This window comes from Molothrus aeneus, chromosome 5 (assembly GCF_037042795.1).
Source record: "Molothrus aeneus isolate 106 chromosome 5, BPBGC_Maene_1.0, whole genome shotgun sequence".
Taxonomy (NCBI): Eukaryota; Metazoa; Chordata; class Aves; order Passeriformes; family Icteridae; genus Molothrus; species Molothrus aeneus.
Window position 1 is genome coordinate 50709183 of NC_089650.1, and position 144179 is coordinate 50853361.

The 144179-nt window shown below is 38.0% G+C and overlaps 3 protein-coding genes across 5 annotated transcripts; 2 read left to right on the forward strand and 1 right to left on the reverse strand.

The window, feature by feature from the left end:
• Nucleotides 1-4860: 4860 nt before the first annotated feature.
• MOV10L1 (Mov10 like RNA helicase 1) lies at nucleotides 4861-32695 on the reverse strand. Its single transcript, XM_066550229.1, has 27 exons — nucleotides 32617-32695; nucleotides 31355-31539; nucleotides 30093-30249; nucleotides 29576-29688; nucleotides 28589-28779; nucleotides 26430-26570; nucleotides 25311-25537; nucleotides 24984-25179; nucleotides 22285-22479; nucleotides 20942-21056; nucleotides 19443-19620; nucleotides 18741-18811; nucleotides 18273-18364; nucleotides 17472-17530; nucleotides 16815-16930; nucleotides 15691-15721; nucleotides 14415-14593; nucleotides 13757-13903; nucleotides 12915-13036; nucleotides 12025-12124; nucleotides 11462-11626; nucleotides 9857-10030; nucleotides 8942-9091; nucleotides 7233-7340; nucleotides 6409-6546; nucleotides 5560-5651; nucleotides 4861-5065 (listed from the first exon to the last, which is right to left on the reverse strand). The coding sequence occupies exons 1-27, from the start codon at nucleotides 32693-32695 to the stop codon at nucleotides 5056-5058; spliced, it is 3531 nt and encodes a 1176-aa protein (XP_066406326.1). The 3' UTR covers nucleotides 4861-5055.
• A 4027-nt stretch (nucleotides 32696-36722) lies between these two features.
• On the forward strand, nucleotides 36723-50527 carry MLC1 (modulator of VRAC current 1). 2 transcript variants are annotated; one of them, XM_066550694.1, is made up of 12 exons: nucleotides 36723-36846; nucleotides 37524-37707; nucleotides 39819-39908; nucleotides 41929-41982; nucleotides 42131-42232; nucleotides 43869-43970; nucleotides 44851-44922; nucleotides 45391-45507; nucleotides 46230-46286; nucleotides 47412-47534; nucleotides 48624-48791; nucleotides 49956-50527. In XM_066550694.1, exons 2-12 carry the CDS (start codon nucleotides 37528-37530, stop codon nucleotides 50028-50030), a joined length of 1140 nt encoding a protein of 379 aa, XP_066406791.1. In that variant the 5' UTR covers nucleotides 36723-36846; nucleotides 37524-37527; the 3' UTR covers nucleotides 50031-50527. The 2 variants fall into 2 exon arrangements, with proteins under 2 accessions (XP_066406791.1, XP_066406793.1); XM_066550696.1 differs by lacking the exon at nucleotides 41929-41982 and having other exon boundaries at nucleotides 42146-42232.
• A 3161-nt stretch (nucleotides 50528-53688) lies between these two features.
• Nucleotides 53689-102316, forward strand: IL17REL (interleukin 17 receptor E like). 2 transcript variants are annotated; one of them, XM_066550171.1, is made up of 17 exons: nucleotides 53689-53758; nucleotides 57370-57472; nucleotides 75393-75420; nucleotides 81221-81370; nucleotides 82118-82227; nucleotides 84044-84158; nucleotides 85743-85787; nucleotides 86601-86740; nucleotides 87009-87080; nucleotides 89764-89818; nucleotides 90497-90660; nucleotides 92929-92976; nucleotides 93636-93693; nucleotides 94031-94176; nucleotides 96667-96726; nucleotides 97772-97829; nucleotides 101370-102316. In XM_066550171.1, exons 2-17 carry the CDS (start codon nucleotides 57371-57373, stop codon nucleotides 101372-101374), a joined length of 1356 nt encoding a protein of 451 aa, XP_066406268.1. In that variant the 5' UTR covers nucleotides 53689-53758; nucleotide 57370; the 3' UTR covers nucleotides 101375-102316. The 2 variants fall into 2 exon arrangements, with proteins under 2 accessions (XP_066406268.1, XP_066406267.1); XM_066550170.1 differs by lacking the exons at nucleotides 53689-53758; nucleotides 57370-57472 and having other exon boundaries at nucleotides 75322-75420; nucleotides 92932-92976.
• The last annotated feature ends 41863 nt before the right edge of the window (nucleotides 102317-144179 follow it).

A 144179-nucleotide genomic window follows, 5' to 3' on the forward strand; every position in this document is an offset into this window, starting at 1 on the left:
GACTGAAAGTCATCATTTAAAGGTTTTCAGCCCCATGTATGCAAATACACACTGATGTAGAGACAGTGCACTTTGTGAACATTTAAAAAAAAAATCGTATTACCTCCTGGGCTTTTAATGGGATTTTTAGCTTTGCAGTCAGTGGAGAGTGGAGAATGTCCTTACACAGAGCCTGTATCTGTACTGCATAAAGCAGCTGCATTTCAAAGTAACAAAAATACTCAATAAGAAAGAAGTTAATTTTCTAGGGGCAAACAGTACACAGATATTTTTTTGAAGCTAATGTTTGGGATAACCTTTAAAGAGAAACTGGGATGGTTTCATTCCTCATGTTCTTAAACATTTTTGTATTTCCCAGTCTTTAACATGAGGTAAGTAAATCCACAGACCTGGCTGCATGGAAATGGTGGATTTATTCACACTTTTAACATACATTAGTTGTCTATATTTACATACAGGCACTCAGGGTACTGCATTAACCTCCTCCTCACATGTTGTGGGACTTTCTGCATACATACCTACCTATTGCACAAAAAGGAGACAGGGAAAAAAAAAAAGAGTTGAAACTCTTAAACAGATCTACAGCCTCAAAAACTCTGTAAAGTCCACAAGGTGGACAAAAATTTAAATTACATTCCTCTTTGGGCATGGAGTACTCAGCCCTAGGAGTAGTTTTCACTGAGTGTTTCAGTGTCTAGGAAAACATCTGAATTTCAATGGCATTGCTGAGAAGAGTGAATTTACTTCTTTGTATCTAGGCCCTATCTTCAGACTGCATGAGGTAAGTTCCTGAAGAGTGGATTTATCACTCAGCAGAAGGCTTGCTGATACAAATTTTATCTGTATTTCTTCAATACAGATTTCTGCAACCTCAGGCTTGTGAATTGCAAGGTCTGATGTGCTATGGGTTTCCAGCCACAAGCACAGTGCAAAAACTCCCAGTATAAAAAAAAATAAAAAGAAATGGCAAATTCATTTTACAGTAAGAGCACAAAGAATTACTAAAATAGACATTTTTGGAACACAGGTTGCTCCTGGATTGCAAACGTAATTTTCTTTTGTAAGAAATAATGAGGAGTTTGATGCACTGGGGACAAACAGAAGTAAAGAGAGAGAATGCAATTTTAAAGCGCTTTACCATATTCAAGAGATTTTTAAAAAATGTACTTACAGTGTTATGAGGTAAGAGTTGAATTTTCTACATGTTTCACTGGAAAATTTACTCTTAAAACTCTATGAGACATCATTTATAGAAGGAACATGTTTGGAACATTAACACGCAGTTCAAACCACCGTCACCAGGCTTGCACTACTGTTTCTTCAGGTATGGGACATGCAAAGGCTGATTCTTATCAAGTGTTACTCCATAGCAGCCTATGACTAAAGGCAGAATGCTGCCCTTGCCTGGATGTACAAAGAGTGACACAAACACTAGGGCATGAGAAACAGAGGGAAAACTATGTTGAACTGTTCACATTTCTCATGGTGAGGAAACAGTAGTGACTTATTTGACGGTAGCAGGCAGCAAGACAATACAGATTGGCTTTTAGGTCCAGACCAAATCTTGTTAACTTCAATCCCAGACAGAAGTGCTGTTTAATCTGGATAAAGATTACAGAGCAATATAAAACACAGCATTAATCTGCTCGTAATGAATTTATTTTTATTTCTACTATTAAAAAATTCAGGAAAAATTTATTGTGTCTTTTTTGGTTGTTGTTACATGTTTCTTTCCATGTGTATCTGCTGTGAGGCACTTTAAAAAAAATAAAAAAAAAATCTGTTTTTGAAGTTTTCTCTTGCTAGACTCTTCTGTGGTGGTTGCAATGTCTCCATGTACAAATGAGGTTCATGTACAGGGCACTACCATAGAGGCCACGCATCGTTGCAACACACAATCATTTTTAAGACTTAAATTCTGGATACAATAAAGTAAAAAGGGACAATATTTCTGTTACCATTTTCAGTGCAAACAGGACAGAATGTATATGGAATGACTTATTGCCTGGCAAGCAGTACCTAGTATAACACACTTAAAAAACCCCTTAATTGTATTATTGAAATGAAGAAATCTGACAGAAGACTGGCAAACAAATTGTTTTTAAAAATGGGTGATGGCTTAAGTAAAATAAATGACCATCCTGAGAAAGTTAACTGCAGCTATTTTCTACTCTATTACCAGCAATTCCTTGGCTCTAAAGTTAAAAATCACCACATCTTATAAATGTCAAGTCTTCCAGAGGCAACTCCAGCACAACCTCAAGACCACAGAAATTTGGACAGAAGAAATTGCATCACCTGCCAGAAAAATGACAGTACAGCACATAATGAACTTGACTGGCTCTGACCATGCCAGCACCTGCCCTTTCTGCACAGGCCGTTGGACTGGTGGCAGAGATAGGGAGCCTAAGAAAACCAGCGTGCTATTTCAAGGATGGAAATACACATCTGGAGTGCTGCAGGCACAGTTCTTTTCCACAGCAAGGCCTGAACACTCTGCAGAGAGAGCTCTTCCCAAAACAGAATGACGCAAGGTGAAAATGCCTTTTGGTCACTATTCTGTTCCACACAAAGGATCTCTTCGGTTTAGGCAGTCTAAATTAATTGTTTATGTTGGATTTCTTCTTCTGCCTCACTTAGGCCATCTGGGCAGTTTGCTCATTAATTTAAAGGAACCCAAAGGGAAGATTTTCGCTACCCTTCTGCTCTCACTACCTCATCCTCTTCACTGCCCCAGGGCACAGCTCTTAAAAACAGAACAGAAACCACCAAAGGCCCTTGACTTCCCAAAAGCTGTTTGCAGCAAATTGCCAAGAGCTGACAATATGCATATTTTCATGCTTCTGCCCTCCCTGCTCCCTGCTGCCAGGGCTGTGTATGGGTTTGGCTCAGCTCTCTGTCCCAGCTGGCCTGGCCACCTGCTCTGTGCCAAGGGCAGGCATTCCAGTGCAGCAGGACCTGCACCTTGCTCCAGCTGGGCTGCTCTGCCAGGTCATGCTGCAGGCCCTGCCACCCTCCCTTGCCCCAGGGCCACTCTGCTGTCAAGGACCAAATGAAATAACAAATTTGCACCATTACCACTTGTCCTTTGGAGCACAGTTTTGTCTTTGTGTCAACATGGTATGCTGTTGCTTAAAAAGTCTCACTCTGAGGCACTACACTGTGTCCCCTTTCCCCTTACAGTAGCTTCACTGCTCTTTTGGCTGCTAAACACACACATATATTGTGACAGCCATCACTTTCCAAGCTGTCAGTGACTGGCATCATCTCTCTGGTACTCATATATCAGATTAAACCCTTTTCTGATCCAGAGATAGGGCAAATGAGAGGTGTTTTAAAAACTTTTATCTATTTTTAGTCTCCTGTGAAGGGTGAGACAATACAGATTTCATTTCCCACACTTATACAGGGACATGTTTTGTTGTTTGACAGACAAGAGTATCACAGAATTATTGGATAGCCTGAGTTGGAAGGGACCTTAAAGATCATCTAGTTCTATGCCCCCTTCTGTGGACAGGAACACCTTCCACTAGACCAGCTTGCTCAGAGCTCCATCCAGCCTGGCCTTGGACACTTCCAGGGATGGGGGAGTGCTATATTGTTAGGAATACATGGATCTCTTATGAAAACACACACTTCCACTAAGCATCATTGCACTAAAAGGCACATTAACAGAGAGCTCTCTCTGTTCACAAAATAGCACCAAATACCCAACTTTTATTGAAGCAAAATAATTTTGGGGGCTCTAGCTTTACTGTGCTAATAAAGACATGCCCAAGCATGTTAGGACCTGACACACAGGATATGTTTTATGGACCTCCCTTCTGCATTATCACCTGTGTGGTTTTATGAAAGAACTGAGAAGCCACAAAGCACCACCCAGCTCCCTCAGCCACCAGCTAGAGCAGCACCTTTAGGCACCCATGTGCAGATTCAATACTACCACCTTTCCTTAAGAAGAGTGCACGTAAGCATCTGCACATTGTGCATTGCAAGGGAAAGAAGCACAGTGCATACCAGGAATGGAAGTGACATGAAAGGACGGTAAACAAGGCAAACAGAAGCTTCCTATCTTTTTCCCCTGCTTCATTTGTTTCTCTGTAGCCTATACTCCTATCTAACACACTTCTGTTTGATACAGAAAGCCATCTTGCTGTACTGGCAATTTTTAAACACAGTGTCTAATTGTCGAGCTACTCCTGAAGTGCTGTCTGGCAAGACTTAATCACCAAGGAAAGGACAAGGAAGAGAGAAGAATACAGTTTAATGGGAAAGCACAGTGCCAAATTAAGCCAAGAGCAGAAATACTGCTAACCTATCGTTTTGTTTTAATTTTGCCAAAATAAAACACAATACTTTATTTTATAGCACATTTACAGGAAGGCAAAACAGTTTTAATTTTCTTTTTTTCTTTAACCCACCATTTAAGGCATTGCTCTGACATGCACCACAGCAGATGGCTAAACTGCAGTGGAAACCAAGAACACCCTGTGTGAGCTCAGCTGTATATACAAAGGCCTTAAAAACTGGAAGTAGGGTTTTGGCTTAAGGTACTCACTATCTGTTGAGCGGAGATATTTAATGTATCATTCCAGTGCACATCATACATATATTACTGTAACACTCTCACAACAATGACACACATTTATGTTCTTGGGACAGTCCAGTTTTAGGTGGCATTTCACAAGTCTGAGAAAACTAGAAGCTGAAACAATTATAGAATATGGAAAAGCTGATGTAGGAGTCCTTCAATACTTTTCTCCTGAAGCCTGGAGGATTCAGGCATACTGTTCTTTGCAGAGGCACAGTAATACACATTTTAAACAGAAAAGCTAATAAGGTGCCACTATTACTTTACACTATTAATTTCAACTATTTCACTTCTTAAAAGAAAAAAAATCTTGTTTGCAGAAACTTCTATCTATTTCAGAACATGTGCCTCTCCCTGAGGACAAAAAGTGCTTATCTCCTCAGGATTGAATTTCTTACAAAAGTGTTTTTAGTTTCAAAACAGATGAATACCAAACTCTTGAATGCATCTTGAATACCAAAAAACTAGTCACACCTGTCAATTAAAGAGAATAACATAAAAATCTTGCCTACCTTTCCCATAAACAACAGTTTTGATTAAAAAAATAGTATAATCTAGAATATAATACCCATTGAACACTGTATTTATTACATATTATCAGAAGGAACATATTTAAAATCTCAAGCACTTTGTTTTTAATTACAGTGAAATCACCTTAAATACTTCTGCTGTACCCTTTATCTTAATGATCATCAAGTATGCCATTATCATTTGGGGATACATAAGATACCAAAGTCAACAACAGCTCTTATTTAATAATTAATGGTCAGACTCTTTTATGGGGCGGGAGAAAACAGGGTTACATTACACCATTATGTTTACATAATGTTTACTTAGGAATGCAAAATCCAATCCTACTATGGTAACCCAGATTGTTGTACTGATCAATCTTCCAAATGACACCAGCTCTAAAAATACTGTAAAATGATCAATATCTGGCAAGGGTAAAGTGAAGACCAGACACTTACTTCTGCAGGTGTTCCAGCTCTGTGGGCAGGTCACAACCTATATAAACTCTGTTCATTAAACTGTATTCTAACAGTGCACAAAAACAGGGATCCTACAAGAGAAAATTAATATATTACTGTAATCATGGTGCTCTGTGAAGTGAATTTTCAAACAAATTAACATGGTACATTAATATAAGAGATTTAATAGGACCTCTTCCAGAAACAGAGCTCTACAAATGGTCCAAGTATGGTGCAACATGTGAGGAAGGTACCTATAGCTGCTCTCAATTACATACCCGCTAGGTGTGGGGGAACTAAATTTTCATTCAGACCATTTCTGGAACACTGTTTTCCTTGTTCGTGAAGTCAGACATAAAACGAGATATTAAGACAAGCTGAACTTATTCCTGTGGAAGGACCATGCATGAGTCCAAAAGGAGTCCTCCTCCTTGGCATTTGTTGCATTAATTGGAACAATCACTTCTGCCACCCTCCACTTAAAGTCATACAACTACATTTTGTGAAGAACCTAACTGTGTGAGCTTATTCAGAACATGCTTACTGGACTTGCATGCTGCTGGAGAACTTGAGAGGAGGCCAGAGCCCCCATGCTGGGGACAAAAAGGATCGAGGAGTCTGTATGCACAGAGCATGATTTCCCTTGTGCTTGGAAATCTACTGTGTGTGTGCCTGAATTGGCTGTTTGTACGGAACACACGGAGATCAGATATTCCCAAATGCAGACTGAGGACAATGTACAAGTTCCTAACATGTTCTGATGCTTCCTCACATCAGATTAACCACAAAATCATTCAATTGCTGTGGCAAATAACATATGCAATTCAAAGATATAAACCCAAAACTTACTTTCACAAGAATGTGAGGATTTCCCACGACAATCAGCAAAGCCTTTGCTCGAGTAATTGCTACATTAAATCTCTTTGGGTTACAGAGAAAGCCCAAAGAGTGTTTTTCATCATCAATTACCACTTTCTGAGATCGCACCTAAAATTAATTAAGGATAGTTTTAGAAATAAAATGCCAAGAACAAAACATACCACAGTATAACTTTAACATAGAATTTCCTTACTGCAAAAATCCACTCAGCTGAATGACAATTCACAATGTGTCTTTCAATATGCCTCCTTCAGTGTGCTTTCTCTTAGCATAGGAAAAACAGCCAAAGCAAGTAGTGTGCTAAAACTATGACTCATTATTTTTTTACCCATATTTTATCCATACTTGAACCTATCTTTGAAAAAAGAAAGTTTTCATTACCTAAATAATGAGTTCTTATAAATAAGAGTGTAGTACATACAAGGAACTACTTTAAGGGAGATCTAATAGTGGATTGAAAAGCTATGGTATGATGTGGAGCAGTAAAAGTAAGCACAGTACCACTGCCCTCAGAAAAAAAAAAAAAAGTGAGAAAATCCTGGCCTCTTCCTCCAAGCTGCAAATGTGAAGTACTACTATCAAAATTTAAAGAGAAAGCAACAGATTTTTAATAATCCATATTTTAAAGAGAAGAGTAACTCTACAAGCATGCACTTAATAAGCTCTGCTTTCAAATACTGTGACAGACTGACAAAAATATAGCTTCTAAATTTTTTAAAGGCCTATATGAAAAATGAAACACAGAGAATTAGACACATAAAAATTCTCAATAGCACCACAGTAAATTTACGCACTGTTGATAAGATGATAACCATGTACTCCTGCCCTTGAAACTCTTCTACTGTGCCAACCTTTATGTCTTCCAAATCAATACTTCTGAGAAGAAATCTAATTTTTTCCACCTATCAAGAGGAAAAAAAAAGGTGGTTGAGAGAATTTGGTGTTACATTTGAGAGTGGACTGCTTTAAAACCAAAACCATACCACATATACCAAGCTTAGTAATCATTCACTAATAAGATTTTCAAATAGAAGAGTAACTTTTCCTACAAGAAAATATCACAGTTAATACACAACTTAGGTAAAGGAGTACTCTCTACCATAAACTGAACAGAAGGCGAGAGATTTTTAGTAGTCCAGATTTTAAAGATAACTCAGATCCTTAAACCTTTTTTTTCCAATGAGCATCATATACAAACCACGCATACGACAGATCCAAGGACAAGCAGCTTCCATCAGCCCTTGAAGAAGAAGACTATGAAGATTCCACCTTTGTTTGCCAGGTGCATCATGCAAAATGAAAGGTAGAAGTGAGGTATGATCTTAAGTACCCACCAAAAGAGAAAGAGAACAAGGAGTCTCAGCTACTGGGATCCTGGTACATATGGGATTACTGTACTGCCATCTGCTAAAAGTTGTTCAGAGATTATAACTGGAGTGCTCCAAAAGATTTAAGAAGAAATCCTGCCTGACTAAGCTGAAGATTACAGTCAAAGACTTCTTTCTAATCAGTGTTCCTGCAATACAAAGTGACTTTTTTAATGTGGACATTACTATCATATGCCTTGTATTATAGGCAGATGAAGGACAAAATCACATTAACTCATATGACATCATTGTTTATGGAGTGTAAGAAATTCAGTCACATCAACAGTATGAATACTTATGGTATTTGAAAAAACAAATAACTGTAAACACAGGTAGGTGCCTGCACCTGACCAGCTGGATCAATAAAAGCAAAGCTTTAATTTGCAAGTGAGATTTCTTCACAAGGGCTTGGTCTTTTTCATACACCGCAGTGTTTTCCCCAAGCCACATGTGCAAGGTTATGAATACTGAGATGTGAAAACCAAGAAGAATTATGTGCACCGGCCAAAATCTCCCCTGGAAGTGAAAGGGAATTAAGTTTATTTTTAAAATGAAAGTAAACATCACATACTTAACACACCTGGATATAAATACATTTAAAAATAAAAAACAGCATTTGAAGTTCATGCTTAACATTCTCTAGAGGTTTAAATAACATTACAAACTTCAAGTCTGACTATAGGACAGCTAAGAAGTCACAGTAATTGTTTCCTCTATTCTCAAGACCACAACAAGGTGTCATGCCATTTACTTCATAATAATTCCCTTTTGATCCAGTCTTCAGTGCAGAGAGTGACAGAAGCAGACTGCTGTTCCAGCTGTTGGATAATGAACTCTTAACTTGCACTCATTACTTCCAACAACTGAAAAATCTGCTTTTGTTTCCAAATTGGTCTCCTTAATTGGTAGATTTTTAAAACTGAAAAACCAGTAGAATGCCATTATTGCTGTCATTATTTTAGATTTCAATGGCAGTATTGCAATGATTGATAATACATTGTGTATCAGGATACATCTCGGTGGAATTTTAAGATATGCCCCCCCTGCTTTAACAAACACAGCCACCATATAAATATATGAGATGAAATACAGCAACTTTGAGGCTCTGAAGACATCAGACCTGTTAAACATGATACCTGTTTGCGGTACGGTGCAATCACTCCAATATCTGTCACTGGGACTGCAGAGTATTCGCTTCGAGCCAGCTGGCAACAGTACATCATTACTTGAACTGCCTCAGCTGGATTAAACCATGAAGGACTGCGACCTTCACGTGCTTCACTGCCCTGTATTGGGGGAAAGAAAATGAGATGATGGAGATCACGTGCAGAAATTACTATGTACTTATTAACACATTATTCTTATACCTCCTGAATGCAAAAAAAGGGCTGGAATATTATATATAATTTCTCTTCCTCTCTATACACCTTTTCTAGAGAACAAGTATCACCTCACATTTTATATCTATTTTTTATACACTTATAAATATAAGTGATATAACAAAAGTATTTTAAGTATGCAACAAAGGAGTTATATCTCAACTCATAATAACATGTTAATAAGCTGCCATCTTGCTTTTTTCAAGGTGGAAGAGTTCCAAACCAAGCCTCTCCAAGCAGCAGATATTACCACTTCTTACTAACTTCTTGGAAGATTAAAGAATTTTTTTTTCCCCAAGGTACTACTTTTTCCCCTGCCAAGTTAAGCTCTAATGATCCTTTAGTTTTAGAGGCTTGTATCCATCTGAGTGTAGGAAACTCTCATCAAAAGCAATCTAGAGCAGCTGATAGTAACTCCAGTCTGGTCATCTGCTATGAATTTAAACTTCCATGAAATTGTCTCGACAATGCACTTCAAGAGGCAGCTGTTCAAGTTCCTAGCAAATAGGTGACTTAAGTATTTGTTTTTAAAACCAGATGGTCAGGAAGTCGCATTACCTGTGACAGGCATATTAAGCTTTTTTCATATCCTTTCTAGAATTTATTCTAAAAAAATCAGCAAGCTGCTAGCAAGCCTATACATTTAGTTCACTGTATGAACATTTTACATACCCTTATTCCATGAAAAATTAATGGAAATCCCTTCCTGGGCAATTTCTCCCAATTCAAGAAAGAAGTGACTACTGAGGTATCTGCACAAACTTCTAGCTCCTTATGATAAAACAATTTAGATGGCAAGGCAAGCAACGCAGAATGAGACCTGTAGTTCTTTGTGAGTTTAGTGATCTGGAAAGACAAAATCCAAAATCTGTAGCTGAAACAGGTAATTATTCATCAGACTTCTCAGAACACAGCTACTACCTTACCATCCACTAGTGTTTAGCATTTCTAAGGCTGCCAAAGAAGTGTATTCAAGGCCAAAACAGCAGTTGTGGTCTTCTGTAAGTAAGAAGTACACCAAAGCAGTTTTTTGAATGACCATCTTCCCTTCCAAAGGGGAGACAAAGAGTATTGAATGTATATGATAGACAAATGGGTCATTCTCCAGTTTCTTGAAACATTTGATGTATAGACACTCTCCTTTTTATAAGAGTCAGATTATTTCCATGGAATTTCAATGGATTCAATGTCTTTTTTTGAAAAAGTCTTGACAGGCAAACAGGGAGCATCAGAACAGCTGACAGAAGCTGACCTTAAAACATCTAAAAGGTATTTGTCTTTAAATGAAAGAATAATCATAAAGAAGCATTCCAGAAAGTAATAACCAGCTCAAAAAACCCCAGTCCTGTAAAAGGGATAACACAGGATATTCCAGTCAAAACCTATCCTTAAAGCCCTCCCATTTCCTGATCTCTCACTGTGCCAATTCTCCTCAAGCACTGTATAAGGAACACAACAACCAGAGTTTGCACTAACAGCTTTTAGGAGGAATTGTGACAGGTTTTTCAGCAGGCTGAACCTGACCTAAAGCCTACATCCAAACACCCTCACTTTCACCCTTAAATCTGCCATCAGATTTCCTCCCTTCTCTACTTCCATGGTCATTTAGTCATCTTTTGCTCTCAGTTTAGTCCTTTGAAGTATGTTACCATGAGAATAGGAAGGCATCTTAGGAAGCTTAACATCAGCCCTACGTTTGGGATTCAGACAGTAATTAAAGCAGCTCAACCATCTGTACTTGTTTAAATATATGCTACCTCTGCCACTTAACATAGATTTTAGGTACTTGCCCATAGAGAAATCTGGGGAAGCTATCCTTCAAAGGAAGACACAATACTAAATAAGAACAATTTCTCTTCTTCCCTTTGTGAAACATGGTGTTTGCAAAATTCATCTTCAAAGAAGAGACTGTGTTTGTCTTTTTATGTTAAAAGCAGAAATTGTACTTTTTCATCTGTGGAAAATGAAGTTATGGTAAACCTGGACTATGAATGTGAAAGAGAATTTTAAGCTATTATTTACAACTGTGCTTTGTGCACCATATTTGACTTATGATACTTAAGAATAGAGGATCCCTTCAAAGAAAAGTTTTACCATGCTGGAAGACTCAGCATCTTTACTATTCAGACTACATATGCAAACTAATCAAGCTTTTCTAGAGAATTCATGCTCAAACTAGACTTATCATTAAGCATCAGGGAGCAAAATGGTGGTAAGAAACCACCAGTTCTCCTTTTTTGATTGAGCTGAAAAAAGTTGATGGAAGGCTGAACTCACCAACAAAGGATTGTATGCTCCACAGGCACCAAAAGCATCCTCATCTCTCAGATACAGCTCTCTTGATGACAGTCTTTCTAGCAAGGACATACTTAATCCAAAAGACTGTGCAAGTTTAGATTTTATTACTGGCCCTAACTGCTTCGGATCTCCAACAAGAATTATCTGTATATGAAATTTAAAAACATCCATTTTAGATCAAAACAATTGTTACTGAAACTTTATTTTATAATGGCATACATGTTTCTGAATTCAAAGATCAATTCATATCAAGTATTCTGCTTTCCTTCAAACATTTGTTTGCAAAGGACAAAAGTATGTTGTCTTAAACAGAACACATCTTTTATTTTGATAGCTTCCACATAGAACCAGTCCTCCCAACACAGACTTGTTCCAGACGTAAAGAAACTTGTTTAAGTGTTGAGAATTGATATTATGCATGAATAATCTCTATTAAAAAACTCATTACCAGAAAATGGCTGCTTGCACTCTACATAATCCACAAAATATGAAAATAATAAACAAACTTTTTCCCTTTCAGTAAATGATGTTAAGAGAATTACCTGTCCATCAGCTTCTGAAATCAATCCAATAGGAATGAGACTCTCTGGTTCACTTGCTTGACCTGCCTCATCCAGAATCACGTGAGTGAAATGTCCAAGCCTATAATTAAGTAACATTAACCTGAAACAGGGCTGTTTTCAGATTAGTTCATTCTGCCACCCTGTGGTTGACCTCAGCAATTGTGTTAACATACTTGTCAAGTGTGCCAGGCAACCCCAAAGACACAGAGCAAAGAAGGAAATGCAGAAAAAACAATCCCCTAACTTTGATTTTTCATCTTTGATTTCACTTACTTACTCTGATATACACAACCTTTAACTGAAGTATTGTACCAACGTTAAGATAGTTAGAAAAGCTTCCCTTATTCTCAGTTTCCTTAAGATATTGAATTAAAACAATGAACTTGGTACAGCAAAGACAATCCCCAAGCTTTGTTTCTGCCAAAAAACTTGAGATAGTAAGGCTTTAGACTGTCCTTTTCTGAAATTAAAATCCAAGTCAGAGACAACCTTGGGTAAAAGAATTTGATATGACAGTTGTTTACAGTTATTAAAGGTGACTTGATAAAAACCAAATACATTGTAATTTTTAGTGTGGCAATCATTTTGAGCCAAAGTGATTGTCAAGAGCAATGTAATTCCCACAGGGGGCAGAGGAGACATTATTGTTTCAAATATCTTAAACATTTCTAAAGATAATTTTTAAATTTACCATGAGGAAAGTTTCTGCTTAAACATTACTAAAACCAAGTACTTTGCTTTCTTACACAATACAGGTTCATGCAATAAACTATTAAAACAGCCCAAGTCACAGGTCAGACAGTCTGTAAAAGCTCTGGGGTTTGTGTCATTCAGCCACCTCAGTGATACTGCTATCCATGGTACTTTACCGTGTATCTGTTTGATAAAACAATCCTGCACTGCTGCATGTTGTAATTACAATCCTGGACCACAATGCCTTCTGAATATCATCACCATCTTTGCAGTAAGGTTTCACCATGTCATCAATTTGCTGCATGAAAAAAAGTAAAAAAACTTGTAAAAAAAATAAAAAGATAAAACAACTTGCCAGCCTAAAACAGAAATTTTAAATTTGAATAGAAAAGCTCTCTAAAAACTGTTTTAAAAGCTGAGCAAAACACATAGACTAACACCCATTTATACAGCAAAATGAGTGAATTAATTTTCCTAAGAAAATAGTACATATGCAGGACATCTGTGCTTTACTGTACGGATCAAAATGGAACATTTGGCTATTTTATGTACTCATCTATATATACACACATATGTATATACATACAAATGTATATATCTACATATACACATTTACAAGTAAATACATATACATATGTATAAATATATACGTATATATATGAAATGAACCCACAAGGTGTGTGTCCTGCATAAAAATGACAATCCTACTTGCTTACTTTCTGTGCAAGCAGTCTTAACCTGGACTGATAACAAAAAAAAAAAACCTAAATTCCCACCAATACCTATTTGCTGTTTATAGTTATGCACAGCAAGAAAAAGGTGAAGATCTTATGCTAATACAATCAAATTAAGGATTATGATCAACTTTCCAGTTAACCTTCTGGAAAAGCTGAGGCAATGTAATACTTTGGATGCTAAGCAAACCTAAGCAGCCTCATAGCCACTGAGAGTTAAAATACTAAATCAGTATTTTAAGGTAAAAATATTAAAATGGAAACCTTAAGTGGTAGGTATTTACCTCTGTTGACCTGAAGGCAGCATTAACTCGAACCATAGTTCCTGGTTTTAAGAGATTGCTTTGATGCAGCCGCAAGCAAATCAGATCTGTTGCAGCGTTTGATGGTGCACATACCAAAATCCGACTGTCTGGCAGAGTAAAGTGTATCTACATTAAAGAAGACAGACATTAAAAAAAAAAAAAGGTTATTTAAGAAGCAGCAATAGTGCAAACATTCCCATTTTATTTCACTGAATACAGAACCAGAAAAGTTCTGCACATGTGTGATTTTCATTCATTCTTTTGCAGTTCAGTAATGCTCCTGCCAGCAGTCATGTCTAAGTAGTCTCAAACTGAGTGTACCCATAACAGAACTAATTAATGATTATCACATTAATGTATACTGTGCTTCATGAATACATTATGCACTACTAGAATCACAAGGTAGACACTGTTCACTGAAGTTTTAAAGACAAAAAGGCTTGAAAATAAGCCATTAAGAATTCTGTTAAATCCATATGAAGATGGATTTTCCTCCTTTTATGGAGCTGTAGAAAATTATTTTAAAAGAGTATTTTGAAAACGCCTTTGGAAAAAAATATGCTAGCACTTACAGAAATACTATAAATGTTCCAACATTGAAAAGACCAGAGATGACTGATTTGTTATTTACTACTACCTGTAAAATAGCTTCAATTACTGTTACTGTTTTTCCAGTTCCTGGTGGTCCAAAGAGAAGATAAGGTGTTGGGCGACATTCACCACTCAGTATCCTTTTCACTGCCAGTTTCTGTTGCACATTCAGCACAGGATTAAAAAATTCACCATCTCTCTGTTTAAGTGCCACAGTTTCACCAGCTATAATAGAGACAAGCATATCTCAGAACCTCACATATATTTTTAATGTATGTAGATTAAAGCAATTCTAATTCACAATATACTTCTGCACATTTTTTGTTTTCCTTTTGTGGTAACAACCAATGAATTTCTCTAAAATTCCATTTTCATTGAATACCAAGTAGAAAATAAGCCATTCATATTTCTAAAGTGTACTGGCTCTTTACTGAAAAGCAGAAAAGAACCCTCATTACATAACCAATAGAAACTCTATTCAGTAATTTTAGAATCAAGTTCACTTTCTTGTCCTAGAACAGCAAAACTTGAGAAACTTCCAGTAACTGGCACTTTGGGAATGGTACCAGTACTACATATCAGCCCTCTGCTACAACTGCTGGAATTTTTTTTCTTAATCCTGTCTGAATTAGTTTAGCTTTAAGCTTTCCACAGTAGAATCTTATTAACCTTTGGACAGAAGCGCATTCTAGGTAATTTCTCAGAAATTTTTAAACGTACTTTTGATAAAAAATGACATGATCACTCTCCTCTCAGGCATTTCACTACAATGATATTTAAAACTTTCCAAAAAAAAGCATAGGAATAATCTGGGATACTTGAAAAAGTTTTAGCATCTTTAGCAAAGCTTTCCCAAAGATGAGAAACAGCATCCCAATAACAAATTGAAAACTCTGAATATGATCAAAAAGTCATGAGTAAATGACTGGGAAATAACTATTTATTTATTACAAAATATATCATCAGATGCATGCTCCCCCTTCCCCCAAAGTAAAGTGTTCAAAGCCAGCCTGGATGAACTCTGGGCAACCCAGTCTAGTGGAAGGTGTTCTTGGACGTGGTAGCGAGGTTGGAACCAGATGATCTTTAAGGTCCTTTCCAACCCAAATCATTCTAGACTCTGCGAATTAGAGATGTTTAAGTCATGCACCAAAAGCCTCCATAGAAACTTCCTGCTAGTATTTCTAGAATTTGTCTTTAAAGGCAGAGCCTGATTTACTGATGTGATACTTATTATTTAAGCACAGAAAATATACCAAGTTGGCATTTTTGCAGAGTTACTCTCATCACCTCTGTTATGTTCACCTCCCTTGATGTCATACCTTTTGTCTGTTTGTTCTGCTTTTTTTTGACCTGCAAAAAGAAAGTGAAGATAAATGCGTTCATAACCTTAAGAAGACAGGCAACTATCTTCCCTGATACTTTTGAAGTTGCTAAGCTTTAGTTTTTTTCCCATTAAATAGAATACCTACCATTAAGACAGAAAGGTAAGAGTAGTAGGAGAAGGTGCCAGGAATTTCCATGTTAAGTTTAAGATTTCTAATACTTTGGCTCTGTTAACATTAGACATTTATTTCACAAATGCTCTGCAGGCTCAGATGAGGATTCTGAAGCCATGATTACATAACTTGTTTGCTTCCACAAAAGCAGTCAAATTCCAGACCACTTTGAAAGATACATGCATCTTCCTTGGTGGACATGTCCCTTTAGATGGCAGCACAGGAGAAAACTGCTTGTAGGGAATGTGGTGTTGGCAAGGTTCTGGACATCATCTTAAAAATACTGATTCCAAACCAGATTGATTGATTACTTCTTCTTGTAAAGCACAAACTCCAGGTGAAATAATTAGGGAATTAGGAAAAAATCTTGAGAGTAAAGGTGGTGAAGTACAGGTTATGCAGACACTGTGAAAATTCTAGACAAAAAAAAAAAAAAAAGAAATGCTGCCACATGCCCCAAGCTGACTTGATTTAGTGCTGGTGACAGTCTTGCTTCAAAAAGGAAAGAGAATTAGGCAGCCTCCAAAAGTCCTTTCTACATTTCATTAATATATTATAAGTGGCAGTTAAGCCTGGGTAAATCTACTCAGAAAAGGATGATTATCTTCTATTACAAAATTATTTCCTGCCACATTGACTGGACTTACATATCTGCTCAACAGTAGCTATGAAAACTAGTCTAAGGCAAATCTGACAATTTCCACCACAATCACACACTTTTTTAATATGCACTTTCCTTTTTGTAAGCTTTATAGTATCAGCTGTCATAAAATCTCCCATCTCCAGGCAGCAAACAAAAACTTCTGTCATTAGAATGCAGCAGAATATACAACTTTGATTCTTTGATACTCCATTATGCAATTCCCTTCCAGCAATAGCTGTACAGTAAGTATCTGGTACCCATCTGAATGAATGACCATTTTAAGGAACATTTACAGAATAGTTACCTTACTTTCCTGCTGTGAAGGTTGTTTAAGGCCATCATCAACAGCACAATACTCTGTAGTATTCTGGGTCTTGATAGCTTGTGGTGATTGTAACACAAGCCTTTCTGGAAATAACACTAAATTAAGCAGAGAAAGAGAAAGTAGAGAAATTTCAAACAAACACTTTGCATGTTTCACTGATTAATTTTACTGTTGATACATCAGCTTAGTCTGAGCTGCCAAAATTGGTTTATCAGAACTAAGGTGGTAATATGTGAGGTTCACATGCATTGTTCAACTCAATCACGGAACAGGAAATCAGCGTTTTTTAATAAATTCTGAGGCAACACAAAGCATGGCCATTTCACTGTCTATTATCATAGCAGTATGCATGATTCCTACATTTCTTGTTGGCTCTAACAGTTCACAAAGTTTGCCTCATATTCTCCTGCCTGTGAAGGCCGACAGATGAAATCATTTTGACAAAAACTTCTATACATTCAGTATTGTTTTTTCTTCTTAAAAACCAAACCAAAAAGCCCCTAAGGCATCGAAAACTCCTGTAAGAACAGATTACAATGCATTCTTCCCAGTAGGCCCTGATGTGCAAGCAATAAAACCCACAAGACTCTGCACAAAGAAACTCCTCTAGACAGCTTAATACCAAATGAAACGTACCTTTTTCACCCAGGTACACAGCTTGCTGAATGGCCAACTGGCATCGCCTGCTAGGAATACTGGAACCAGAATACAGATTTGTAATTAAAGTAAAAGCTTACATTTCCATATACTGTGAGAGCACACTCCTATGAGTTACCTGGTACTTTTACTGTGCATAAAAAAAGTTTTATATAAAAATGTCTATTAAAAAAAAAAAGGAATCTACTGAGAAATATGCTGCAGAAGTATAAACAGCTTAGCTATGAATAATATTGACACACATAGTCTCTAGCTTTTCAGTGATACAAAGATGATCTGGTGTTCAACACTTTCAAGGAACTTCTTTGCGGGGCTGAATTTACAGAGAAGATTATGTAACTCTAAACAGGTAACAACATCCCATGAACAAAACAAAAGTATAAAAGAATGGGAGATTATCACTACCAGCTACTTTTACTTCCTGCATAGTCTTGCAGCCATATTAGTACATTAAAAAAAAACAAAACAAAACCACTGAAAAACCTAAGAAAAACACCCCCAAACACCCCACCTCATTCCTCCCCATTTTTCTGTCTGGCATTGGTGTGGCTATCTAGAAATAATTAAGATAACAACTCTTTGGACACTGGTACAATTACAGTCTTTTAACCATGAATATGGTGGCAAAGGTGTGTTCAGGGAAAGAAAAAAGAAAAAATTGGCAAGATCTTAATTATGTCTTTCTGTGTCCACCAAAATAAACGGGTGATGGTCATATTTTAAAAGTCATTCTACTAGACGAATCATTAAACACAGCTTTCTGGAAGCTTATAAAAACACCTGCAATGAACAAATTCCACATCCATGGGCTCCAAGTTGTAAGTACGTTCAAAGTCAGCATTAACCTTAAGAGTAACATCTTCCTCACATATCTGTTACAAAAATAAAAAAAGTCAGGATACTGATGAAGATTTAGTACTTTAAACATAAATAAACATCTCTGAAAGCACTTAACCCCCCACCAACTCTGAAATGTAAATCTAGATTTACCTTCTAACAACATATTACATATCTAAATTATGTTAAAAGTGCTTTCAGAGCAGGCAAAGATTATAATCTCAGAAGAATAGGGAAGCTAGAGTTGTCAAAAATAGATTAAAAATACAAAATCACCATTCAAAATATACATAAAATAAACCTATCTTCTCAGAAGTCAGGTTAAAATAGTCTGTAACTGCAGGAATTGCAAGCTTTCCTTATAAAACCTGTGTACCACAGTATTTTCAAGAGGAGAAACACTTTGCTTACCTCAGCGACATAGGCTATGTACTCTATTATATGATCTGAGTAGACCTGACTTTTCAGTATCACCTTATCACCTAATTGAAAACAAAGTTAAAAGGCAAAATATTGTTACAAGGAATAGTAACATTTTCACTGCAGCATGTAATTGCTCCTTCCCTTCTGCATGTTTAAAATAGGAATTTGGAAGAGCCTAACTTCAGCAAAGTTGCTGTATACACCAGTACTGTTTTGAAATGCCATATGTAGTTGTATATTATAAAAGGCATCTAGTATTGATGCCATCAGACAACACCTCTTGAAAACACTATCTTATATATTATATTACTTGAAATTCTGAATTTAATTTTAGCTGCTTTCCCAGTCTTTTTGCTACACTTATTGCTTTTTAAGCTATTACTACATCACACAGTTTATTTTTGCTGAAAGCCCCACTGATTATTGTAAAAGAAAAATCCTAAAGTACTGAAACATCTGTAAGAACAGACACATGCAATGCTGCTTCAGATAGCAGCCACTAGAACACTGAGACACTAACATAGTGTCCTTGAGTCCCCTCTCCCTAGTCCCCGGTCAAGTAGCCTAAATGAATAAATTTGTGCTCAAATATCTGAAAGACTTCCTTAAACAAGTGAATAAACAATATAGTTTGCATTGTGAAAACACAGATCAACATGCCATTTGACTTTATCTCACGTTTATTTCTACCTGGAATCAGGCGAGGTCTGCCCTCTTCTACTCCTGGCACTTCCAGCACTAACAAGTTCCCATTCCTTTTTAAAGTAACCCCAGTCATGTAGTAATCTTTTAAATCCATTTCTGCTTTGATCTCTTCAAGCCATAAAAGAGTAGAAAAGTTTGCTTTATAATTATGTAGATTAAGACGCTGAAAAAAAACCCAGTATACATTATTGTTGTACACTAAGATACAGAACCCACTATTGCTAACATTAAACAAAACACTTCTTGAGACAGACTGCACAGCAACTGGATTGCCAAATAAGATACTTAAATACATGCATCCATACACTAGATAATATTTTAAACCTGCTTAATAGCCAAAATGAGATTAGTTTAGTCCTTGAGCTCAAATACAATAGCCCCTCAGCTAAAGAGTTAACTAAGTCTCTCCCTACTACAGCAGCAGTTTCACCATCTGAATTCAGGGGCAGTCTACAGACTGAGTTCTGTGCTCAGTTTATGCCCAGAAAGCAAAATTCTAAATAGATGGACAGAGACAGCTGAAAAGTGAGTCATGTCAGTCTCGGCCCTGGCTGATGATCATGCGACTTACGCCGAGCTGAAAGAACCTGAATTTTCTCCCTCAGAGCTTAACGACTCTTACTGCAGAGGTATTCTCCAACAGCACCAACTTCTATCTAAGGTTAGGGTGTGGTTAAAAAAAGTAACCATTAATGGCAGGCCTTCAGTGTAAAATTATTATAAACACTACAGAGCTTTATCTACCTTTTTAAGAGAGGATAGCTAACCTACTAACTTAATGTGTGATCCCAAGCTTAATGTGAGGTGTTTAGTCAGCAGACAATATAGCCTCTTACATTTTAAAAAAGTGTCAGCTCCAGTTTATAAGTACTTAAAATTTACAAAAACAAGTGAGTTGCAGCCATATTCTACCAGAAATGAGAGCAAAGTTTTGGAGAAGGAATCATTGTAGTATTCTTCTTAAGACTTTATAGCTTTTTGGGGGGTGTTTTATATGTATTCTGAAACTGCAATACTTGTGGGAAGAATTTGAACAAGATTTAGTGAATTACATCTGAAGATGTTTACAAAAACAATTTTTAACAATCAGAAAAGAATCCTCTGTTATTGCAGTAATTTAAGAGATTGTGATTTTCTATGAAATAACAACTTTCCTGACATCTCAAAAAACCCCTTCCAGTGATGCCTAAAAAGTGAGAATACAGAGAAATCTTTGTTTAGCTTCTGTGATGTCCACCCCCAATATACTTCAAGTCCCTTTTCAGATTTTCCCATTTATGCCTTTATGGTTTTGTAAGCTTGGATTCTGTAACATACTGAAACCCATGGAAGTTATGGGATCCAAACTGAAGTTTAAGTCTAACTGACAAGTGTTATGTCATCTTCTCTTACACTAAGGACTATACATTCTTCCTAAGTTAAAGGCGCTTGAACAAAAACACTGTATCAAAAAATATTTTTATGTAAAACCTACACTTACATACCTCTGCTAGGAGGGGCTGAAAGGTCAGTACGTCTAATTGCTGTTCCACACATTTTCTTAACTCATCTGGTATGGTAAAATGTGGGAGGAAGTTTGAACACCACCTTCTCTTATTTCTAAAATGAAAACGTACAACATAACACTTAGCTTGCTTAAGTAATGTACGTAAAAAACAGCTGGTTAACATGCCACATCATCGTGACTATAAACCTAAAACACATACACACGCACAACAGACTAATGACTCCTTCAAAGGGACAACTGAGAAGTTTGTTATACTGGGAAGAAAGGTAAGAGATCTTATGAAGATGCTCCTTGACACTGTAGGGAAAAAAATGCATGTGGCCAAAGCTCAATTGAAGGTGAAGCTGTCCAGTACTGTGGGGGAAAACAAAAATGTTTTAAAAATATGCCAATAGCAAAAAAGGACTATTGGCCCATTACAGGATGAGGATGGTCACCTCACACACAGGGACACAGACAAGGCAGAGATGTTTAATGCTTTCTTTGTCTCTGTCCTCAACATCAATGAGGGGCTAAGGGAGTGCCACTGCCCTTAGCTGGAGAGTCATGACTGAGAACAATAAACACCAAGTTGAACCTGAACTTCTGCAGGATTTGCTGCTCCTGCTGGATTGCTATTAGTCTATGGGACCTGATGGTAGACATCTGAATACTCAAAGACCTGGTTGGGCACAAAGGGTTACAGTGAAGGGGGTGACATCTGACTGGTGACCTGTCCCTAGTGGGGTTTCACAGGGCTCCATCTTAGGGCTAGTTTTCTTCAACATCCTCTCAGATGACTTGGAAGCTGCATTTGAAGGTATACTAAGTCTGCCAGTGATACTAAATAGGGAGGAGCTGAGGACTCCCTCAGATGCAGAGCAATGCCAAAGAGAGACCTACACCAATAAGAAAGATGGACAACCTTGTTTTGAATGAAAGATGGGAGACATTAGTCAGATGCAGACATTAAAGTTGTGTAAAGAATTAAGAAGCTTATTTTCTCAGAAAACTATTCTCAGTTTCCCATTTTTTCCCACAATAACACATTTGTTACTAAGTAGATAACTAAAGAAACAGTGTTTTATCTTATTACCATACTACACATTAGAGATTCTGTTTAAAAAACCTACAAAGAAATCAAGCAGTTAATTACTAAAACAACCTCTCCTATCAGAAATGTCCACAACCATCTTGTTTACAACATATACGAGCATATGTAAAAACATGTAGAGATTCTCCCAGTTTCACACTTTCTTTCTCAGCATTACAGATCAGATATAACAATACCAAACAGAGCAGTCTTAGGTAAGTATTATTTTATGCTCGAAGTGACAGTACCTTTTTTGTTTAGGGGCAGCCACTGTTGTCTTCCTTAGCTGAGAATCTGGAATATTTTTAGGCTTTTCTGGAGAATAAGGTTGTACAGGTGCTATAAGTAATTCTTCTTCATTTGTTACAGTAGCTTCAATATAGCGCCCAACAGTAAAATCCGAAAAGCCAAGCAACAGGAGCTCTTTACTGTGTCCATGAATCCTTCAAGTAAACAGAAGTTATCTTCTTAAAACCAACATGGTCACACCTCATTTTCCCCAGCCATGAGAACTGTAATTCTCATTACAGTTACATATGAGAATTGCTAATTTAGGGTAATTCCTCAACGCTCCCCACCTCAATTATTTGGGAAACCTTCAATCCAGATATCCCAAATAATTAAAAAAAACCCACCCAACCCACTCAACCAAAAAATGCCAACTCAAAATCCCAGCAAAAATCTCAAGCTCACAATTTCACCAAAATCTTGGGTAAAATGCAAAATCCCTCCACTCAACGTACTAGGGCATAGAATTAATACTTCTGTTACAAGGAACATCTTGGAATTACTGCTACTGCAAAACAAGAGCCAAACAGGTCCAACAGAGGAACCTGAAGCAAATCCCTTCACTGTCTGCAGTAACTGCTCTGCAGCACCTTGTGAAAGGCTACTCAGAACTGAACCTTAACTGTAAACACATGAATGGAGAAAGTAGGAAAAATCCTCTAATTCTGGAAAACATACTTTATAAGTGCAAGTGTTCCTTGGGCAGTGACACAGGGGAAAAAAACAGGAGGTTTGTTCAGATTGGTTTCTATGAAACTTAAGCACTGCTACAGTGCAATTCCCTAACTACATGGTACAATACCGCTACCAAGTGCCGGAAACAAATGCATCCCAGAAGAATTCCAGCTTACCTTCTCTTTGGCAGGAAAACCACTCTTGCCAACTAAGACTATCTGCTCAGGTTAAAACTATATCCTGTTTTTTTCTGATATAAAAAGTCAAAACAGACACCAAACTGTCGAAATTTATGGTCTACATTTGCAGTCTCTATGGCCTCTTAAGTGGCCAGCAAACCCTCATTAACTTCATGCTGCAGCCTCCCATGAAGCTTTGTGTGGCTTATTCTGTATTCTTAGAAGACTCTAAGACTTTGTGTCTTTTATGGATTTACAGCGAAATATAAATCATTCTTTCTACATGTGTATCTCCATGAAGGCAAGCCATGCCTGCAGCTCTATCTTCCAAACTAGAGCGAAATCATCCTCCTAAGAAATTTTTTACCCCTTACTTCACTATTTAAAATGAGAAGTAGTGTGAATATTATTGCAGCATTACTTCAGTGAATGAAAACTTGTTTTCCCCTGTCCAACTATCCCTTTACCATCCTAGGAATCAATGGCTGTGGAACACAAAGTCTGTACAGCTACGGCTGGAAGCAAGTGAAAGTTACACAAATGTAATACTCCTACTTGAATGCAGGAGCTCCCACAAAGCCACTTTCCATTCTTAACTAAATGAAGAAAGTATTTTGCATAGCAAAAAAAAAAAACCAACCCTGAAAAACAAAAAATATTCAGCTATTTTTTGTTTTTCAGGGGTTTTCTAAGATTTGCAAACCACTTCCTCTGTGAATTACACCTTCAGTGAAGAAAGCTTTTTCTTTTCTATTTCAGCATACATAACTTGAATTTCCCATCACAGAACAAGAAAACTTCAGATCAGGGCATGTAGCAATACAAGATACTAAAGACTAGAAGAAACGCATCAGACATAACAGAGGAAATTTGCATTAGCTCTAGTGCTCATGGAGCAATGGATTTACTACTAAGAATATATCCATCTGCAGGCATTATCTTCACCTCACTGTGGCATTTTAGAGATGTAACCTACTCCCACTCATATTTTTTCATTAGCTGCTACAATTTTATTTCAATAAAAATTCAGAATCAAGCAGTGAAATGGTAACTACTTTCAAAGTCACAGATTTCCAGATGATTTGCTAATATGTATTGGCTTACTTTACACTACACCATGTTTTGACTGTGGTAGAGTTAATTTTCTTCATAGTAGCTAGTATGGGGCTCTGGTTTGGATCTGTGCTGGAAAGTGTTGATAGCATAGGAATGTTTCTACAGTGTTGAAAAAGGCTTGCACAGAGTCAAGGCCTTTTCCCCTTCTCATATTGTCCCACCAGTGAGGAGTCCAGGGGTGCACAAGGAGTTGGAAGGGGACACACACAGGAGAAGGCAGGACAGCTGACACCAACTGCTCCAAGGGATATTCCACATAATAGGGCATCATGCTCAGTACATAAAGCTGCGGGAAGGAAGAAGGGAGGACATTCTGAGTGACAGCATTTGTCTTCCCAAGTCACCATCATGTGTGAGGGAGCCCTGCTGTGCTGGGGATGGCTGAACACCTGTCTGCCCATGGGAAGTGAATGTATTCCTTGTTTTACTTTGCTTCTGATAGTGGCTTTTGCTTTACCTTTTCAATTCTCTTCATATCAACCTATGAGTTTTCTCACTTCTACTCGTCCCATCGTCCCCACCGTCCCACTGGAAGGAGTGAGTGAGTGGCTGAATGGGGATCAGCTGCCAGCTGGGGTTAAAGCACAACATGCCAAGAAGAGAACTGTGCTCAGAAACAGAACTGTTAAGTCTATTTTCATTACTTCTTGGCTTTGTGTTGGTTAAAAATAATGGAAAGAAATACTTACACAGCTGTGCATATAATCACTATGGATATTTTTTCACCTGGTGGTATCACAATTTCTGGAGTAATATTGCTGTGCTTAATTGGTTGCTCCACTTGGTTTTTTTGCTCACTTTCTCCATTTTGCATATTTTCATCTTTCACCAAGGAATTGTTTTCCTTTATCCTTGATAAATTTGTATCTTGAAAATTAATTCCTTCTGTAGTAAATGTATAAGAATAAACTTTGTTATCAAAATTTCTATTGCTAACATAGGCAAATCTTCTCAAACAAACCTATTGGTCTCCTGAGGAGCTAACATTCAGCACTCAAACACTCATCTCACTGTACCTGGAATAACTCCATTCCTCATAATGGATGTATGGTTCAATGACTCACATGTTGTTCCTTCACTGTTGTTAAATGAATTAATTGCAGCTTTTGAGAGGTTTTCTTGATTTATTGGAAAAGATGGACTGTTCTCACAGTTTTGAGGAATCTCAACACTGAATTGCTTGTCTTTCACCCATCCAGCTAATCTGCAGCTGATTAAGGACTGTGGTACGCTCCCTTTATTCCTAGAAGTAGTTATGTGATTAGTTACATAACTAAGTGCAGGGTGAATGCTCTTGAGAAGTTTATTTCTACCTGAAGTCAAATACAATTGTCTGCAGCAGGTTAGTTCCCCTTATTTCATAATTGCTGTCAGAAAGAAATTGCACTGCTGCTTCTAACTAATGAGAACAAGAACTTCTGCTTTATGTTAATATTTCTAGGTTGCATCAACTACCATATAAAGCATATACAAATACCATATATAATATAAACAATGGGAACTTAAAGTTCATCATTGGGTAACCAACTTTTAGGAAAGAACACAGAATAACAAAGAATGGATATGCAGGTTTGTCTTCATTTAAGCCTTGATGCCCAGATGTGAAAAAAAACCCCACACACAAACAACCCCAACCAACCAACCCCCAAAAAAGCCCCACCACCAAAACAAAACCCTCCTAAGGATACACTGACATAGTTCTTCAGCATCCAAGTTCACAAAAAAGAAAAAAAAAAACCAAAACAGAAAAAAAAATCTGCTCTGCTTTTAATACACAAATATGCAACAGTCCTCTTGTTCTAAGATTTTGAAGATGGCAGAGTATCTGCAGCTTAAGTTAAACACACAAGTAAAAGCTTTTGCTTCAATCCTTGTTCTAGGAAAGACTGTTCTAGGATTGAAAAGAGATACAGAACTGGAGAGTCTCAAAACACTGTCTGCAAAATAAATGCTCAATATCAAAAAGCTTATCTTACAGACATTAAATTCAGTGTGAATTTAATTCCATAGTATCTGGAGGTTACTTAAATATCACAAACCACAAGGCTCAACTAGAAGAGACTTCTGAATGTAAAACAGGTTAAGAGATAGAGTGATAGAAATAAAGAAATCTTCAAACAATCAGAAAGGCTTACTCTATCCAGACCATCATTCTTTTAGATTCCCCCTGCTTCAGAGTTCCAAAGTCAGTCATTCTTGATACTTTCAACTCTCCTTTGTCTCTCATTATGTCTTCATAAGGTTCATCCACATTACCTTCATTAGAGTCAGATGGTCTGCAAAAATAATTTTAAGTAGCAGTTTTTAAACACTAATAGCCTCAGGAAATATCTTTGACTCAGCACAAGTTTAAGAAACTATACCAAGGCACAGTCACAATATTTAGAAACAAGAAGGTGAGATAGTTCATTTTTTTCTCAGCCATTTATACTTCCAAGAAAATTAGATTAACTAATTTAAGCAGCAACAAGTCTTTTGTCAGCAGCACAATAAACCAGCATAAAACTTTGGATGCAAGACTAAAATGATTGGAGGAGTTAACAAATCCCTGCTAAAGAACTAAATCAAATGGTGAGTGAAGTCATTTCATTTTCATGGCTCTCTTTGGGAGCTGAACAAACACACAACAAAGAGCAGCTCCTTAGCATAAGTCATGATTAGCACTGCAGCTAAGATATAAAATGACTAGACTGGAAGTGTTTCACCCTAGGTACTTGTGTCTTCTGCTTATGTTCCTAATCAGCAAACTGAGGACAAAACTAAGAAACAGCTGAAAACCAAAAATTACCCTTGAAAACTTTTATTAAAGGCATATGAAACCAGGGATGTGCTCTTTCCTGTCTAAAACACTGAGCACAGGTCTAAACTCCTGTCTTTTACCTGTAAAACAAATTTTCACATAGTTCCTATTCTGTAATTAAGAAACTATTAATTTAGATAAAGTGGCATGGAAATAATTTAGAAATATTTTAATAATCTCACTAGTATGTATACACCCTCATTAATCCTGAGTTATCTGACATACTGAAGCAGAAAATGAGTGCAGCTGCTTTTCATTAGCTGTATCAATTTACTAGCCAAGCCCACTAGATGTCTCCCACTGCAGCCTAAGCTGCAGTTTTTGATATGGTAGATGTACACTAAACCTGAGAAATCAACCCTAAGGTCTACTTTTGTAATTTGGCCTCTGTAATAATTTTCTATATAAAATCCATCATTAAAAATAGGTGTAACTGAGAAAAACAAATTGTGAACAATTTGTACTGTTTTGCAAAATTATGTAAACACTTCAAGTTTCATTTAGGTGCAACTTATTATATCTGTTATCTCTAGAGAAAACAAAACAGCTTATATCATTCTTTGTAGATCCTTTGAAGACATATATATGGCCATATGGCCTTGGCTAAATTCCCAAGAGATCTCCCAAAGATGATGTCTGAAAGACATCAGAATGTCTTTTTGCTCTGCCCTTGGACTTTCCAATTGACAATTTCTTTTTGGCCTGCAGAGTTAGACTACGTAATCCTGCCAAGACCTCAGCATGTGAAGTGATTTTACAGTTAAAATATCTATTTATTCAGGTGGTAATGGTGTGTTTCATAGTACAGACACTTAAACTCCAAAGTCAAATTCCAGATCTTTGCTGAGGTCTGCTATTGACTAGTTACCCATTTTACTTTTGTGTAGTTGATTATTTCCCTAAGTTTTGCTTCTTCTCCATAATGAAGATCATCCACTTTTTTCAACCTCTTCTGCAGTGTATCCAGATCCTCCTCATGCCACATTTAACATCTAAAGTCCCTGCAGAACCTCTCAGATCAATACTTGCAGGCTGAATGAATCTATTATTAAGACCATGAAACTTTTCCTTTTAGGACAGATATCTGAACAATCACTGTAACTTAAGACAAATAGATTAAAGAAATATGTATTTTATAAGAATTTTGCAGTGACTTGTTTTCAAACAGTGAAGTCCCTACTAGAGGAGCACAATGAACTTGGCATTTTACTAACATGTATGCAAAACTCCTTCCCTGCCTAGCAATATCCCTGAGAGCAGCTGCTACTAGTTTTCCTTCTCTAGTAGCACTCATGTTCCTGCCTTCTGGAAGGAGAAAAAAAACCAAACAAGGGCCAAATCATATCATGCTCTGATTTTTCCAATGGTCTATTATGCCTTCTAGTCAACTAGGGAAATATTCACAGTATTTCTTGCTTGACAGATGCAATAAAATGTCAGCTGCATAACTACACCAGGTCTCTAACTGCTATAAAGAGAACAAAGTAATGTTACCCATCCTGGCTGACTGGCACCAAGCAGAGAGCTCTCCAAATGTAACAGGACTGACTGCTCTCCACCACAATTGTGTTCACTAGATCATGTCTACGAGGTAGGTAGCCATCAGGAAGTCTCAGTGAATCCAAAGTGAAAAATATACTGTCATCTATTGTCCCAGTTCTTCCACAGATGCTGGAAATGCGAACCTGTAATAGTTTGTATTCACTGTTACTTGATACTATCTTTTTAAACTAACAGACATACTATTTTTCACCTGAAGCAGCCCTTCTAGCATTAACAAAAATGCTTTCTGAAATTTCACTTATTCATAGGAGATAAACACAGAGCCCTAACCCAGAACCACTGTGCCTGTTTTCAGATTTAGAAGAGTAAAGAAACACAAGTACTTCACAGAAGCATTAAGTTCCACTGTAGTGCATACTACAACATGACACTTAACCATGATACCTTTCTTGTGACATGTCAACTTAACTAATTTACACTTCCATACTAGCAGTAATGAGACAAAATTTTTTCGTATGCTTGATGTGCAAATATTCAATATATAGAGTTAAGACAAAGACAATAAACCATAAACATAGCATAGCATATGCATTACTAGAGCAAACAAATGTTTTCATTAAAATAAAAAGAAGGCACTCTGGTTGTTTTTAAGCTGAAACACTTGAATAAATTAAACTTAATAAATTCCCAATCATGACACATCCTCATTATAACTAATAGCAAGAATTCAAACCAGCAATTCATAATAGATAAGTTAGTTACACTTTCTGATCAATGAAGGTTATGTATGCATTTTCAAAATTATTATTTTTTACAAAATTATTTTACACACATGCTCTAAATGGATGAATTAATACATTTTATCTTTTAATTAAAGATGTGTTATAGAAGATCTACCAATATTTGTAACCGAAACCAATTTGAAACCCCACTTCACCCAGGATTCCTATTGCCAAAAACAACGTGCAGAACATTTACCTTGTTTACTTGTTTATACCTCAAAGGCCTTACAGCAACTGCTTCAGTCTTCCATGTTGTCGAGTTAATATAGTATTTTGCTTGCACCCAGTCACCTTCACAAGGTTTGAAATCTATACAAAACAGAACATTTCTCTAGGTTAATTACTATTGATACCATTTACATTACTCCCCTACAGAATTAGTGTAAGTTAAATAAAAGCCAGAACAATGCATTATTCGGATCCACTGAGGCCGAAGTTTATTTGCTGTCCTTTGCTTTGCAGGTTATGGCAAACTACATAGGAGATGCTAGTTGAAAAATACACCTGCTAACATGTAACTTCTGCTTAAATGCAGGCTGTGCTCAGTGAGAATGAACAGGCAGCTTTCTCAATCCATGTCTGGCTGTTTCACTATGTTTCATTGCATATTCCATTAGAATTTATTTGGGATGACAACTGCAAGTTTGTCAGAAGATATTTCTATTTTATACACAAAATTATTAAGAAAGAGGAAACAAGAAGTCCCTACACACCTTCCCAGACATCTTGCATGGCAAAGTATGTATTCTGATTAATATAGCCACCATCCACAGAGAGAGAGGTAATATTGCCAATTAATGTTTTCTTATTTAGTTCAGAGGCATCACAAGTGGGACTGGACTCTTCTTGGGTATTCTGGATGGTGTCTACCTATTAATACAAAAATAACCCAAACATTTAAACAGTTGACACTTAGAATGAAATACATATTCCTACAATAAATACACAAAATTTCAATTGCTTATGGAGACAAACCTTCTTTTAAGACTATTACTTACTATAGCTGTTACTTTTTGGACACAAAAAGAGTAAGTAATAAACAGTAACTTCTCTTTTAAAGAGAAACTTTAAAACTTCTCTTTTAAAGAGTGATGTATGCTGCAGTGCTGACAACTGCTATAATTACATGCTGATTTTTCAAAACTTTCTCATACCTCCCTTGCTCTAGGTCTACTTAAGATTTTTCAATTGACAGGAACACCATATCCAGCAATCTGTCTGTACAAAACTGGAAGTAGAAAATGACTATTTCAGAAAGCAAAAAATATGTTTTCAAGATGGTATTTATAAACACTACATGTATTTATATACAGACTAACACTGTCACTTTTTAGTAATTTGATTAAGAAAACCCCTAGAGCAGCTTCTAAAAGACTCTTCATATCACCACCTCAGATATAAGTTTACTGGAGCCTGATCCAATCTGAAGCATACTATCATACTAAATTTTATATGATTTATATTGTTGAACATAATGGTTACCATTTGCAATAGCAAGATCTCCATTTTTGTAATTGTCAATAACATTGAGTTACCAATTTATACAACAAGAAGTTTTAAAATTTCTGTTCTTATTCACAAGAACATAAATTACTCCTGTGCAAAAAGAGCAAACTTTGCGCAAGATCAAACTGCTTTGATCTTCTTATCCATTCGTATAACAATAACATCAAATTGACTGAAACTCAGAAAAGTTATACAGATCTGGAGAAGCTATGACTAAATTTCTGATGCAATAATCTCAACTATTAGCTTCTTATTCACTACATCTACACCTGTATTAAACATAATTTGAAAGGCAATGGAATGAAACAATAAAATTACCCCCAAACTCCAGCTTATCCCCTCTAGGTGAACAGCTTGCAATTTCTCCTATTTTGTAGAATTTGTGAGGCTAAAACTACAGTAACTTCCAAAACAAAGCCTCAAGGTACTTATGGAGAAAGTGAGACTACTAGTTATCTTCACCTCTTACCCTGACAGCCTTCAGGCCACCTGATGTTTTATCCTCTTCCACAGTGGCAATAACTTCTTGTCCAACAGCCAGCAACATGTTTTTTGTAACAACATCCTTTGTGAAGACTATCGTGTCATCTATCATCCCATAATCATGGCAAAGTCTTGTCACTACTCCTTGTACCCTTTTCAGTGGTTTTTCATCTGCATCAAAAGGAAAAGTGTTGACATAAACCCAAATCACTTGTTTATAGAGCTATGCAAAAAGGGACATCCGTTCTATCAAAAGGCCAAATGGAAATAGCAACAGTTGCCAACTAATAATTTTCACAATTAAGTCTTGAATCTTACCTCAATTTATGGTTTCAAACAATTAAGAAAGCTAGTTAAATACAAACATTTTAAAACCAACACACTTTAAGCTCCTTATAAAAAAATAAATTAATAGAATATCTTGCACTGAAAGAGACCCATAGGGATCACATGGGTCTAACTCTCTGCTCCTCAGAGGACTACCTAAAACTAAACAATATGACTCAGCACATCATCCAGATGCCCCTGGAACTCTGACAGACTTGGTGCCTTCCCTGGGAAGCCTGTTCCAGTGACTAGCACCCTCCCAGCGAGGAGTCTTTTCCCACTGTCCAATTTGAAACTTCCCCTGATAAAGCTTCCTTCCATGTCCTTGTGCCCTGTCACTGGTACTCCGAGAGGAGACCAGCACCCCTCCCGAAGGTGTGGGCTGCGATGAGGTCACACCTCAGCTTTCTTTCCTCCAAGCTGAACAAGCCGAGGGACCTCAGCTGCTCCTCCTCAGTCACACCCCCGAGACCTTTCACCGTCTTGCCCAGCCTCCACTACACTCACTGTAATGGTTTGATGTAGGTCTTGTATTGAGGCATCTGAAAGTGCACACAGGATAGCGAGGCTGTCCCAGTGCAGGACAATCCCCCCCTCCAGCCACCCACCAAGGATGCAGTGTCTGATGCACCCCAGCAGGACATGACCGGCCCTCATGGCTGCCAGGGCACTGCTCCTACTCCTTACTCCATATTCTCAGCAGCAATAGTAACCTGTCCTGCCCAGGAAAAGGCTAAAAAAGCACTTCCGGGAAAACTGCACATGCTCTGGAGTCAAAATAATGCCCTATCATCTCAATCTCCTCCTTACATCCTTTCCTAAGGAAACAGGGCTGCACTCAGCTCCAGGCACGTGGGGGACGAGCAAGCCTCACGGTTCAGAAACTGCACCACAAACCCACAACAGGCCGGAAATTCCTACCAAAGGTCGCCCATCTCTCATCTTCACCATCTGCGCGTCTCCAGAAGTAGGAGACCGCCTTAGAAAGGAGAGAGAGCATCCCGGAGCGCCTTAGCGAGGAGCCAGAGCCCCAGGCCCGCCTCCGAACCCGCACCGCGGGCCCAGCCGGGGCGCGACGCCTCCCTGCAGCCGCCTCCAGCTCGCGCGGCTGCCGCTGCCAATGGCGCTGCTCGCTCCGGGTCACGCGGCAGCGCCACGCGCCTCGGGGGCGCCCGCGGGCCCGCGCAGGGGCGGCCGCGGCGCCGGGACGGGCCTTCAGGGCGCGGGGCTGCCCTCTGCAGGGGATCAGCCGGCGGCGCTTGAGGGCACGGGAAAGGTGGAGTCGCACGAGGCTACCACGGAAGAGCTTAAAGGAAGGGAGTGTGTGCAGCTTGTTGCTTGCTGGTGGTGCTTCTGAAATTGTGTTCGTAGTGTATGACAGCGTTCGTGCGATGGGACGCCCGAACCAGGGAGAACCCACGGCCCGGCTGTGACCTCCCCTGGGGTGAGAGCTCTCCGTGGCTCTGGGAATACACCGGGCACGGAGTCCCTCCAGTGTGCTGAAACACTGGGCTTGGAAGAGTATGCACGTGGCACATTGGTGGTTTGTGAGGCTCCCAGTAGCAGCCAGTTTCAAAATGATAGGATGAACTCTAGAACATGGTAAACTTGCCTAACAGGAAAAGAAGGTGCTTTCGACTTAATATCATTGATAAAGGAGCTGCTGTAGTGCTTGAGGAAATAGGATTTCACTGACTTGTTTACTATCTCTGTAGTTCTAGAGAGTTACTGTCTCTGTAGTTCTGTGCTTGCTATCCTTGTAGTTACTATCTCTGTATTTTTTACCAGTTCTCTTCACACAGTGCAGTTCAGATATCTTGTGTAAGACCTCTTTGCATTTTGTTCAACAAATGCTGTTTCACAAAGCAAAGTTTTTTGAGTTGATACTTGGCATCCCAGTATTTTAAATAGGAACTGCCATATAAAGCTGTTCCAGGAGATGCTTTCAGGAGGTTGAGGAGAGCAGTGTGTAATTTTTTGTAGAAATCACAAAATACACTGCCTAAGTTGTGTGACTAAAGCAGCAGTTGTTTTTGGCAACTTTTTAGTTTCTGGCTGTATGGTTCACTCAGCGTTATTTAGGAAAAGAAGGGCTAGGAATGCATTTCAGATGGTTTAACACTGTTACAGAGTTCTGTGCAGTTCCTAGAGCAGAATAAGTTCTGGTTGCCAGTAACTGCACACAGGTTCCAGTGTCTCATTCTGAAGTAACTGAGATGATGCCATTGGAAGGAGAAACGTGCGTGTCTGTAGCCAGTGCTGTTTTTAGAAAAGTGCTGAGAGAGCGTTGGCCTCTTTTGGATACATTGATTTAAAGAATTTTAACTACTGTTTTCTTTCACTGAGTTTCCAGTGGGAGTGCTGACAGGGGACTGTTAGCTGGCATAAGTGTGGTGGCTGAAGAGATTGTGTTTCTGGAAAAGATGATGGTTTACATGAAGGACTAAATCCAAAGTATTATGCTGGGAGAGCAAATGTTATTCTAGGGGAGCGAGGCATCAATTTGAAGCTATTTCGTCTACATTTTGATCTTGGTTCAGTACGTGCCCCAAGATGTGACTGGACTGAAGAGTCAGCTTCAGAGAAACAAAATAGGCCAAAGAGCTGGTTTTAAAAGAGGTCAAAATACTCAACAAGGAATACAGGTAATGAGCTAAAATATCATAATTAAATATTGTGTGAAAAAACACAAGTGTAGTGCAGCTATTAACTCCTCAGAAAATGGAAGAGTTGGTCAGATGCTAAATGTAAACTTCACCAGAGCTTCAGGTGTGGTTTTCATTTAGATTTTGGAATGTGTGTGTGAATCTTCCTTCAGGGCTAAGGAACATGGCCTGGGACAGAATGCTTTTTCCTTAGTCCTTGATAGCAAAAGTAGGACTCTGACAAGTTTATGTACCTTTTTGTCACACTATCCCTTGGCACTTGAGTTATAACTGGTAATCTGTTTTTTTATCTTTTGTCATTACTGTGGGTGATGCTTGCATTGCACACAGCCTGTGGCAAATGACCAAGTATCTGCTATAGCTGCTTCAGGCACACTGACTTATTCAGTGGTCAGTCCTGTGGTGGAAGTATGTAGTTATTCATAGCTGCTCATGATTTGATTTAATTGTCATCCCTTGGCATCTTTTGGCCTAACTTAAAATCAAAACACTTAACTTGTAAATCCTTTTCAGAAGCTTCTCTTGTTGTGTTTGAAATTTTATACTTGCTGCAGCCTTTATGGAACATTCCCTATACATTCTTTAGAATAAGGAGGAATCTCTTTGTACATCACATTTGTACCTTATCTAGCATTAGAAGGTCTTAGTCAACGACTTGGGTTCTGATCTTGCACAAAAAAGAGACTTTTTCTGGAATCAGGAACATGAGATGAAGGGAACCTAAAATAAAGGCCCCAGAAAATTTTTAGAGTAGAAACTGAACTTTGAAATTTAAGTGTTCTTTGCTCATGCTGATGCCAAGTGCAGAGGATGCATTAATTATGCAATGAACTTCTGTGCAAAAGGGAAATGGGAAGTACTGAGAAGTACACAGGAAAGGGGGTAGGAGGAATTTCACAATAACCTGAGAAAACACTGTATAACCATGCTTGAGAGAGGGAACTTTCAGGAACAATACTGCCTGAAACACTTGGAACTGTGAACAAGTTGTTCTAGGGTTTGAACCCTGCTCTGGTCAGTGGTGCAGGACTTTAAAAATTCTTTTTATTCAAAGAGATTAGATCAAGTAAATACCTGACTATCTCACTGATTTTGTGTAAAAAATAAACAAAACAACAACAAAAAAACAACCCACAAACCTTCTCCCTAAACTGGTCAAAAGGGTTAAAATATGATTGTGGTTTGTGTCTATGGTAATTTGTGTCAATCAGTTCCTAGTGTTCACTGAAAAAGCTGTCAGATAAGCAATGCACATTTTCCATTAAACCATGGTCTTTGGAAAGTTACAGATAATGGAAATAGTTGTGCAGTGTTTCTTCCATGAGCAGAGGAACAGTAGGGCTTAATTACTTCAGAAAGTTCTGCTTGACTGTGCAATCTTTTTCCCCCCTCTTTTCTAGCACAGTTTACAGATGTGTCTATTGCTGTGTATGGTGTACTAATTCCCTTGTTTAAATCTATTAAAACAACTGTAACATTTTAATATTCTTTCAGTATTGGCTGACATTATGAAAAAAGGAAATCTACAGTCTGTACAAACTGAGAAGTTGTGCTGTTCAGAAGTTTTTCTAGCATACTTTGAAGGTGATGCCCTTCAGAATACTGAAGATTTAATTGTGTCTTGGTTACAAGAGTGTTTAAAGTTTAGACAAAAGACCCTGTCATTGCTGTAGCTGTCAAGGTGCCAACATCTTCAAGATAAAAACGTCCTTTTTTTCCCCCTTTTCATTGCTTAATAAGCAGGAGGACTGGGTCCAATGTACGCTGGCCATTGCATGTCAGTGCTGCCTGCTGGGCTGAAAATATGGTGTTTAGTCATCTGGGTGCTCTGTAAGTGCGAATGATGGCACGATTGAAATGTGCCAGCTTTGTCTGAGCACTCCAGAAAACTGGGCTTAGTGGAAAAAGACAGACAAGTGTCCTGCAGTGAAAATAATAATCTTGATAGATTTATAACCTCTAAATTTTGAGCTTCCAATGTTGTTGAGATACTGTAATACTTGAACTTTTATCTGTAGTTTTTTTTTCTAGGAGAATATTGCATTGTAAGTGCATTTTGCTCTTTTGAAACAAGAGCTCAATTGTTAGATATTGTGATGACTGGGTATTATGATAGCCAAAAGTGGAAAAGTGAGGAAACTTTTATTTAAGATGCTAAGTAAGGGGTAGTACTCAAATAAAAGAGGGACATGAAACTTTTAATTTGTTGGTCTGATTTGGAGGCAGCCCTACGAGATGTAGTACAGTCATTTTCTAGTGTGTTCTCTTAATTAAAATTCAGGAGGCATTTTCCTGTTCCCTGGCTTAACTGAAGTTCTTGCTGTGCTTTTGTTCCATATCTGAATAGATGTTGTTGAAAGCCAAAGTGTAAGGGAGAACTTTTCAAAGCCGGCATGACTCACTGAACGGTGAGAATATCACAAAGTGTACAGGCAGCTGTGTTCACAGGGCTGTTTGAAACTGACAGTTCACTTTTCAGTGGAAGGTAAGCACCAAGGTTTTTAACTGTTGAAAAATCTACAGTAACTTAATTCTAATATAAGATGCTCCTCATGGTATTTTAAGAGGTTGGGAAGCAGTGAGGTGAACAAAAAAGGATGAAGTGAACAAGAGAAATGGTTGATACTGGGTAAATTAGAAACAGTTTGCTGTAGCTGAGTTATTGTGGGTATGTGTGTTCATGGGTCTCATAGGGAAGTCTGCCATTTTAGATAGCCGATAAAAAGTGTTGAAAACAAATGGAATTTATATTGAAACCTGTTTGATTTTCTTTGCTGTCCTAGAGTTGAAAAAGAAAAAAAAGCTTTGTTTATAGAGGTATGCACTAACTAAACACCTCTAAAACTGGTTCTTAGATCTTGAAATAATAATTTACTGGCATATCATAGATACACAAACTTTAAATATGTTGGTACTTTTACTATGTCATTATGAACTGTGGCTGTAGGATGAAATTTAGTTAAGGTGTGGAAGTAAGTTGTTAGAAAGTTCACATATTTTGAGATGTAAATACATCCAGTAGCTAAACATTGTGTTTATATATTTTGTCCTGAATACAAAAAAAACTAGTTGAGCACTGATTTTGGTATGTGAAGGATCTAAATTACATTTTTTCTCTTTCTTTGTAACTTGCATTATTATTATTTAATTGCCTTTGTGAAGTGTTATGACCAGGGAAGAAGGTTACAGAGAAGAATTTAGCTATGACAGGATGCCAACTTTGGAGCGGGGAAAACAAGAGAATGGAAATTATATACCAGATATCAAATCCAGTGACCTTCAGCTGTCAAAGAGGCTGCATCCTTGCTTTAGTTACAAAACATGGATATTTTCTTTGCTGATGGGAGTAAGTACTTTAAATTATAGCAAATTTAAAAATACAGGCCTTAGTGCCCAGTTCTTAGTGCCTAGTGCTCTGTTCTGTTTGACATCATTTGAAGACTAAGAATTTCATCACTGATAGTATTGAAAAGAAATCTTTGTAATAATAGAAACATATTTAGCAAATTTGGAATGTAGACTGCTGGTATTCTTTGACTATTTTTTTACTAATCAGAGGTGGTGTATGAAGGCTTATTTTTATCATTGATATTAACCATATAAGTAGAGAACAAGTTTGGTAGTGGTAAATATCAGCCCATGTGTATCTATAAGCAGTGCCTTTTGGTAGAATATATAAAGTATGAAGACCATATGTATTCTTTTAAAAATACTTTTATCTATTGAATGTACTCTGGCTGCCATGATACCATTTTGGCATTAAAAAGATATGTGGTATTGATTGCCACATTAATCTATCAGGGTTCAATAGCCACATAATTATTTGGTATAATCATTAATGTAGTGAGGTATATACTTGTGCTCCTTACAGAAACAACACAGTGATTTGAATTTTTGTGTTCACTGCTAGAATGACAGGATACTCATCTTGCATGTACATCATATGTTTCTCCATGTTCTGAGCCAAGTTAATTAAACTTCATTATAGCAATTAGAATTTGATCTTTTCTTTTTCTGTCAGCTTGTGTGTTTTGAAGCGTACTTTTTATTAAGAACTAAGATTGTCCCACTGTTAATATGGTAATTGCTTGTTTATGCACAGTGAATAAAAATATTGCCTTATTTTTGTGGAAACAGCTGAGCATTTTTTCTTTTCTGACAAACTGCAAGGCTTGGATTTCCTTTCAGATGTACTGTCACATGAAAAGAGAGCAAAAGAAGTGCTGGCTTTATTTGCATTAAATTTTCTCACACTTAATTGTCCAAAAGAACAACTGTCTGTAATTTACTGAATAGTTGTAAATTTTTGGAGATAATAAGATTTAATGATCATTTGCTGAAGTCATATTATCAAGAAGAATGAATTTCATGGAAAAATGAAAATGCAATTTTATTAATAAACTCTTAGATTAAGTTCCAATTAGATTTTTCTTCCAAGTGTTTAGTCTCTATCAACCCTTCTGAAAGACAGTGTCCAGAAGAGAAAGTCTGCATGCTGAGCAATGTAAGTCACAGTGAACAGAACCATCTACTTCAGGGAGCAGTTGCCAACTGTACAGTGACATCAAAGTGGCTGATGGGCTGGTTTGGTGCAGAAACAATTTGATGAGCATCAAGCACAATTTCAACTCGTGGTTCCATAGATTGTTCTTACAGTTTGCCAAAATTCTCTGTGTGTGTTTATACATGCACATACGCTTTCCTTATTTTCTGTCTTTTTTTGACAAGGACTCTTTAAATACCCCCAATAATTTTCTAACATGAAAAAAATAACCAAATAAAACAAAAGAGCAGTTCTGTCTCTTACCTTTCCCAGCTCCTTCAAAGAAATGCCTACTCAGAGGAATGACAAGGAAAACCAAAATAATGTTAGTAGAAGACACTACTGGCTTATTGCAGAGTGTGTAACTGTGGTAGTTATGAAATAAACTTTTTAAGGTAAGAGGAGCAGTTGAACATTTTTGGATGTGCCACTGAATGAAGGCAGGAGGAGAATTTGCAGGGATGTAGGAATATAGTGGAAGAAACTTCATTAATGTATCCCAATACTATTTTTACTGCTGTCTTCTAGTTGGCAGTTGCTCAGCTGCCCATATGCATAATGAATGTTGGTGGACTCAAGCAGGGAATGCAAAGTAGAGACATAGCTGAGGTTTCTGAAACATTTTTACCACTAAACATTGCAGTTACCTTTTGACTTATACTGAGGTATTTGCCAGGTCAGGACAAAATTCTTGATTTAAACATGAACATTGTTCATTATTAGGTCTTGGTAACCAGCAAAATATCTTCAGAAGTCAGCATATTTTGATATTTTTCTTCAAATTTATTCACACAAAAACTGCATTCTTAAAAGTAGCTCAGTTTGAAAGGGGTTGATTACTGATTTATGTCTGACTAGTTTTCTTTCTTAAACAGTTTTATTTATATAAATTTATTTTATTTGTTGCATTGCAGACTTGCCTCCTTATTACTTCTGGATTTTCACTATATCTGGGAAATATTTTTCCATCTGAAATGGATTATTTACGTTGTGCAGCAGGTTCAGTAAGCATTCTTAATTATTTGCTGTGGCTGTTTGACAGCAAATGCAATAGTAAATAATTTTTGTGGTTTTATGTCTTATTCTTTCTTTTTCTACTGCTTTTCTTCATGGAAGATTTAATTATATTTAACAGTTCATTAAATGGATTTTTGTTGCATGGTTAAAGGAATAACTGTTGTCATAAAGACAACTGAGTTTGTGCTACCATTTTTGTTGATCAGCTCACCACTGGCATGCAAGATTAATCTGCTGAGCAGTTTTTCTGTGCTTGATTTTAAGAAAAATTTTGTTGCTATGTATTTGGAAAGTTTTCTGGCTATAGGCTATTGAAATGTATTTCATATTATATCGTGAAGTGTTAATTTTTCAGTTTATTTTGCCATAATATCCATGTAGCGACGCAGACTAAAATTCTCTTGAATATTATTTTATTAGTAAAATAATACATTAAAGTAAAATAATATGCATTAAAGATGGCTGACATTTTCCAGAGTGCAATATTTTTTTCTGTACTTTGAGGGGTGCATATACATGTTTACTGTATTATATGTACTTAGTTTGAGCTTTAGATATTAATAAGTCTCATGTACTTGCTTTGTTTATGGCAACATTCTGTCATTGTTATTTTCTCAACTTGACTTTTATATTTGTTTTTAAGTTAGGTCCAAGATTACTTGAGACAAACAAGTCCCAGGAGTTGCTCAGTGAATGAGTTATCACTTGGGCTTCCACTAAAGGTGTTAAAGTTGGAGGAGTTTAAGTCAGTATCCTCACAGATACCTTATTCTCTGCAACATTGGTTTAGTTACTGAGATGTCTCTTTCTCTGCCCAAACCTTGACTCTTTGAACTTCATGTTTGAAAATTTCCAAAGACCTGGTAGATCTTTGGCTGCAGCAGGTTTTCACATTGGGCTTGAAGGTGTGCATGTTTGGTGTCTGTATGTGAGGAAGGTGTTGGAGCTCCTGCTGCAGATGGTGATGTTGGTGCAGTTGGAAGAGCCTAGAGAGATGTGGAGCCAGCTGGCCACCAAGTGTCCCGTTTAGCCCGAAGCTGAGTTGCTCTCTGGACTGTCACCATCTGGACTAGTACTTGAATTAAGTTGCCTAAACATAGTCCTGTAGTGTTCTAGGAACTCCTGTGTATCCAGGACATAGAAGAATGTTTTAATTATGTTCAGTAAAGGTCATTTAGGTGTTGAGGAAGTGCTGCCAAGAATTTTACATATCAGTATTATTCTCTTTATAGTGTTCCATTGTTAAGCCATTAGAGTTCAGGTGTGTGGGAAGAGAATTAGAAATGTGGCATTTATTGCATGATTCATTATTTAACATGAGAACACTTTTATTATAATTTTAATAGGTATTTGTGTAAAATTGAGTTGGATCTGTAATGGAGCTATGTCTGTTGTGGTGGGGAACAGCGAAGGGATAGAGAAATTACTTTGTGAGACTTTTTATTTGTGCGTGACTTTTCCATTTATCTGTGTCCTCAAGTAGGGAAACATAGTTCCCAGTGAGGCCAAAAGGACATCCCAGGCACAATTCTCCAAGTTTGTCTTGACTCAGCAGATTTTCACAAGGTTCTTCAGAACTGTTTTGAGATTGGGCAAATTTTAGCTTACTCATTGAGGATGATGTCTGCCTAAAGAATGTGCAGGCCCAGTCTGGGAGTAGCACTGTTTTCTCCTGCTCAAGGGTCTCAGGCCTTCTAGAGTTAATTTAAACTAATGAAGGCATGAAATACCTCATGAAAGACTTTCTTTCTTTTACTCATCACTTTATGCTGGGTAGTTAGTCAAAACTAAGGGATATGGAAGGTATATTTAAACTTCTTGTAATTCTCAGACACTGACTGTGATTAATGACTTCAGTCAAATGAAACTTTTTCTTCAGAGTTTCTGATCTTCTGTTTGTCTAAGTGTACTGAATATGAATTCAGACACATAAAATACATCTATAGAAGTATATATAAAATTCATTGTGCAGAAGATCCCACTAGTCTTTTTTTTTAATTTTCCCAGTGTATTCCTTCAGCAGTTGTGAGCTTTGCTATAGCAAGGAATAAAATTAATGTGGTAAGTATGAAACTTTATTGTCAATTTTGTGTATCTCTCTATATATCTATATCTATCTGTATAATCTATCTCTATATATCTGTATGTGTGTTCATATTCCCCCGTGTTTAAAATAAGAGAAAAACCCCATTCTGAAACTGTTTTTCAGATACCAAATTTTCAGATTCTCTTTGTCTCTACATTTGCTGTTACAACGACGTGTTTAGTTTGGTTTGGATGCAAACTTGTCCTCAATCCATCAGCTATAAATGTAAGTTACTAAAACAATTACTAATTGTGATACATTTATCATTGTTAAAAAACAAGGTGGGGAGGACATTACATGCCTGGAGATCACATGTCATTACTTTGCTGCCAATATCCCACTATTCCTGCTTGGTCTGTGAGGAGAGATCATACAGCAGTAACCTTGCATTTCTCTTTTCCCAGTGTTAGTTACCTGCAATAATATTCACAAGAATCTAATTTATTTACCCTTACTTTTTCAATTTTTGTTATTTACTTCATGTACCTAGGACTAATTGAGAGAGATAGTCCATCAGTTTAGTTACAGTGCGTCTGGAGTCAAACTTGTGCATCTACTTGGCACTGCACTGCCAAGTGTGACATGTGGCCTTGCCAGCTCATATCAGTATTAGTGCTGTGTCAAGACATGTCTAAATCATGGGAATTTTAAATCTGGATTAAGTTGTTCTGCAGGCCACACATTTGCACTTCTTTTGCCTAACAAGTCCTGTATTCTTCATTGTAGCACATTTTCTAGAAGTTTCTCAATGACATTTATCACTGTTTGCAGAGTTAGTACAACTGTACAGTCTGTTGGGTACAGCAAAACACATAGTTTCAATTATCATTTCCTAAGCAAAAGTGAATTTCAGCATCCAAAAAAGCCTCCTAAATCTACCACTTACTACATTTTTCAAAAAACATGTGCTGCAAGATGTCAGAGAAAGATGGAGATTTCATCATCAACAAAGCAGGTCTGACATGAGGAAACAACATAATTCTGTTCTAAGTTGTTGAACAATGGTTTGCTGTAATTTTATAGGTTTGGAATAGTGTCAGTTCTTCCTAGACTTTTGGTACTTTGCCCCAAAGGTCTGACTGACTACCAGATGTTTTTTTGGGCTGCTGATGGAAAAAACATGGTGCTTTTGTCGACAAGATAGGGTGATCAATTCTTCCTAACTTGTGTGCCTCTAGGAAATGATTCAGTCCATGCAGTGTAGGTGTCTACCTCTTTTCATGAGAATAATAAGGAACAAAAAAGCAACATTAAGTATTGCATTCACTTATTTGTCTCTTGAATATGAGCAATGGCAGCATCCATGTTTTTGCAATGTAGTCTGCAAGCATTGTGAACCCATGAAGAGTGTTTGTGAATGCTTTGCCAGCACTGAGCAGGGCACAGAACTGGGATCCTTGGTGCAGTTCTTTGGTTTGTGTTTTCATTCAGTGTCCAATATGGTAGCACACAGTTTGGGATTGCCACCTAGGAGTTGTGACCTGTGGCCCTCCTTCCCCTGAGAATGTTCCATTAGTTGCTGCAGTGTTCTGGGTTCACATAGAAGGACCTGCAAAAAGCAGACGTACCCAGCAAACACTCCCTTATCATAAACTCCTCTTCTGGAGGACAGCAATAAAATCTTCAGGCAGAATATTTGCATAAATGAACTAAATGTTTCTTTCTTAGGTTAGGCATTCTGAGTATTATGTTCTTGAAGTTTGTCAAGAGACAAGAAAATAGATAACAAAGTATGTAATCAGTAGATGTGTCTAAATCTGACAGAAACTAGACAACCTGCCTAATCATGCTAGACTCAGCCCCTTCCTTTATTTTTAATTTGGAAGACATAACTCATTTATGTCTGGGATTTTACTGACAGATAAATTTCAACTTGATTCTACTTATTCTGCTGGAAATCTTCATGGCAACTACTGTGATCATTTCAGCTAGGTCTACTGAAGACTGCTGTGCAAGAAAGAAAGTAGGTACTCTTAAGGATTGTGCATGGTAAAAAATTCTCCATTTTCCCGTATTACATATGCTGAAAATTTATTGGCAACACCAGTATATAACTTTGCATGCTAAATAAATATAAATAAAAGTAGTGTACTAAACAGTTATTTCTTCTTTTATCTTTTAAAAGTGCAATGGCCCCTCTGCTAAATTACCTGTTGAAAATTATACAGCACAGTTCTTTGAATATCTCATGAATGGGCATGGCAAATTTTTTATTTCTGTTTTGTAGAATGAAACTTGAAATTTGAAAGATTAGGGTACTATAACTTGCACATATGCAAACAAAACCTTTTTGAAGCCTGATGTAGAGAAAGTATTTGTCTTGTATGCCAGTTTGGTGGTATCTGCACAACTCTTGGCTTCAGGATTTGGGGCTACTGATAAAAGTTTCTTTATTCACTAGTGATTTCCCAAACCCCACCCTCATTTTTCTACAACAGTATTTCTTTTAGAATGAAGCAACCATGATATGCCATTGGAAATACTGGTTAATAAAGTTGTGTAGTGCCCTGTCCTCCTTTGTCTCCTGCTGATCCACATCTGTAAAACCTGAAGGCTCAGGAGAAAAGTATATTCTTTGAAGGTGGAAAAGGAAGACAAGATGAAAATATTTCATTATTGAATGGTGGCTGTTGAACAGCTAATCTGGTACTAAGTAATTGGGTTTTCATGTAATTGCTGTTGTCTGACCCTGGAGAACACCGTGATGTGTCACTGTCACCTCTTCTGGGCCAACCAGACATTACATACCACTGTTAGGACCTGTAAGAGGTTGTATAAGATTCTAGAAAGAAATGTATTGCTTTGTATACTTTTTTATAATGATTTTTTTTATTCCCCTCTAGAATGCTGCACACGACAGTGCCATTGTTTTGAGCAATGTCAGCTTTCCTGCTCGAATTCTGAAGTCATACTCAGTAAGAAAAGCACTGTTTCATTGAATCAATTTATTATTTCACCTTTGTAAGTGCTAAAGTTTTTTAAAGACAGGAAGAGATCACTGTAGCCAAGAATCGAAAGAATAAAGACAAAATAAGAGATATATAGTAAAATACTTCCTTTTAGAAGATTGCAAGATAAATCACAACTGCTCTTTATTATGGGAAGGAGACTATCTAATGACTTAAGGATAAATAGTGTAAACTGAACTATTGTTTGGGAGAGCTAATAAATGAAAGCATAAATATGTATAATGAAGCTGATCTTGTTTTCACTTAAGCTAGCTAGTGTTTTGCCATAGTTTAGATATGGAGAACATAGACTTTATGCCTAGCTAGTAGCATAAATGCATTTTATTCTTTCTCCTGAGGTCCTTTCTATACACAAGTAGGAAATTTCGTGTTCAAATATGTTATTAATAATTTGTGTGCTCTTATTTGTTTTAGGTAATTGAGGTGATTATTGGAATTTCATCAGTATTTGGTGGAATAATTGCTTTGAATATGGATGTTCTAGTCTCAGGTCCATACCTCTCAGTAACATTCTTTTGGATCTTAGTTGCTGTAAGTAGTGCAAATAGAAACTACTCTTTTAAAACAGTGTATTTTATTAAATTTTTTTTTTCACTTTTCTCCTCCCGCTGGAGTATTTATTTGGCTCTTATACTGTTTGGGAATTGCTGCTTAGCAAATTAATTAAAACTTCAATATACTTAATATATTTATGCAATATTTTTGATCTGTTTTGGTTTGCAATACTTCAGTTCTGATACATTCTCAGTTCTCAATTCAGTAAAATGGAAATGAGTATTAAAACAAGGGTATTAGAAGTGAGGTGATCTGTCAAAAAAAGTCATAGGTTGTAGAATATTTTAGGTTGCAAAAGAAAATGTTGAGTTTAGGTTTAGCATGGTAGAATCCTTAGAACATCTTATTTAACCTCTCAGTTTAACAGTTTAACCTGTTTTAAAAGTCTGAGACTGTGATTGGTAACCCTTATCTCTAATAACAGCCTGTACCCAGGAGCAGTGGATTCATAAAGGATATTGTGCGACCCTGCTCGCCATGAAGGATTTGAGAAAGAAGACAATGGCCACTAGGTTTATATATGTGTCTGTAAAATCCCTTTGCATGAAGTAGAAAAAGTTCATAAACAAGCTTTTCAGCATTCAAAATTCACAAAAGAAAAAAGCTGTGAATACTGGGAATTATTTACTGTAACTCAATTATAATTTTTGTAATTTTCAAGTCAATAAATACTTACTTTGTTACACTCTTTTGTTTAGTGCTTTCCAAGTGCTATTGCAAGTCATGTAGCTGCTGAATATCCAAGTAAATGTCTGGTAAGTGAGTAAAATTCTTTAATTAGAGTGGAATAATGCTAAGAAACTCTGCCTGATAGTGAGCACTAAGTTTGCTGGCTTGTTTTTAGCTGCTTCTATAAAATGTGACAAATATGTAGCAGGAGTGTTAGCTGGTATTCCTTAAAAGAACTCCGGTAGCTCCTTTGGAGGCCTCATTTCATCAGTTCTAGAAAAGAATTTGAAGAGTTTGGTTGGTTGTTTAGGGTTTTTTTGTTGTTTGTTTTGTTCTGGTTTTTTTTTTTTTTTTGATATTTTGTAGTGATTCCTTGGGAAAAGATACTACCATAGAAAAATGACATACCTCATATGGTATGCCAAGAACTGCTTTCAAGCTCCTGAGAGGAGGTTCCCTTTTTCTTTCATTATCAGTTGTGGTTTCTGAAAGAAGAAAATTAGGTGTGCAGGCTGTGCTGGACCTAGAACCTATTTTAAACAAATTCTTCATCTTTGTGATTAGCAAAATTAGCAGCAAGAAGTAATAATGTTCAGTAGAGTGCATTTATTCCTTGAATGTTCTAGATGTGTAGTTAAGGCTCCTTAAAATATCTGTTGTAATTAATAGTCATGTGACCATATTTAAGTGAGTAATGAGGCATAACCACAACTGAAGTCAGAATATAATCCTGTAGGGGTGATATTTGAGTGAAACTCAGCTGCTGTTGTATGGCAGTAAATTTGCCTCAGGACACTCAAATTTATTTGCATAAGATATTTTATGTTGCAAGTCTGCAATATTTGTTTTTAATTCTCATTACTTCATATAAATTGAAGAATAAATGGTGGCTTTTATACTGGCTCTCCAGATGGGGTGTTACTTCCTCTATGTGCATATGGACGGCACTTGTAAAATAAAACAAAAATGTCATCATCTGTATTGAATGAAATACGAATTACAAGCCAGCAGTGTTTTGGCTAGGAAACTTAGGTTATACAAAGCTTGCTTCTGTGTCTTCATGAAATGTGGATAGCTCTTAGTATTTGTGTTTTATGTATAATCTTACACAGTTTTACACGCTTCTGTTATGTTGCTTCAAGGAGACATAGCTCGCAAACCAGAGTTAATTTTTTAGATTATTATTTAACATTTATTATCTTATCTTTTAGGTTGAGGTCCTGATTGCCATTAGCAGTGTTACCTCTCCTTTGTTGTTCACTGCTTCTGCATATTTATCCTTCAGTATCATGCAAGTTGTTGACATCTTTAAAAGTTATCCACCTGCTGTTAAAGTATGTGTTTTTATGCAATTGAAAAATAAACTTCTATATGTTACAATAGCAAGGCAGTAGCAAATTAGGGAATATATGAAGACAAGGTACTGCATTATAAAGATTGAATAAAATGTTATAGAAATTATTTAAAAACTCTTGTTTGATTTATTATATAATTGAAAGTATGTTGCATCTATTGGCACCCTGAAATTGTAGTTTTAAAAATATAGGATTTTATTCTAAAGACACCGTAAAATAATATATAGCATGCTAGAGTCCTTGAGACTTTTATAGTTTGTAGTATTTAAATTAAAGATTCGAGGTGTCCTTGAAGAGTACATTTTTCTGTTTCTTAGGATGCTTACCAGTCGTTGGGATTGTAAGCTTATACCTGGATTTATTAAAAGTATGGATTTGGACAGAGAAGAAAAAGTTTGCAAAGTTTAAAGCCTTTCAGTATGAAATGTTACCTGTGCATTGCTGAAGAGCTTTCTTGTGCTCTACTGGCAAAGTGTGTTGCCAGTCCCGGATGTTGTTCAAAGAACCACTTCGGGGCATTAGACCAATGTCATTAAGAGTCTCCACTAGTCATTAAGTAGTCTTGTAACTTTAGAAGAAAAGAGGGAAAATGTTTGTTAAACTCATATCTCAGGGACTGGAAAATAAACTGCTGAGTATGTGATCCTGTTCTTATTCTGGAGGAGTGTTGTTGAACCTCTGGAATGGTGACAGCTTACATCCCCTCTTTAAGTAGCTTCTCCTGTCACACATGTTGGAGACAGATGACTACACTGTCTAGACAGTTGGTGTGACCCTGCAGAGCATGTCTTACATTCTCACTCTGCTATTTTAGAGGATAGTTTTCTCAATTCTGTTCTGTTTCCAAAGGAAAAGATAATTTGACAGATTAACATTTTCTTAGAAGCTATAGATCTCTTCTACTTTCAACAAACTCAGGCACTAAAATTTTGGTTGAAACTTTATGCTGAAATAAACCATAAATTATAATTTGATTTAAAAAGTCTAGATAGGAATTTTTAAAGTATAGCGATGGGAACATTATCAAATGTTTTATTCAGGTAGTTAACAACATATGTCTCTTTTCAGCAATCCTATGATGTACTCCTGTTGCTTCTGATGTTGATGCTGCTAATTCAGGCATGCCTTACTATTGGAACTGTAATACAGTGTGTGAATTACAAGACAAAAATGAAACTACAAGATTCAGCATGGACACCATCACAGGTTAAAAAACAGGAATACAGAACAACAGAGGTTTGTATTTACACCCACTAGAAAATTTGAAAATACCTACTTTAAAATACTTTTTTGGGGTAATGTTTTGTGGTCTTAAATTCTGATCTTAATTCAGACCACAATTAAAAGCTGTTCTATGAAACTTAATTTTGTAATCAAGAGATAATAGTTTCCTGGTTAGATGATAACTGGGCATGACATGGGGCACAGAACTGTACCCCTTAGGCTTTCCTTTGCTGTACAGAGCTAGACCCTATATCCTTAAAAACTCTCAGAGTGTAACTCATGCTTACTGCAGTAGGAGAGTGCTGGATTCAGTCTAGCACTGGATAGAAAGTGCTGGGAGCAGAGACTGAAATCTGTCAAGTCAGTAAACAGCTGCTAATGGAAAGTGGAAGCTTTGGAATTATGTCCCTTCTGGCTGCTGAGGCTATTTGGTGTAGGTTGTTTATTTGCTGGATCTGTGTCCTGGGACTTAGGTTCTGTATAAAAGATGAAGCACAGCAGCACTTCCACTGCTGCAAGTCATGTCTTGGAGCATGGGTCATGCATGGCTAAACAGATCTCTGCTGGAGATTATTGACAAAAGTATTCCTGGTTTGTGAGTCACTGAGAAATTAGGTGTGAGTTAAATGCTAAAAGGAGCACTTTCTCTGCAAAAGCAACACTTTTTTGCTTACTTTTTAGTATTTAAACACATGAATAATGTTATAGGTGAAGTTGCAAGTCCCTTTGGCTTTTCAGAAGTCTGTGTTTTTAGACAAGACCTTACTTTGATTGCATGTATGTAGGTAAATCTTGCTTCATTTGCACCATGAGAGGCTGCTTCTGGCTTTGGGATTAAAGGTGAAGGTGCAAAGGCTTTCAGTCATATTTTAGAAAAAATCTTGAAAAAATGTCTTAAGTTACATGTTTAAAATGGGAATTTGGCCAAGTTTCTTAGACCCAAATATTTCAATTATTATACAATTTACACTATTTCATTTTATATCCTAAATATAAACTCTATAATATACAAAACTATACAATTTACAAATGTATAGAATATTTTAATAGCTCTGGCTGTACCTATTCACATTTGCATTCTGCTAGATTTTCTCAGGTATTTATTTGCTTGAACTTCAGTTTTTAATCAAAACATTTTTTCATGATTGCATTTGTCTTAAATTTGTTTACTTTTAGGTTTCCAATAATACCTTAAAGGATTTTGACAAAGATAAAGCTTGGAAGGCAGTTGTGGTGCAGATGGCTCAGTAATTTGGATTCTACAAATGCAGCCAACACAGCACAATCCAATAAAATAAATCAACTGTTTGAATGAAGGTTTAAAAACTTACATTTTTAAACAGCACTATAGTTGCAGCAGTAGGAGCCATGGAATAACACAGTAAATGATGTATCTTTCTAATAATTTTAAAATTTGTTGATAATATTTTTAATACATCTGTCTTTTCTGTTGGTATCTGTAGCCTAGTATTTAGAAGATACCTTTAGAAAAAGGTAATGAGTCACATGGATTTATGCTGATGGCAAAGTAAAATATTGCAATATGTAGTAGGCTTCATATATTTGCAAGAGATTGTTGTAACTGCAGTTATGCAGTCAGTGTGACTGATAAATGCTTTTGTAAAGTTATGAGTACAAGTCATAATTGATGTTTTTGCTTATACTTCACTTTTGTAGGAGTTGTAAAGTGTTCTGCATCTTATTGCTTTTATATAAATAAAAGTCTTTATTATGTGGAAACTCGAGAATGTGGATTGACATTCTAATCTGAGAGGTGACAACAGAATATTCTTTCCCATTAAACTTCAATTTCTGGACTATTAAACGGGGGAGAGGCTTTTTCTGAGTGCTGGGACACAAGAGCTGCTAGCCAAACTAAAACATCCAACAAACAGAAGCAACTGGCCAAATAACAGAAGATAATACTGATATTGAAAGAGATTTTTTTAATTATTTTTTATTTTTAGGTATATTACCTCTCATTTATTTCTTTTCCTAACTATTTTTAAAAGCTATGCAACTTAGCTGCCCTGAAACAAGGGACATCCCCCATACAGATGGCCTTTTCTTGTAGCTGAACTATGGGTACAATTGGGTAGATTTCGAACTCTATTAGAATTTCCAAGTTAATAGGAATTCTGGGGTAACCAGGGTGATAGCTGCTGACAAGGTGGTGAGGTTATTTTTTTCCTGGTTTTGTTGTTTTATTGTTGGGTTTTGAGAGGTTATAGACTTTGAAGTTCATTCTTTTTTTAATGTGAAATAACTCAGTTTGTTTGTTCAGAGCATGCTGCAAAGATTTGCTCTTTGCATTTGAGAAGGGGAAAGAAAGAGAGAAGGGTGTGTAGTGTGTGGAGCCTTTCAGGCACAGGAACATGTTTCTTTTCATTTTGGGAAAGCTGACAGTTATTCTGGATTTAAATACATAGAGGCTACTCTTTCAAGTTTAGAGCAGTGCTTTTTAAGAGCGTGTATACAGCAACCTCCCTGTCCCCCTAAAAATAATAGGGTGTGCTTTTGGTCCAGACTACTACAACAACCACAGGCTGCAGCTGCTGTTTCTTAATTATTGCAAAATTTCATGCCTGTACTGGTGGTACTTGTGTGACCATTCTCTCAATGTAACAGATAATTAATTGTATATCTGCTACAATCCTACCAATTTTAAAAGTAGGAAAAGTTAGGTTGATGGTACCCTATATTTTTGAAAGTTGCAAAGAAATAGTTACAGTTCTACCTAAAAATAAGCATCTAACTTCCTAAATCTCATGCATGAAACTGGAAAAAGACTGTAGAGTGTAGAAGTTCTTCATGAATCATTTAAAGTAAAAAGAGAATAAGATGTAGAATAGTGTGAATGTAACTTAACCATTTCCTTGATGGTTGGCTTTATGTTATAAGGTAAAACACTTAGTTTAACTGAATCTGTATCTTTAATAAATTATCTCTATGTTTTCTGTCAAGTGAAGATGGGCATTGGTTATCCAGGTTAGATATAAGTAGATATTACTTTTGTAAATTATTTAGGTGGGAAAAGAAATTAAAGGAAGTTGCACAGCTGATGGAATTTCCTTTCCACAAAATGCTTAGACAAACAAAGCAGACCAAGGCACTTTGACTTCCTTTTGACTCAAATGGCTTGAGGTGCTGTCTTCTAAGGAGTGAGAGCATTTTAAACAGCTCCTGATTTTTTTAAAATTTTTTTATTTTTTTCTGTCAGGAGTGACTATGAAGAAACAAAGCACATATAATAGGAGATGTTTGCATTTCTCTTGAGGAGCTACAGTGTTTTAATAAGAAAGAAGAAAATAGTGAAAACGTGAAGAAAATAGCATTAATCAAAAAATGAGAGAAAAGCTAAATAGCCTTAACAGGATGATTGAGTTAAAATTTGAATTGACCCTGAGATAAGAAATATTTAAGATATATGAGTGTATCTGAGGTTTTTTAGTCATCTTAGATTAACAAGGGATGAGAATAAAAAAAGAGGTTGTAATAGAGCTGCCAGCCATAGATTCTGCTTTGCAGTGAAGATGAACATCCCAGGGCTCCCTGCCTGGCCATGGCTCCCTTCCTGCTCTGTTCAGCACAGCAGAGACTGGACAATCTCCCTGCATGCCTGGTAAACTAGGAGCCCCAACCATGGATACCTCTCTGGAGGCTGAATTTTCTCATACCCTGCAAGAAGAAAAATCATGGAGGTAAGAGGCAGGCTTTTAAAATTATAATTAATGTAGGGCTGGCTGCTGACATGAAAAGCATTTCTCAGGCAGAGAAAGTTTCACTGTAAATCTCACTCTGTGTGTCAATGTTTTTGTAACTCAAACCAACACCCCCATCCTTCTTTACTAAAGGACTTTTTGTATTGATGTTTGACACAGTAAATCTTGATAGCTTGAAGCTTTAATTAGGGTCTGCTGGTTGACGATCTATTTCCACAGCAAAGCTAGAAAACCTGTTAAAGGACAAAAATCATATCCCTCTCTGAGCTCAGCCTGGTGAAGAAAATGTCTATGTGCCATGTTAGAAGGGTTTCTCCTTGGAAATGTGCCATTTCCTGCCTTGCTGGGTATCACTGGAATTAATGCCACGGCTGTCTGCTTAGCTTATACCAGGAGTTAGGTTCCTAGCTTAAAAAAGATAGCTAAAATTAAGAAAAGATTTAACTGGGTAAGATGAAAAAAAGCAGACTGAAGCATCTCCTGAAAAAAAATAAGTTGTGTGCACATGGTGCATGAATGATTTACTTTTAGTTGCAACCCCTCCACATGTGCTAATAATTCCAGTTTCTCTGAGCTTGAAGTTCATAAAAGTATAGATTGTCCACAAAAAATTTTGGAGAGTTATGAAAATAATTTTTTATTATTCTTTTACTTTTTTCTAAGCAGATTTTTTTTAACACTCAAGATTTTAATTTTCTTCTTTAATAATTTTATTAACAATTTCAGAGGTGTCTAAAATGATTTTTTAAATAATAAAAAAAACATTCTTTATTTCTTTAATAATGCACGGGACTTTCAGCAACCTAATTTGGAACTAGATTATCTTTAAAATTCCCTTCTAGCCCAAACCACTTTATGATTGTATGATTCTAATCTTAGGAAAAGAAAGTCTTCAGCATCTGTGGGTTGTGCCTGGTGTGTAAGCAGTGCACCTAAGGTGCTACCTATGTTTGCTGTCATTGCTGAATGCTCGTGACTCTTGAAGGAAAGGGATGGTGGGTGAGGAGAGTGAGGGTCCCTTTGAATCACACAGATGAAAAGAGTACTGGTTGTCTTGGACTGTGAATCAGTAACTTGTTGAGTACAGAAGCACTGGGCAGCTTGTGTTTCACCAGCCTGTCTTGTGTCTCTCTGGGGTACAGGTGCCCTGCTGGTACCCCTGCTGCTCACCTGCCCTGGCTGCACAGGCTCACTCTGGACAGGAGATACAGGCACAATTCCAGAAAAGTGCAGTTCCCAAGCAGCTCTGAATCCCTTGTGAGTATTTTGTTGTGATGATAGTAGCACCTCACACCACTCCACTCCAGAGTATGACAAGAAGCTGTTCAAGTTATAATGTCCTATGGTTGATGTATGTGGTCTGGAGGCACAATGTCTGTTGCTTGGAGCAGGCAATACAACTGCACACAGGGTTAAAATAATAGCCAGGGGACTGTTATAGTATTGTATGTGTGCCTGTGTTAGTGAAACTGGGAAGAACATAGTGATATGTCACAGGATCCTCTTGCAAAATGTAGTGTGAATGTGGCTATTGTGCTGCACAGAAGCCTGGGACTTCTCCAACATGGATGTGACAGGAACATGCCTTCCAGCATAGACATTGATGTTAATTTAACAAAGTCAAAAAGTAATATAGCCAAAGCAGAAATCTCTTGGGAGTTTTGTGCTTAAACTCCAACACATCAGGTCACAAAATCCATTTCTGGCTGCCTAGGTATGTCTGGTGATACATCTGTCCTAACTTTGATTTTCAAACGTTTCCCATACAAACTTGACCAGTGGTGGAATGATTTTCTCTTTTGAAGGGGGCCAAGTATGTATCCAAGCATACTTGACTAATTAAGAAAAAGGTACATGACCTGATGGTCCAGAGATCAAACTTGACCCAAGAGAAAATGGGGAATCTAAAATACTGGATTTCACTCTGTACTCTAAGGTTGACATGTGCATTTCATTAAAAACACCCTGAACCACCGAGGCACCATCCTGAAATGTGCAAGATTTGGACCCAAACCTTCTTGGACTGAAATGTTTAGATTCTGGCTTTTCTGTGTTCTTGACCAGTGCTTTAATAAATATCTAGGGTGCAAAATATCTCTATTACCAAAGTGCAAAAGAAGGCCCTTCCTATTAAGGGTTTTTAAAGGATCTTTTTTCTGAAGATGGAGGGAGCATTGGTAGAAACAGAACAATACCTTTTGCTATCATCCCTTCTTCAGGGATAAAGTAAAGAAAGCGTCAAACTAAAGACAAATGTGGATTAAAATATAGGTAAGGTACAGTAACTAACAAGGATAAAATGACATCTGTTAGAAAAAAATTTTCAAAATTATGATCAAGAATTAGAGTCCCATTTGAGCATAGAGCCTAAGAGATATTGTCCCTGTAAATTTCAAATGCATCAATGCTTCTACATAACTGATAGTTTTCAAAAAAAATGTGGCATGGGTCAATTATACTGCCCAGCTTTTAGTGAGAATCTTAACGGGGGTTCTGAAACCTGATGTAATATAAACAGTGGATGAACACAGTAATTCCAGGATACAAATCATGCAGGAACAGTGAAGTAGCTAGTTTAGACATGATTTAAAAAATAAGGTTCAAATGAAACAAATAACAATAAAGTTGTTGCCTGATAAACTTAATAACAGCTTCAGTCCACACAGAAACTCTCTTGACTGAAACACAGTTCCTGCATAGAAAGAGTACATTGTTAGATCTATGCTTTGATCAGCTTTATTCAGAATGTGACAGAGGTGCCCTAAGAAATACCAGAAACAGTGAGAGAATAAAATCTCTTAAGGCAAATCACACTGTTAATTTCTGTGGAAACTGGAGGTATAAGGAGAGTCAAAATGGCATTTGCTAGAGAGGAAAACATTCTTGAACTGCTCACTCCTTAATATTGTCTGCAGGACCCTCATCTTACAAAAGGGTATCGTAAAAAGCTGTGACTATTTTGCAAAGGTGAGATGAAAATGGATATTCTGTATTTTTTAAAGCAACAAGGGGGAACCCAATGGAACTATTTGGAAGCAGTTTTAAAATAAACATAGGTTAATTGTACAATTCATGGCTCCAAGAAGATTTGAAAACTGAAAGGATAAATAGATGCAAAGAGTTGTTTTACAAATACATTTAAGAAAGTTCCAGAAGCAGCTATTAAAATCATTGATGTGCACGTGGCTTTTGGTTCAGTAAATCTGTAAGATGCAGGTCATTGGCACTTGTCAGCATACATGTTAAAATAATCCATGGAAGTAGGATATTTAACTTTCTTATTTCTTCTAAGCATCCTCTGATCCTCTTAGGCACAGGAGAGTGGACTGGGCAGATTTTTGATCTCGAGTATTTTTGTGCATAGATGTCACATCCCACTCCTGTGAGTAGTCAGGATTCATTGATGCCCATGGTCAAAGTTTTTCTGGACCTATTTGGTAATGGGCCAGGGGGCTTTGAGGGTATTTAGGTGGTCTCAATCCACCTCTTCTGGGTTGACTCTTTCTCAATAGCTCCTGACTCCTTGTCATCCCCTCTGTGCTTTATGTGGTCACCATGGACCAGAACAGGGAAGTGGGCCCCAGAAAGATTCTGCCCTACTTCCACAGGGCCCCCCTTTCCAGCCACCACCTGTTCTAACTTGCCTGCTTGAGTGGCCATCAGTGTTTGAGGCATAGGAATGCATTAACTCCTTAAGGTCCAAGCTTCTATAAGATGACAAAATTTAGTTGTTGTTTTTTAACCAAAACACTTAAATTACATTTTATTCAGTATGGTGATTTATGCTGCTTATTTAAAAAATAAAGTCTTCTTGGAAAATTGGCAAACTGGACTCACATGGGGTATCTAAAATACAAGTACAATAGATACATTGGCTGAGTAGACATTGTATTTTATATGTAAAGCCAGATCCTAGCAGAAGCTGTTAGCTGTATATTCCCCACTGTAACTGATGTAAACAGTTTTGTAAGAGCACTGAGTACTTGGGCCCTGGCACTGTCCTACTGAAAGATGTCTCTCAGTGGTGAGCAAGCCCTCTCTGTGGAGGAAAACTCCCTGTTCCCCTTAGGCATGTCACATGTAGTCTCCATACCAACCAGAGGGTGTGTTTTTGACATACTTGTTCCTTACAAAGGGTAATGGGACTTTGTGAAACATAGCACCCAGAGAGGCATTCCTGGGCATTCTGTTATGCTAACAGGTATTGAGGTACTGTGACTCACTCCCACCCTGCTCTCAGAGTTGCTGGTGTTGAGCTTTGAAAAACCATGCATGTTTCCAAAGCTGGAGATAGGCTATAGGACAAGATGCTCCTATTAATACAATTAGATAATAGTGGAAAAAATTTAAAGGCTCAGATTTCTAGGATGAAAGAATCTGGCATTCCTGCTGATGAAAAAGAGGAAACTAGTCTTCCAAGACCACCCGTCTTGGCAAAGCTGGTTTTCTTCTCATTGAAGGCACTAGAAAACCAGAAAAATAAGATGCATTTGAATACCCATGAATTTGTCTGGTACATCTCTCTAGAAACAAAATTCCCATTTATATATGGAATTTACAGAAAAGAAATCTGTTGAAACTAATCTAATATTGATGTGATAAAATCCAGAAGGAAGAGGCTTTTACTGTGATTGTCAGAAATCACTGTTTCCTATTTTTCAGTTTGGAACATATGAAATGAGTTGAGCATGCTTTATATTTCCCAGAACTAGCAACTTTCTGTCTTTGGAAAGTGTTAGAGGGAGGAGCTCAGAGGTGCTGTGGGAGGGACTAAAATTCATATTAAAGTTTTGGCACGAGAGGGAGAATTGTCAGAGTTGAAGGTTTCTTCTGAGGTTTTGCTTTTTGTATTTTTTTTTTCAATTTAGGATGATAAGTACTTATGTTCAGATTCTTCTAATAATTCTGTTTTGGAATGCTGATTGTCAGATTATTCCCAGGATTGAAGAATGTGGACTTTCATGTTCTCAGGTAATCTCTTACTTGTTCCAATTTGCTGTCTATTAATATAGTAGTTATATGCTACCAAAGTAATTGTAGGAAAAGCAAGAAAGCAAAAAGGGAAAAATGTTTCAGCTGTCCTGAACATTCACTTTATATTCCTGTCATTCTGAATTAAGTGTCCAAAGTGGCAAAAATTACTCTGAAAAGGGTAGGAAAATGCATCTTTATGCTGTTTGCAACTGCTGCTGTTAGTTTCAAATCTGTCTTTTGTATTTGAAAAAATAGATTTTGTTAATATTCATTACTTTTCCAGAGTCAGCTTTTACAACAGCAGTGGTGCCAAAGAGATGTGAGAGGGAGGAATGAGAGGTTTCAGAAATTGCTAATTATGTTAGGAACATATGAAACATTGAATTTGCTGTGAATAAATGAATTAAGCATGAGAAAGAGTAAAACATGTTCTTCATTTTGTGGTTTGAATGTAACCAGTATTAAATTTAATGACTTCTGTATGTGCATGAAAGGGATGTGAACCATACCGCCTTTAGTAGCTTTGGGTTTGTACGATTCCAAATATCCCCGCAAAGGGGCAGTATGGAGATAGTCTGCTCTTGGCATTCTGAAATTGTGAACATAGATAGAGTACATTGAAAGATAAATTTAAAAAAAGGGGGGGATTAAATAATAAGCAATCTCACTTTCAGTCTTAGTGGAGGATGATAACTGTGTACTACCTACAGAGAAGTGAAGTTGATATTATGAAAGAATTTGGCTGTCTGTATAAACTGCTTGAAGATTTCAGTACTTAGGACAACCAGTGAGCCATTCTACCGATTGCTTAAATGTGGTGGGACTCCCAGATATTCAGTTAGTTCATGTTAAAGTAATTTATTTTGTATTTAATATATGTATCCTAGAAAAACAGTAGGAATAAAGATCCTTATAAAATACTAGATTGAGCAAAAAAAGCCCTCTCTATATTTAAATATTCATGTACTATAGTTTATGTTCCTGTGTTCAAGTTCTGTAGTCTCTACTTAGATGTTTTTAGAATAATAAAATATAGCCATAAGAGATTAATCTCTAGATGTACCCAAATGCTTTTCAAGAATTTTTATGAACTTATGTTCATGAATGCAAATGCACATGTATTTTAAATAATTTATGCTCCTGGGTCAGCTGCAATGAGAGTTTAAAATAGAAATGATTTGTCATTCTAATTTATTCCTCCAAAGAGTGTAGGACTATCAGACTCAGCATGTAAAAATCAATATCAAGCTTTTTTGATGGGTTTCAGTCTAGGGGATAGGATTTACCTCTGGGGACCCTAAAGGGTACCTTTGTCAAACCTTAGGTATGTGTGTTATGAAGACTGATTCACTAATTGCCTCTAGACATAGCCCTAAGGTTTGGCAAACTGGATCCCTTTCTCTACCTTCAAGAGTGTGTCTTACACTTTTCCAATACTGAAGATTGATTAACTGAGAAAGGTGTGTTTTATTTTTCTTATTTACAGGGGAAATACATTGTTTCCAGTATAGCAGAATCAATCAATCAATCATTTGTGATATTAGGGACAGGATTCAGTTCATGTTCTGTGGGTGATGTTTCTTGCTAGTTGTATTCAGTAGAATCTTGAATGCATTAATGACTTTTTAAGACAAAAATGTTTTCTCTGAGGGAACAACAATGATCTCATCAGGATAAATTACTGCCAGCATAGCATTTTCAATCTAGTGCAAAGCACTTTAGCTACATGAACTTTAGAATCTCATGACTAACTTATTAGAGCAAACTTCTTTCTCCTTATCCTTTGAAATTAATTTCAATTTCTCTGCATCATTGACCATGATTTGTGGGCTCAATCCATCTCATGAGTTATAATAAAAGGGAGCAGTCAGTCTTCCCCATGATGTGTTCTTCCTAGGGACACTAGTCAGGAGTTACAGTTTGCCTTTGTCTGTGTGAAATATGTGTGTGCTCCCTTCTGCTATAGCACATCAGATCAAAAAGTAGAGAATCAATGACTTTTTTCTAGCAATTTCCTTAATGTAATAATGAGATATTGTCATTTTAAAACTATCAGAGATTTCTGCAGCTGCTGTTGTTACAAGTGAATATTATAGATTTTTTTTTCTTCTGAAGTTTTCCCAGAAGTTTTTACAGCAAATTTCTCTTTTGCATTCAAACTTGAAGCTGTGTGGTTCTTTATAAGGCAAGGGATATGAAAAGCAATAATTTGCATTTTTCTGTGTTTTTCAAACTATGGGTATTGTCAGCAGTTTTTTAGCAGGTTTAATAACTGAAACTGTTGAGTCTGACCAGTAGACTAGATTTTAGTGTGGCTGTGTCCACTAGATATTTGTGAGCAGTTTTGACCTCCATGGGTACTTCTTATCAGAGTAAAGCACTGGTTGCTACTTAGGAGGCAAATAGTGACATAACTATTTTGAGGCATATGACTTGCAAAACATCTGCACTGAACTGTTATCTCAACTTCATGAATTATTCTTAGTTTACCATGGGTATCCAGCAAGATATCCTTACATTACCTTGTGTAAGGCAATATTTGGTTTTCATTACTGTAACACAAACTGTGCATCTGTTCAGTACAGGAAAAGAAAAAAAAAGAACACTGGATGTTTATGCCAGTATTACGTAAAATTTTAAACTGTATGAAAACCATACAGCTGTGGGTTGAATGATGGCAAATGAACAACTAAGCTTTTATTAGTGTGATGATTTATTTCTTCTTCTTTATTTTAATAGCTTGGCTTTAGAGCTCACGTGATATTCTAGTATTCAAAGATTAAGTGCTATGGGCATGGTCTCCACGCCCCACCCAATAGGAAACACAGTTATCAACCAAGTTTCCCTGTAAAAGCATAGGGGAATCCCAGTCTGCAATTGAAATTGGGTTTGTGCCCTACTCATTTTACAATCCACATTGTTTGCAGCCTTTACACAAAGAAATAGGCTTATGCCAAATTTGATTCAACAACTGCTAAAAATCAAGAGCACTACATTTAAAAAACACTCCCCAGAACACTATGAAATATTATTTGTATTGTCTGCCATTTAATGCAGTAATGTTTCCAAAGGCTATGGATAAAGAAGGAAACACTAAACTGAATCTGGGATTTCCCTCTAATTATAAAGGTTATTGGCAGCAAATCCTTGTTGTTCCTGCTATTCATAATCAAATATGTGGTGTTTCTTTACTGGATATGGATCAGTCCATTTTTGCTCAATACTACACACTGCAAAATCAGTGATATAGTATAGCCCTTAGTTCACAAAGTCAGCTGACATAAATTGCTATTCTTTGTTCATTATTAAGCAATTCATATTTTAAAAGTGATCCCAAGACTCTAGAAAATGGATATGACAATGTGAGTGACATAATTCAGTTGTCCTCTAAAATCTGATTGAAAACATAATTTTAGACATGGCAAATGTCTAAAGAGACTGATCAGAGACCTGACTTCCTCAGGGTAAGTGAGAGAGATACATGAAATTTCATCATAGTAGTACAATTCAACACAGACTTTTTTGTAAATGCATTGATATATCTGATGACTGAAGGAGATGCATAAAATTATAAACATATCCTTTGCTAATATTTGCTGAGGTGCAGTACAAGCCACGAGAGCATGCCCTAGACAGAAAGCCTGGAGTCTACTTCGCTGCCTGGCATCAAATCACTTGTGTGGCTCTCTTCAAGTTATTTCATTTCTCTGGTTTTCACAAGTATAAAAGAGTTCTGACCTTCCTGTGTGGTGTGTCTTAATTATATGTTTTCATTAACTGCTTTGAATACTATAATTATGAGTTAAGTACTCATTAGTTAAAACTTCAGGGGCTCAATCACATTGAGTCATTGTATTAGTGTGATATTAACCCATTTGCTTAGGTACCTTTGCTTGTCTTCTCTGCTGGTGCTAAGAAGAGCTGCAATTTAGCACATTTGGGTGGCTTTTCTCTTAGACTGTGCTTCACATTTGCTCTTTGGGTCAAAAGTATCTTTGCAATGATATAGGACAGTTTCATGTTGTGTCCTTTCCCACTGGTTTGGTGCTGTCACATTTCCTCTCCCCCTGAGAAGGAAACACCCAGTGACAGGTACAAACAGGGACTTACTGCAGTGTTCCTCAGTGTTACAGCATGTACCTCCAGCTCCTATAAGAGAGGTGGAGATGGAGAAAGCAATTCAGAACTGGCAAAAAAATGCAATGGTAGCTTTTGGACTTTTTCCCTTCTCTCTTCCTCAGGAACTCCAGAAGAAGGCTGCAAGGTCAGTAAAGAGACTAGGCACTGGAATAGCAAGCACAGAATACAAGAAGTCATGAAGCTGAGGGCATAGACTTAAAAGGTGTTGGAACTGGACTGGACAAAGTGTCTTGGAACTGAAACACAAGGCAGTGCTAGAAGCTTCACCATGAGACATCAGCATCACTTATGTGCAATCAGTATATAATCTCTTGCAAATAGCAGGAGACACATATTCGATAAACCCAAAAAGGGATATATAAGCAAGCTAAGCAGAAGGTGGGAGCAGCTGGCCTTTATTATCGGCAGTGAATTTTAGCTCACGAATTTTCTCATCCCTAATCTTAGGGATCTCATCTGTCCTTCAGCTCCATTTGGACACAAAACTAAGTAGTGGGTATTGAGATTTGGAAGTAGGTGCTTTCCACAGCCATCTGACTGCTTTGCAGTTGGAAAACTACCTGTAATTTGATCAAATCTGGGTGGGACAGGTTTTCTAGGAGTGGTAATAACTTTAATGAGACCACGCGGTGTGACTTAGCTGGAATTCTTGCAGTAAGGTCTAGGAATAGTTTAATTTGCACTTCTGTGGAGCTGGCAGTGCTGTACCTATTACATTGTCATGTCTATTTATACTACTCCATTCTTCCTCTCCTGCCAGGATGCCTGCACGTAGGAGAGAACCAGGGATGATCAAAAATGAAAAGGACCAAAAGAGGTTTAAAAGACTTCTTTCTAAGGACAGGTTTGGATGCTCTCCAGGCTTTTTGGCTCAGCATTGAAATACTAGGCTTTGCTGATGGATGGATGGATGGATGAATGGATGGATGGATGGATGGATGGATGGATGGATGGATGGATGGATGGATGGATGGATGGATGGATGGATGGATGGATAAATTTGGACCTAAGAAAGGAGTTTCCTTCTATCTCTGCCTAAAGATAATTTGATTTCCGAGAGCCACAAGTTTCCCTGTGCTGTGTTGTGGCTTGGTGGTTGTTCAAACCAGGATCCCACATTTGAAGTTCTATGAGTTTTGTTACCATTATCCCCAAGAAAGATCCCTAGGTTTTATATACCAACCTGTTACAGATGTTTTCGTAGTATTCATACTGTCAGAAAAATATATTTCCTATAATTTTTTCCTGATTTTGTTAACATTTATTGGCTAGTTTTTAAAAACCAGGAAATTATTTGCCATCTTAAAAATACAAACCAGAAAGTATGCCCCAAACTGCAGTGTCTTGCTGAGGAAATTTCAGACCAACTCTGAAATACTTGTCTGGGAATGATCATAGAACCAATAAATTAATGTTTACTCAGTAGTGATACAGATAATCACAGCATTCACAGCCACAGGAATTCAGTGGGTCCAAATTTTCTAAGGTCATGAACAGACTGGAAAATCACAGTAACCAGTGATGCTGAGCACTGGGATGGATAGCCTGTGGAGCTTATAGAGATCTCCAGGCACACACTAGAAAATATAGCTGAGATATAACTAATGTAGCTCACATATGTCTCAGATAAAGGTCTTTCTTCCTAAGGCAGAAATGTAGAGTAGATGACTTATTGAGATTTTTCTAAGACAAGTATCTCTGCTTTCATTCATTCATCCTCTTTTGTGGGATCTACAGATGGTCCTTCAAATAATATTTGACTTAATCCTTTGGAACAGCAGAGCCAAAGACCTGTTTTGCTCTATGGCATGTCTTGTTCTTCCAGCATGCAAAATATAGGACTCACCATGAAAACTGTATGGGATATGCAACCTCATTCAGGAAGTGTCTAAGCAAAAATGAAGAGAGCTTAAGTTTTAATTTGCAAATTACCTGTGGGTCTTCCTCCTGCAAGGAAATGTTTCAACATAGTTGCTTTGAATAAGTGTGGTAAATTTCAATAATTTCTGGAAAACTCTTTGTCTTGCTATTGCCTCTACTTGTCTGCATATTTTCAGAGATTATGAATCACATAAACAACACTGTACAGTACTAGATGTACATTCATTGTCTTTTCTTGGAAAAACTTTGAGGAATTAGAATTTATTGCAGTTAAGATTTTTCACTGTACCCAGTTTTATTTTTCCCTTTTATTCCAACATATGCAAACTTCTTTAATCTTTTTCCCACTTCCTCATCTCCCTGACATGCTGTTCTTTTTTCTGTGACTGTAGTGATTTTTTTCCATTGCTTTTTGTATTTTGATGTCTTTGTGACAATTTTTCATAATTGCAGTTACCATTATAGTGTGATGCTTCATGCTCAGTTTTTGATAAGTAATATCTGTTCTTTGGGGTTCCCCCCCTCATTTTCAACATATTATATTTATATGTGATACAATAGAATAATTTTTAGAGCATGGTCAGATCTGTGTTACCATTCAGTCTGCCTACCATTTTCTCTTCCACTTAGAGGTTAAAAATCACATACAATTTTCAAGCAAATGTATGGCATAGGTGGTTTTCAGTAAGTGCTATCATTAAAAATGAGGCAGAGTGTAAAGCAGCATATGAAAGTAGTGAACACTGATGGGTTTATTTAGCTTTTGTAAAATTAGTAGGATTCTGCTTCTTTAGAAGCCCTCATCTTGGACCTCTGCCTCCTTTAATTGCCCTGTGTTAAGTTTAGCTACTACAGAACAAGGAGGATTATTTACGCATTATAAAAAGGTAAACTATGTGATTATTATGGAGTTTTTTCCCCCTTCCCCATACCCCACAAAATTATGATTAACCCCATTCAAGGATGATTAGTAAAAATTTTGAGAAATAGACATATGTAATGACATTTCAAATAATTAATTTGTGTTGGATATGATTTATTTTTCTTTAAATATTCCTATATTTATTTTTCTATAAATTTTCTTTAAATTTTAGCTTCTCTATCAATTATCTCAAACCGCAAATGTTTCAGCTACGATACACATTAGATATTTTCAGTAGAGTTTCTCTACACAGTAAATCGTGAATGTTTTAAATTTCTTATGTACTCACACAGCTAATTCTTTCAGGGAAAGGTGTTTTTGGCTTTTCTTGCTTTTGATGGGAGAGCAAAGGCATGCATTTAGGGATTCTGGTATAGGGTTTCTGATGCAGGATTCAGACTTTCAGACAATGTAATAATACAAATATGAATAACTAGGAAAAAGTTTTCTCTCAAAAATTTTAAAGAATACAGCTGAAAAAATTTTCATGTACTAAGATTTCCCTCATTTTGTTGTGGCTAGAATGTTTCTGTAACTAAAGCAAGCACTTTTAGAGTCAATCAGGCTTGTTTAGCAGTGTCTTTAATAGTGGAAGTTCCTTAACTGATGCTGTGGCATAGGCAGGAATGCAGAAGCCTCCCAGGACAGTCATCTGAGACTACCATGGCTTCTGCCATGTCCTGTGGGATCATTTGTATGGCCTTGCATCCTTACACAACATAACAAGCTAAGGCTAGAATAAAACCAAAGTCAGCATTAAAAATGACTTCTCATCTGGAAGAGATATAATCAGGGATAGTTCCATGATTATTTAAATTTCAAATTTTCTTTTGTTTAAGGAGAAGAGGGAGAAACATCATTTTAATCAGAGCTGCAAAACCCAGAAACATGTGCTCCTGCTTTGAAGGGAGTTTCAACCCTGAGATGTGGCCTCCAAAATCTTGGAATTGTTATAGGAAATTTTTGTCAAGTGTGCTATGTTATTCTAAATTATACTATGAGATTGTGATCCATGATGGCTGGGCTAGAAAATTCTTTTTTATTTTCAAGTTCCTGCACATTTCAGGGTAGTGCCTACAACATTCACCCATTTTGTGATGCTGCTGTGTTCCTGTGGTTTTAGTTTATTAAATACAGATGCAGTGGAGATCATGAGAAAGCATTAGAGTCTTGGAAAGGCAAGGGAAAGAGCTAAGCACCCAGTTAGTCTGATCTCTACTCTGTAGAACCCACAAACCTGAGTTATGAGTGAAATTTTCTTTGTGGAAACTCTCTTCCACAAAGATGTTCTCTTGTGGAGCAGCTGCTGAGAGCTACTCTTTCAAAGTTTCAGTTTCTGGTTTGTTTTCTGGTCACTGCTTAGGATAAAATGTAAGTAGGAAACAGATCTCCTATGTGAATGTTGAAAGCACTCAAAAAACTCAGCTTAAAATTTTCACTGTGTCTTCCCTGTCCTTCTCTCAGACCAGCATTCTTCTCTTTCCCCTCTGTACACTCTGACTGCTTTGACAGGAGGCCTGGGAAACCCTCTGATTTACCAGGCTGTGTGGCAAACAGGCAGCTCAGAACTGCTTCACTTTAAGGAGGATGTTGAACCTGGTGGTCCCTTGAGATAAGAACTTGAAATCTGGAGTATAAAAGGTGGAAAATGCCCATATTCGGCTTTCCTCTTCTAATATTTACAGTTTGAAGGAAACTTGAGCTGTGCTAGTTTTACCCTGTTACTATTAAATCTCCAGCCATGTGCTATGCTGGGTGATGTGGATCTCACTATGAGTGTCTGCTATCCCTGACATGAGCTAGAGGTCATTGCAGTGTTGTTCTGGTCACAAACTAAACACCAAATTGCATGCATCCAGGGCTATTTCAGATCAGAAAAGGAGGTGTCTAATAAGCTTAAGTGCCCCAGTGTTGTGTGCCAATTCATTGGGTATTATAGATCATGGTTCTGAGCTGAGGTTGCCACAGTTTGCTTAAATTATATTTCAGGTACCTAAGACCTCTTCTAGATTTAGCTGACTTAATCCTTTTGAAAATGGCTGAAAACTTTTGCTTTATTTCACTACCCACTAATGCAAAATCTTCACAGAGAAATTGCCTTACTTGGGACTTATGTGACCCTTTTCTCATTGGCAAAGCTGATGTTTGCATAGGTGTGTTGGCTTTGTGAAGTTTTGGTAGCTGGGCTGGGGTGGCTTCTGTAAGAAGCTGCCAACCAGCTCCAAGACAGACCCACCACTGGTCTCGACCCTCAGTGATGATGGTATCCTCTGGGATATCAGCGTTCTTTATCCCCTGATGGAGCAGGTGGATGCCTTAAGGAGATTGGGACCCTGTGGGAAGCTCATACTGGAGCAGGCTCCTGGCAGGACCAGTGGCCTGTGGATAGAGGAGCCACACTGCAGCAGGTTTGCTGGCAGGACTTGTCACCCTGTGTGGGACCTGCACTGGAGCAGTCTGTTCCTGAAGGACTGCACCTTGTGGAAGGGATCCACTCTGGAAAAGTTCATGAAGAACAGAAGCCCATGGGAAGGATGCATTTTGGAGAAGTTTGTGAAGGTCTGTCTCCTGTGGGAGGGACCCCTTGCTGGAGCAGGGGAAGGAGGAATAGCATAAGGGGTCTTCTCCCTGAGAAGGAAGGAGTGGCAGAGACAATGATGACGTGGTGTGTGATGAACTGACTGCAGCCCCCCTTCCTTGTTCCCTTGAACTGCTGAGGGGGAGGAGGTGGACAAATCAGGAGTGTAGTTGAGAAGAAGGGAGGGGTGGGAGGAAGGTTTGTTCCTTATTTTCTCATTAAATTACTCTGATTTTAATTTGGAATAAATTAAACTAATTTCCCCAAGCTGAATGTATTTTGCCTGTGATGGCAACTGCTGGATGATCTCTCCTTATCTTTATCTCAAACCAGTAGGCTTTTGTTGCATTCTTTATTCCCTGTCCAGTTGTGGAAGGGAGTGACAAAGGCATTGTCACTATGGTGGGCACCTGGCATCCAGCGAGGGGCAACCCACCACAATAGGCAAATAATGCATCCCCATTTGCATCAGATTCAAAGTTCATTCAAATCAGTGGAATGTGTCTCACCCAACCAAAGTCTTCCACAATTTCTGGATGTGAGCAGTGTGGCATTTTTCATGTATAAATTTCACAATGTACAGCTGAGCACCGAGTGCTGCTCTTGGGACTGACTCTAGGCATATATTAAAAGAATAGTTGCCTAGAGCAAAACAGTGAGGGCTTTGCTGCGTATGCCAGAACACTGGAAAACAAGGCCTGCAGTATGTCTCCTCTTTTTGCTGAGCAATAGTGTCAGGATAGATGAGAAGACAGTAACTGGAATAGAAAAGTATCTTCAGGCAAAAATAAAAATACTTATTTCCAAATGAAAGAATTATTACTGTCTCCAGCAGCAGGAGGAGCAATTCTATACTGGAGAGTATCTTCTCATAATCTTCACTTGAATTCTTGCTATCTTTTTTCTTCCTTCTCTGTTCTTTTCTATGGCAATCTTACAGCCCACTCAATCCAGTCACCTCTGAGACTGCTAGTCTCAGCTCTGTCAGTGTTGCTGAGGGAGCTTTTTTCTTGTAGCCTGTTTTGTGCTGCAAAGATCATTATACCATCCTAACCTCAAAGCAACCCTCAAGGTTGTCTGGAGGGCATGTGGAATCTGTGTCCTCTAGTTTTTCAAGAAATGACCAAAATAATTGCTGACTTGATCTGGTGGTGGTGACAGTACTGCTTCTAGCAGGAGGCCGGACTTGGTGACCTTCACAAACCCCTTCCACCCTACATTTCTTTGATTCGATTGATCTCATCCCTGTATGAGATCTCCAGAAAGTAATTGAAATAATTAATGCTGTGTCAGAGTGTCCCTGTCTCATTGTTATACTAGAAGTGCTGATTTGGTAGATTAGTTCTCCTTTCATGTAGCTGAGTGGTCTGAAATTTTTGACAGTCTGTGTATGGGATGGTGCTGATTTATACCAGCTGACGGTATGGCAGTCAGAGAACATTTTAATTTTACTGTGTCTATTGTACGCTATTCTGTTTTGTTAACAACTTGTGCTAACAGTGTAGGAAACGTGACATCAAAATGATTAACAAATTTTTGTTTGTTTGTTTGGTTGGTTCTTTTATTTTCTAAAAGAAAGAAGTTAACGCATACTGTTGCTTCAAGCAAATTCTTCTTCTAGTCCTGGAGCTGAAGCATACAATAGAACAGGCAGCTTTTATTTCAGACAGTCATAGCTCCCTTTGGTCCAATAAATTTAAAAGCCAGAGGTTTATATATAGGTCCTTTTTTGTATCTCAACATTACTTTTAAATAAAATTAATTTTAAAAAAATTAGAAGCAAGGAATATTTTTCCCAGTTGAGAGACCTCAAAGCAATATTGTTTTGTCTGGCTATTCACTTATAGGATAAATGCATGTCACTGCCAAGAGTTCTAACTGCTTCTAAGTCTTCCAGTTGTTCTGCTCTGTGAAAAGGGTTCAGCCATGTGGCCCCTGCTAGGGCCAGAAGATATTATATGTCACATGCAGTACTGATAACATACAGAACAGTGCAGTTAAAATGTAGGAACAAGATTCCTCTGCATCAGCCAGTGCAGGAGGAAATGCATACTGCCTGGAAAACAGGAATCTCTGTTATACCTGACTAATGGCGGGTAAACAGAAGGATGAAAACCTAAGAGGGCTGAAGGTCTAAGTCATGTGCTCCTGCACTCCTGAAGTGCTGCTGAGCGGTGATGGAGGTGTTGCCTTGTGACAAGGAGCAGGTTGTGGAAGACAGGCTCTGTACCTTTGCATTTACAGGTGAAATGGAAGATGGTACAATGACAATTGGTAACAGTCTCTGCTAGAGATCCCTGTGAAGTCTTACTGGACAGTGTCCAATAATCTTCAGTAAACACAATCATGTCTTCCCTGTTTGTTCATGGCTGTTTCACTGAGGAGCTCAGACCCCATCAGCAGAGCGGTAACACAGCCCGATGTTACCTTGCTCTGCCAGACTCAGGCCAGCTCTCATCCAAAAAGTGCATGACCTTGTTAGCACTGTACTGAGCCTGATCTTAATATCCCACTTCTCAGTAGCAATTATTCTTTCAGATTCAGCACGGCACTAATGTGATGGGATGTTTTCCATTCCACTTGGAACACACAGAGAAAAGACCTGGAGCTGGATAATGTGTAGACGTGACTCAGATGTTTTGTTTAAAGCATTCTGTAAAACAATCCAGCAGCATCCAGGTGTTTTTGTAGTTTAAAATAGTCCAAAATAATGCTTTGCCATAAGTTTTGGTGCCTATTTCTTTTCTGCATGGATAACAGTCCAAATGTTTCCCTCTATGCCTGCTTTGCTAATCCCCCTGCACGCTGCTCACATGTATCAGATCACCACATTGTCAGTAAAAGCTGAAGAACAACCTCGTGGTTTGCCAAAAATTGAAAACTGTCTTTAGTAACATAGTTTTACCTTGGCAATGAGAATAATTACACTTGATGTCAAAACAAATACAAATGCTCCTTTAGAGAAAAGGTCTTTTGAGGGAACTGTATCAGCAGTACTAACTATGAATTTTTAATAGTTCTAAATTTTCATATTAAGACTATTAATCATTGCAATTTCTCTGGTTCTTGGTATAGGTGGCCACAATTTAATTCACTTGACAAGTGTGTTTTGGAGGTCTATTATTTTTCCTTTTCACCCACTTCCAATTTTTGACCATGATATAGTTAAGTCTTCTTTCAGTAGGACAGGAATCATTATGTTATCACTGTGCTTTCTTTTACTGTCAAGAATTCTGTTTCCATACATTTTGAAAGATACATTTGGTATTCTATACATTTGGTAAGATAAATACAGCAGTGAGCTTTCTAAGAACATAATGAGAAAAATTCTGTGAGGTTCCAGTCCCCATCAGCATCAATGGTGTGTAAATTGCAAAGGCATTATGGCCTTTATCTATGAAAATACCTCTGGAAAAAGCTGAAGCATACTCTGTTATTTCATTAAGTAATCCCTAGATAATTTCTGGGGCTGAATGTCTCTGAAAGGAATTTCAGTGATTTGTTGATGGTCTATGGAGCTTTTGATACAGCTAGAGCTCTGAATCTTCTCTGTTTCCATCCAATGTTCTAGAATGGTGGAGATGCATATAACTTTGACTGTGGCTGTCCTCTGCTCAAAGAACTTTTCCTTATGGAGATGATTGAGATCACAGTGGCATGCTAGGTTTTTTACTAGGGGCCATGAGAAATCATTGAGGACTCTCATGGGCCAGCCTCTGCAGGCTCCTCCCTGTGTGAACTGAATGGGTGAGAAGGAAAGCTTCTGCTGGATTGTTTACACAGCAGGGGTAAGCAGCTTCCCCTCTGTGGTGGAGGATATGACATGGTTGTGGTGTTCCCAACTGAGACAAAAATCAATAAGACTTTACGAGGCACAAAATGAACCCCAATGTTTTCACAGCTGTGGATGGTTCTGGTCACTCCATTTGGACAGATACATTAAAGTAGAAAAAGCTGCTGAGAAGGGTGATGGTAAGAAGGAAAATCTAGTTTATTAGAGAAGAGTAAAAGAGCTTGGCTTTTACAGTCTCACAAAAAAGCTGAGAAAAGGTATATTACTGGTTGCAGTAATACAGTAAATTCCAGGGTGGAAAAGTAAATTCCGGGGTGGAAAGTGTCTATTTAAGTGAAAAGATAATGAGTGCAATCAGAAGTCAGTAGAAGCCAACCACTATTGTGGTCATGTAAGAAATTAAAAGCTTTGGTGCTAGCAGACAACAGGTCTTCTGGAATAGCCTTGGCTCTCACAGCAGTGCACATGAAAGCCTGACTGATTTTAAAATGATGCTTTGCCAGTTTTTGAAAGGGATTAGATTATATGGTACTTGTGGTTATCAGAGGACTATACCCAGTGATCTGGGACATCCTTTATATTTGTGTGCAGAATAAGATGGATTTTTGCAGAGCATCTCCTCTCAATTGGAAATCAAAAATTAGCATGTTCAGATTAGTCATCTTTGCTGGCCTTTTGGATACAATATGAACATCAATTATTGCAAGCCCACCCTTTCCCTGTGTTGAAAAAGTACGTAGAATCCCATGCTTGCTTTTAATGGTGGTTAAAGAATATAGATTGTTGGGAAACAACAATAGATAAATATCAGAATATGGTCATGTTCCTTTGTCTCTGCCTTCTCTGACAACAGAACCTGAAGTAGAAATGTAGCTAATAGCTTTGCCAGTGAGCATCGCTCAAAAGGGAGGATCCTACATTCACTGACTAATGTAGGTGTCTTAATGAATGGATGCTAAATGTCTGTCAACCTGGTCTCAAGCAAAGAATACATTTTAAGGAATTTTCAGGCTTCTTACTATTCCTTATAGAGTTGTGGAAGAGCTGCCACCAGCTCTTCTATGAATGAGTGCAACAGAACTAACAGGTAGACTGTGAACCCAAATTTTCCTCAGACTCTTTCCTGCATGACAAAACATCCAGGGAAGAATTTCCACAATTCTGCACTTGATTTAGTGCCTGAAGATATGAGAGGAAATGGGAAGCAGATTTAATCTTTGTTTCTTTTTCTTGGCAATTTTAATTCATGCAAACACTCTCTGTGCCCCTAATCCAAGTCTTCCTCTGCTGATCTCACTCTCTTCTCTGCAGTTGTTAGAACAATGGGATATTACAATTGTCTTAGACTGAGGAGAAGTTGCTGTGCTAGCTAAAAAGTTGGCACCACATCTTCTATTCAGAATGCTGCATGCTGGTGGTGTCTGTTCAGATAACCTCTAGCTACAGTTGAGTAATACCACAAATGGGGAAAACCCCAGAGAAATAGGAAAATCCCTAACTGTTTGTGCATTGTGTAAGTATATTTTACTTAGGCTCTTTGCCAAAGAAGATATGAATCAAAGATTCTCCCTGTATAGGAGTAAAATGTACTATCATGTTCAGGATCTTATTTTTGCATAAAAGATGCCCTAGGCATTTGAAAAAGGGGAAGAAAATTTCCATTCCTGTTTTAGTATGTTATGTTTTTTTATTGCACTCATCACTGAAAATTCCTGAAAACAAAAGATATAGAAAGTGGGAGAGGAACTTGGTTAATTCATTTGAGTTATTCTTTCAGACAAATTGTCTCTTTGGACTGTTTTGCAAAGTGATTGTAAAAGAAAATACCACCCCCACCCACTTGGTATTGTACAATAAAAAGAAACACTTCTTAAAAAAATAAGAAATTGGGCTGTGAACAAATATTGCTGTAACTGGCAAGTGTTCATGCAAATATTTGATTATTTATGTAAATCTTCCCAACGACTCCTCACCCAGAACACAACTAAGTGCCCAAGAATGTCAAAACAGCTCCCTACCAGATCAAAAGTCACAGAAGGATGTTTCTTTCTTTCCTGTGGAAAGGACAAGAAAATAAATGTAAGAATTCAGATAACAGGATTCCTATATGCAATAGTGAAAACCAATAATTAATTAGGACAGACTATAAGACAATAAGGTATAAGATAATTTCTTTATCATGCCATAGCCCACAGAAGTGGGTGTTTTGGTTTTTCCCCTGCAATTTATATAATTTAATTATTTTACATTCAGTTTTCAAGTGTCAGAACAGGGGGATGACCTTCACTAATCAAAAGGCTGAATCCTTTGATATTTGTGAGTTTTTTGTTCTTTAATTCAGTGTGATCTTGATTTTTTTAAATACAATTTTTGCACTAAGGCTGTAACCAGAAAGAATGGTTAGAGAAGTTAAAGATGCTGTTCTAAGAAATTTTGACTGGCAATTGCGAACTCTGTCAAGCCACCTAACCAAAATATTTTCAACAGTCTGGCTGCAAAATGGGAAGTAAAGAATATGGAAGTAATTTGCTGAATGATCAGCCTCACAAAAGATTAATTTCTTCCAGTAAATGCTGAGAAATTAGTTGATCCAGCAGTTCCTTTCTGAAATAATTAATAAATAACTAGTATTTCTACAGCAGAAATTAGGTCTTATCAGTTACCATTTTCAGTTTTCATGGGGATTTGAGGAAATTATAAAACCTTTGAAACAGAAGTATCCCAGTTTTAGAACAGTTATGTGAAGAAGTTTAGTATACTTTATAGAATCATAAAATGTTTTGGGCTGGAAGAGAACTTAAAAGTCATCAAGCCCCCTGCGGTGAGCAGGGATAGCTCCGACTGGATCAGGGTGCTCAGAGCCCCATCCAACCCGGCCTTGAATGTTTCCACCACCCTCACTGTAAAACATTTTCTTACTTACATCTGATCTAAATCTACTCTCTTTTAGTTTAAAACCATTACCCCTTGTCTGTTGCAACAGGTCCTAATTTGAGTGTCAGTGTATTATGCTGTAGAAGCAGCCAAACCAATATCTTTAACAATGTCACAAATAATTTTTCTAATCTTTAGTCTATGACAGTATCTGACTTCATCTGTCTTATTATAAAATGTGGTTTAAAATACCACCTTTTATACATTTGCACTTTTTTGAGTCATAGTACCAAATTGCCAGTAGTAAAAGATGACAACTTATGTCCAAAAGTGATTGTTAAAAAATAGAACAGCCAAAATGACAGAAGAATGGGAACTGATACAGGTTAGACAATGGTCACTGGTTTTCTAAAGGCCTCCTTTAAGAAGGAGCATATTTAGATCAAATAAAAAGCTGTCATGAAGGACAGGACACATTTCTCAGGTACCCCAGGCAGCTGGGAGTGAATATGCTGCCATTTCTCACCTGCTGCAATAACATGGTTTTGCTCCACAGCTTTATTTCTGAGGAGCACAGGATTCCCTGTGGATGAAAGCCCCCTGGAAAACCAAGCAATAGTTATTTTATGATGTGCTAATGCTTGCCCAGGCTGTAGCCTCTGTGTTTCAGTTAAAGAACTTCTAAATGTCCACCAGAAGACTTTTCTGGCTCTGAAGCTCACAGATTGTTGGTTTGTTGACAAGATCCTAAAATGTTTTTAAAGGACTGAGAGCTGCTGTCCCGTTTGAGAGCAGAGGAGACAAGGAGCTGCCTGCTACTTTTGTGGGTGTGATAAAAGTATCTCTGTCAACAGGACACTGCTTTTAAAGGGAAGAACATGGGAACATATATTCTGTATGCAAAGGAATACTGGTATAAGGGCTATGCCAGAACAGCAGCAACCAGTGTTTGCTGGCTAAGGAATAGCCTTTCTTTAGAATGTCATGCATAGCAGTCAATGTAAGATTTGTTATTTTTGTACTCTACAAAATTTTAGTGTGTGGTTAAATGTTTATTTTACTGGGAAAATGGATGTAGTCTGTCTGAAAGATAGCTGGAAGCTTGTTAAAATCTCAATGCCAGGTTCACTTTGCCTCTTACAAAGACACTTTCCCTTGAACACAATAAGTACTGTGGTTGAGTAATTTAATTTTCAGTCTTCTAAGCCAGATGTCTGAAATAAAAAGTCTTATTTCTAGACTTCATTTGCAATTGCCATAATTCTTCCTTTCTAGTAGGATCGTCTAAAAATAATATATATTTAGTAATGTTCTAGATGTCTTCCATTATAAAATCGTTGGGTTTCTTTGTCCTGGTGACCCAATCCATTGTAGAGTTTAATGAAATAAAGCATGAACTCTTGGTCAGTAGGAATGGTAGTACCTGATAAATAATGTCTTTATTTGATGGAACTCATACTTGTTAAAGCAATTAAACACCTCAGTAGAAATACATGAAAATGAGGATAATGCTGGTCTTGTATCCCCATATATATCAGGCTGTCATATGCAGCACCGATGTGCTTTTTCACTGTATTAGAAAATAATTTGTTTAACTTTGAAAATTATTTCTGTTGTGGACTATGAATATGTTTATCTGTTAAAGGTATGTTTACTTGTGTACAATGATTGAGCGATATTTATTTTTATTATTACTTCAGATTTTAAAATATTTTTTTTCTGTTTGCAGGGGATTCACTGTAAAAGCAAACCTTCTGGTGAGTATACATAATTTACATTTTTACTATGTTTATTTTTAAAGATAATTTATTAAAGATATTAAATCCATTATCCTAGTGACATCGGATCACTGTCATGAAAGAGTATTTGCTACCAGTTCTTTCATAAAAAACATTGGAAATTGGTAGGTTTTGATAAATATTGGGTTAATAATGACAATAGCTTAATAGTTTTCCTTACCATAGTGAAGGAAAGAGAGTTTGCTAAGTCATTTTACATGGCTTTATTGCTTATACTCATTATAGATATTGCCTACAGTAATAACACAGGGCCTTGAGTTACCTGACCTCTGAAGCCTCCATCAGTCACTCCTCCAGTGCACACACTCATTTGCAGGGAAGTATGAGGCAGCTGCCTAGCAAACAGTCCCCCTGAGAGGACAGTCACACTTCTGCCTGAGAGGGCAGTCATTGTCCCCACTGAAAGGACAGTCCTAGTCCCCATTCAGAGGACAGTCTCCCCTGAGAGGACTGTCCTAGCTGGAGGCTCAGCTCTGAGCACTGCTGGTGTCCACAGTGCCTTTCCTGAATCCACATGGCAGTGAGGGCATGGACAGGGGGAAGATCCAATGCTGAGCTCAAGCATGTGAGATGCTGAATGCCAGCTGGCACAAATCCTTACTCAGAATGGATGGCATTTATGGGATTGTGTTGAGATGGAGAGAAAGAATATGTGTGTGTCTTCTGCCGGTCAGCAGAGTGAACCTTTGGTGGCTGGTTCAGGGGTTGTAAATGAATCTTGTTAGGATTGGGCAGCTGAGCTGGTAGTTGCACAAACTATGTGGAAGGTAGAAGAAGAAACAGGGGTGTTGACCCTAGCTGAAGCATGCCTTTACATCCTTGAGCAGTACAGGCTGAGAGAATCAAGCCCTTCAGCCTGTTCTCAAAGGGAAGAACACCCGTAATTCTGTTGGTTATGAGTTAAAAACTCTGCTGGGTGTTACACAACTGCAGATCTAGATAGTGGAGATTCACAGGTACCACGAGGTGGTGATTCATTCCAACCATTTCAGGACAAGGGAATTTCTATGAAGGGAGAGAGGCAAGAGGGGTTGTCACTCTCTGTTGTCTGCCAGAATTGCTCAGAGCTGAGGTCAGAAAGGGCTTCTGGGAGTCATCTGGTCCAAGCCCTGATGCAGGGACATGCAGTTGATGCACATCAGATAAGCTAGATGTTTCATTCAACTGGAAGGCCACTGAAGGGTTTGTAAACTAAAGATCCATATCTTTGAGGATGATATACATGAAGCTGGTTGTAGGTTTTTCAGTGTTATCTGAAAAAAACTTATCAGCTATCTTCAACACAAGTAACATGTAGAATGACTCAGCCTTAGAGGGGTGATGAAAAAGCATTTTTTGTCTTCATCCTAATTTACTTGTGCAACGGTGGGTGTATACTCCTTTGCATACTTCCTTTTCTATATTATTTTTTAAAATTACTTGTTATTTGAGTTAAAATTACCTTAAAAGACCTTAACTAGGACTAGTAGAGGACTTTTGCAGTAGTAATTTCTTTTAGCAGCAACAAAAAGATATTTCCTAAAATTTGCAACCACCCCCTCAGTAGTATTTGGAGTGTGACTTTGACTCTGCCTTCTTCCTCCTGCTCTTCTAGACATAAGAACTACTGTAGTATTTGAAATTCACTGTAATATATCCATACATGGATATCAAAGTATCAATGATTTAAAAAAAAATTACATTTTCAGAAAATGTATTTGGCACAGTATATCACAGTGTTGTTCAATATCTCTAAAAGTTTGAAATGTTTTCTGAACACATAACCATGAAACCCTTTTAATTTACTGTGCATTGCAATCTCTTGTGAAAGAGAGGCTGTCAGTCTAAAATTTAATCAATTTCATAATTGCTGTAAGTACTTTCAAGTAGTGAATTTTGGTATTTATTAACTGAAGAGCACCATGTGGTTATTGTAGGACTGCATATCTACTTTGCTGACGAATTTTGTTGAATCATCCTAATGAACAGATGCAGCAGATATTGTGGTAAATCATATGCAAATAGGTTTGAAATACTACTGTAATTTATAGTCATGGATTGATGTGCCAGTGAAGCAATTCTAGAGATGCTCCCAGATTTAGCACTGCCAGTATCCTTAAGTATCTCAGATTCTTACAATACTTTAGGGAAGATATATCAGATAAAAACCAGTTAGGATTTTCTATTGGGTGTTTTCTCAGTCTTGTTATTAATTGGTCTTCTCTGTCTTTTTTTCATGCTCTTCTCCTATTTCATCTTCTTACCTGAGGCTTCAAATTATCCATCTATTCATTTCTTTTGCATATCCATTGCTCAGCTCTGGCTTCTATTATCCAACTGTACATAAGGTGTGATTTGCTGTTGTGACAGTTCTGGGTTGATTGCTGCATCATCAGATTAAAAAAATTATCTGCTGTGGTTGAGCTGATGGCAAAAGTACAAGGAAATGTCTACATGCTGAATAATAAGCCTTGGTTTCTTTATGCCTGGGCTTATATGTGCCCATAACTAAGGAACCTTTTATTAAAGCAACAATCTCCCTCTCATGTAGGGCTAATTACAGCTATTATTCATAAACAGAAAATTTAGGTAAGATTTACCCAACAGATGGTTTGTGTAGCAAGATGTATCTTTATGTCTTCTGTGGTATAGATAAAACTACTTGTGTGAAAAGGAAAATGGGGTGTGTTCCAGAAGAAAATATCTTAAGGGGGGATTAAAAGATGATAAAGTAGGAGTTTACTGAAGAATTAGTCAGAAATGAGTCTCATACTGTGATGATTTATACAATGAAAATTATTTTCTGTCAGGTCATCCTTGTATCATGTATTTACTGTAATCCAATGCTAGTATCCTCATGCATGATATGATCCATTTAAATTATTACTAAAGAGTTTTGCAGCATGTTTTGCAATTCTCAAAATCTATCATAAAATTAATGGAAAAAAATCCAAAGTGGAAGCATAATTTCATGTTATTCAGTGCATAACATATTTGTTCTCAGTTTGAAAGTAGAAACTGTGATCAAGGAGAACAGTGTCTCTGCTGATGGGACAGCAGAGTGTTTGTGCATCTGTCTGATGCTGATCCAATGTCAGGAATGTACCCAGGTTGACTTCGAATTTTCATGTGATAATTCCAACCCTGGGACATCTGATGATATCATACCTCAGGCTGTAACAGCTAAGGAGAAAATTCAGCTAAGTCATGACACTTTCCTCCCCCCACCCCCTAAAAAATAAGGTCAAATACGCCCAAACAGAATGCTTTGTAAAGACCTGTCCATTTTGAATACGTATTTATCTATCTATCTATCTATCTATCTATCTATCTATCTATCTATCTATCTATCTATCTATCCTGTCTATCTACATATGTCTACAAACAATGCCCTGTCCTTTAATAATTTCTATGCAGACATGGCAATGGGTGAGGTTATAAGCCTGGATCAAGAAATTTACACCAATAACCAAACCTTAAGCAGAAACAATTACTCCCAGATACCATTGGGTATCCACAACTCCATCTCATATGATGCAGTCAGGAAAATATATTTTTGAGCAAAGAGATAGAGCTCAAACTAATCATCACTTATCACATTATTAGGAAAAATTACCAAGTAATACTGCAATATGATAAACTTCCAGTTTGTTGTGGGTGGATTAATTGAGTGTTGTGCAATAACTTTCCATCCTGAGATACCTTCAGGATTATTACACCACCCATTCTTGGAACATGGAATACAGTGTTCATATCCAGCTGCTGTGCACTGTACTTCTGAGGGCTGTCTCATCTCTGTGGAAATGTTTATAAATTCTTCAAGAGTCAAGGTATTCCAACTGCTCTTAAAGCCTTATGTGTGTATTTTGAGTGATCTGTGTTTTTTCATTGGTTTGCACAAATTGTCTTTGCTACTTGTCAGTATATCTTTGGATAATTCACAGTTGACCAACTGCCAGTTGAGATAGTGTCCTTGTTTTCCCATGCTTTTCCACTTGGTTCTTATCAGCGTGTCCTGTTGCCTCCAAAATATGGTCAATGACACAAAACCAGGCTAACAGCGTGGAGATTAGGGTGTGAAGGGTTTGTCTCTTCTGACTGTGTGTATGTGATATGTATCACACAGGACTTATTTCTCCTGATATCAGGTGTGAGGGCACTTAAGGCCTAACAGATTTAACAGATTTAAGGGAAGGTGCCACATTTATGTCAGCCTGCAGTATCAGTACCTGATCTTTGACAATGGCCTTCAGCTGCAACTGGACACTGGGAAAATGAGGATCTCATAAGACAGGAAGAAGTCCTGTTCAGGTCAATACACTTTCAGTCTTTGAATTTAGAGCACTTTCCTTCACTGGAAGGGTTGGAGGGATAAGTAAGGATAAGCTTTGTATTTCCTCCTTCACCATACCTTTCCTCTGTGAGAACTGTGGATGTCAATCCATGTGGGTCAATGAGCATCCACACTTGACAAGAGTTCTTGGCTTGACATTGAGGGATGTGCCCTTTCCTGATGATTCTATTAAGAGTGCTATCCTGAATTTTATGGCAAGCACAGTATTGTGGCACTGCTGTTTCATACTTCCATACCTTTTGTCATACTTGTTGAACTCCTTCTAGGAGCATTTTGAACAGCTGAATTATATGAATCATTTTTTTTGTTTGGTTTATTTTGTTTTTGTTCTTCTAGCCTCTCACCAGAGGAAGAATGGTCAATAAAATACTTTTTTTTTAACTTGTGTGGTTTTTAACTTTCATGCTGTGTATGAAAAGGAGAAATCTAGGATATATTTCAAAGAAATAGTAGCTACATAGTTACAGCTAAAAAGACCTGTGCTGCATTGCATACAACAAAGCCAAGGGACAAAACCCAATTCCCTGGTTATTTGTTCTGATAGTTTCTTGAATTACTAGGTTTTGGGACTACAAACAATGGATGTGAAGTAGAGAAGTCCAAGGAATACGTTGGGGATTAAATCCACTGTACCAATATAAATTCATAAATAAATAACTGATTTCTGTGTAGGGCAGGCTGAGAAGTAGAAAGAGATGAAATATGCTAACTGATGAGGTTTGGAGCCATAAGACTATTTTTTCCTTTTATACAAGCCTACAGTTTTATCTCTGCAAACTCATTTCCTAAGGCTTTGGAATGAATAAATTACACAGGGAAATAGAAGAAGACATAGTAGCTGTGTTCTGTGCCTATTGATTACTGTGTTCTGTGCCTTGAAGAAGACCTGGATAATATTTATTCTACTCTTGTTGTTCTGGTCTAAAGCAGAAGGAAATCCTGTAGGTTCCCTGTAGGTTAAGAAATCCCACTCTTCCATGACTAGGAATGCAATGGTGCCCTCTTGTGTGAAAGAGAAATTTTAATAGCAATGGAGACTGTCAGAAAGTCCTAAAATTAAAGTACTATTATGAGAGTGCTCACAATATACAGGCAATGGTTTTGAAAAAATGTTATATAAACTGTTAGTTTAGCCATGATCTAGCAGATCTAATTAATTAGAACCAGTATTAGTCAAGGTGTGTTCTGCTAACCTTAGTTTTTAGAAGCGTGATTGCTTCCTCTTGTGGGTTAACATTTCCCTAAGGCTACAAATTTATTCCAACCCCCTACATAGCCATGTTTGCTGTGTGAAAGTCTTAGGTGAAGTACTGGCTTTGCTGGTCACTTTCTTACTGATTTCAGGAACTTCCTCTGTAGTGCTTGCTCTCCCCCAGACATCCTGTGCGCAATGAGTTTTCTCTGCCCTTGTGTTTGCGTTTGCAGGTGGCATTTTTAACAGCTTCTGCCACGATGCTCCTGCATCTTTATCTTCTATGGTACTGAAAAGCATGAAGATCTCAACAGTGATGAAATGTGTCCAAGGAAGCCCATGCTCTCTTCATTTAAACATTAAAGGAACACTGAGTCTGGACGGTAGGAATCAGCTTTGCTACTGAGCCCTTTCTGTTCACCTTCTGTTTATGGCTGTTCAGCCAAAACTTGTTCCATATTGTAATGTTTGGGACCAAGTTGTTTTCATGTAATGTTCTCAGAAAAATATTTTTGTGAAAGCATTTTACTACAAAACAGGATGAAGTTGTGACCTTTCTCAAGTGAATGAGAACTGAGATAATGAATTCTGGCTTCCAATATAACACATGTAACTTGTTCTCTGCCAGTGCCCCAAGCACACAGCTGCCCTTTTCTTTCTTGCTCTGGCATCCATGCAGGCACACACACTAATTCTGTTTGCTCTGACAATGTGAACATGAGTGACTGCCCCTACAGAAGGAGAAACAGTTTATTCATCTGAAGTAACAGTTCTGCACTGCAAGAAAATAAAAGTACATGAAGTTCCTGTGCATAGTCTATTTTTACTAACACCTTGCCATTCATGTGCTTCATATGTTATACATTTAGATATTTCCTAGTTGCTTCTCTCAGAGTTTATAGGTTTATTTTTAAACTTGCATAATTAAAGCTTCATTTATAGCAATCTGTATTAAATCCTTGTTCCTACTCCTATGTGTGAGTTACATATAATGCCTCTTTTTTAACAGAGATACATGTGCCTTTCACTTAGAAGGAAAGCTTATGATATGGTTTATTTTAATTTATGTTTTTGATGGTCTTAAAGATGCTTAAATTATACTTTTGCAATCTGTTCCTAACTCATTTCAGAGAATGTTCGTGGGCTGGAAATATGTTCTTTTTCACTGGACACACAGCAATCTCAATGCATAAATGTGAGATTCACTAGGAAAAAAAGCAAGATGCTTAATGGAAAGAAGGTAAACTCCTTTTTTGAGGGGGAGTAATTTTTCATTTAAACACTTACAAGCCTTTGGAAAAAAATATTTTGCATCTCTTTTTTTTTCTTATTGACTTTGTGGAAAACTACAATGAAATATATGCTTCAGTATACCCAAATGAAAATCCACAACAAAATTCCCTTTTACAACATATAAATTCAATTTTCCACCATCTTTGTACTTCTTCCGCTTACCTTTTGACAAGGGAACCCTTCTCTGCAGAGCTCAATTTTCATACCAGTCCTGCTAGCTTTCTTTTTGTGCCCTCCAAATTGTGTGGAAGCTTTTCTGACTCCAGTGTCTAGGAAGAGCAATGCTACAGAGATTTTAAGTGCATATTACTTCAGTCAAACCATATCACTGGAGTTTACACATCTAGAAGACAGACAGGTGCCTAAGCACTTGTGCTCATCTGTCCTAAGCCCTTGGAAGGGGCAGTATCTGTTAAGGGGAAGTATTGCTAAAATTTGCAACTGAGGCAAAAAAGAACCACCCTTGACCAACTGTTTGAAAGGCATGAATTTTTGCAGTTACTGGTGGACAGTGGTTACTAATCCTGTACACAATGTGTTACTTCATGTACTTTGTACAATGTTACACTGATTGCACATGTGGAACAAAGTTCTCCCAAACTGCAGCTGCAGTTTGCACTTGGTGTCTCATGATGATGGAACATCCATCCCTATGGGCAATGCAGGGCCACCAGTCAGCAACCAGTAGCTTTTAGAGTAAAGCAAGTTTATAGGCAAGAATCAACAAACACATTTAATGAAATTTTCCTAGTTTCAGTTCAGTGACTAAAATGGTAACATAAGACATCTTTTACCCTCCAAATGCTTTTTACCAGATAGGAGACTATCCAACATGAAAACCTACAAGGAATTTAATAGTTAACTGATAGCAGTGAGGGAATGACCTGCTATAACTGGACCTCAACTTTTGTTTCTTAAATTACTTTCTGTTTCATAAACTGTTATTGTAATTAATACATTTTCTGCAGTTGCCATTAAATATTTAAACACTTTTTTTAAGACTTAAAATACTTAAGACTTTTTTTCCATTCTGCAAATGTTTGTGCTTGTAAAATGCATATAGACTGGGGCTTTTGATATTTCTATGGTTTTAGGATTATTTGATAGCTTGTAGATATTTGGATTTCTAAAGGTGAAGGTGATAGCAATAAGAAATAATGTTACTCCTTGAAATCCTTTTATCAAGTTGTATCTGCATCTTTTACTTTCCTACTGCTACCTTATTCAGTGCTTGTCATGGTTTGACACTGGCACAATGCCAGTGCCTCCATGAGAATACTCTCTTCCTGGTTTCTGCTGTGAGATGTCACCAGGAATAAGCAAAGCAGGCTCCCACTTAGGAAAAAAAGATATTTATTAACTAAACTACAAGGAAAAGGAAAAAAAAAAGAAACACACGAGGAAAATGAAAACTTCACAAATACATCTCCTCCTCCTCCCCACCAAATTCCCAATACAATCCATCCCCCAAATCATCGACTCTCAGTCTGGCATCACCCTTCCGAATACTCCTGCTTTAACCCCGTGCTCTCAGAGGCGGATCCAATGTACCAATTAGGTGCCAATATTAAAATCTGAGCATCCATTGGCCTGACCACAGCATCCCAGAAAACATATTTCCTGTCAAACCACCACACTGCTTAATGCTGCTTTTAAATGTAAATATATCTGAACAAAGAATATTTTTCTTGACTATCTTAACCAAAGGTTTTGCTGTATGTGGAAGTCATATGTGAACTCAATTTTATCAATGTTTTAAACAGGTACAGGTACAATTCAATTGCATTGAAGTCAATGTAGCACAACACATCTATGTGACCATGAAAACTGTACCACATTACTGTGAAGTCAAGCTGAGTCAGCAATACTATGTTGAAGGTAGGAAACATCTTAAATCAGATGCTTTTCAAGAAATATCTTTAAAATAAAAAAACCCAAACCAACCAACCAAAAAAAAACCTCAAAGGCAAAAGCACATCCAAATCACATTCTGGAATATGACCTGACTCACTGACCTAACTGATGGTAGCTCATGTATGCCAGGACCAGTCTTAGTTTATGTGTCAGTGATTTTTTTTGTTAGCAAGTGAAGGCCTCAGCTTGGTATAAAACCCAGAGTTTATGTCTAAAGGTATGTGGAAAACTGAGCTTACACTATGCATTTGTCCATGTTGCCCTTCTGATTGGCACGTCCTCCTTCTCTGCCTGCAGGTTCAGCCCTGCCTGCTCTCTGTGCCTCAGATGGAGCTTCTGCTTCTCTGCAGGGGTGGCCCAAGGGTGGCTTCAGAAGCTGAGGAAAGCTTAATAAGAAAGTCTATAGAAATCTATTTTTACTTTCATTAACTACCCGTTCTATAGCCTGTTACATGTAACTGGAAAAGATTAGGTAGCATTTTTCCATGTTTTGGGGTGAAGTGCCCATGAATTTTTTACAAATTATGCCACGTGCACACAAAAATGGATTCAGCACCATTGTCCAACTAAGATACAGTGTGGCCAGAGAAGGAAAAAGCAAAAAATGACATGAGACCCCTTGTTCAATCTGTGCCTGGGATTGTCCTGCCTTCCCACCTCCAGAGCCCATGGGTGGATGATTCTTGCCCTTGTCCCCCTTGGTACAGTGTCATCCCTGCTGTAGGGTTTGACACTTGGGTACAAGTAAGGCCTTTTAGTGCTTAAAAAGCCTTTAATTTTCTTATCAGTCCTGATTCACTATTGAAGTATATAAGTACTTTGTGAACAAAGAGGGGAGGAAACAAGGTTTTACAAAGCCCAGTTTTAAGACACATTACAAGGGTGAGTGAAAAAATGAAAATAGGAAATATTTCTTGGTGGAAAAGGATTCTGTGAGGAAATTAAAGTACTGCTCCAATACTGTGCTATGCAAGGAGGGGTGAAAGCAACACATGAAAAGCTGTTTTAATGTTCTTAAGAGTTAAGTTTTGGAGATAAAAATACCAGATATTCTGAAAGTGTTGCCTGGCTTCTAATTCTGGTAAGCTCCCTGGGAGCAAGATAGGGTGTTTCTTTCTAAGGCTGGAGTCAGAATAGCAAAAATACAGGATTATTGATAACAGAGAACTGAGCCTGGTAAACAACGGGAGTTGTTTTTCGAGGAAAAAGTAACCAAAATTAATATTATTGCTCAAATTATTGTTAGGTTCTAGGTAAAGAAGTGTGGTGCTAAATCCTCAACTGCAGCCTTTACTGCTGATGAGGTTTCCCAGATCTCCCCAGATAGGGAGCTAGGTCCTTACCTTAAGGCATATTGTGATATAATCTCTGTGTGTGGGAAGAGTACTTATCTTTTTTGCAGTTTATCTAAAAGTGTATACAAGTCTGCCCTTAAAAAGAGGTATGAGAGAGGTTTCCTGTTGGGAATCTACTGGATAATTTGGCAGTTTTTTTACACAGTTATGTGAATAAGCAGCACTGAAACAGACTCTGCCTTCTACCTTGCAGATTGCAGAAACAGTGATGTGGGAAAATATATTCCAGCTTGTTCAGGTGAGCTGATTTCCTGTGCAACTTTGAGCTGTGAGATATTTCTGGTGACCTACACAATGACATATTTTCATACTTAAATGAGCAGGGAGAAAAAATTATGATTTCCAACTACCACTACTTATAATTATCATGTAGTTGATAGGTAATGTTCTGGAAATGTATTTCTATGTATTTCTATTGAAAATGCTACATGGGAGGTAAAGATTTTGATATTCTATTTGATTTATAAGCTTTTGGAAATAGATTTGTCTTCTTTTAATGCACTTTAGATTGCTGGTTTTATGTTTTATCTATTGACAGACCTCATAAATAGATTGACATTGATTTTCCAAACTGCTATACTGCTTTTGGCATACCTGTGAATATATGTATTAAAAAATATTCCTTCCACATATTACACTTGTCTGTCATAATTCCACATATTTTCTATGTAAGAAAATTACTATCTTGGGATAATCAGCCCTTATAGTAGTATTATTGTGTATATTTCAAATATTTGTACATAAACTACATAAAATTCCAAGTACTAAGGTTGAGGTAAAATTGGTAGGTGTCTTGGCCTCTCAGTATTAGAAGTGCTAAGCTAAATAATGTTGAATGAAAATTATATCTCATTAAAAAAATAAAAAGAGGACTATTAGGGTATAAAGTAATAATAATTTCAAATATTCTAGGTAAGATTCTATAGATGTTGATTTTCATCTCAATCAAGTTATGAAATGTATTCTGTCCCTTTTATAAATAGATAAAATAGAAATAATAAAGTTATAAAGAAACAGATATAATAATTTCATGCTTTATTTTTTTTTTCAGCTGGAAAGTTAGATTATAATTTAGACAGGGCAAGGAAAATTGTAACAGTGAATGTATCCAACTTTCCCCGAGATCAAGATTATTACCTTCGCCTGTGCCACAAATGGTTCACCTGTGAAGATGCTGGGGCATTTGCTGTGGTGAGATAAACTCCTGGTGTTTTGGGGAACTGTGGGAGGTGCTTTGCAGGTGGCAATGCTCATTAAGGTCGTAGTCACAGGAAATGCCATCTATGTCTATATCTAAGGCTATATCATCTGTATCACCTACATAATCTATATCTGTAACTATCTATATCTATATAATCTCTGTCTATATTTATCTATATCTATATCATCTATATCTATCATTTAGCTTTATTAAAAGAAATTTACTGTCCTGGATTTATGACCATCTTTTTCATTTCAGATAGAAGGAAAAGAATCTTTTAAATCCGTTTCTCTGAAATATTCTCAGCTACTTCCTTGTCTTTGCATTGAGGTAATACAGTCTGGAATTTGGTATATATTTGTGTTTCTTATTGAAGAAATTTTATCAGGCATTTGTGCTAAGAAAGGAGGAAAAACCTGAAGAAAAAGGCTCTAGACCCAAGTTTTTGACTAAGTTTTTTTTTGACCTTGGAATTACATAAATGTAAGGAAGAGATTTTTTTTAGGAAATGCGAATTAAAACATGGCAATCAGAAGAAAATGGGATAAAATTTATAATAATTTATGAAATGTGATGTGTAATATTATTTTGGCTGATTTCTTATAAACAATGAAAAGACAGAAGACTTAATCTGACTGAATGTCAGCAGCATTTGAAATAGTATTGCATGAGAAACTAGAACAGGAATTGAGGAAACTGAGAGCGATAGCAAGATTTGAGTGGTAGATAATACCTGTGGAGAGCTTTGTGGACAGTTGGCTAGCTGAGAAAGGTCACGTCGACATGATACCATTGGTTAACTTAGAAGGAGACAAGTCTAGGATTCAGCAGTCAGTGTCCAACCACTGAGAAGGACATTGTGCCCTTGGTGCAACAACAGGATAGAGGAGAGGATCTTTTGCCAAAAATATGAGGATAGTTTCAGCAGAATAACCACAAGAATGTAGAAGTAGTAACAGAATAACCATAAGAATATAGAAGTAGGCGTGGTTGGCTGATAAGTAGTTAACCAATGATGAGCTCAGCTTTGCAATATGTATGAGCTTCATTAACACCAATATAAATATGTGTGAACTATCAATAAAGTTTGAGATCACTCAAATGACACTCAATAAAGTTTGCTGATCACTCATATTGAGTGCCGCATTTCTCCCGCCAATTTCCCACAAATACCTGGCTGCAGGGCTAACTCAGCAACTCCTGTTGGATGAGCCTGTACTGGTAGGGAGGTTATTAAAGGATGACACTTACAGTCATTCTCATATAAATGCTTTCATCAATAACATGGGGACAAAATGCAGGAATGTGTAATAGGATTTGCTGGAACACAGTTGGGATGTATAATCAAAATGGAAGGGGATCAGGGTGATTGGAGGAGACTAGAGATCTTCATATGTGACATAAATGAAGGATGATGAAGTGTAAAGGATGAAGTGCAAGTTCATGCATTTGCTCTGATAAAAAGAATTCTTGCTGCAAGATGTGAGTCCTCATTTAGAAATAACAGTGGAAGAAAAAAGATCTGGGTGAAATAGATGATCACAGGGTGATTAACTAGCTTGCTTCAATGATGTCAACATGTAAACATGAACAAAAGTCTAGTGAGTTAGATTATTCCAAGCTAACAGGAAAGTATGGGCAAGGCCTTCTTTGAAAAACTGTAAGGAATTCTTGTATCCATATTCAACAAAGATTAATTCAAAAGGAAGATGCACATAAAAAATCTGCAGTGGTTGGGGAATGAAGAGACTGTTTTACAAAGGAGATTCAAATACCATGTTTCCATTAGCCTGGTAAAACACATGCAAAGAGAAATTATGTTTGCTGTGCAAATACAGACCAGAAGGGTCACTTATAAGGAAAAATGAGATATGTTTTAAACTAAAGCCATTCTTGCAATGATAATGAAGGGGGATAAACTTCATTCCATGCATATATTCAGGATAGTTACAGTTTTTTATGTTAACCTGAGAAGTGAGATTTTGGAATGTCTTTAATACAAGGAATAAAAGGTCCCAAACAAATTTAAAATTATCCTGATAACATAGAAAGATGCTATGTGAAGTTAGTTTTCTCACTGAATTTTGGGGTTGGATTTACCTTGCAGATTAAGATACCTAAATGTAGATATCCAAATATAGATATCTACATTTGAATTAAGTGAGTAAACTCTTAGAGTCAATGGAGATCTAATTAATACAGTCAGTTGCTCAACTGACCAAAGGTAGATGGCCTATCCTTTTGGGATGTGCTGGACTGCACTGTAGATTCCACTGGCTGCACTGGCTAGGTCTAAATAAGGCTACTGTGACAGTAATTTGGGCACTTTAGTGACACTTAGATGTGTACATTGCGGGACCTAAAATCACATATCTAAATAGGCAAGCTGAACCACAAAGTCTTGTTGAAGCCTAGGGAATTTTTTCATTCCACTCTGAAAATAGGAGATCACTAGAAAAATTGTATTTCTCTCAGTGTGTATGCAGAAAGTTCTGCAATACGATTGCTAAGCAAACAGAAACATTTGCACATGAATCTAAATAAATAGGGCATAGCAGCAGCCATGCACATATAGTTGAAGATTGGATTAAGTGTTAGTCTTCAGATTTTAAGGATGCATCCTTTGCCATTGCCCAGGTCAGGAGATCTTATATTATGATTATTGAATGTTTTGATTTCCCTAGAAAGTAATGACAATGTAAGAAACTTAATGAAAATCAAACTGGATGATTTTCTAAATGAAATTGGACCAAATATACAGCTTAGAAATAGGAATATAGTGTTAGAAGGGATCACCTTAGTTCAATGCCCCAATGATGAACAACAAAATAAAAAATGGTGCAAAACTTTAAAAAAATAATTTCCAAAGCTTTCTAACAAAAATCCTTATCTTTGGCAGGAAAAATTTCTGTCACAATCTACCTGAAATGTTAAAAACATTTATGTTAAAAATGTTTTAAAAATGGTAAAAAACATTGACAACCTCTAACTGATGTCTACTGTTTGGTTGTAGGGTTGGCTGGCACTTCCAGATGCAAGGAGGATACAACTTTGCCCCTTTGAAAATGGCAAGTACTGCATACTTACTCTTTATAGGAATGACTTTCAGCAGCTCCATTAGTATGCCACAGTTTAAATTAATCTACACTGAAAATCATGTATTGCAAAACTTCAAGGAAGTAATCATATTGGTTTGTTTTACTGTGCGTAAATGAAACAACTTACTGTCAGACCAAATAATTCACCAAGTTTATGCCAACAAAAACACTAAGTAACTTTCCGGTCATTTCCCACATTTGCTTAAGTGACACACAAACTGGGCAGAAGGAATAGAAGGTCAGCTTAGAAATGGTGTGAGAAGAGGGCTTCAAGGAGCCATTTGAGGGTGTCCAATACCCAACTTAAAGGAGGGAGCAAGGAGTTGAAAAAGGAGACAGTTAACTATATATGAGTTCTATGCTTAACAGAAAATTATTCACACAAATATTCCAGCAATATCAGAAATTTGTCTGAGATGACAGCTCAGACAGAAACAGAAAAACAGAAAAAGAAATTGTCTTATTTGCACACATATGAAAGTAATTTTTTTACCAGGCAAATAGAAAAAAGTGTGGCCTAAAAAGTGTTTTATTGTGTTAAGTCCAAGATTTTGGTTTAAAGCACATGTAGAAGTACCAGACTTATTAGCTGTGTTGATTCCTTTCTGGACATTTTGAGTAATGATTTCTCTCTCTCTTTGTGCACAGATACACAGGTGCTATGGGACAATATTGTTTATAACCCATCAACACAAACCCTTGCCTGGGAGCCAGCCTGTCCTGTCCTTGTCATGGTTAACCTATGCAGGTTCACCAAGTCGAATGACCACTGTGAAGATATAGAAAAATCTTTCAAAAATTCTTCTGAGAAAGTAAGAACTGTGTGGATTATTTCAAACTGTGAGATTGAAAAACATCACCAAAGGCAAAATGTGAAGAGCTAGATTTTGGAATAAGAGCAGTTGCAAATTCCTCTCTTCTCTGCTACTTAAAACGATTCATAATCACAGTCTGTTCTTGCACACTAATCACATGATTTATTCAAAATAGTCACTGACTCATTATAAAGAAATAACAAGTGGAGATGACTGGGCAGCTAGTAATGTTTGCTAAATTCTTTGGGGCAAATAGGATCTGCTTTTTATTTATAGTTCACGTCAGGTTCCCTTTAAAGTAAGAAACAGACACACTGAGAGGACATGATAGGCATGGTAGGTTGGAGGGATTTCTCTCTGATGCTACCACCTTCTTTTTACTGTCACAAGAGTCTATTGTGATTAGGTTAGATGTAGATATTTAACATTTCAACACCAGAAATATAAATTAAATGAAGCTAAATCTCTTTACATATTTCTGGAGACATAACAGTACTTTAGTAGGGCACAATTGTTTTGTAATTAAGATCTTCCTGAAGTGTCTTCCTCAACCTGGTCCAGTGTCTTGAAATTGTGGGTGCTGAAATATTGTGTCCCTTAATTCTTCCAGCACTTATTTTCTCAAGTTGAGAAGGGTTTTCAAATGCATATGTCTTGAATGGCTTAACACTTCAATCTGAAATCTGATGATACTGAATGCTCTGGTTTTTTGAAGTTCATTAGAATTTGTTTTATTGTGAAAAGTAAGTTTCAGGCTTGTCTGATTGTGGAGAGAAGGCAGAAAACTTAAAGTAACAATGAAAAAGGCAAAAAAAAAAAAATCAAACGCAAGAGATTAATTCTGAAACTTTTGGATTAATATTGTTATTCTGATGACATGATTGGGGAAGGGGTGGGGCTGACTCCAGACTGTCGAATGCTTTTGTGATTAGGAACTCCTGGCCAAGCCTTTAGTGATTGTTCAGATTCTTCATTTATGAGTTCCAACAAAGCTTTGATCCTGAAAAAACAGATTAATTTAATTCTAGATGTGAGTGATCCCTCTGGGATCATTTATCTGCTGGCAACAAGTACAATTCATTGCTTGCAGGAGAGAAAAAGGGAGAAAAAGAAAATAAGACTAAAATGGGGTCTGGCTGATAATGGTTGTATCTATCACCAGAACAGAAACCAAACTTATTACAGAGTATGATTGTTTTTCTGTATTTACTGATTGCATTTAATGACTGAACATTAATATTAATCATAGAACCATAGAATATCCTGAGCTGGAAGGGACCCACAAGGATCATTAACATTCATGGATAGAATGGATTCTCTTTTTTTTCCTCATTAATTCTAACAAGTTTGATATTGAATTTGGTCCATTTATTGTACTGTAACCCTGAAAACCATCCCTGTACTATGCTGGAAACTACTGCAGATTGCTGAGATAGGGCCAGCTGCCCTGTAAATCCAGACAAGGCCACACACTCTAATACTATGCACGTGTACTGACTTAGGCACAAAAGCTGCATCACTTCTCTTTACTGAGGCTGGGGCTTTCTCTGTCAATGACAAAGCTGTCTCCAGGTCTGAGCAGACTCCTACAGAACTATCTCCTGGGACACTGTTGTTATGCTCTCAAAAGAAGTTACAGGAAGGAAGTGTTTGGCCGTGTAGGGTGCTCAGTCACTTTAGCAGCAGGGTTTATTTAAGTAGGATCGATCATGTAGCAATATGTGTAGCTATTGTTTATACAAGAAAAGGCTCTTTGTGGTGAAGCCCTTGGTGGGTAAACAATTGTTAATCAAGAAAAACAACATTTTTTGGATTGCTTAAGTGTATTTCCAAAATTCAGCCTATGTTTCCCTGTTTTGAAATATGGGTATGGAAAATTCAAAGATTTCCCAACTGATGGTGGAATACTTTTGGATGTATGTTTAGGTGTTCTGATGAGTTGTTCATGAGTGGAAAATACGGGGTTGAAACAATTTGACTTTGTAATCAGAATTTTGCTCAAGCCACCATAGAATCAATTAATTTAGCTCTAATGGGTCAGTCTGACCGTAAAAAATGCTACATATTGCAGATAAAAAGAAGCAAACTATTTAGTAATCCAAAGCAGCAGTTGTTTCTAACCATTTTATGTGATTAACTTCCTGGGATATTTATGAATTAAACAAATCAGTTGCCTTTGCAGTAATCAAGCCATGAAAATTTCAGAAGTTGATTTTGTGAAACTAGTTAATAAAACTAGCTAATGCTGAGTGCTCTGTCTTTCAGCAGGTTAAATATTCTCGTGTGGACACTCACCCAAGACTTTGCATGAAGGTAAAGGAATTTCTTTGTAAAACACAGATTAACTGCCCTTCTGTCTCTAAAATAAATGAGCTGCTGATGTTCTTTATGATCAATATTTTGTTTCATAGCTCTGATAAATGGGAACTGAGAATGAAGGAAAAGTGAAGGATTAGATTAGAAGGTGATAGTTTTAAAGTGCAATAGCAATGATAGATAGGACACGGGTCAGATTGTTCCCTTCCTTTTTGTCTGTTTAAGAAAAGCAGGAAAAAATATTTTTGGTCAATGCATACTCTGAAGAATATGCTAAATTTAACATATTTTTAAAGTTTTTCATAGTAAATATTTGAAAATAAAATGATCAAAACAGTACATTTAATGGAGAATCTTTTACTATTCTATTTGAGAGAAAAAAATCCAAATAAGGCCAATACAGGCATATTATTGTTTTCTTTTAAATTACTTTCAAGTCAGTGGGACCGGATATTTCTATAAAATATGCATGATTATAAATACTTGAAGAATTAAGGGATCTAATTTAAGTCAAGGTTTGGAAGATACAATAAAGGAGGAAAGCTGTGAATTAATCTTCTGCAACTTTCTGGAATGCCCTGATCATCACTAGTTGAATATTTGCCACAGATTGAAATGGAAAATCCAGTTTTCATAACAGATTTCTCTGCTCTCAGTTTACCACCAAACGAGGATCTTGGATTAAATGTCCATTTGCTCATGGAGAATTTCCAGGTAAATATATATTTTTAAAATTGTAAATAAACATTAAATTGTAAATAACATTATATTGTGGAAAATATTTAAATCACTGGATATGAGAAGTGAGAAACGTTCAACAACACTGTAAATTGTAAACTAAGTCAAAGAGACTTGACAGCTTTTTACTTCTATGTATCCTCAGTAGATCTAGTGTTCATCAGTATAAAAAGTAACTTGTAGAAAAAATACTTACTTGCATATCATTTAATAACACTTAAAAATACAAAAAGCTTTTATTTTAGGCATAAATTTTAGAATATACTGTATGGTCCTTGTACATCTAAAAGTAAGTATTTTCCCCTAATATCAGCCTGGAAAATGAGGACTGCTGCAGTTGCAGAACAAATACAAGTTTTCTTCACATCCCAAACCAAGGCACAGTTCTCAGTGCTTGTGTGTAACAGGACGCAGATGTCTTCATGTGAATCTCTTGGGATGCACCATTCAGTCTCTGTGGTTTGTATATATTATTTCTTAAACATTTTAAGGCTTTTAAACATACCTAACTTCATTCATTTATTATTCCATATATTGTTCTGCAGCCTGAATCCATTAATGAACCATGTACATATTGCAACAATTACTGGAACATTTTAAAAGCATGTAGTTCTAAATCTGATCTCACACTGAAACAAGAAATAAATAAAGATCCTGAAGTCAAATGAGTCACATCAAATGATGTGACTATTGAGGGGAACTTTAATATTCTTTTAATGCCATTTTTGTAGTGTGGTATTTGTATTATGTATATAGCAAGTGTTACTGTTAATATTTCATGTATGGGTCACTGATACAGCTGACCTGGCAAATCAGCAAATCACACATCATGAAATGTAAGACTTGAGGCATCAATCCATTATGAACTCTAAATATCACAGCTGGCAATACAAACTCAACACGCAAAAAGGGTTCATTTTCAGCCAAATTATCTATTTGAGCCAGCTGATGGTGTGGCTACACAACTGCTTCATCCAACAAAATGGGGACAGAGTGGGGAAGGATTATGGGAGGGTCAGATTTCAGTGTCAGGCAGCAGTTAGTCATGAGAGCCTCATTCCGCTCTTGCAACTTAGTCTCTGTCCCATACATTTTCAGTGCAGCACTGTGGTTTGCCCTTTAACCCTGCCCATCAGTTACCTTGTTGGCCCAAACTGTGATCTGCTGAGAGACACATCTAGAAAGTGAGGTCAAAGAGCTAAAGAGAGGCCATAGTATTATTTTTTAAACAGGACAATATTAGCAGGACAGATCCTAGTAGCTACTGGGACCACCATGCTGAAATACATCTGTCTGGGTCAGCAGCCAGCTCCTCAGTATCCTCAGATCCACTGCTAAATATGTGCTCCTGCTGTCTGCTTCACTGACCAGGCACATGAGCTGGCACATGATGAATTTTGAGAAATTTGAGAAATCTAGATATTGTGATTTGAATTGTTACTCCTGGCTATGCCTGTTGACTTCACTCTGCTATTAGGGGGATGTCTTTTAGGATACACAAGCACAGCTCCTACATCTGTCCTCTCTGTAAGGTATATTCCAGCTGTACTTATTTGTCACTATGCAGAGACACAATGCAACTCTGCCTTTTTCAGGTACTTGTGATTCTTCTAGTGAGAAGAGTGCACATACCAGGCAGTTATGAACAAGCATTTCTCAACATGATGGGCTGGACACTGAATGCTGAATTTGTTTTCTAATGAATCAGTTTAGATTGTTACTGCACCTCTGGTGCTGAATGTAACAGAACAGCTGATAAAAAAAGTTTTCCAACTCAGGACAATCTGAGGACATGCAAAAATGGAAGACAAAAACTTGCTCCTCTAGGAGTTCCCAGAGCTGAATAATCATGGCAAAAGGCTTAGGAAAAAACATCTATCCTAATTAACACAGACCACAGAGGACATTGGTGGTAATATCAAGAGTCTATCCTAAAAAGAAAAGCTGTCTGGAAAATTCTGTATTACTGGCAGAGACGGAGATCTTGTAGAAGAGTTGTCAACACTCTGGGAAGGTTCCCTTCAGCTGGTCTATTTCACATGAAATCTGTGGAGTTTATATTTTTTTAGTTTTAAAGGTTCCCTGTGTGAATAGCTAAGTGAAAGGGGTAATGGTGGAGCACCAATAAATCACAGATAGATATTGAAGTGTGTGTTTCATGAAGGCACTGATGCATTTAGAAATGCTGTTTTCTTCCCTTTGGTACAGAGCTGTTATGTCCTCTTCTACTGTGACAGAATGGGACCCCATATAAATTACATGCAGTTCCTGTCTCAACACCATGAGCATTATACACAAAGTTTTCATCAAGACCTCACTCTGTGTTCTCAGAAACCAATGTTGATCCTCTAACTATGAATTCCTCTTCAGTCATGCTTGAATTTATTCACCTAATTTCCCCCAAACTACTTTAGGAGTTTGCCACCCTGAAGAGAGCAGTGTAGCATGCATAGCTATTGGTGCAGTAACAGACATTATTTTGAGGACAAACCATAATCAATCAAATATTAAATGTCAAGCCAGTCATTTAGGACAATTTTGCCCTAAGGCTCAGCTTGTTCTCTGCATACAATGGGATGGGAAGTCCAGAAGAACTGTAAAGACAGGCTCATTCCTTCAGCTCATACACCAGGGAAAAGAAGTGAAGATGATGGGAGGAACCAAAAAGTGGGGGGAGAGTGTCCTCCTTGTGATGCTCTATAAAATGCAGTAACATTTGCCCTCTTCCTGTGCTGTCACACTGTGCTTGGCAAAACTACACCAGCTGCTTATGGTCATTGAGATCTGTGGTTAGCTTTCAAAAGAAATAATCTTCCATTGATTTTCTAACACAGTAGAACTAATAGCATTATTGGAAACCAAAGCAAAGAACTGGAGAGACACAGTATGTTTTCATTGTTTCCAGGTATGGAAAATAGTGATTTTCAACTTCTTTTTTTTATTCATTAGGGAGATCCTGTTTCAATCACTATGTCACAGGAAATGTGTGGGTCAACAATTTGCATTCAGGTATGTGTCTTGCTTTTTGCCAGGTACCCTGTACAAAATAAACTAATAAACAAATCATTAAAACACCAAGCAAAGCAGCAGGTACTCTCACTGCTCTCTCTTCCCAGCTAAATCTGATTACTGTGCAAATCAAGTTGGCAAAGAGCATTATTTAAAGCTTGGTATGTTGCCACCACTTTTCTTTGAGATGACATTAATTAACTGAGAAGTTGCTCTCCATGATCTTGCTCCTTTGTCAGTGGCAGATAAAAGGATATCATCAGGATATCGCTAATCCTGTCTTTATGTGTTCCTTCATTAAAAAAAAAAAAAAGTTCCAAGCGATCAAAAGATCCAAGTAAATAATAGATGAATTTTCAAAAATTGACATTGACTAGAAAAGGTGAGGCATATAGTAAACAGCAGAGCAAGTGCGTGGTGTCCTAGAATTAGCACTCAGGAAAGTAGAACTGAGCAAATTATTTCTGACATTTCTGTACACTATTTCTGTAGCTGAACTTCATTAAGAAATTTTGTTCATAGAAAATGAGCATGAAGCTGATAGGTTTATGCCTCTCTGGAGTTAACGTTCTCAGCAGACACTGAAAGAAATGAAAGTGAGAGTGGAGCTCTGAGGCTCCAGTAGCTGCCCTGGAAGGCCCTTCTCACCTTCACTTTCTGCTGCTGGGAAGAAAGAGGGAAGATGAAAGTCAGATTGGCAAAAGCCTTCTGAGTAATGAGAGTAGTAGTTCTTTCCCTAGTGAGAAATGAAATTTGGTGGGGAGACTGATAATTTCCTGCATAAATTATTTATTTTGTAAGTAAGACATTATCTGTCAGACAACAATAACAACAAAAATGATGATTAGCTCTATCATTTAGAGACCTAAAAGTGATTGCAACTCAATATATACTAGACCAGCAATCTCCATATGTGTATATTTAGAAACAGATTTAAAATGCAGTCCCTTGAGTAAACTAATAAAGCAATCTCGTTTTGTCAACACAAGTGCTTAGTAACAGCTCTGCTGAAAGGGGAATAAGCCTCAATTCTTTCTTTTGAAAGGGCTGGAGAACAGATGTAGATTATTCAGTTCCCCTGCAGATCTGTGATACCTTCTGTGGTAAGTACGCATGTTAACAAAAGAAGCTCGGGTCTTGATTTGAAACTGGGAAACTGAGGTGGGATTCACCTGACTGAATGTGGATGTGTGCATGAGAGCTGAATATGCTCAGAGTCCTTTATAGACAGTGGACTCTATACCTCATGAGCTACTTTAATTAGCTCTGCAAGGGCAACTTGTGTGCCTGGCTGCTGCCTCTGCTTCCTGGGTGAATTTCCCACCCTGTGCCAGTTTCTGTGTGTCACACCTGTATTTACCTTGGTGTCAGTACATGAGGTAACTAGCTAAAAATACACCTTGGCAAGAGGCACACACTGCTGCCATTGCAGTGACGGCAGCACAGCCCTGCTGTCAGTTCCCCCCCCTGCAAATTTCCCTCCACTTCCCAGCAAACAGAAGTTTGCTTCTGGACATTATTATTATGATGATTTGAGGTACACTCAGATACATTATGGAGCCAGAATACTCTAGAACCTCCAAGCCCCAAAAGTAAGGTGTTGTAGAAATTAGTGAGTTCAGAGCAAATTAAGGCTGTGGGGTTTATGGTGAACAGTACAGCAATGGATTGACTAATTTAGAACTAAAAAGTCTAAAAGGAATCATGCTGAGAGAAGCCTCAATCTGAGCATTGCCAAAAACACTTCCCCAAACTCACACAACCAACCAACCTACATCTCCTTCTAGTTCACTGCAAATACAGTAAGTCCTGTGACAGATTTTCCCTGTTGTCTAAAAACACCTGTCAGTTAAGTAGAGCTTCAGATTTGGAAGCCTGATAATAAAAAGAAGGGAGCTTGAATTTGTGGTCTGAATGTAGTTCCCTGTGTAATCGTTCATATAATGCCAGTTCAGGTTTCTTCTCCACTGAAAAGCTTGTGACAAGCCCACTCAAGATGAATAAATTAAATTATCAGTGTTGTGGTTCATGCAGTGTGGATGGATTTTCGTTTTTCATATTTTCTATTTAAAAATGCAGAGTATGACGAAAGCATGTAAAATAATTAAAAGCTCTAGAGATGGAGTCTTGGAATTTCCCTGCACCTCATAGTAGGAGCAAACATGTCTGTGCAGTAAATGAAAATAGCAGAACATCAAAAGCTGACTAAAGAACTTTTTGTGCACAATATTTGATTTAAATATTTAAATAGTGAACTTTTTCTCACAAGCTTGTTTGTTTGGTTTGGTTTTTTGTTTCGTTTGTATGTTTTTCTGTGGAGTTTTTGTTGGTTGTTGTTTTTTGGGTTTTTTCCTTCTGATTAGGAATTTGTGGCAATTCAGAAAAAAAGGAGAAAATGTGCACTTATCAAGAATGTCAGAACTGTAATATGTGATCACTGTGTTTGTTGTATATTAACCTCATGCTTCATGGATCCTGACATAATTTATGGTTTTGGGATAATGTGATCTACATTAGTTGGTAGATCAATCCATCTCTTTCTGTGGACCAGTGTCCCCAAAATCTCCCAGTAAGCAAGATGGTACAAGTCAGTGTCAGAGATGGGACACTGAACTGGGTTGGTCTGTCTCACTGCAATAATTCCAATGTTCTTAATGACTCACTGGAAGCCACCAGCTGCTTCTCAGGTGTAAAGTTTGTATCAGTAACAGTAAAACTACTAAGGGTTTTTGTATTCTTAAATGCATATTTTCTATTAAAAAGGTATTTCTTAAACACTAGCCTTTTAAAATCAGGATGTGATGAAGGTTTCTTAAAGCAGTCACTAAGGGTGATAATTGTTACACTGGGATGCTGTTGTGTTTGGGCCTAAGATATTAAGGAAAGCCATCCATGTAAAAGTGAAGGCAATATTAACCTTGAGATTTGTCTGTAATCTGTGACAATATGGTTTATACAAATGTCAAAGCAAATGACAAATAATCTTGTAATGGCACAGTAAAAATATATACTGTGTACATCTTTGTAAAATAGAAACGTGCATGTTAAGTGTTAAAGATAACAAGCACTGTCAGTGTGTTCAGAAGACTCATGATGTTATTAAAAAACAAGACTCCAGTCATAACAACATCTATTACAAAAAAGTCATTGTGACTAACCATCAGGAAGGCTGCTCTTTAATCAAGCTTTTAGAAGAGCTTTCTGGCATGTATAATTTATTATTCTACAATGGATAGCATTTTTCTATAAAGCTGTACATATTTTTTCTATATTTTCTATAAAGCTGTACTTTGGGAATTACAATGGCTTGGTCTTGTTTGCTCTACAATGGATGGAAATAGGAAAGTAATGTGGTGGTTTTTTTTAAATTTTGAATTTAATAGCATTGACTTGGAGGCAATACTTTGTGCTTCTTTCAAATTTTCTATTTCTTTTGACCACTTTTCTCGATTCTATTTAATAAAGCCAAGCATTTTGAGACATTATTTCCCCTAAAAAATAAGAACTTTATGTATTTTGTATGAAACAATAACCCATATCAGTTACTCTGAGAATAAATATGTGAATCATAATTAAAACAAAATGGCAACCTATATTTGAACTTGTTCCCTCAGGTTTTCATGGTCAGTCATACAGTGATGGAAACCCACCAAAAGCCATGACACACAGTTATCCATCTAATTTACAGTTTGAAACATCTGTGGGAATGGATGGGGTTTTTAATCTTGAAACCATATCACTGGCCTTGTAACAGGCACAGAAGGAATATCTGAATGAATTTTGTATACAGCTAGAAGGAATATCAGGTTCTTAACCCTCCCTTTCCCACTGAAGACATTCCCTGCCTCTGTGCTCTCTCTTCTCTTGCTGTCTCTCTTTGCAGTTTAGTCTGGAATCAGAGATAGCTGTCTTGCTGCCAAAGTGAGGAGAAAGAGAGGCAAAGAACCAGTGGTAGTGAGAAATTTGTCAATTAACAACAGAACCTTCAGAGCCCTGGAACAAGCTCAGATGTGCTGTGCATGATATTCACATTATTAGCCCCTGTCCCCTGCTTTCTCACTGACATTTGCATGCAGGTCAGATCCCTCTGTGCTCTCACTGATTAGACACTGAACATGTCTGTTCAGCTGTTCCAGTGCTGCTTCTTATTGCTACAGTCCTTTACTAAACACCTCTCCTAGGCTATAGACAAATAATCAGTAAATAATGCAGCCCATGGAGGTATAATTTGGTCGACCCTGAGCCCTTAAAAATTCTCTTCCTTTAAGGATACCTTTCAGAGCCAACCTAGAAGAGTGGGAGCTACCTAGAACTCCAGAGAAAATAGAGATGAAAAAGTCTTGTTCAAAAATGGGGAAAAGATGCAGCCTTGCAAAAGCTATGCAAATCGTGTGGTTGAGAAGGGGCTACCATCCTTGCCTTGAGGCAGTCTTTTCCCTTGTCAGAAGAAACCACTCAGAAAAAAGTATCTGATTTTGCTTATTTGTTCATATAAACACTGTTTAACTGTGACAGTCAAGTACACAAGCTGTAGACAAATGGTCAGATTTGTTATTTTATACCAACTATAGCAATGAACTTTTTCACACTTTGGAGAAAATAACCTCACAACAATCTTCTTTCCTCTTCTGTTTTTCTCCTAGGATGAAGAGTGTGGAGCCCTTGCATTAAATTTAACAACATGTTTTCAAGGTCCTCAGTATCTTCTCAACATTGTATTTTGGTGCAACTTGCAAATCTGGTTTAACTGGTCATCTCTCATGACAGTACTTTCTAATTGCTGTGAGATTATTCTCATGAGTGAAGAATTTAGCAAGCTGAGCCTACTCTAATATGACAAATTCAGATTAGGATTACTTATTTCCCAGTATTTTTAAAAAGGGGTCTTAGATCACCTAGAAAATCAGGTCCACATTTCCCATCTAAAGTAGTATTTTATACAAAACATGCTGTAAGTGAATACTTTCATGGTACTTTGTGTACCTATAAAACAAGTATTTCAGATTTTCTTGTTGGTAGCTTTCATTTTTAAACCATAGGCAAAAGTTTTTGAGAAATGAATAATGGAGGAAGTTTTCTCAGCTTTGATACATTATTCTTCATTGCAATTTCCTGTCTTGATTTTCTCATGCCATTCTGATGATCTCACCATGACAGACCATGTTCTTTAAGTATATCTAACAACTGCTTTCTGTGTTTGCATTTGGTTTTGCCTTGGAGATAATTATCCTATTTGTCTGAGGTGGTACATGTCTTTGGTTTGATAGCTATTTAAAACTGTCTTGTGGAAATCTAGTCTAAAAAGAAACAGTTTAATGGAAATATTTTTCCCCATTATATCAGTATTTATACTCAATTGTTCAGGATAATATTACACACTGTACTGATTAACAAATATTTGGCCTTTATTTCACTGAGTCGTCCTGTCAAACATGCTTCCTGTTGTGTAACATGGGAATAAAGTAAAATAAAAGATGATTAATAGCATATCCTGAAACCATGTGGAATTGATCATGGGAGATCAGGAATATGGGTGAGGAGTAAGGGAACAAGAAGTTAGTTGATCAATAAAAAATATTTTCCATCTGAATGTGTGGGGTTTAAGAATTGTTTGTTTTGTTTTGTTTCAAGGCATTTATTGACACTTTTACACAGTATGCTGTAAGAGACATATCCACTGCATTGAAACACAAGAATTTTTGAGGTGCCCTGGAGAGGTCAGGTTCTGCTTGACTCTTTTGATAAAAAAGCTTTATTCTTTAGACTGCACATCTATTAGATCTAGGCTCATTCCTAGCAGTGCTGCAGCTCCAAAAGCAGAGGTGGCAGGGCAGCATTCCTAGAGCACTGGGTTACTTTGTGAACCTGAAGCTCTGACCTACCCTGCTTTTCCTCTTACACCTTTCAGGCTGCAGCCAGGAGCAAGACACTCAGCCATCCAGCTGAGAGAGCATCATAACCCTACTCTCTTCACTTTCTTCCAGTGGAAAAGTCTTTTCTGCAGGAAAAGTTGTTTTGTACAGAGTGATTTTTATTGCCATGATATCTTAAGATCAACTTTATGAATATGTCCTCAGACTGAAAATTAATTAAAATGATACAGGTGTATCTAAGGCTAAAGCAAAACACCACCTCCAATGACAAGCTCATCTGAGATCCTGAAGCAAAACAGCTGTACTAAGCCCTGTGCTTTCAGTGAGAAAGTCCTGTTTCAGCTGCATAGAAGCTGAAACAGGACTTGCACTACATCATCTCTTGTTGGCTGCAGTGCTGAAAATACCAAAGAAAATAGCCATACCAAGGCCCTGTTTTACAGAAAAATTTAGACAGGGGACATAGCAGATGTCATTTAACCTGCGAGTCAAGTGCTTAGCCAAAGATAGTAGTCTAGGCTCCCATGATGGCCACTGGGGAGAGACAGGTACTTTCCAGGCATGTTTCATTTTGCTTGGACACTTGTTTTAAAGGGAGCCAAGGCAGCTCCACCTAAATGCTTACAACATTCCTGCTGGTGGCAAATGTTTGCAATAATCCTTAATAGTATCTCTGCACTTTGGCTCAGGCCTGTCTGTTTGCATTTGTGTAGTGAGAAAATGCTGGTAGCTTTTCTGGCTGACTCCAGAGCAGATCTGTAAGAGTCCTTTTCTAATACTTTGGCTTCAGCCAAACATTGTCTCTTCTAATTACAAAATTCCTGCTCCCTCTGGGAGCAGCTCTCCAACACATTTGAAAGAAGTTCCACTCAGGTACAGTATTTTCTCAGGTACAGTATTTTCTAGGGAAGTTACAGCCTCTTGTGTTCTTGTGACTTCATAGCTGCAAAAGTAAAGGTGTTTAAATTTTTTCACAAGACATTTAAACACTGGTAGGTCAGTCCTGAAAGAAGGTAGTAATAAAATCTTTCCTAACCCTGTAAGTATTCATTACACTCTGCTGACCACTGAAATGTTTTCTTTCTCTCACCCAAAATATGCAATAATTTTGCAATATTGACCAATGTACAAGTAAACGTGTTGTAGCAATAGTCAAATGCAAAAATCCCCTATGTGTTGCTTATAGACTTGGCTAATTGTCTAGAGCCTCCATTCCTTTGTTGAAGGAAATTCCCTTCTTGCTATTGTAGGCCCAGTCCACAATAAGCTTATTGTGGACCCTCTTTTGAGATAACCTGCATGTATTTGTTTTTCATTTAATATCTACATTCTCAGTATTATCACAGAGCATTAATATCCCAGTTCTTCTGAGATCTTAGTGAGTATCAGAGTATCATTGAGCTATAGCAAAAATAATGATAAGATGCTTTTTAGTTATGCTTTTAAGACTTTCCATTATTTTCTAGTGCATTGCACAAACCTGAAACTAACATTTAAAGTTAAGACATAAATTAAAACAATTTTGTTCCGCTTACTTAGGGACTTATTTTCTTAGTATGCTGATGTGGTCTGGTGTGGGAAACCAGCCTGGTGCTGCTGCAGTATTCTTTATTTGCAGTAATACTTACACTTCCTTGGTATCAGCAAGTTACAGTTGAGTGCCGTGCTTGAATTGCCACATCCCTCGTTAGAGTAGCTGTGCATACACCAAGCTGTAACAACAGCCACAGCAGAACTAGTCCTGCTCTGCTCCTGACCTGTCCCTTTTGGACTTCTGATGAACTACTTCAAGGAAATAAATGGGAAGAGAAATTATGACTACTTTTGTACTTTACTGCTGATTTCACTTCCTGGACTACACAATCAGGCCTGTGTGAGGCAGCAGAAGGAGCCCAGCTCTAGGGGAGTGCAAACAGTTGTGCTCATTAGGTCCTTAGATGGCAGACTGACTGAATTGTCATAACTGACAATAGACTTCAACCTGAAGTCTAACACACCTGTGCTTAACAAACAGAAGAAAATGTACTTGCTTCAATTTAGTGTGAAAAGTTCCCCTTACTCATATCCTGTAACAGCTGGTCTAAAAAAATGGTGACTTTATCTTACATCTCATATCCCCTGCAAGTTTCTTTAGTGTACACAGAAATATCTTTCCTGGATTGAGAAAACAATTTCTCTTTCTTATTCAGAAAGCCCTTTTGTGTAAACATGTAAAGCTGTTACAAGTCCAGTAACAATGATTGGAGTTATTCCTCCCATCCCCCGGCTGCTTTTCCAACACTTCAAGCTGTATGCACACAGTTTGTGGTGATTGGGATGGGGCTGTGGCTGAGCCCCATCCCCAGTGGGCACAGCTGTGAGCAGCAGGTGAGCAGCACTGACAGCAATGAGCCATGGGGTGCCCAGGGGCACTGACCAACACCAAAGGGAACAGAGGGCACACAGGGGCAAGGCATGAACATGAGGGGGATACAAGGTTGGGCTAAGAACAAGAAGGGCAGGTGCTTGAAGTCTTCTGATGAGGTATGGTGTTGCTCTGTATGGGGATGTTTAAAGCCTTCTGAAATGGAATGGTGGTCCTCTGTGTATTGTGGCCATCTCAACTGTGACATGTGCTGTGATAAGCATATCAAGCCACTGCCAGTATTGCTCACTCATATTTTGCAGGAATAGGCCCTTTCATGTGGCACTAGGTGTCACTTTTGAAAACCTTTATCTAAACGAACAAGGGTTAGTTCTGGTATTGAATTCACAAGCACTCTAAAAATTATTATTTTCTAGGAACCATCAAACAGATTAATACTCCATACTATTTAGATCTAGTATAGATCTAAATAACTTCTTAATATATAGCTGATACAGTAAAACCAGGACATCTTATCTACTGAGAAACAGATCCTAATTCCTAGACTACTTTTTTAATAGGTGAAATTTGTCAGATATATTTTCTGTCATTGACTGCACTCTAAAGAATGAAGCCTAAATCATCCTCTTCTAAAGCTATATAAATTCCTATCTAACCTCTAGAAGTCAGTTTTCAAAATCAGCTGTGGATGGGATTGTGTTCTCCATTACTCTCTCCACATGAGTAGTCTAAGGTTTTGTAGCTTTTCATATCACAGCCAATAGAATAAACCAACTCTCGCCTTTGACAGCCACTATTCTCATATATTTCACAGGTACTAGTGTCTGATCACATACTGCAGAGATTTCCAAGCTTTGCTTACATTGCTTATATGCACTCTGAATCTGGATTTGTGCTTGATGGACAGTTTTGTCATGAGAGATTCCCACTCTCGTGATGTGTTGTGATGATGTGTTTAGAAGTGGAAAGGATGAAAAGCAAAAAGAATTCCCAGAGATAGGATGAGATAAAAGATGGGGGGAATGTACTTTTTTTATCCCAGAGATAAAAGGTGGGGAGAGGGCACTTTGAGTCATCTATGGGCACAGGGAGGGAGATGCACTCAGAAGGAAATGCTGTACATGGAGCCTGCAGAAGGAAGCCCATAAAGGATGAAGAATGATGCAGACATGCAGAAATTGGGGTGGGGTGACTGGAGGTGGGGCAGGAGAGATGGACTGGAGGGGACAAAGACTGTGAAGTGGGAGAGGGAAGGGGGCGGTGAAGTTGGGCAGCCCTGTTGTCATTCATGTTCCTGACTCACAGCTACTCCTCACTCAGAACCTCCAGGTAAAATGGGAAAAGGAGTGGAGAATAACCACAGATGTGCTGCTCTGCACTCAGTATATACATTTTGCCTACCTAGTTGCTTCTCACCTTCATGCCTGTTATACATTATCTTGTTGCCTTCTTCATGGGGCACAATGCCAGGATGAGTGGGAGGCAAACTGACCCAGAACCTCTCTGTATAACAGGGAGTCCTCTTCAGTGACTCTATGGGCTTCTTACCTATGGGACTTCACAGTCTGTTGGATCTGTGGAAGCAGCCTGTCATTTTTATTCCTTTCTTCAATTATAACTGTCTATGAGTGGTGAGAGAAAGCAAAGGTAGTTCAAACAAGTGGAGAAACACCAAGATGCACAGCAGCCACACACCCTTGATAGTTCTTGCATGACCATTTTCCCCCTTAAAACAAGTGAAACTTTACAGAGCTTTTGCTTTTTCTTTCTTTTGCATTACATCAGTTTCCCTTAACTTTTTAGAAGCAAATTTTCACTTTAGTTACGTAATATTATGATGAATCTTACAGGACTGGACTTCTGTGGTAGTTCAGCTTCCTTTCAGGTGGCTCTTCCTCTTTTGGTCTCTGTTCACATTCCTTGTGAAATCCAGAATGTCTTTCTACGCCTGTACTTTTCACTCACTGACATTTTTCTGCAAGACCCTGGCCAGCTGAGAGGCTTTGCATTGGACTGTTGCCAGCTCATTCTGGAAAGGCATGGTTCTCTGTCTGCAAATACCAATATCATGATAACCCTTGAATGTTCTGATTGTTCCATTGATGTGTTCTTTTGTCTACCCAGTTCCTTACCTGTGCCCTACCCTATTTACACTAATGAACTATGAGTGTCTGAAAATGTCAGAGTGTTTCTAGAATGTACAAGCATTTTCTGTCTTTGATCTAAGATGGCTGAGTGTGTAGCTGAGTAGGAAATAATTTAACTGTATTTCTGTGTGAATATGGCTAATCTGAAAAGGTTTACTGGAAGTCAGGATAGATTAATTGATCAGCACTAATGTGGTTTCCAGATTGAGGATAACTTGCTCTGCAAGAGCAGACAGCAATCTGGTATCTGTCCTCACTTTTTTATATAAAAAATGCCAGCCTTTTTTCTGGATATATGTTATGTAGTGTTATTTGAGATGTGTTTCCCAAATTCACCCTTTTTGTCTTGACTTACTTAAGGTATGAGACTGAACTGAGCCAAATGAGCTACCTCAGTCACAGTCCCCTCCTTCAGAAACTCAAGCTGAAGCTGTGAGTCAATGATGACCAGAAAACTGACATAAATATCAAACCTGACTCAAATCCTTTGTCACATTTCCAGGCTGCTCACTTCTAGTGTGTTTTGTGACCATGAGGCTTCTTTCAAGAGGCCCATTTCTAGGTCTTCAAGGCTATGCTACAGATGACATTGTTTTGTAAGCACCAAGGTGACCAGACTTCTATCTGCTTCTATGGTCAGGGGAATATTCACCAAATAACCAGTTGTTGCTGTGCTGCAGCATATATACAACCTAGGCTGCACAAGCAGACCAAGATTTATTCCATGAAAAGGACCACAAAGATAATATAAATGTACTTTTGAGGGCTGTTTGTTACTGCTTGGTGCAGAGACATTGGATATCACAGGAAATAATTGTACAAAAATTGCTGCTGTTGTGCTACTGCCTCAGATGAAAGAGAATTCTGTGATTCCTGAATGGATGCTCAGCTGTACTCCAGCTTACCAATGCTCTGTTTCCAGTACAAGAGAAGAGACTGTGTTTCAAGAATGCACCATGTGTGTTTCCAGTATTTTAAAAGGCCCAAACTCTACAAGTTAATTAATTTCGGATTCTCACAAGGTTCCATTCTCTTTCTCCAGAAAATACTCCAATATATTCTTTCTAGCTCACAGAAATGAAGAACCATCAAATCAAGTTTTTAATGAAGATAATTTTTGTATGACTCAGCATACAGGGTAGCAGCATTCTCTTATCTATTTCTTAAGGTCTGTAAAGAAATGGCTTTTAAGCATAATAAGCAACTTTATGGAATTCTGAAAAACTACAGCAAAGCGTGAGTGTCACTAAAAGAATGTTCATTGTAATATAATTCATAACCACAACTCCCTATGTCTAATCTGATAGCTGTGAATTTTTGTGAAGGGTGTGTGCTGCTCATCCGTGTGAAGCTTGAGACAAAGGGAGACAAAAAAAGAACATTGCAAGAAACTTTCTCTTGTGTATCATCTGCCCTGTGAACCACTGCCTGACAGCAACAATTTCCATGCCTGCCAGAAACTATATTGTTCCCTGCTCACTTAGTATTGTCATGAAGAAAACAGACATTGTCCTGCTCTAGGAAAGTATGCCTCAGATCTGTGAGCCATCTGTAGTAATTAGTAGTAGATTCCAGTCATATATGGATTCCATTTTTCTTTTGTATTACTTTTTGCTTGGCAATATGTGCACACTACTGAGTTTCATTTCCCAGAAGCACAAAACCTCTGCATTCTTCTGTGAAGTCCAGTGATTCATTTCCAGGTAAATGGAAACTAAGTTTTTACACTATGAGGCATAGGGAACAGCTTTTGAAATGTAGGTAATTATAGGTTTATTTCAGAGAGAACAAATCATATGCATGAGGAATCAAATCTATTTCTCACTAGGCAAATTTTAATCGGCTTTGGATCAGAACATTATAAGCCTCTGTGCTTTTGCTGACATCCTTGCTAGTTCCTCTAAAGGTTAAAATTTATGTCCCTGTTGAGACTAGTCAGGGCAGGATGATGTTGGGATATTTTGTGGGGTTTCATTGTGTCCTGTGGCAAAGATGGTCCTCCTTCAACCATGTTGCATCTCATGACAAAACAAGCTGCTTCCTTTTATGCCATCTCCAGATCAAGTCCACCCTGAAGGTGGGCTGTGAGGCTGAAGCTAGAGGCACACATTCCCATTTTGCCACACAACAATATATTTTCTCTCCTGTTAGTGGAGTCCAGATGGTTGACATCTGGGAAAACTTATGGTAAGGAGCTGGAAGAAGCAAAAACCACTGTCTGGGGAAAGTAGGAAATCACAGACAGTTAAATATTTTCCTCAGTAAATCCCATCCTTCCCTATCTGTTGCAGAGTGCTCCTAGCCAGGAGCAGAGCTTCTCTGAACCGTTCATTACCTTTTCCACATATCTATCCAGGCACCTTGGGCTTCCCTAACTTTGTGTAAGGTGATATGAGAGTTTGTACTGCATCAAATCAAATGATTGTCTAGTTTGTACTCTGTCTTCAACAGGTTCATCTGCATTTCTTAAGAACTTAATGAATGAATTATTTTTATGTGAATGAAAGAATTATTTTTATGTGTTTAGTATATCTGGAAGGGTTTTTCTTATAGAAATTTACCTAAGTGTTTTTTTGGACTCATGTAAATCTTGCATTTTCTATTACTCATTCCATTAAACTCCACAGTCTAAGCAGGTGATATGTGAAATATCTGTCCTTGCTTTCAACCTGTCTCCAGCCGCTATGACATTCACTGAGCTCTAATGTTTATGCCAAAAAGAACAAAGAACTGTTTCTTGGTACTTATTTTCCCACATTCTTTATTCTTTATTGACTGATATGTTATCTTCTCTTGATCTTTTTGTCATTTTGAAGAATTTAGGTCTATTTAGTCATTCTTTATATGGCAACCACTTGAACTGTATACAGTATTCAAAATATGATAAGGTATGATTTTATACAGCAGCACAGAGATGTTCTGTCCAGTTCTCTCTTCTCCATCTAATAATGCTGACAACTACCTGCCTGTTTTGAACAAGTAACTCTAAGTACTCAACAGTTGACAACATAGAACTCTTAGAAATCCAAGATCTCAATCCTTGGTGGTTATGGCTAAATCACAATAACATGCTATATTACAAAAAAATGCAGCTTTATGCTTTCTTCAGGCCCTGCTTCTTGTAGACTTGACAGAAGAGACAGATGCTTCATTAATATCCCTTCAACTAAGCAATTTCATAAGGAGAAATAGACAACTGCATTAGATAGTTCCCTTGCATTAGACAGTTTCTGGCAACACTTCCATGAATGTTAATATGCCCTAAGCCAATCTGCAGGGAAGACCCAGGCACAGGATGTTCGCTCTTTACTGGGATGTTTGTACAGTAAGTAAGTTGCTAAATATGGTATATATGGTGTGGCCATGCTGTTTCTACAGGGCTGGATTTGAAGGGAAAAGAGTCCTGATCCTCTAGTCCAAATCCCTTCTGTCTAGAGCAGCAGGCTATCTGACAGTATCAGATATGGACTATAATCTTTTTGTGCAAGACAGGCAGCTTTAGAAAGTTTTGCAACTTATTCATTATGGTAGGTTTGTTTTCATGAGTCTACCAAGGCCCTGTGGGCCAGCACAGGACACATTCTGCATTAGTTAAGGTTCATGGTAGGAGTGGTAATGGTCATGGTGGTGTCAGCAGTGTTTTCTGTAGCTGCAGAGATAGGATTGATTCTTTCCCCACACACATCGCTTTTTTTTTTATCAGCCTTGAGAATCACCTACCCTTTTATCATCAGCTGTTCGTTGCAAAACCCATTTGTAATTTTTCATATTCAGCTTGAATACTGTAGGCTCATTGGTAAATGTTTTATACTATTAGCTGAATATTTTACAAGAATGTTAAACAGTTGAGAAATCAACACGTACTTCCTCTTTAGCAGTAAAAATGTGCATCAGTATCTCTTCTTTAATTGCCAGATACCTTTTCCACACCCTTTATCTTGTCCTCATATTCTTCTCACTAGAGATATCAGTGTCTTCAGACAGATTGTTAGCAGCACAGCTGGGGACAAAAGGGAAAACTGTGGAACAGCATTGCACTGAGTGGCAATTAGCCATGGAGTGCTCCAAAGGGAAGTGGTCCAAAGGGAAGTGTGCTGCAGTGAATGATACATCTCTCTATATTAATCTCTTAATTTATGCAAAGCAGTGGTTGCTTTGGATTAGTCTTTCTTCTTCACCTTCTCAGCTGTGATTTTTATCAAGTGTTTCTCAACAGCTGCGTAGGTTCAGCATTTATTTGATTAATTGTGAAAAACTGAACGCAGTTTTTAAGCCATAATGACTGGTAAGGAAAGAACAGACTACCCATTGGGCCTCAGCTCAAGTCTTGCTGCATTTGGGAGTCTGATGGGGAAATTTCAACCTGTGTTGAAAAGTACTTCCCCAATTGCATAGTTCCTCTGAAACTGCATCACAAAATTCTCCACACAAGACCCAGGACACTTAGTTAACTGCTTTGTTTTTCCTTTAATTTCTTTATTCATTCCTTGGCATTTTTGACAAATCTCTGATTTTTTAGTCAGTCCATTTGGAAAACTTTCTGGATGCCATTGCTCTGTGTGTTTTCAAAGCCCAACAAGACTCCTCAGCAGCAATTCAGCTTCTCTTTGTCTCAAAAGTGGCGAAGCGAGGAGGAAACGGAGGCCTTCCCTCTCTTGGTGCACTGGATTACTGAAGGCTACAATGTGATGGCTTAGAAGTTACCAGAAGCTTAGTCAGTAGGAGGTGAAGCCAGGTGATTGCCAATGCCAATGTGTCTCTTAGCTCTGGTACTGACTTTTTATACTGCCCTGTCTCCACAATTTGGGAAGTGTGCAAATTACCTATTGGATCTGAGAGGAGAAAGGAGAGGGCAGATGGACTGCCATCCAACTGTGCAATAATAAATGCAAAGCAGGGTCTTGAGGTACAGTGAGGAGAACAAACAAAGTTGGAATCTTCCTCTGGGGACTGGTGAGACTAAATTTTAGTGCAAACTTGTGATGATCAACATCCCGACACTGATGTGTCTTTGAGCTGCCTTTGCCTGGTGTGTGAGTAACTCATGGGAAGGAGCAGGAATCCTTGGTCAGAGCCCAAGGAATCTGGCCCTGGAGCACACGGCTGTGCTGGGGTATTTGCATAGGCAGCACTGCAGCTCTGTGGCAGTGACTCTGGGCCAAGCAGGGAATGCAATGTTGTGGCCCAGTGGAAATAGACTTAAAAACCTGGTGTCTGAGCCAGACTGTAGATTGAGAAAACCAACTGTGTGCCAGGAAAACATCTCTGAAGCATTTATTTGGGAAAGAGTATATATAATGGGTAGATGAAATGCTCTGCCCTCCTGTTCTAACATGCATTTCATGAAACAAACACATGCACATGCAATGCTGGTTAACAGATGAGGTACAGGGGGCAGGCCCAGGTGTGGCTCTGTTTTGGCTCCTGCTCATTCCAGAGGAGAGTTGCTCATTCTGAGGTGGAAGGATTACTCTGGGGGTGACTTCCCTGCTGCTTCACAGGAAAAGAAATCTGGGTTCATATAAGAAAATGAAAGCCAATTACAGATTAATATGTTATATTCTATTGTTTCATGGTATTTGTTCCTGAGGATGATTTTCCTTATGAAAAGCACTGGTGGCATTGCCATGATGGCTGAGGGGCTTTGTAGGATCTCCCATAGATTTGGCTCTTTTGATTTCCCTAGTGTTATTCCATGTACAGCTCTCAGAGGAAAAATAGGCATAAGGCTCTGAACTGTCACAGAAGTTTTTGCAAAGCTTGAAATCCACAGTTCCCTATTTTTTTTTTGACAAGGCAGCTAAGCAACTTTTTCACATCCCTTTTGTTTCTCACATATCTTCAGACACCCATTTCCCACCCACCTCTATCTATCCTCAGCAGTTTCCTTTTCATGATGTTTGTTTCATCTTCAGGGCTCAAAGAACATTTTTTCAAACTGAACACTTAACCACAGTCAAAACAGCAAGCCATTATTTTTTACTTCACAGATCTTACTCTTGATTTCTGACTAACTTCATTTATTAATTTAGCAACATCAGACCTTGCAGGAGGTCCTTCCACTTTGAAAGGGCAAGCATGGGAAGCAAATGGAAATTTGCAAAATTTTTTCCTATAAAAATCTGAATTCCAGTTAGATGAAAAGGGAAAAAAGAAGAAGGTTGAAAGGATATACATGAGAGGAATGCACATGAGAGGAATGTGCAGGGTACGACTAATGTAGCACCTTTTGAAACAATATATAAAGGATAAATCTGCTGTCAAAGTATCCCTTGTTATGAGGTTATGAGTGAGGAATGAATTGCAGGTCCAAGTCATCAGGGACCACACAAGCACACAATAGGACATAGTTTCTAAGGAGAGGAAATTGCTTGATTGTGAAGCCTGGCTTCTTATGTTACAGAGGTATTACTTATTAGTTTATACTAATGTGTCTCCCATTATTGCATAAAGAATTATCTCTGTTTGTTTATAGCATTCTTGTATCCAGCCCTGCACATCCAAGATTCGCTTCCAGGTCTGCATTCTCACTAGCCCTTCTTTCCTCTTAGTTTTCATTTAGTAAAAAAAAAAAAAACAAAAAAAAACAAACCAACAAAAAAGCCCATCGAGATAATATTGTTTTATTGCATTGTGATTATACGCGCTCTTTCCTACTCTGTTTTCCCAGAGATATTAAAATATTTATTTTGCCCCTGCGTGTTCCTTGTGCTGAAAAACTGGCTTCAGATGTAGGTTTTGTGTTTTCTTCTCATCTCAACTATTTTAATTTAGTAATTTGTTATCTGCTTTACTATAGTAATTTGCATCCTCCAACTGTTTATGTGGGAAGACATAATCTGTCATTGGGGAGGAAAAGGTATATAGTATCAGTATTTGTCTTTCAGGTGAATTTTAATTTATTGACTTGTTGCTAGAATTGCTTCCCTTTTAGGTAAGAACCTAAAAACTGTAATCAATCATCTTTTCTTATCTTTTAAACTATCTCTTTCCTCATTTATTTTTTTCTAGACCCCCGTGAAACATGTTAGAGTTCTTAAACTTTTCTGTCTTCAGGCTGAACTCATGGACTGATTTTTAACTGGATCTTCACCATCAATGGCAACCATTTCAATGTTAGTTCTCATTCCAGAATTTTTTTTAGCTTTAGCTGATTTCATATGAGAAAGATTTCAGGTGAATTCCAGGTACTCTTTTAAGCAGATAATATGAACTAGAGAATTATGCCAGAGAATCCAGAGGGAAAATTTGTGGAATCAATGCCTGTGCCATGGTGGCTGTGCCATTGCAGGGAACAGCTGATTGCAGCATCCAGGTAATTATGTGACTTTCCTGGCTCTGGGGGCTGCCTGCAATGTTGGGGAGCTAAGCCTCAGTACAGAAAGGGCAATAACCAAGGTTAACAGTGGACATACAACCCGTTATAAAACTGGTTATCCTTTCCAGTTGCAACACAGCTTCTTTTCATTTTCAGGGGATGGTAACTCAGGGAAAGTAAACCAGGTAATTCTAAAAGCACAGCCTGTTCCCAGTTTCCTATAAGGGAGCTAGGCAAATGTAATATAGACCGTAATCTGTGTAAATTTGTTCAAAGTTGGGAATTTCCGCTTGACAAACACTTCTTGGTGCAATAAAAAAAAAAAATGAATTCTGCAAAGAATAACAGTGGGAACAACAGTTTCCAGTAAGGCTGTCATGATAAGACCAAGCCAGCCAGTGCTGGGAACCACTGACAGAACTACAGAGCAACACAGAGTGACAAAGGGAGAAACTACCACAATGCAGCAAATGCCATCACTGTCAATCATTTTTCATGCGGCACTGTGAGGAAGTGTGACTTCCTCTTCTTTGTTGGTTATGGGCTACTTCATTTGGGAAAACCCCTTGAAATTTGCATAGGTAACACCAAATTCTGGCCTTTGCAGGATGGGATCTTTCTGGGCTCCCCAGGGGACTCCACTGCCCAGGGTATGCTCAGCTGAACAATCTTTACTAGTTTGTTGTAGAACTGAACAAAAGTCACTTGTCCAGTGAAGGGCAAAGGTGAGTCTGGAAGGTGTGAGTCACTGGATTTTTTTGCCATGCTAACTAATCATGTTCTGAGCCAGTTACCAGCTACTCAAATCGCAAGATTAATGACATTAAATTAAAAAACACCCAAATATTAAAGACCTCTACAGATTTTATTTTCTCTTAATGATGTCCCATGAAGGGAGCAAGACATGGAACCTTCAGAGGAGGAAAAGCAATATGGTATGCCAACTCCCCGGGTATTTGGAACATCTTTAAGAAGAAGAGGAGGCTTTAAGTGTAGCATCATCTAGCCTGTACTGTGCTGCTGGAAACTACCCCTTCCAGTTGGGTACTTTCTGCAGAAGATAGGTGGAAGGCTTTGCAGTGGTTCAGCTGATGGTTACCCACTCACATTTAGCACTGCTCGGAATTTGAAATGGGTATTTGGGGTTTGCTAGAAGATCATACATGGAGTTCCTGCTTTTAGGCTGCAGCAGTCAGAAGATGCTGTAATAGTTCCATTTTCCAGAGAGCTCCAGCTGTCTCAGGGATCTGGGCATCTGAGGACACTCATGAGGAGCACACTCCAAGCTGTGTGGTTTATAATCGCTCCTCACCACAGGGTGTTGTGGGAATGAAGCACTATTTTCACTCTTAGAGAGGGACATCAAGTATGCAGGTTGAGAGAGTGATTGATTACAGGCAGATCTGCTCCATTTGCTGTAGATCCTTGCCCTTTTGCAGGCCAGCTCCTGCCAGATTTTTGGATGATGACACATCAATCTAAATTATGGAAATATTTAGCAGGAATTTATTGCTGATATGCAGTAAGCCACAGGAATGTAAGCAAGTCAAGGGTGATAAGAAATGTCTACTTCCTCTTTTGGGTGAACTTGTCAGGTTTCATGTGTAGGCTGAATTAATTATGCAGTGCCAGGTATTAAAATGCTGTTCCTTGGCTAATGTACTGTGTAATGACTTTTTGGAAAAATAACACATCATTCTGATTAGATCTATCTGAAATATCAGTGACAAATTTATGCTAAACTGGAAATGACAGTAAATTTTTCCAGCTTTTGAATCATGATAGTGTTGATCACAGTTATAACATGCAATTCAACTCCGGTATAGAATGGGAAAATTGGATTTTTTCTCTCTGTAGAAACTCATTTGGGGTGTATTTTTGATAAGTTGTTCTGGTCAAGAGTTCTCTGAGACAAAAAGATTGCTAATAGGTACTTTCATAAAGGACCATGTCCCTTAATGTAATTTCTTACACAGAGTTAAACAGGAAAGAGTAAATTTATTATGAGCTTCTTTTTTTCAAGCAGGAGCAAATACAGCTAAGCAGCAGAAGAAACATAACAATTTCTGTGCAGATGCAGGCAGTTAAAAGTCCTCAGGGGACTGTGAAATAAAAACAGAGGATAAGGCAAATTCATAGAAATTACCAGGATTTTTAAAATCTAAGTACAACCTGCTGGTTTTGTACAGATAGAAGTGACAATGAAGCACATGGAGTTTTACTTCAGGAACAGGTCTGGGAATTGGAGTGTAGGTATCACCAGTCTGTCACCCTATGAACATTCCCTTCTGGAAACACCAGACACATGCTGTCCAAAAGCTTTTTAAGGGGTATCCTCAGGCAGCTCCTTGCTTTTTGGCATGCTGAATGTGTGCTGTGTTCCTCTCTCTCTGTAGCTAATTCCAGCAAGGAGCTGCCTCCTGCAGCTGGAATCTTCTCACCAAATGACACGGTTATTAATAGAAATTCTTCCTTCTCCCTCAGAAGGCTATTATCTCCACTTGTTTTCTTCTACTCTCTTCCTTCCCATGGACATGGTTTAGTGGTAATATGTCAGTGCTGGGTTAACTGCTGGATGTGGTGATTTTATAGGTTTTTTCCAATCCTAATGATTCTATGGAAGATGGTAAGTTTTTCCATCTGGCAATACCAACAAAAAATGTTTAGATGCAATTCCTTTTCAGTCATGTAGATGATTTGACTAACAAGCTCATTTGGATGACACCTCATTTTATCTTAATCACAATATTTTTGCAGTTCTTCCTAAAAAACAAAAGTACTTCTGTGTTGCCTACTTCCTAGCATGAACTTTCCCGAGCTGGTTTCTGGTTATATTATCAGGTCCTTGCACCCCTTTGAAGCTTCTTTTGGTTTATTTCTGGTGCTCGCTCTCTTCGCCAAACCAACTGAAAAGGAAACCTCAGCCTACAGAGTGTAGTGACCATGGCCAATGCATGGACAGGGGATCTCCTGGGGTGGCCTTGCTGCACAACAACTCTTGGCTCTGAAGCCCTGTGGCTCTGTAGCTAGCAATCACATGGCTTTGCAGATGAGCACCACAGATCTGTCAGCAGATAATGGATTTGCAATGAGGAACTACACATGGGACTGGGCATCGAGACACCTGATGACAGGTGGGAGGCCTGAGGTTCTGAGGGGAGCGGGTGTTAGGAGGGCTAAGGATTAGAAAAGGTTTTTGGGAGATGCATAAGAGAAGGCAATGAATTGGTACACTGGCAATTTTGGAGGTAGGCTGCTGGTGCAGCCATTGGGTCTGGGGACACAGTCTGAGGAAACAGAGACTTGCTCCTGGATGTCAATATCTGCTTGTGCCTGGCCTGGCACGTAGGGCCCTGCCCTACCACCTCCCAGCCCAGAAAAGTGGGCTAGGTACTGCTGTGCATGAAAAAAAGAACTCTTCATAGAATCATAAAATGGTATGAGTTGATGAGCCTAAGGGTCATCTATTTCTGGCACTACTGCCATGGACAGGACACATTTCACTAGACCAGGTTGTTTACAGCTCCATCCAATCTGGTCTTGAACACTTTCAGGGATGGGGTATCCACAACTTCTCTGCACTCACACTGTTCCAGTGCCTCACCACCATCACAGTACAGAATTTCTTCCCAGTATCTAATCTCATCTTACTGTCTTTCAGTTTAAGGCCATTCCCCCTGGTCCTGTCACTACATGCTCTTGTAAAAAGTCCCTCTCCAGCTTTTTTATGGGCTCCCTTCACTTACCTGAAGGACACAATTAGGTCACTCTGAAGCCTTCTCTTTTCCAGGCTGAACAACCCCAAATTCTCCCAGGCTTTCCTCACAGGAGAGGTGCCCCAGCCATGTAACCATTGTGGTGGCCTCCTCTGGACTTGCTCCAACAGGTCAATGTCCAGAGCTGGATGCAGCACTGCACATGGGATCTCACCAGAGTGGACCAGAGGGGTAGAATCCCCTCCCTCATCCTGCTGGCCACACTGCTTTTGATGTAGCCCAGGATACAGTTGGCTTTCTAGACACAGAGTTGGCTTAATTGACATAAGATGCTATCACACAAATCTGAGGTGATTTCACATTTATTACATTGTTTATTGCTATTACTCTTAACCATAGTTCTCTGTGAGGAGTCCCCAGTCAGTCTTTAAACATAAAAATGTAAAAAAACCCCACTATGATTCCTTAGGGTGTCTTCCAGTATGACAAAACTTGTATCTACAAAATTTTGTAGAGAATCTTAGTTTTAGTAATTAATATTTTTACAAAGACAATAAAAATGATGTGCTTTCACAGTGCTGGAATTTGGCTGCGAAAAACCACTCCTTCTCACAGATTTATTGGTCCATAAAAATTACAGGCATAAAACCAGCCTTTGGATTTTTATGAAATCTGTTAAAAAAATCTAACAATATAAAAATGGGTTATGATTTGTGGCATCCCTTAAGTTACCAAAAAGGACTGAATCAGGGCAAACCAATTCAAATTCAAACATACTGTCTACAGTGCTGCCAAAAGATAAAATCATGCTTGAGTGCTACAGCCTTATTTTATAACTTATGCCGGAATATAAATTTTATGGTTCAGATAAGGCCTTTTGAAATTAGGCATTTATGACTCTTTTATTAAAGAGGACTCTTCACTAGGCACCACTGTAATAAAATTGTATCTCTGCAAAACACACGGTTGTGTCAATTTTACTTTTACCATGCAACAGAGTGCTGCTTCAAAGCCTAGCCACAAACCATACACAAAAATGCTCCAGCTTGGATGGGCAAATATTTGTATTATTCTTTCTGTGGAAACTGTACATTCCCTTTAAGGCCAGTTGTCCTAAAATTAAAAGTGAAATTTTGATGTTGGAAGCTTTTGGTTCTACAGAACTTATGAGCTATGCATGGTTTGACTAGATTCCTGTTCTCCAATCCATGAGGAGTTCCCAAAGCCAATGATGGACACATTTTATTACAATCTGAAGGTACTACTCCTACCTAAATGCACTACTCCCTCCTAAATGCACAGGGACAAGGGAGACTTTGATCATTCAGTCTGTTTAGCTGTAGCTTCACTGCATGGCTCTGGTTTGTCTCTCTCTCATCTACTTTAGCGAGGACACAGCCCAGGCATGGCTCTGGGGAGTTCACTCCAGGCTCTTTTCCCCAAAATATATGGAACTATCCTGTCTCCCTTCCCCTCTATCGTCATTCCATGATACATTTTGCCTGCCATTCACTGCTGCAGTACATCCCTGGGCATGCAATACACACACTACATGTCCCTATCAGAACGCCCTGATGGACTGCAAAATGCAGTATTTTGAACACTTTCAGCTGAAAGCAGCAGATCATGTAGAGGCTGCATTTTAGAGGCACCAAGGTATGACTGAGGTATAAGGATACCTGCTCTGAAGGGAGCTAACCTTTACTGTGTGGCACAAGCCAGTCTACACTGCTTAGAGGCTTCCACTCATCTGTAGTGAACAAAAGGCAAACTGCAAACAAGCTAAACAGTGTCAAGGCATTGGCTTGAGAAGTGACATCTATCAGTTCTACTGTCTGGTGTTTACTAGCCCCCTACCCGGCCTGCTTTTGCCACATGAACTTTTAACCAGCACTGTTTCAGAAGGTGGCCAGGAGTGGTTTGAAGGGTAACACTGTTGCAGACATCTTTTTATGAAAAATCCTTTCCTTAGGATTTTTCCTCCTGAGAAGCTGAGAGGCCTCAGGAACAAAATGTAAACAATGATTATCTGCTGCTGTGGAATACAACAGGTGGATCTGTGATTGGTCTCATGTGCTTGTTTGCAATTAATGGCCAATCACAGCACAGATGGCTCGGACCGAGATCCGAGACACAAACCTTTGTTATCATTCTTTTCTTTCTATTCTTAGCCTAGCCTTCTGATGAAACCTTTTCTTCTATTCTTTTAGTATAATTTTAATGTAATATATATCATAAAATAATAAATCAAGCCTTCTGAAACATGGAGTCAGATCTCCGTCTCTTCCATCGACATAAGACCCCCGTGAACACTGTCACATAACACGAGGTCGGAGACTGGCTGCAGTACAAGGTGTAGTGAAGACCATGCTGTGGAAAGGGTCCAGCTGTGCTGCTGTGAGCAAGCCAGGCCATCCCATTCGTTTGCATAGTCAGAAAACATAACCCAGTCATGCAGCTGCAGCCAGTATTTCATTGTAATCAACATCATGGTTTGCTACACAAATGGGAAAGGAAAACACAACAAAGATGTTTAATTATGGTAGGGTCTCCTTTGCTGTAATGTCCTTTCGTAACTTTGTGACCTAATTGGCTGAATTCAGTATGATTTTAGTGCTGTTAAACAGAGCCTAGTTTCAGTCCCGAGAAAAGAGTTCCAACATTTCAATATTGTTTTTATTACACATGAAGAAAAAACGTGAGCATGTAGCTCTCCAGAAAACAAGATGTTCCCACAAATTTTAATTAAAAATCTCAACGTTTTCCTGCTGTTTTTAAAATCTAAATGAAATGTTATCATAGGCCACAATCAAAAAAATCCACTTTGGTTTACTGAAGTGAGGCCAAATGATTCATTTTAAGGTCTTCACCTCCCATCATACACCCAGCATAATGAAGTAGGGTGACTATGCTGAGTTCTCAAAAGAAAACATGGATTCACAATGAAAAATGTAGAGATTGAGAAGCCTCTAATCTAGGACTGGGGCAACAATTTTGATGATGATGGGTTCCATCTGATCAGGTGTAGACATCTACTGCTGAGCTGGTTGTCTGCTCTCTTATTAGAGTTACTGGAAGGAAACAGGGACTGTTTGGAAAGTGAACAAGGTTCAGTTTCTGAATGTAACTTAACCACACAGACTGAGCTAATGATATAATTCTAGGTAATTTTAATGAGTAGAAACAGGCCTTTTGGAGTGAAATCCTTTGCCAATATTAACTTCAGATTGAGACAGAAAAGGGCCCAGAGGCAGGCACAAAACATATTTGATTTGAATTTCATATTTTTCCACACTTGGGTAAATTTCTGTCAGGTATTTTACTGCCTATATTGCCCAAGACACAGACATTGTTTGCAAACTCCTCCAGCACCAGAGTCTGAAGCAGCCCAGAAAGCCTGTGAATGACGTCTGTAGCATCTCTGCAGTTAATCAGTGTCAGTAATGATAGACAATGACAGACAATGACAGACAATGACAATGAAGTAAAAGGCAGAAAGAGCTTTTCTGACTGCCAGGAGGTAATGAAGCTTTTGAACTCATGCGTATGGCATCATATCACTTTGTGCTGCAGTTATTAGAACAGTCTGGTGGATAACTTAATCAGGCATATCTTTAAACACCACAAGTGAGCAGTCATAGATTCTGAATAACAAGGATTTTCTTTGTACTTGCTGTAGGTTTGACTTATTTGCAGGACTCACCAAGAAGAAATGCAATTATTGTTTTAATTTCTGAAGACCTCAGAGTTAAGAATGCCTTGCCAGTGTCTCCTGGACAATGGAGGAATCTCTGTAAGCTAGCTCTCAGCTTCTGATGGCTACAGCTTTTTAGAAAATCAGAGGGTAAGTTAAGCCCATCACTCCACCCAACCCAAACTTTCTGTACCCTATTCTGTTGTCCCAGAATGGAAGTGGGAGGAAGAGCACCCCATCAGCCTAAAGCTAGATGGTTGCTGTGATAAATGAAAATTCCTTCTCTACTATCTTTGCTACCTTAAATATCATCAGCAAAATCTTGACAGGCAGAACTACACAGCTTTATAGAGAGCTTTTTATGTTTGAAAGACATTATCTAACATTGTATATTGCAACTCCTTGACTACTGCCTGGAGATGTAAGAAGCACTGAAGCAGCCTGTTCCTAAATTGCATCATGCTATGATAGCAGATCCTGCCTTACTGGACAAGATATTTCTTAAAAATCCACTCTGTTGAAAGAGAATGGAGAATCTTGGATAACCTAAAAAATCGGTTATGTTTTTCTGCAGAACTATTTTCCCCATACTTCCCATATAGGAATAGTGGCATCAAATTTATGTATCCCATGTTTTGCCTTTTGGATTCTATGTTTTGGCTTTCTCTGTGAGTGTTGTTATTGGCCATGATGGAGGCAGAGGGAATGCCAAGCTCCAATGCTAATCTCCAACTATTTAGAGACTCTCCAAAAGGACCTTAGGTTGCATAAAAAGCTCTTACAAGATGGCCAAGATGGACTTGGTTGTGAATCTAAGAGTATTTTTTTCATTTTAATGGACCATTTTCTGTCGATGTTACCATATTTACACTTATCTTCGTATGCAACAAAATGAAGCATCAAAGATGTCGTAGCAGTGTCAGTGAAAAAAAGACATTTGAAAAAGAAAATATAAATCTCTGATGACACTTTAATTACAGAAGCCTCTGAATTTAATAATTAGCAAAGCACTCCCATACTTACTGTTCTCCTTCACCTCTGCATATTATGAGTCTGGTGTTGCCCACAACAGAAAACCCCTCAAAGGGCTTCCCTTTTGATATGTTTTCTTAAGGTAACTTCTGTTACAGTAGCTGGAGTTTTTCAGACTGTGCTGCCTACCATTATAAGCCTTGTCTTCCTCTGCAAGGGAACTGAGATATTACAGGCACAGGGTGTCCTTTGTGCCCCCATAATGCAGCGTGAGCCCCCACAGAGTGCATGACTTCTGTGAGTTGATATAGGCAGGCACACACAGTTACAAAGTCACCCTGTTGTCTCTTGAGTATACACAGCAAAAAGGCCAGGTATGGGTGCCATGCATATGCCAAGAGTTCTTGCACAGTTCCACACACAGTTGAAATGATTTCTCACTTCTAAAGCTGCTTTCCTCCTACAATCTCGTTGCTGTCTTACAGCCCAGAGTGATGGCAGCTCTGGTATCATCACTGATGTAACTTTTCTGCCAGGGACTGACTGGCAGAAAGGCAGGACTCAGTCACTGGTCCAAGCTCAGACCCTGGGGTCCCTCACTAATAAGCACAGGTACACACTGTTTGGCACTTCCATGCAGAACAGTCAGAAAATTAAATTAAACTGAGTACAATAAACCAAAGTCTCCAGGCTTTGAAGAAAAGGTTTTTACTCAGTCATAAGCAATGCACAGTACAAATGGGTGTAAAAAAAGGGAACATGGGAGGAGAGAAACAAAATACGTCATGAATATACCCAAAGGCAAATTACCACCCCAGAACATACCACTGCCAGGATAAATCCAAGTTTCTGCCCTGTCAGTGTGGAAGCAGAACAGTGACTCACCTCAGACAACCACAGCAGCCACCACCTTGTTTGCCTGTTGTACTCTTGAAGCATACTTTGCAGCTCATGTCTGAAAATGAAGATTATGTTTTCTTGAATAACTCTTTGAAATTATTTTTCTCTAAGCCACTTCCCAGTGGATAAGTAAAGCCATTCTCATCTGTGATACAACACCTGAATGGAGGGCAAGTCACTTTATCAAATTGTTGGTATTTTATACAACAAAGAGTTTGAAAGAAAACAATGCAACAAGAAGAGCAAAAAGATACATTTGATGCATGAAACAGCTTCTCAATTCAACTTTTTCCACTGCGAATGACAAAAGACAATCCCCTTCATAGGAGCTATTGACCAGTAATTTTTCCATGGTAAAGGCTTTGTAGCGTTGCTCTGTTGTCAGTCCAATATAGAATAGGCTGTCTTCACTGGGCTCCCAGGAACTGAGGATTAATTTCAACTATGACAGTTTTATCCCATGTACAGGAATTTAAGTAGCAGTGGAACTGCCTTTTAAAATTTTTAGTTTACATAGAGACTAGAAATTACCTGGCCAACTTCATAACCAACCTAGAAAGAATGTAAACTTGTGAGTTCCTCCTTTGCAATTCAGTGTCAACTTCTTTCTGTACCTTCCTACACAGGGGAGGTTTTGAAATGTCTTAGGCACCACAAGGTGCTCATATGATTTGGAAATCCCTGATCAGGAGCCAGTCTGAACTGTCTCTCCCACTTCTCCCAGCCTCTCACACATATTCCGAGGCTCTACTCAGAACAGCTATTTTTGGCTGTTTCAGAAAGCTGTGTTGTTTATTCCAAGAACCCATCTGAAGACTTTACACATTGGAGCCCACGTTGCCAAGAATATGGAAATTATAACTGCAATACAGAGGACAGTTAATAAAACCAAGACATGATCCTAATGAAATAAATGCTTATTTGTGTCCTATCTAGGAAGCAGGAAATCTTTATGTATGCAAAGGTATAAGAAAAAAAATTATTGTTGCTCAAAATGGTGGCATAATTATTTTAATAGGATAATAACTAGGTGAAGACACATTCAGATGATGTCAGTGAGATTATCTTTTATAAGGGGAAGTTCAGAAACTGCACCTGTGAATGGGAAGAGTGTTCTTGTGACTTGTCCATAAACTGAGGACATGGTCCTGCACAGCTGAAATGGCCGGAATTGGCTTTAATGGAACCTTGGTTCTAGCTGTGTTTGTGGAAATTTGTTGTGATTACACACAAGAATTAGTATCCCAAGCTGATAACAGTTCTTTTCCCCCAATGCAAGGCACATTTCAGGATTGATATCTTGCCAGACTTGCTATGAATTTAAAGTTGTGGTGAAGTAGCACAATGAGAAGCATTAAACAGTGATGTGAACAGTGACTCACTGCTGAAGTACGGTACTAGTGTTTGGTGCTGGACAGGAAGGTGGGCTAGATTCAGAATTCTGGCCCTTATTTAGTTTATGACCTAGAATGGGACACTCAATTCTTTTGCTTGTTACCGCGTGTACAAATGACACCAAATTGTTATTCACTTCTTGCCTGTACACCAAGGAATTAAAAAGAAAAAAAAAAAAAGTCAACCCCTTACGCAAATAATGATTAGCACAGTTCTGGGACCCAGGACGCTCATGGAGATCATCAGCCCTGGGTGGAATTCCCTCTTCCTGAGCCAGCCGCTTCCCAGAGCCACCCCCGCGCCTCCAAACATAGAAACGCCCTGTGCCGAAAAGCAAAATTCGCGTGGAGTTTCGTCCCTGAGACGACCCTCGACCCCTGCAACCCGTTAGGACTCGCTCAGTGCCATCTGGGAATGGTCCGAAATGGCATTGCTGGGATCTCAGCTGGTCTTAGCTCCCGGTACCGGGGAGGCTCGCTGCCCTGCCCGCCTCACCGCACCAGCCGCCGCTGTCTGTAGAAAGAATGTGGCTGTGGCTCAGCAGATGGACTCCTTTCCGCAGTGAGTCCCGCTGTGGAGCCCGATGCAGCCGGGAAAGGCCCTGCTCGCAGCGAGCGCCGCCCGGAGCGCCTCTGCCCCGGCCCTGCCGAGCCGCGGCCTGCGCGCTCCCCCTGCCGGCGGCGCCGCCCCGAGCCCGCCCTGCCGCCTGAGGCGAACCGGGGCTGGGCTGAGCGTGTTCCGCTCTGAGGGTTTTACCGTCCATCGGCCGGGACGGCTGGACAGAAACTGCTCTCCAGCCTCCCGGTGCTCATCATGGAGCGAGGTTGTTGAATAAAGCTGAGCTGTGTAACAGTAGCAGCGTTCCCTCGGCGTTCTGAGCGTTCTGACATTACAGGGCAGGCCGGCAGTATCCAGGGGATCCTGGAAAAAACAGAAGTAGTTTCCATGCTGGGCTTTCCAATGTCGGCCGCTACACTGGTCTGCCTCGGTGGTGACAGTGGAGGGCAATGTGAACACTAGCGAGGCCTTGCACTGTTTGTGGAATTATTGTCTGCGCTGTGGGCCAGGAATTATTGTCTGCACTGAGGGACCTGGGCAGCAGGGGACTGACTGGCTGGGGGACAGCAGTGCCAACAGGACCTGGGACACAATAAAAGTTATTATCCAGAAATGCATCCTTTTGCAACGGTGTCCTGCAGCATCCCGGCCTCCACTGGGCAGGGTCCTGCCACAGATGGAGGGAGATGTTACTTCTCCCAGCTTGGCTCAGCCCCAGCAAGACTGCAGTTGGAGTGCTCTGTCCAGGACAAGAAGGACATTGACATACTGGAGTGAGCCCTGAAAAGGATCACTGAGATGATTAGGGGATTAGATCCAATCCTGATGTGTAAGGATAAGCTGAGGGAGATGGGACTGTTTAGACTACTGAGGAGAAAATTCAAGGGGTTATTATCAATGTGTGCAAATATCTGAGCAGGGACACCAAATGGGACAGAGCCTGCTAAGTGGATCCAGTGAAAGAACAAGAGAGAATTGGCACAAACTGAAATATGAGAAATCCTTTTTGAATGTAAAGAAAACTTTTAAACGATGAGGGTGCCAAAAACACAGGCACATGTTGCTGATAGACCCTGCGAAGTTTCTGTCCTTGTAGATGCTTGAAACGTGGCTGAACATCATGTGCATGAAGCTGCTGAAGGTGACTGTGCTTTGAGCAGAGATTGGACCACATAATCTCCGAAGGTCTCTGCCAACCTCAGACATGTTGTCTTCCTTTTAAAAGAAATGTAAAGAAGAAAAAGGCAGTAGGTGAGGAGAATATTTCCCTTGCTCTCTGTATGCTAAAGACTGAAACAGATAAGAGGGGTTTTTTTCTCTTTTGTTGTTGAATTGAGTTAGGTAAAAACATGAATAAGGACAGGAGGGGCACTGGTAAACAAAATACTTCTATTATTACTCAGTCAAAAGGATTGCAAGCCTGAGAGGGGGACTTTTTTTTCCATCCCTGTAAATCCATTTGGAATAACCTTGTGTTTTGGCTGGCTGCCTTTTTCAGCAGGAAGATTAGCAATATTTGTCATCTTCAGCCAGGTATAAGCCATCTTTACCATTGAAGTGGTATGTGTGGACTTGTTCACTGTAAACTTTTAAAAATTAATTTTAACTATATGTTTTGAGTGCCACAGAAATGAAAATGAAGTTTTAAACTGTAGCTCTGAATGGATTTAGAACATCTAGCAATACAGGGTGCAGTCATTTGCTTCTGCAGTCCAGGGTCCAATTTGATGCTCCCTGAGGTTAACTGGAACATAGCAATCAGCCTCTCTTTGTTAAACTACACGGTGTACGATCCTTACTCAAGGCAAATATCAGCTTCAGGCTTTGTGTAACTATTAATCCTCTTTGTAGCTTTTCTGTAAATACTGTGTAGCTAGGAAATACAGAGGCCTGACTTTTGATCATGTTTGTTTTTCAGGAGATATCCTGAAATATGTATACATGATCTATTTATAATATGATCAAATTAGGAAATGCATTGGACACATCCTGGTGTTAATCCCCATTCCTTAGTCAAAATGTCAGTGAAAGAAAGTGTCATGCTCAGTAATCTTTGTGTCTCAGAGCTTGCTGTGGACTAATTATGTTATGAAACCATACTTTGTGTACTCTTGCAGCCTGTAAAAGGGGGGTCCATATGAGGCAGCAGAAGTTGCAGAGTTCCCCTGTCAAAGCAACAGGAAGGATATGCTTCTTTTCTGGGTTGTGCACACTTGTGTTTCATAAGGTCAGCCTGCCAAAGGTTTTGATTTCTTCTTGTACATCAAGATGAACTTTGCATGATAAGCCAGTTGATTGCTTTAGAGCTGGGGTTAGTGGGCAACCAGCATGTGTGCTAGAGTGGGTGTCTGCTACAGACAGGAAGAAGTACATGAGATCTCCTAACTAAAAAAAGTAATAAAGGAACATGGAACAAGTAGAAGGAGGGTCAGTTTATTCCTCCAGACCTTGAAGGAACAAAGACACTGTCTAGGTCTGTGGGAAATCAATGAGAAAAATGGAAACCCTCCTGAAGTTGTCCCATTCCACATTAATTAAAACAAACCATAGAATGAAATAACTTTTAAATTTGAAAAGCTGAAAATGTTATTGAAAATCACTGTTTGGGTGATTTTTCTGTATTTTCATCTATAGAGAACTATAGAGGGAAAACTGAAAAGAGAAAAGCTGAGACTTAGCTTTTCCCTTGGATGAAAAGAAGATGGAAATGGCTTTTGCCTGATTCTCCCTAAGTTGATTCTTAGACTAAAGCACCTCAAGAGTTTGTTTAAGCATAAAGTTGATTGCCCATGCCTGAAACAAAGTTGAAAACATTTGCAGGTCAAGAAGCTCAAATTAAAATTTGTGAGATTTACAAAACTAATTAAGGATATTCCTAAACATACAGATTTTAGGCTGGTGTGCTGCTTTGGAATGAATCTGTTGGACTCAGGCTCTAGAAATGTTTACACTCTCCAATATAGTATCGCTTGAATTTTTTTCAAAAGTACTTGAAATTAGTAGGATTATTCCCCAGAATCAGAGCATTCCACAGCTCTGCTCTTCCGTATTCTCTGAATGTGTAAGTACACTCGTAACTCCATTCCCAAGAAGCTTGGAAATATTTGGGTTTATTATTGAACAAGGCCACTGGAAGTAGAAATTCCTATCCTAAGAATAGTTACTATAAAATACATGTTGCTGAATGTTTCATTCTGATTTCCAAAGTACATTATTCCTCTTGAAGCCAATAGGATTGGGGTAAAGCTGGAAGATAATTTTCTTTTACTTTTATATAAGATTAAAAAAAATAGAATTACCTCTTGCTTGCAGCTTGTAAAGGATTTTTTCTAGGTGTTAAGCGATATACACCTTTTGAAGGCTGGTGCAATGTGAACTTTACATTTATATTTGTAGTTAAAATGCCTCAGGTCTGTATTTTGAACAAGTTCTGATCTTATAGTATCAGCAAAGTGTAGATTTGCTTTGAATTGTATTTTGGTTTGGATATGAGTATCGGGCTAGATTTAGAGTTTAGATTTCATATATTTATTTAGTGGGAACACCAACATTATCACCTCTCACGTGAAGCAGCAGTGCAGTGAAATGATAGCACAAAGGCCTTCCTGCTTGTCAACAAGCCCACTAGATGTCCCTCCAGCTCTTTGTGAGACATAGGTGATTTAGGCTAAACGGATCTAAGAGGAACAGCACTGCATTTTATGTCCTATATCTTGCATATGTAGCTCTTTTTGGATTCCTACAGCAGAATTCAACATAAATCCCATTTCAGAAGGTGATGGTAGGTGTCTTCTTTCTGTATGTGTACACGTGTGATTTTGATCTGTCAAAAGCAATCTTTCCCTGTATGGATAGTGGGCAGATACCACACTGGGGTGGAAAATGAATGCATTTTTAGGTTATGCCTAGATTTTTACAGGAAAAAAGGACAATTTAGCTCAGTCTCAACATTTCCACTCTGCAGGTGAAGACTAGTCTGAGTGGTAATGTAACATAGTAGTTTAGTAGGTGGCCCTATCAGACATTCAGTCTTACTGTGAAAGTGGTCAGCTCAGAAACCTCAGAAAAGTTTAAGATACTTTTTGACTGCACCCTAAAATATGAAGATTAATCTGCTCAGAAATGCTGTTAGCTTTGTTCCATATTTTCAGCTGCTACCTCTGAATTTGTAATCTTTTCAAGCATGCTGCTGCCCTGATGCTTGTGACATCTGGAAATGCAGTTCCAGAGTCTGAGTAAAGATCATGTGAGATGATAACGTATTTTGATTGAATATCTTTACTTCTGTGGTTTGACACAGAGAAAATTAATATAAGTCGTGTTCTTTGTATTTTTAAATCCCATTGTCTCTTATTCACCTGCTTTCTAAGGAAAGTAATCCTTACATTTTTTTGATTTTCACCAATACCCCTACTCTTTCTCATCACATTTTCCTTGGCTTTTCTCCCTCAATTTCTGTGTGTTATGTTTTCCATGGTGAGGTGACTTGTGTAGCATGAATTTCTATAGATGACAAAACCACAGATGTTGGCAGTATAATACACTAAAAACATTAGTTGTTGGCAAAATAAATTAGTTAAGATAGAGAAAAAATAGCTCTTTGTGTAACTTCATCCGCAGCACTACTCATACACTGATTACACACACTGATAGTTACTTTTAATAAAGATAAAATTGTTTGAAGATAAGGCCTATTGCTTTATAATTAGGAGGTGCTTCTTTTATTAAATTTAATGTAACCATCCTATTATCTTTTGCTCACTATGCATTTTGCCTCTCAGAGCACATCCCCTGTACAGTAACATAGCAGTTGTAGCTAGCTAAAAGAGAGCAAGTGGTCTATGAAACCTTTGTTAGGTGTCAGGTATGTAAATAGTGTAGGACAGATGTTTACATTTTAATCTTGTGTTGTAGGTGTATGCTCTGATCTGGGACAAGAGGTCCTTGGTTATTTGATGTGGTAACTAAGCAAGGAGACCTCAGACCAAAGCCCTGAGAGTTCAGAGCTGTACGAACAGTGCTTTTTAGAATCAGAGCAATAGTTCATCAGATCCTCTTGGTTCCTTCTGATCCAGCTATGTAATTTAAATTTCTGATCCAGTTATGTAATTTAAAATTAATGATCTTAAGATGTGGGTGAGACATGGTGGAAGGAATTATTTTCTCTGCATGGCAAATGCCTTCAACATATCAGTGAGTTGGAGTGAGGATGGGGGGGAAGAGACTATACAAGGAGGCCATGCAGATTTATTTTGGTAAATCAGACCTCTGGACTCTGAATCAGCTCTGACTATTTCAAGCCCTTATCGATAAAATGGGCTAATTGATATCCATAACAGAAGCTGGTAAAACTGAAAGAAAATATCATGTTTTATTTTTCACTGTAGAGGATTTTACCCAAATCATATGAGACATTTTTCTCTGATCATGGCCACATAGCAAGTTAAGAAAACCACAGTTTAATTCACTTTACTCCAAGTTATGTGTAAAAAAAACTCCAACTCCAAGCCAACAACAAAAAGATTATGTCTGTCCTTTTAGGATTCCCTGAGTAAGGAGAAGTGGTGAAGCTGGTGTTATTGCCCTGGGTGAGCCTATGTTCATCCGCAGACTGGGTTGCTACAGAGTTTCTTAAGGTGTATCAATAACAAGGGATGTGGTGATTCCCACATCTACATGACACTCCCTTCTGGTCCTTCTAGGCCACTTTGATCCTTTGCATCTGCTGTTTTAGTTATTGTTTCTGTGGTATTGCCTGTCATGGATAGGAAGGAACTAAAAACACACTTTCCCCTTTCTCTTCTGCTTAGCTTTTCTTCCAACCTTCCTCTCCTTCTTTCTCCTATGATAATGGGAAAGCAAACAAGGGAAGTGAGATTAGGGAGGTTGACGGGAAATTCTTTTCCTCTCTCTGCTTCCCGTTCTGATAACATGTGCCTGTACTGCTTCTCTAGCTCCTTCTTGTCCTGAAGTTATCACTTTATGTCTGTCATTCAGTCATTCAACTCTGTTTTCCTGTCCAGTTCCTGGATAGGTTTATTAGTCATATATATCACAGAAATCCTCAGAAGGGCAGTGTGTAAATTCTTTGCTACTGAAGTTAATAGTTCAGATCTTGACAAGTACCTCACTGGCAATTTTGAAGATAGACTTCAGGATCAAGTAATAATTATAGAAATTGGCTTATGTTATTCAAGTACTAAGTAGCATCACCTGCACCAAATTTTTCACTTTGGGTCAGGGATGCACTTGTAAAATATTGAGAGTGCTGTTTGCCAACCATATGTGTAAAGATTCTGACCTTGCCTTACTTTGTAATACAGTCTGTGCTCAGTAGCCTGGACAGTTGGTCATCATTTATCGTGTAAAAAGAAGCATCAAACTAGGTAGGATTCTCTTAGTAATCTTCAGGGTGGTAGTCACAGAGACATAATTTACTTTTATTTATTTAGCAAATGGCTTTTACTAAATCCCTGCCTGTTTACAAGTCTTCCTTAAAAAATATGACAGAGAAAAATCAACCAAGATAATAACATAGACATGTTTTCCTGTTGAACAAAAATGTCTTGGTTTTGGATTGACTAACAAGAATAATATATTCTTTTCCTTACTTAGTAGTATTTTAAAGACTAACTAATATTAATGTGATAATGGATAATGAAAAGATAAACATTAGTTCTTAAACACAGGAATCTCTTTTGTTGTTAAGACTATCATAACAGATAAATAATTCATGACAATAAAGCCAAGAAAGAACAATATTAATTGTTCATCATGGAAATACTTCCATGATGAAACTTGCAGTAAGACATTCTGTATATCTGTTTTCATTATCTTTTAGAAAGTCTATTATTTAGCAAGTCAGCTCTATAAACTAACTCACAGTAATTGCAATTCTAGTACTTTGGAAAAAATAAGTTTACCATTGCCAAAATCCCCTCAAATATGTCTATTTGGAGTCATTTTTACAGGCCAAAAAGAGTCAAGTATAGGCTGTTAGTGATTTCAGATTGCAGACCTGCAATCTAGTAAGTATAAGTCTGATACAGGGGTGTCACAAAGAGCTAGTTCCCTCTGATGACACTATTTTAAATAACACAACTGTAATAAGCTCATTTGACAAGAATGGGATGTCTAAGTCCCATGTTGGAGAATATGGAGAAACCAGATTGCACCTATGTTGCATTTTTGGGATTGTCTGTACATGGAAATTTCCTTTGTGCTTATGAACTTCATACAGTGGTTATACTCATAATCACATGGTACAGTTTATTATGGATACAGCTTGGTGAGATCATTTGTATGCCCTCAGCTTTCAGCAAGAATAATACATTCATGTTTATTTACATTTATTTACTGTGTCACAAGGATGAGAGAGGCCATTGAGGTTTATTTTTCTTTGTCATTCTCCCATCCCTTTTTGTTGGTTAATTCTCAGGAGAAAAGATAAGGTGACTGGAAGTGAGCCTAAACCTCTCCTCACTGCTCTTGGAGAACATGTCAACCTGAGTTTTTATGATCCATTTCTTGTATTTAGTAAGCTATCAGAGAAAGAAATCTACATTTTGACTTGTCACAGCTTCCATGTGACAAGTAAGGGTTTATAGTATATTTGGTGACATCATTAATAAGTTACCTGCTTTAGGAGGAACCTTAGTGTAATAAAATATGCCAGTTTCCTTAAAAGAACTGCAAGAAAAATGTCTCCACTCTTCTCTGGCCTGAATTATCTCTTTGCACAGTAGAATGTGTGCACATTAATGGATGATTGCTGCATGCAGTCCTGGGCACCAAGTGCATGTCCTGACCGTGTCTAACCACACTGGCGTATGTTGTAGGTGGCCCCCTTCTCTCATCCTCCATAGGCAGAAAACCCAGGCAGGGAAGGAGGAGGATGTAATGTTCTCATAGCTCCCCCAAGACAGAAGATTGGGACAGCAGGGTTAATGGTGATTCTGAAATTCTCTCTCAAATTTAGGAAAAATATGTGCCGATAGGTTTATTTGTAATAAAATACATACTGACCTTTTCTCTTTTGCACTCTACTCTGCCACCTACATTTTACACTAGTGAGAGTTTACGTTGAAAGTGTGGGGCATCTCCTGAGAGGAACCAGTACTTGTACCCTTTGTGAAATGATGAAAATGTCAATACCAATTATGTAGGAACAGATTACCTTTACCCTAATTTCATCAGATCAAAAGCCAGCTCTTCACAATTTTATGCATGAGTGTGGCATTAGCAGAAGCTCTATTACTCTGGTTATTAATGGGCGTAAAGGATGTTTATCGAAAGGTGTATAGTTCATTGAGCACTCTCTGAACTGTGTTTCTCAGAAGCCAAGGATTTGTTTTCTGTTCTGAATGTCATGGAAAACACTTTCCATTTTAGTCATTGTATTTACTATGTGCTGCTTCTCAAATCTGTCATCATGCTATTCCTCTTGCCTCATGTTTTCATCCTTTTCTCTCTGTACTTAAGGTTATTTTGATCCAGGTTTTATTTTCTTTCAGTTCAGTAATTAATAGGGCTGATGTCACTCCTTTTATGTCCATGCTGAATTTGCCTCATTTCTATTTTGCTTTTCAATTCATACGTCAGCCGAGATCTCTAGTTACAATAGCTTCATGTTTCCTGGAAGCTCTGCGTCATGGGGCCAAATTTATACCTGGTGTATTTTCCATTGACACAGAATTACGCCAAGAATGAATCATCTTTATGTTTACATGAATCTGGTCTTATGTTTTTCCTCAGACACTGTTCATTTGTACCAACCATGTAACACTTGTAGTAATTTGACTTATATGAAATCAAATTATGTTGTTTTGGGGACTTGGCAAAGACAGCAACAATGAAATGAAATTATGAAAGTCACAAATCCAGGCTAGACCTGTTTTTTTGACATAGTGTACCTAGTACTCACAGTAAGTACTAAATCTTATTGCAGTCTCTTTTTCACTGTCTTGAAAAAAAAGGAAATGTAAGATGGGAGAACAGATTTTAGAGACAATATTGCATTTCTGAGTATAAAAGCTCAAGATATCTTTGGCTGCCATGCAGAACAAAAAGATGGCTAGCAGTCAACTAGATTTGAAGTGATGCATGCTTAAAAAACATACAGAACAACCATTTTGTGATCTGTTATGGGTGCTTAATATGGAGGTAAACAATGGAGCTTTTCATTGTGTTTGTTAATAATGCTAGAAAACTGAACATGAAAATAGGTAAATATCTGACCAAAGTTGCAACTTATTTAAATCTAGTGATTCCCTCCTCAAATGCTTGCCATCAATTTTAAGAGAGAAGCATAAGAAAAATGAACTTTTTGATATCAATTCAGTGCCAGTCTTTGCTCTGTTCCTAAGTATCTGATAAAAAGATAGGCTACCTCTCTACATCTCTTGGCTGCAGTACTTTCTGTGAGTCTGTGGGGATGGTCCCTGCACCACTGGCACAGCAGAAGGAGCTGTAAGACAGCAAATGAGTTTCTGAAACTGTTTCATTGATTTCCCCCTGAGCTTAGAGGCAGCAGTACCTGGTCAGTTTTTGTGTACTCCTCACCAACTGGCCGATAAACCAGCACATGGTGTGGGGATCTGGATGTGAGACCCTTCCCATCCCATCCCATCCCATCCCATCCCATCCCATCCCATCCCATCCCAACCCATCCCATCCCATCCCATCCCATCCCATCCCATCCCATCCCCAGACAGTGAAGGCAAAGGAATTCTGGAAAGTAGCCTGGATTTTATCTGGATCATCATGATGGTAGACACTGTTGTCTCCCACCACACTGAGATTGAATTTCAACCCACCATGAGAAATTTTCACTTTGGTGCCCTTCAGGGAGCATTCTGCAAACTAAAAACAAGTAGAATGCAATAGTTTGATTGATGAAAAAGATCTTCACATGTTAATAAAAAATATTCTGAAAGAAAGTCTTCCTTCACACATCTGTTCTTCAGTGATGGGTATTGCAGAGCACCCAGCTGTTTATTATGAAGTCTGTTTAGATTTGGGCTTGATAGGTGGGGCACATTCTATTTACAGAAATTATGGGATCTCTGGAGCCTGCTTTATGCATTTAAAACTCATTCTGAGGCTGTCTCTGCCTTGTGATGGGTTAGAAAATTACTCTTAGCTTTGTCATTGAAATGAAGCAGATTGGGGCAGGATAAATACTCATGTGGATACTATGGTGTGGCAGGAAATCTTTGAAAAAAGTGACTGGTGCAATAGGTCCCAAACCATGAGACACAAACTAAGAAAGAGATGCAAGGAGAACTGGAGGGGGAGTCAAGCTGAGAGTCTTTTTAAATGCATAGCTTCAGTTTCCTTCACACATATTTTCACAGAAGTAAAACTTGTGATTTCTAATCCTTGCATGCCCTGGGTTTTTTAAGCTATAAATGAAACCAGAAAAAATAGTTTGGGGTTTTATTTTAGTTGTCAAAACTCTCAGCAAATTTAGTGCTAAATTCACTAAAACATTGTGTCTAAAAGAAAAAGACAAGCTTTGACAACTGTATTTTTACAAATTTGTGGTAAAAGTGAGAAGTGACAAACATTGTTCACTAAAGAGCCAGACAGAAAAATTACTCTTTTCTTGCTTCTTCCTACCCAGTTATTCTGCACTGTAATTTTGGAAGATGTGAGAAACCCAGATTCAATTCTCTTTGCAATTCAGGGGGATTTTGAACCCATTATCCCACAACAGAGATCACCAGCCAGTATTGGATGTGTTACTCCAGAGTGGGTTTATCTCAAGTACTCTTTCTAATGTTGTTCAGCATTGCACAGAATACTAAAATCTTTGTGGAGAAAGGATAGGAACTTTGCTGTCTTGCCTATTTTTCTGACTTTCCCCTGGTGGATATTTCATGTAAAGTGGACCTATTGCAATAGGAATGATTAAGAACAGCACTCAAGTATACTCTAAAGTGGTTTAGGATCTCTCTGGGAGGTGGGATGCTAGTCTAACTGATTCTAGGAAGTGGAGGGGTCCTGTATCCTTCCAAATAAGCTTAAGTCCAGATATCCTGTATCTTTCAAATACTTTAAAGCTGAACTGTTAGTGTGTGTGACATAAGGAAGAGGTGAATATTTATTTCCTTGAATTTGCATGTTCTTATATTGCAAGTACAAGAGCCCAAATACTTTCCTTGTTGTTTCCTTCAAGGTTGTCCACCTGTGAGAGACCCAGAGTGAAAGAAGTAAAACCAAATTGTGAAAGATGTAAGACTGCACTCACTAAAGCCTTTAGGGAGCAGACACAAGTGCCCATCCCAACCTTGTAGTATCAACCAAGCAGGAGTGAACAAGCTGTTGTAAAGTAATATTTCACTCAGCCTTAACACGTCCTGCAGGCATGTCAGAAGCCCCTCCACACCAGGGACTGATGAGAGATCAAGTAAAGTTGGCAGGGATACTTACTGTTTTGAATGATAAGTAATTATAATGGAGAAAAAAAAAAAAAAAGAAAAAGCAAAACCTCAAAACTACAAAGACTAATGGGAGCATTTGTACATGAATGTGACTTGCAGTTACTTATCTCCCAGTATGTGATCTTGAGCAAATTCAGACCAAGCACTGTCTTTGTTCATTGCTTTAGTAGCTACAAGCCTTCCTTAAAGGAAAGACACATTTACTTTTATCAGCTTATCAACTTCATGTGAAACAGAACCTTTCAGTCGAAAAAAGCCTTGTGCTGATGGTGCTTTGCAAAATAGGAGCTCTGTAAAGACACTGTGCACTGACATTTTCCAAGCAAATTGAATGGGCAGGTGTGTTTGACAATAACTTTTACACAGTGTTTTGTCTAAAATTCTGGAAGAGCTGTCCAGCTATGCTGCATAGGCTTGTTCCTTTTTTTTAATGTCAAAAAGTCAGTCTGACAGAACTAGAATGTGATGAAAAGAAGCAGCTCTTACATGTTTAAGAGGACCTCTAGCTTGTCAGGCTTTTGCTAAAGTGATAACTTGGATTATATGCAAATGGTTTCTATGTGGTGGTACTCCTGTATTTGTGAGGTTCTGACATGGGAATGCTGTTTTCAGTATGAATTAATGTATAAAAAGCTGTTAATTGGTTGATTAAAGATTTATGTCTTGCAGAACAACTCTTTCAGTGTTTTCAGTTATTATTGACAAAATAATGGCAGGTCTCAAATGCAAGTATTCTTCCACATCAGCTCAGATAAATGTTATTCAGCTGTTGTTTAAATTTTTTAAACTAAATTTTAGTTTAAAAATGCAGACATCATGAAAGATAATGCTTGTTTTTAAACAACTGAAAAGGCAGGAAAAGACTGAAAGAAGATATTCTCAGACTTATTTTGAAGTGGATTACTGATTAGGGCAGTGCATCTAATTTCAGAGTAATATCTTTGTTCTCCTTGCAGGTTTTGGAACAACATGTGCATGGTAAATATTTCTTGCCTCTCTCTTTCAAATAGAGATCCAAGGCACAGCATGAACAAATGTGAATTTCATATTTGGAGAAGCATGACAAGCATTTCAAAGTTTAGCCCAAATATAACCAAATATATTCCTTGTTGGAAAGAGAGCCTGTAATTAACCTACTGAAACTTTTTACCATGGGTGATCATGGTTGTTTTCATTTCTTTTAGGTGCATATCATTGGAACTATGTGGCATTTTAGATGATGGATAAAACCTCATGGTTTGTGTTTTACTTTGAGAAGACAGATTTATTGCCAGATTTAGGAGTGTGCCTTCTCAGACGCACATCTTTTTAAGAAATACAGATTCTTTTATGAAAAACTAGGGGGACCTACATTCTTTCAAATTTGCTCTCCAATGACAGCATCTAGCTGTATATCCTGAGCAACATGTATCCTGGATTTTTTGGTTCTCTAACTAGGTGTAAGAATATCAGAGTTTTCTCAGAAGTGTTGAAACCTCTGTCTGTGCTACTGGGATTCTTAAATCTCCATGGACTTTCTTTAAATAAGGCACAGCTTTCACTGTGTCTTGATATAGATACTGGCCAAGTGCTGCATTCCTTGGCATTGGCTCTTTGTGATCAACCTAACCAGACTAACTCAAACTGTGACCCTGGGACTTTTGCTAAGTGACTTGGAGCCTCCAGGCACAGAAGGGATGATGATATAGTTTGGGGTTTTTTTCAGTCTTTTCTTTCCCTGAGACATCTGTGTCACTGGTCTAGAAAACATGTCTTGCTTAGCATGTCTGCCACCAGCTGTGACTTCAGAGCACCTTATTTTCCTTTTCTAGTGCTGCACTACTCTGGCCTTACTGGCTTTATTAGGACAGTTTATCATGGATTGTGATTCAGTTACATTCCCACTGATGCTCAAAGGTGATTAAGCTATTCCCTTCCAAAACACACAGCCAATAGATGATAGCTGCTGATACTGCAACTTTACCCAGCATTCATTCCATGCAAAAGCAGCTCTGCAGGGAAGGAATGGCCATGGTCTTTCAGAGAAGGTGAACAACAGGTTTGTACTGTTAGGGCCCTTTTTGTTCTCTTCTGGGCTTACAAATCATGCATTCTATTCTTAATGGAAAACCTGTTCAAACAGAAGGGTTGGAGTGTGCTACTCACTTTGTTGTAGATCCAGGCTTGGTTTTGAGGATAGTCTTGGGAAAGCAAAGCATCTGAGAAATGGCTTGGAACCAGTTTTTGTACTTGGGATATGTATAGAAAAACCATAGCTCCCTCAGCATCTCTTCTTCTCCAATGTAGAGAAAAATTTTAACCCTGAGGCTGTTACAATATCATGCTCCATTTTTTTGCGTAACTGACTTGCTCTTTTCTGTTTGCTTGTGGGAATGGTACAGATTCCAGGAAATCTGAATTGTCCACAGAGTTTCACACAGCATGCATGTTGTGCTCAAGGAAGATCCCTCCAATTTTGGGAGAAGTGGCATCCTATTCATTAGCTTTTCCTACTCACTTATGTAGATAATGTGCTCATTATTTATCTTCCATATTTTTCTGTAGTGCTACAAGATACATATTGTCTGAAGTTTACCCTTACCAGTAGTCCACTATTTTCCTGCCCTGAAGAATGAAGAGTGTCCCTATCTGTTCTTTATCAGAGTAAATGAGTGCTCTTTTCATGCCGTAAATAGCTCATTTAGAGTAACGTGCAATGCTTCTTTTCCATAGAGAAATGTAATCCAAGTCACAATCCTGTTGAAAATAAATGTTTCTCTACAGGCTGGTATCTTTATCTAAGCATTCAGACTCTAATTACATGAACTATTACCTCTCAGGTAATAGTATAAGGCCAGAATGAGGGCTCCTGGATATTCTGTTATGATTTAACTCACAGGTTGTGACTTCTTGCAAAATATTAACTGGTCTCAGGTTCCTGGGAGCTGGTGCTGTTGTGGGCGTGGGTTCATGGTTGCTCTGATTCCACTGAAGATAGCAGGGGATGTATCATACTTCATGTCGTGTTGCAGTTTCAGGGGAGTTTTTGTTACAGGCATTCCAATGATATTCAGAGCACATATCTAATTTCAAGCAAGCTCTGCTAGTCTGGTGCCATTAAACATATTGTTTGCACAGTTGGTAGAATTTTGAGCAGTGTTGAAAGTAACAAGTGGATTCGCTTTGGTCTTTAAATTGCCAGGGAAACACAACCATGCAGTCACTTTTTCATATGACATTGCCATCCTCAGCCAGCTTTGTTGAAAGTATGTAACTTCAACATGTAAAGTATTGATGACTTCAGTCATTCTCTATCACATTTATAGCAAATAAAAGAACACTGTTTGTGTTTTGCAATGACTGAAACTATTCAATGTACATTGAATTACAATCATTGAAGTCAAATGGAGTTTTCTATCTACATGAGGAGTAACAGCACCTTCAGCAAGGCAGAGGGTGTAGGACTTGAAATATCCCAGGAGAAAGGGAACATGGAACACTGGGGTGGTCACAGGAAGGAGCAACAGCATTCAGTGAGCATTTGAAAAGTGTATGCTCCATCTTTGCAAGTAGATGAGTCTGACTGTTCTTACTCTGACTACAAAGACTGGGGGAAGCAGCTCTAGGCAGCTGTTTAGGAATGCTCCATCAAGCAAGGCAACTGAGCAAACATATTCGAAAAGGAGTTTAACTTCTGAATCATCAATGAGTGATTGATTCAGAAAAATCTGTAACTCTTACTGATGGGGCGAAGAAGCCTGATTTCTGTCTTCTTTTTGTTGCAATTGTTTAAGTTTTTAATGTTTTTGCTAGTAACCAAATTCTTTGCAATATGCTGAATGCATATCAGGGTTTTCTTTTTATTTCAGTTCCTCTCAGGCCTTGAGCAAATGGTCTAGGGACTGGTCTCATTGATACTGTCTCCAGAAAAACAATCTATTTCTGCTGCTGTGTTTCCTTCATCTGTTATAGAGGAGATTGTGAAGGAAATTTTAACCAAGTATATATTTTGTTTGCACTTAGCTTTTGTCTAATTTTATAATTTCTTTCTCATAAGAATTGCATTAACCCTATGTGTTACAGGTCTCAAAAGGAAGGATCATCTTCCAGTGTGGAACCAGTGGAGATACTAACGTTCTGTTTACAATGCTGTTCCTGCACTTGCAAGGCCCTGCCTTTAAAAGAGGTACAGTTTTCAGTCTTTAATCTAACTAACTGAGAATTTCACTGGCATGGTTACACAAAGAATTTAAGAACTGGTCAACTGCAAAGCAACCTAAATATATGAATGTTTTTATGCAAGTTCATTCCTCTCTATAAATGCCAAAAATTAAATTATTTTTGCAGTTCATTGGAAAACTCAGCTGCTTTTCTAGCTTATTCTTATTTCTTATTTTTTATCTTTTCTTTGACCACCAAGAAGTCTGAGAAATCATACTGCATTCTTTAGAAAAAGCCTTGTTTAGGGGATAAAAATGAAAAAGCAGCCTGCAGGATCTTCTTTATTTTCAGCATTCTTTGAGGCTGACTCATGGCTTAGCTTTTTGGTTATCCTCAATGGATGACATACACACAGAGCAATGCCTCTAAGCAATGTTACTCCACTAGCTTTTAATAATCTGACCTACACAAGGTCATTATAAAAAGCTTCATATAGAGGTTTTCTATCCTGAAAGTCAAGAAGCCAGAATGAATGTGAACAAGTTCTGTTCTGAAGTGTCAAGGAAATAGGTTTGAGTAAGAAAATGCTTTTAAATGCACAGTCTTGCCCTAGCTGACCTGTGATACAGCTTGCTGTCCACAGCCTTTGTGTTCCATAACAATATTAGAATATGCTGGGACTTCTGTGGCCTAACTTCCTATTGTAAATCACAGAATCATTTAGGTTGTAAAAGACCTCTGAGATTGTCAGGTCTCAGTTACTAATCCAGTACTGCCAAGTCCACTACAAACCTGTGTCCCTAAGATCCACATCCACAAGTTTTAAACACCTCCAGAGTTGGTGACTCGTTCACTTCCCTGGGCAGCCTGCTCCAGTGCTTGACAACCCTTTCAGTAAAGAAATTTTTCATAATATCTCACACCAAAACCCTCAGTCATCTGAACTGCTATAAACACCAGGTATTTATATTTAGAGAAGGATACAGTGGCATCTCTTATCACAGAGGAGGTCTGCTTCATTGCACAGAATAGTTAGTGTTACTGTGGATGCTTTTATAGACAAATCAGATGAAAGTCCAACGTTGAAACCACAATCCTGAGAGTCACTAATAAATATGGACACTGCTTGAATGTATGGGTGCTGCATACATTTCAGTTCAGTTCTACAAACCTTCTCTTATTTCCCTGCAAAAGGCTAATTACCAGGTCTGATGTATTTCTCTTTGCCTGCATATGTTCCCAGTTGTGCTTATGTCAAACTGAGACTTCTGCCTATATATCAACTCCTAGTAAAAGGAAGATGTAATTGCTGAAAGGATTCTTTTGGCATAGTGGCTACTTAATACAATTACCATTTAATAAGGAAGGAAGCATTAAAAGTAAGTCAAACTTTGATCACAGTTAAAATCTTCTTTCATGAATTTAGAAATTGAAAATACTTATATGGATCCCTTTAAAAATCACCTATGTTGCTTCTAAGTATTTTTTGTAAAGGGCTGGGATCAACTGCTCCTCCAGTTGTTGTATATTCAGTGTTGTCAAAACCAGAGCTGATTCCTAAAACAATTTTTGAAACAGTAGTAGGTGGAAAAACTGTTTTCCTTCATAAATGTGTAACTTCCCACCTGCAATATCTGAGTATATTATAAAACAGCAGGTCAGATTTAAAGATACAATATTTGCTAATTGAAAGAGATGGTATTGATTAATGAAGTCCACCTGATATATAAATAAAATTTTATTTATTTATTTATTTATTGTTTAAAAGATATTTTACTTTTATTGGTTATGGACCTTTCAAACTCCCTTCAAGGAAAATTTAAAGAACAAACACAAAGGCATGCCACTTCCAAGTTTCCAAGATCTGTTGGCTTGCACAAGTCCACCAAATATTTTATGAGAAAGAGTATTTACAACTGTGATCAAGGAACAACTGAAGATCAAACTCATCATTGATTCAACTAAAATTGGTGTTACACTTTTATATTGGATTTTGGCATTTTAATGGTCCGCTTGTCTGGCTTTTTATTCCTCAAGCTGATGTGTCCATGAAGAAAGATACTTCTAGCCAATAAACACAGTTTCTTTATGATAATAATGAATCAGTTGATTTTTGAAGGAAAGAATAGAGTCTGTGAAAGGGTAAAACCACTCTATAGAGGCTAAATGACCTGCAGGTCAGAATGTCAAAGCTGAAATGTTTGAAAGTGCACTTTTTCCTTCTCCTTTAATACAGCCTTGAGATATGCTTAGTCTTTTATTCCTTATGCTTTGTATTCATTGCATTTTTTGAAGATATTCTAGTATGGATTATTTAATATACATTGAGCTTTGAATATATATATGATATATATTGAATTTTGAACAAAGAGAAAGTGTTTTTATTTAAAATTGACCCTTCCTGAAAAATACCACTCCCTTTTTTCTTAAAATGATTTTTATATAGACAACCTTTAAAACTCTAAATGTCTGAATTCATATCTATATTTTCCCATTGAATAAAAGTAATTGTTTTTAAGATTTTTCTTCACATTTATAGTACTTACCAGGGCATATGCTCATCCATTCTGAATGTTAATTGATGGCAGAGTTCAATTTTTCTGTCATCACATGGGATTTGTCAAGGACAGACAGCAAAAACTAAGAGCTGGGAGACTGCAAAACATGTGTCTTAGCTGAGAAAACATTGTCTTCCATCACAGCAGGCTTTCTGGTGTATTAGAAAAAAGCTATTATTAGGAAACTCCCTTCAATATTTTTAGTGATTTGAAACAGTGACATTCTTGCTACAAATGTGTATGGGAGAAAGTTGCTGAGTGTACTAACACTCTAGCCAACACTAACACTCCCACCCCGGCTGGATCAATTATGTGTGCACATACACTATCACTCCAAATCTGCATATATTGCTTGTGCATGCAAAATACAGGT

Coding starts and splice junctions, on each gene's coding strand:
- MOV10L1 (XM_066550229.1), bottom strand. CDS start 32,695: ATGCTCTCTCTCCTTTCTAAGGCGGTCTCCTACTTCTGGAGACGCGCA. Junction 28,780..29,575: donor GGTATAAACAAGTAAACAAG/GTAAATGTTCTG, acceptor AAACTATTACAG/GTTCGCATTTCCAGCATCTG. Junction 17,531..18,272: donor GTGGAATTTGTTCATTGCAG/GTGTTTTTATAA, acceptor TTCTGGTTCCAG/TATTCCTAGCAGGCGATGCC.
- MLC1 (XM_066550694.1), top strand. CDS start 37,528: ATGACCAGGGAAGAAGGTTACAGAGAAGAATTTAGCTATGACAGGATG. Junction 45,508..46,229: donor TCTTTTGGATCTTAGTTGCT/GTAAGTAGTGCA, acceptor TCTTTTGTTTAG/TGCTTTCCAAGTGCTATTGC. Junction 48,792..49,955: donor AGGAATACAGAACAACAGAG/GTTTGTATTTAC, acceptor GTTTACTTTTAG/GTTTCCAATAATACCTTAAA.
- IL17REL (XM_066550171.1), top strand. CDS start 57,371: ATGATAAGTACTTATGTTCAGATTCTTCTAATAATTCTGTTTTGGAAT. Junction 84,159..85,742: donor TCAGCAATACTATGTTGAAG/GTAGGAAACATC, acceptor TCTACCTTGCAG/ATTGCAGAAACAGTGATGTG. Junction 87,081..89,763: donor TTCCTTGTCTTTGCATTGAG/GTAATACAGTCT, acceptor GTTTGGTTGTAG/GGTTGGCTGGCACTTCCAGA.